Genomic DNA, 137534 nt, shown 5'->3' with positions numbered 1-137534 from the left:
AAGTCATCTTGGGGCCTGGGATAGGTGTGAGGGAGGAGCTTTGGGGGCAAGTGTAGCATTTCCTGCGGTTGCACGGGAAGGTGCCGGGTGTGGTGGGGTTGGAGAGCAGTGTGGAGCGAACAAGGGAGTCACGGAGAGAGTGGTCTCTCCGGAAAGCAGACAAGGGTGGAGCTGGAAAAATGTCTTGGGTGGTGGGGTCAGATTGTAGATGGCGGAAGTGTCGGAGGATGATGCGTTGTATCCGGAGGTTGGTGGGGTGGTGTGTGAGAACGAGGGGGATCCTCTTTGGGCGGTTGTGGCGGGGGCGTGGTGTGAGGGATGTGTTGCGGGAAATGTGCAAGGAGAGATACTTCAGTTATAACGAAAGCTTAGAGAATTTGGAGTGTCGTTCATTAACAGGAGATTTGATGAAAGTTTTTAAAATCACAAAGGGCCTAGATAGCATCCAGGAAGTGCCGAGACAGACAGAAATTGTTGCTGCTTGAGAAAAAAATCAGGAATAATTTGGTCAAGGTTAAAGTGTGTTTTTTCAAAAGAAACAGCTGTGGGGTGATAAGGACTCTTTCGCTCAGTGAGTAGTCACAGGATGCACTGCATTGTCTGGGAGCATGGAGGAGTCAGGTTCAGTTAAGGTATTTGAGAAGCACTGGATGATTATTTAGGTAGAAAGGATATTGGCAATTAGTTTAAAATGCTCAAAGAGCCATTGCAAACATAATGGGCTGAATGGCCTCCTATGCATCCATAACAATTCAATGATGCTGTGATAAGAACTGAACATATAAAGAGGCCCACTGCTACGGATAACGAGGTGTAGACCTGGATGAACACGGCGGGACAAGCAGCATCAGAAGAGCCGGAAGGCTGACGTTTCAGGCCTAGGTGCTACAAATGCTTGATGGACATTCTCCACCAGATGGCAGTATATCTCACGCTTTGGCTTGATTGTAAATTAGTGAGCTGACAGAACCACAGACAGGTTTGAAATATCTGGCTTTTCCTGGAATTAAATCTGACACCACAGGCTGTTCAGCTAATGCAGAAAAATGCTGCATTACTAGTCTGCTTTTGGTCCACCAACTTCTTTCATTCCTGCTGCTCAGGAGATGCAATTGGACAAAAGGCTGAATCATGCCTATCATATCAGAGATAATGGGAACTGCAGATGCTGGAGATTCCAAGATAATAAAATGTGAGGCTGGATGAACACAGCAGGCCAAGCAGCATCTCAGGAGCACAAAAGCTGACGTTTCGGGCCTAGACCCTTCATCAGAGAGCTCTCTGATGAAGGGTCTAGGCCCGAAACGTCAGCTTTTGTGCTCCTGAGATGCTGCATGCCTATCATATGCTTGTTTTAAAACAGATTGAAGGAATGAGAAGATTGATCAAAATCACTCCCTGTGCTCGGATTGCTTTGGAGCACAGGCTATTATTTGGCATTCACTGACCTCAAACTATATGATTTAAATAAACCAAGGCATTCATTTTGTAATGTGTTACCTATCATAATCAATTCAAATCTGGTATAATTTTCTGTTGATCCTATTTTCTATTCTGCTTTACGTCCCCTATATCGCCTCAAGTGGGATGGCATCGCGTGCTCACAGGTGACTAGGAGGAACGCTGGAGAGACCAATTTCCTCGGTTTCACTTACACGTACCAGTTACTCCAGGCTCTCTGCCCCTCAGCACAGCTTTTCACTTAGCCAGCTTCCCCTTGTCTGCATTCTTCCAACTCCCGACCCTACTATTGAAAGGAGGATTCTGAAAGTGCATTGTTTACTCACCCCCCAACCTGCTTGTTACTTGGATGTGTATCCCTTTCTTTCTGGAAATTGCAGGAATGATTTTTCAATCAAAAATGTTCCAAATGTTAAAATTACAACTTCCGATCAAACATCAGAGCAGAGTTTCTATCAACACAATTGCTGGATGCAAGCTTGCCAAAAATTTTAATGGAATTGTGGTTTGCATGAAAGGAATAATCCTTCAGCTATTGTATCAGAGATAATGGGAACTGCAGATGCTGGAGAATCCGAGATAGCACAGTGTAGAGCTGGATGAACACAGCAGGCCAAGCAGTATCTTAGGAGCACAGAAGGGTCTAGGCCCCAAACATCAGCTTTCCTGCTCCTAAGACGTTGCTTGGCCTGCTGTGTTCATCCAGCTCCACAACTTGTTATCCCTCAGCTATTTTTGTCTTTTGCAATTCTGAACAAGTGTTCTGAGGAAGGGTCACCGGACCCGAAACATTAACTCTGGTTTCTGTTCTCAGATGCTGCCAGACCTGCTGAGCTTTTCCAGCAACTTCTGTTTTTGTTGCTGATTTACAGCATCTGCAGTTCTTTCAGGTTTTGCTAAGTGTTCACGTTGTATTGGCTTAACTTTCAAGTATACAAAGAACAATTGGGCTGTCCTACCCATCTTCAGTTAGGATTTCTTACTGTTTTGAAGTTGTATGTTAGTCCTTCATAATGTTTCCCAACTTTTCCCCAGCGTTTCTAATTGATTGCAGGCACTGGAATATCACATTTTGTGAATTGTTTTCTTTGAACTAACTCTGCAAGTCACCCTTTTCCAAAAGAACTGACAATCTGTCCATCAATTGATTCTCTGCTGTGTAATAAAGGAGTAGATCGTAAAGGTTCGAGGCTATGGGCACAAAAGGGTAACAATCTCACATAGTGAGGCACACAAGCCAAAGCTTTCCACACATGGGAAATCTAACTGCCTTCTGCTGTCAATGCCTATGACTGGTTTGAACTGCTCCCAAGAGACAAGTAGACTGGGTCAAAAGTGAAGTCATGTTCTTTGTTACTTGGGCTGATGACCCTCTCGCTCTCAGGTCAGATTCTCTGCAGGTGCTGGGGCTAAAGTTTGGGGATGCAGTGGGGTGGGGCGGGGCATGTGTTTAAAGCCTGGAAAAGTGAGCGAATAACCTTGGCCAAACCGCAACGGGGACACGGGACTGACGCTCCGTCTCCTTTGCAGGCAAGTTTGTGGTATCAAGTGCAAGGCACAGTTGGTGTTGCTGCATGTGGCACAGGTCTGGCCCGTTCCCAACTGATGTGCCACAGTGATCACCCAAGTCAACGTCTTCCTTATCTGGAGGTCTATTAGGAGAAATAGAATTAGGTTTGTTGTCAAGGTGCACTCAACTTACAAAAGGAGTATAGTGAAAAGTGTATAATGTCGCCAATGCATAGTGCCAACTTAGGTATAAAAAAGTTGAGGAAATAAGTAAAAAAATGCTAAACTACATTGCGGATGCACATAAGTATAAGTTGGGAAAATAACAAATAAAGCTAAAAGATAGACATTACAGTCTTTATATAATGGCTTCCATCTGGTCTGACCAGGTTCCACTGGTTCCCAACCAGCGGCCATCTTCAGCCCAGGCTGCTGGTCACCCCTGCACCGGGCCGCTTTATCTATAGGCAAAGAGAGAAAAAAAATCAGGCTCAGCATCACCCTCAGCCCAATGGCCACCTTCATGTGCAGCTAAATCAAGTTGTGCGCAGACCGTCTGTATGCAAACACATGTGTCACTGTGTGTTGCGTTCTGCCCGTCTCCAAGGTTGTGAAGGATAAGTTTGGCCACATTGCCTCAGACTGCTCCAAGTCGTTAGATGGTGTGCTGTCACTTTATTGCTAGTGGAGAAGTTTACGTAGGAAAATATCTTTGACCATTTGTCCATCAAGCAGGGATCAGCATGTAGTGTCGTCAAAGGCGTTTGCAGAAAAGGAAATAGGCAATTCTGGTAGACGGTTGCCGGAATAGACAGTCAAAGTCATTTGGCACAATGCGTCATTGACAGATGTTCACAATAAGTATCATGACATACTCTGTAGAATGTGTCTTTGCAAAGAACGTCCAGTGAGACATGCAACAGTCTTTGGTGATCAGCTCTGAGATGCAGTACTTCTGTGCTCACCATGCTGTTACCCTGGAACCAAGATCAACATTAACGATGTCTGGAAGACCATCAACTTGGTGAAAAACAATCTTCTGTCTGCCTGAAACCTGCTGGTCTTCTTCTATGTCTTCTTCTGCAGCATTTAAACTTCAGCATCTTTCTCCTTGTGCCTTTCTTTGCCCAACCATGGCCTCCAAAAGCATTAACTGTGGCTGGAGGGCTATCAACTCAGTGAAAGATGCTCTTCAAAGCTTGTTAGTTGGAGGGTCAAGGTGCTGCTAATGCCCCAACGTTGCTGACTGGCACTTTCCAAAGTCAAGGCATGGTAGAGAAAAGAGATTGCCAATGCTCCCGCAGCCAAGTGAAGCCAGAAGGTGGGAAGTACAAAATCCCTACACTATCCCATTCATTCCCATCGTTATCCATATAAGGGGATATCATTCTTTCGGTCTTTCCCAGGGATTGACCTTGCTGGACCTACCTCTCCTCGTGCCATCAGCGCCAGTGGGTGGGTGTCTGTTGGTACCAATGTAGCAACAAGAGGCACACAGTCATGACAGTGGTCATCTTACAGGCAGGAGGGACAGTTAACTAGATGGTGGTGTCACAAATAAATCCCACTGCCTTCCCACCTTGACCTGAAATACATTGTGGATGGCGAGGGGGAATACCAATGACTGTATACTTAAAGTGGCCAAGTAATGACCCTTGGTGTCAGACAAGCCTGTAACCATGTCTATGTATGGCAGCTTCAACTGTATTTATTGATTATGGACTGAAATGGGGGAAAAACAAGATTGCTTTAAAACCAGGGACAATGAATTGATTTGTTGCACTTTAAACGAGTTACTAGAACTCATTACAAGTTGAGCTCACATTGTTACTTTGCAAGTACTGGGAGAGGTGAGATCAGACCCCACAATTTCGGGTGGTGTGTGGAGAGTGATATTCAGCTGGTAACAGGTTTCTGATTTGATTTGTACGAATATGACCAGTTATGTATGCCTGATGACAACTCTCTGGTTGGCTGCTGAACAGCTGAACATCTTCAGCATTTAACATAGATGGCGAGATGCCTCCAGACCCCTGGAAGAGCAACTTCTGCCTCCATCTCCTTGAGTAAAAGTACATGAAGCCTGAAGAAAACTAGCCATTTTCTCCCAGCAGTTGTTATAAGCTGTTGCTTTTAAACAGTACGAAGAGGTTTTGTAGTGAACCAGTCCCCTGTGTATCCTGAGAACAAGTGAAAGAACCTGGAGAAAGGAGATCAAAGAACAGAAGGTCTTGAGAAGAAAAGGAACATCTCATCAAACGCTGTGGACTGGTGCTATTGAACTCTGTTTCCAGTTTTATTTTCATTCCATTCAAAACATCAATGTTTCTTTGATTGCCTGTGTCTGTCTACATGTCTGTGTGTTGGTTAAAAAGGATTAGAATTTCAACCAGTAGTGTTATATGTTAATAGTTATTGTTTTGTTTACCTGCAACTAAAACACCTTTATTTGTAATAAATAGTGGTTTTTCAGTTAAGAACCGATCAAAATTTTCTGTCAACCTCAGTGTATCGGCCAGATAAATTGGGGACTTTGTGTCTTTTGATTAAATCATTAAGTTTTGTGGCCACCCTAGGACGAGAGGAGCTCAAGGATCAGTTCGCATCCCCAAGTACATCACGACGCAGAGCAGCCCGTCAAATTCCGGGGGTGTCTTGCGACCAAAGGCACTGGGTGGCTTATTGAGGGACTCGACATCAGGAAGGGGGAGTAGGCTGAGAGCCACAGGCTGCCCCATGGCTGACAACCTTGATTGCCTCTTCCCACAACACCCTTCCCATTGTTACCTGCCTGTCGCCTTGATTGCTCTGTACTCCTGAGAGTGAGATACCTGTTGTTCCCACCCAGTGGTGCTGTTGAGCACTAATGCCAGCTTCTGATTGGCCATTAGCTCTTGGCAGGTGAGACTCCCCCTGCATTACCTCATATTCCTCCACCCTCATGCCTTGGGGTCTTCATTTTAGGCCTTGTCACTTCTTGATTGCCTTGGTATCTAGCGGGCTGTCTGGATCAAGCAAGATACACAATATTTCAGTAGCATTTCACAGAATAATGTGATAAAATTATGCCAGAAGAGTAACGGTTAGAGATTAAACATCGTTTTAAACAAACACATAGAAGATGAAAAGGAATGGGGGAGATAAGAAACGAGAGGAATTTTTTTGACAGGTTGCAAGGCAGGAGAGTCAAAAGGAATGATCTATCTAAGCGAGACAGGTTAACATAAGAAGTGTCGACAGGGGTGCAAATGGAGGTGGCAGAATTAATATAAATAAATACTTTCTGAAAAACAAAGGTAATAGTGGTTTTAAAAACTGAAAGAACTGTGGATGCTGTAAATCAAGAACAAAAACAGAAGTTGCTGGAAAAGCTCAGCAGGTCTGGCAGCATCTATGAAGGAGAAAACAGAGTTAACCTTTTGGGTCCATTGACCCTTCCTCAGAATAGTGGTTATAATCTGATATGAATTAACTTTTAATGTTGAATCCAGAAGGTTATTAAATGCCCACTTGAAAGAGGAAGTTTCGTTTCCTGACATTTCACTTGAATTTTATTAGAAGAGTAGTGGAGACTGAGTTAACAGAGACTGAAGTGGGGCAGAGAAATACACCTTGTTATCTCAGAGAAATAATCTGATAGCTGGTTATTACTTCATTGCCGTTTGTAGGCTTTACTCAGTCCACCCTGGCTGCTGTGTCTCCTGCATTACACAGGCACTACATTGTGAAATGTTTTTGATTTCCTAACGTTGTGGGAGGCATCTAATAAATAGAAGATTTTATTGTTGGTTGAAAGCATGCTTTCTATTTGTAGTTTTTTTTAGCTCATTTATTAACTTTACTACAGAATTTGTGCTTCCATGCATTTGCGTTGCTGTGTTGAAAAACCACACTCCTGTGTGGCTGCTTGACAACACCAGGGGGCACTGTTGTTTCAATCTGTGCGCTTGTGAATATGGTATCAATGTGGACTTCACCAGTTTCAAAATCTCCCCTTCCCCCACTGCATCCCTAAACCAGCCCAGTTCATCCCCTCCCCCCACTGCACCACACAACCAGCCCAGCTCTTCCCCCCCACCCACTGCATCCCAAAACCAGTCCAACCTGTCTCTGCCTCCCTAACCGGTTCTTCCTCTCACCCATCCCTTCCTCCCACCCCCAGCCGCACCCCCAGCTACCTACTAACCTCATCCCACCTCCTTGACCTGTCCGTCTTCCCTGGACTGACCTATCCCCTCCCTACCTCCCCACCTACACCCTCTCCACCTATCTTCTTTGCTCTCCATCTTCGGTCCGCCTCCCCCTCTCTCCCTATTTATTCCAGTTCCCTCCCCCCATCCCCCTCTCTGATGAAGGGTCTAGGCCCGAAACGTCAGCTTTTGTGCTCCTGAGATGCTGCTTGGCCTGCTGTGTTCATCCAGCCTCACATTTTATTATCTTATATTCGCTTGTGAATATAAATGTGTTTGGATTTCTTGCTTAATGAGAAATATGCTGAACATTACAAAGGTTTCTGATATATTGTGAACTGTAATGAGACTACACGTGACACAACATACAGATGTGTTTATATTCTTTTGTAGCCCCGTGTTTTTGCTTACTTTATAGTAAAGTTATAAGCTCTTGAACAATTTTGTTATATGAATCGCATTGGTGAACCCTTGTACCAAAGGTAAACCAACATTCTGTGCAGTGTTTATAAATGTCTGATGGTAATGCTATTTAATCAGTTTCTTTCCATCATCATATATATTTCATTCGATATATGTAATCCCAAGAAGTTGGACAATATACAGTATTGTTTACATGACAAAAGAGGGACTTCAATTAGTTTATATTTGATTCCTTAGTCTAGTTCCCAAAATATTCTTGTACAATCTATGATTTTAGCAAAATCAGTCAGATTGGTAAACAACTATAGTAAAAACTGAAAGAACTGCAAATGTTGTAAATCAGAAACAAAAACAGAATTTGCTGGAAAAGCTCAGCAGGTCTGGCAGCATCTGTGAAGAGAGATCAGAGTTAACGTTTCGGGTCTGGTGATCTTTCCTCACAACTGATGGTACCTAGGAAATGTCGGTTTATATGCAGAAGGTAGGTTGGGGGGAGGGGGTAAAGAGTAAATGATAGGTAGGGATAGAGCCCAAACGGAGAGAAGAACAGTTGGACAGACAAAGGAGTTGATAATGATCTGGCTGGGAGGGTGAATAGTTGCTAACAATAGGTAGTGTGTAATGCCAGACGATGTGATAACAAGGCCTGATATGTGGGGTAGGGGGCTGGGGCATGGGACAGTTTAGGCCCTAACATTATTGAACTTGATATTGAGTCTGCAGGCAGATAACTGTATTACATTGAAAGCAGTGAGGTCAATTTAACCAAGAGCAAGAGAGATGGGATGAGGGGAATAGGTGGGTGTGTAACCCGTTCACAGGTCTACTGTTCAGATGCAGGGTATCATTGGCAAACACATGCAGCATTTTTAAGCAAATTCAGGGAAAAAATATGATCATTGCACTTTGCAATGAAATGACCTGGTTTGAGAGAGCAAATTTTTCAATTTCTTGAAAGTAGGTGTCATCAAGCTGAGAGACAAAAAGAAATGATGTTAAACAAAATGACCAGAGATGATAACAGGTTGGCCAGAGATGCTCGTGGTTTTATTATGAAGACCAGATTTTGAATAGAGATAGGGTAAAACATTATGCTCTAGTAAAAGACAGGGGGTTGCACATAATGGAAAATTGCCAGAGTAAGCAAGCGGAAAACTGGATGACTTGCTTAACTAATGCTGCAGAGTATAATTGGTATGTTGCTTGTAAAAGATGTTTCACAGGACAATATGGCCTTTCTATATGATAAACTAATCTCATGCCCTGAAAAAGTCAAAAAGATCGAACACTTTGGAAGTCAAAGGACTGCAGCCGAAAGAAGGAGACCCTGCCATCTGTTGGAAGAAGATCTTGGAGAGAGAGAAATCCGGCTGAGCATCGGAAGCGGAATCTGTGCCCACAGGAATTGGTCACATCTGGCAAAGGCAATGTTTAATTAAGCTACATATGGTGAAGTGTTAACACAGCGGAAGTAAAATATTAAGCATTCTGACATTTGATTAACTGAAATTATGATGAGTCAAAGGTAATGGGAACTGCAGATGTTGGAGAATCTGAGATAACAAAGTGTGGGGCTGGATGAACACAGCAGGCCAAGCAGCATCTCAGGAGCACAAAAGCTGATGTTTCGGGCCTAGACCCTTCATCAGAAAAGAAATGTTTCTGATGAACGGCCTAGGCCTGAAATGTCAGCCTTTGTCCTCTTATGATGAGTCAAGTTTGGATAACCTGAAATCTTGACTGTGGTGAAGTAGTCGGTCATTCCCACTGATAGAAGAGGAAATTCCATGTAAGTGGAAATTCTGACAGATAACTCTGGATTAGCTAAAGACATTCCCGTGTGTCATAGACAATGCCAAACAATTGTGACAGGAGTTCCACCATGAGAGAGCGTGAAATTATGGATGACCCAGCATTCACCCTTGAGATACAACTTCAACGGTGGCTCAGTGGTTAGCACTGCTGCCTCACAGCGCCAGGGACACAGGTTCGATTCCACCCTCGGGCAACTGGTGTGCGAAGTTTGCACATTCTCCCCATGTCTGTGTGGGTTTCCTTGGGGTGCTCCGGTTTCCTCCCACAGTCCAAAGATGTGCAGGGTACGTGGACTGGCTGTGCTAAATTGCCCCTAGTGTTAGGGATGTGTGGGTTAGGTGGGTTACAGGGAATGGATGGGAGAGTGGGTCTGGGTGGAATGCAATGAGGGTCAGTGTGGACTCGTTGGGCCAAAGGGCCTGTTTCCATTCCATGTAGAGATTCTATGATTACATTGAGAGAGGATGTTCAGTCTCTGTAAGTAGAGCTAGAGCTAAACCTGTGAGAAAGCTAAAAGCGCTGTTGACTGAAGGCAGTGTGAAATCGGTACAGCTCGTGGAAAGTGAGTGTGGAGTGAATGTTACCAGAGAGTGAGAAATTCCACCATCAAGGCTTGTCAGCTGTTCTGAAGCACAAGACGAGCACCTTGTCACAGTTTGATCAGCAGACATGAAGATGAAAATCGCTGCCAATTCCAATGTAGAAAAAACTTGCTGAACATGGTTCAAGACAGCTCAAGCAGAGAATATTCCTGTCTGTGCTCCAATCCTACAAGAAAGTGACATCTCCTTGGCAAGCAAGAGAGGCCACGAGGAGTTCACCTGCAGTGATGCATGGCTGGACCATTTCAAGACAAGGCACAGCATTGTTTTCTGCATGGTAGGCAGTAAGGGTGTGATTGACATGGCAGAAATGTCAGATAATTGGCTGCGAAATGGTATTGTATGCACCAAGGGACTTTTTTTTTACGTGGGTGAAACTGGACTGTTTCATTGCCTTCAACCAGATAGTCCTTTTACGTTTAACCATGGGAATGTGTAAAGGTGTGAAACAAAGCAAGAGATAAGTCACTGCTATGGTTCTAGCCAAGATGGGTGACACCAAAAACTGTGTATTTCTTGTGATCGGCAAGTCATGGAGACGTACAGCACGGAAACACACCCTTCAGTCCAACAAATCCAGGCCGACCAGATATTTAAAATTAATCCAGTTCCATTTACCAGCATTTGGCCTAAGTCCCTCTAAATCCTTCCTATTCATCTACCCATTCAGATGCCTTTTACGTGTTATGATTGTACCAGCCTGCACCTGGCAGCTCATTCCGCACACGCACCACCCTCTGCATGAAAAAGTTGCCCCTTCGGTTCCTTTTACATCTTTAGTGTCTCACCATAAACCTATGGCCACAAGTTTTGGACTCCCTTATCCTGGGGGAAAGGCCTTGGCTATTCATCCTATCCAAACCCCTCATGATTTTATAAACTTTTATGAAGGCCACCCCTCAGACTCTAATGCTCCAGGGGAAAAGGTCCGAGTCTATTCAGTTTCTCCCTATAACTCAAACCCTCCAACTCCTTGTAAGTTTTTGCTGAACCCTTTGAAGTTTCACAACATCTTCCCTTAGCAAGGTGACCAGAACTGCACACAGTATTCTGAAAGTGGCCTAACCAATGTCCTGCACAGCAAATATGACCTCCCAACTCTTAATTTCAAAGCACTGACCATTAAAGGTAAGCATACCAAATGCCTTCTCCACTATCCTGTCTACCTCTGACTCCACCTTCAAGGAATTATGAACCTGCGCCTCAAGGTCTCTTTGTTTGGCAATATAATCAGGACCTTTAGTGTAAACTCCTGTGCTGATTTGACCTACCAACATGCAGCACCTTACATTTATTTAATATAATCTCCATCTGCCATTCTTCAGCACATTGGCCCATCTGATCAAAATCTCTGAGGTAACCTTCTTTGCTGACCACTACACCACAAATTTTGGTGTCATCTGCAAACTTATCAACTGTATCTTCTGTATTCACATCCAAATCATTTACATAAATGACAAAAAGCAGTGGACCCAGCACCATGACTTGTGACACACCAGTGGTCACAGGCTTCCACTTTGAAAAGCAAAGCTCCACTATGACCGTCTCTCTCCTACCTTTGAGCCAGTTCTGCATTCAGATGGTTGGCTCTGCCTATATTTCATATGATCTAACATTGGTAACAAGTATTCCACTTGGAACCTTGTTGAATGCCTTACTGAAGTTCAGACAGAAGTTCCACCACTCTTACTTCATCAATCTTCTTCAAAGTTCCCTGGCTTTTCCTTACCACCTTTCTTAAATAGTGGCACCACATTAGCCAACCGCCAGTCTTTCAGCACCACAACTGTAAGCTACAAAAATCTCACCAAGGGGCCCAGCAATCTCTTCCCTAGCTTCCCACAAATTTCTAGGGTGCACCTAATCTGATCCCAGGCATTTATCCACCTTTTATGTGTTTTAAGATGCCCAGCACCACCTTCTCTGTAACATGGACACTTTTCAAGATATTACTATTTATTTCCCCAAGTTCTCTAGCTTCCGTATCCTTCTTCACAGTAAACACTGATGCAAAATATTCATTTAGAATCTCACCCATCTCCTGTGGTTCCACACTTAGATGACCTTGTTGGTCTTTAAGGGGCCCTATTCTCTGTCTAGTTACCCTTTTGCCCTTAATGCACGTGTAGAATCTCTTTGGATTCTCCTTAAACCTACTTGCCAAAGCTATCTTATGTCCCCTTTCTGCCTTCCTGACTTCCCTCTTACATATACACCTACTGCCCTTGTACTCTTCTAGAGATTCACTGCTGTCCACACTGATATATGCTTCCTTCTTATTCTTGATCAAAGCCTCAATTTCCCTAGTCATCCAGCATTCCCTACACCTACCAGCCTGCCCTGCATCCTAACAGGAACCTACTGTCTCTGGGTTCTCGGTATCTTTTTTGAACGCAAATAAACAGGCAAGAAAATAAACAGCAATAACTTGAAAGTGGGAGAAGGATTCTTGCCAACATATTCCAACGTCAAACTCATGTGAGAACCTGCCTCTTGGAAATTAAACTGCTAAAAGCCTCAAAGCTTACTTTGAAATTTTTGCATGTAGACAAGTTTACACTTTTTGTCAGACTGTCTGAAGAACAGGAAAAGAATTGTTCTAATTCAGAGCAATTCCACATTGAGAGTATCCTAAGATGCTGCATGCCACAGATAGTCACTGTAAAGAACTTGGATCTGGCCTAAGTAGTTTGTTGAACCAAGCCCTATGGGCTTGATTTGAAATCACTTTAACATCTGGCAACAAGGTGTACCTTCATTTCCAAGTCAAGGTTATTATTTTGTGTATTTTGAAGTTACATTCCTACACTGAAAGTACACAGTTTGAATTCAAACTGGTGCTGCAGGCAGTTCTATATTTTTGTATTTGGGAAGAGTTTGACATTTCCCGAAATAATTCTTTGTCATGTCTCGTAACAGCAGCATTCATTCATAGAATCTAGAATATTGTAAAATGACTAAAAGTTCCTCTCATAAGTGTTATCAAATAGATTTTGGCACTGAGCAATGTGAAAACAAAACCAGAGCAGCAGAAAAAAACCCTTAATTCAGAAATAGATTTTACGCTGACTCCTGAAGGAGGAGTGAGAGGAAGGGATGTCTAAGGAGGAGATACAGCTTGGGCAACTGCCTTTGTTTTTATTTTTGGATCATTTCCCATGAAGTCAACACATGCTTTTGAAGTTGCTCAGCTGTGAGGCCTGACATTAGAATTTAATTGTTAAAGCTGCTGTTGAAATCTGTGCATAATCTTCCACAAGAATTCACTTACCTCATCGGATCTATTTCCAGCCAAGTTTTCCTTTCTCAGTGGAACTGACTTAGATTTTGGGTGGAAAGATGGGACCTGTTTCTACTTGTCTGTCATTGGATGGTTTCTGACTGGGTTGCCTCGATTCAAATATTGTTGTGATTTTATGTTTAGGCCAAGAGTTAAAAGAATACAAAATTACCTATTATGTGGTAAAGACAGATGAATGTAGTATTCATGAGGAAACAATGAGCATTTTTGGAAAAATGAGACTGCATGGACTTTGACTGATTTTTAGAAAGATTGTTTTTAGAAGGTGCCCTATCTGGAATAATGGCCAAAGAATTTTTGTCAAGATGAAGACAAGATAACTGGCCCATGTCATGATGTGCCCCACGCTCCGTGGATGCACCACCAAGCAGCCATCCAGAACTTAGTGTGAGTAGAAAGCAGCTTCCTTACAGTATGCGATAACACAGTGTGAAGCAGGGTGAACACAGCAGGCCAAGCAGCATCAGAGGAGCAGAAAAGTTTGACATTTCGGGTCAAGACCCTTCTTTAGAAATGGAGCAGGGGAAGGGGATTCTGAAAAAAGTAGGGAGTCAGAGGGAAGCGGATAGAAGATGGATAAAGGAGAAGATAGGGTGAGAGGATACAGGTCAAAGAGGCAGGGTTAGAGCCAGTGAAGGTGAATGTAGGTGGGGAGTCAGGGAGGGGATAGGTCAGTCCAGGGAGGACAGACAGGTCAAGGAGGTGAGATGAGGTTAGTGGGTAGGAGATGTGTTTGGAGCTTGAGGTGGGAGGAATGGTTAGGGAGGCGGCGAATAGCTGGGCTGGTGCATTGGATTTGGAGGTTGGTGGGGTGGTACGTGAGGATGAGGGGGATTCTGTTTTGGTTATTATTGTGGGGACGGGGTGTGAGGGATGAGTTGAGGGATGAGTTGCGGGAAATGCGGGAGACATAGTAAAGGGCATTTTCGATCACTGTGGAGGGGAAGTTGCGGTTCTTGAAAAAATAGGACATCTGGGATGTTCGGGAGTGGAATGCCTCATCTCGGGAACAGATGTGGCGGAGGTGAAGGAATTGAGAATAGAGGATGGCCTTTTTACAGAAAGATGCATGAGAGGAAGAATATTCTAGGTAGTTGCGGGAGCAACTTAGGCTTAAAATGGATTTCGGTTTCCAGGTGGATGCCAGAGATGGAGACAGAGAGGTCCAGGAAGGAGAGAGAGGTCAAAGACGGTCCAGGTAAACTTATGGTTTGGGTGGAAGATGTTGGTGAAGTGGATGAACTGTTCGAGCTCCTCATGGGAACACGAGGCAGGGCTGAAACGGTCATCATAGGCTCTGAGTTGGGGTGGGCTTGATTGCGGTATATGGAGATGCCAGCACTTTGCAGAAAGTGTGTATTTCAGAAATCGCAGCGAGAAACGCTCCTGTAGGAGATCAACATTCTGATTGTAGTGGTCGTTGCGTTTGGGACCAAATTTGGAAGGTTTAAATGTTTCTTTAGTCCTTAGGGGATTATCGAGTTCCGTAGGGGATTATCCAGTTCCGTAGGCAGGTACTCAGAAAGGTAATGTGGCTGTATAGGCTCTGAGTTGGGGTAGGCTTGATTGTTAGTCTCTGAGCTAGGGTAGGCCGTGACTTGAGTGTCTCCACAGCTTCTTAAAAGGTCTGTGCAGTACAACAAACAGACCATACCCAGACAAAAGAAATGAAAGGAACATTTATATCCTCTCTCATTTATTTACAAATGCCAGGAAAGGTGGGATTAAATGCGGATATCAAAAATTTGGTATCAGAACTAGGAGACACTGTCTCAAAATAAGGGGACTCTGACACCTCGCTCCCCTTTCTTGACCTCTCGCTTTCCATTTCTGGTGACAGTTTGCGGGCCGGCATTTGCCAAAAATCCACAGACTCCCATAGCTACCTAGACTACACCTCCTCCCACCCTGTATCCTGCAAAAACTCCATTCCATTTTCCCAATTCCTCTGTTTCTGTCGTTTCTGCTCTGATGGGGAGATGTTCCATTGCCAAGCATCCTGGATATCCGCCTTTTTTAAACCACGCTCTTTACCCCTCTCTGTCATTCAGACAGCCCTCCACTGTGCCTCCTCTATTCTCCACTCACACAGCTCTTAACTGCGCCCTCCAAACATAATAAAGGTAGGGTCCCCATGTCTTCACTTTCCACCCCATCAGTCTCCACATCCAATGTATCATCCTCAAACACTTCCAACTACAATTAGACCCCACTATCTGGAACATCTACCCCTCCCCAACACTCTCTGCTTTTCCCAAGGACCATTCCCTTCGCCACTCCTTAGTTCGCGCCACACTCCCCACCAACCACTCCAACCTGCAACCCCTGCCCACACACCACACACCTCCCTCACCTCCGTCCAGGGTCCAAGTGAGACAGCTTCACCTGCATCTCCCCCAACCTAGTCTATTGCGTCTGGTACTCCCAATGTGGTCTTCTCTACAACTGTGAGACCAAATGCAGACTAGTGACCGTTTTGCCAAGCGTCTCTACCTGGCCCATAACAGCCAACCTAACTTCCCGGTCACCGCCCATTTCAATCCCCCACACCCTCCCCCTCTGACATGTCTGTCCTCGGTCTCGTCCAGTGTTGCAGTAATTCGGAACACAAATTTGAAGAACAACACCCTATCTTCCGCCTGGGCACCCTACAGGTCGGGGGACTCAACATTGAGTTCTCCAATTTCAAATAACCTTCCCATCTATCCCCCACCTTCCCTTCCAGCCCCACCTCCTCCCTTCCATTCCACCTACTGACCCTCCCTTCCAGCCACCAACCAGATTCATCCTTCCCATCGACCAACCAGGTAGTACTTACCACCAGTGTCCACCTATCACCGCCATCCCGCTTCCACACGTCCCACCTCTATTTATCCCCAGCTCCCACTACCCCCACATCCAGTCCTGTAGAAGGATGATACCCAAAATGTTGACCGCTCCTTTCCTCCAGATGCTGCCTGGCCTCCTATGTTCTTCCAGCCCCCTGTGTGACTCCCACTTAAGTTGGAAATGAGAATATTTTCTCTCAGACAGTCATTAACCTGTGGAATTCTCTTCCCTAGAGGGCAGTGGAAGCAGTGTGATTGAATATTTTTAATACTGAGTTAGATTGGGAATCAAATGTTGTGAGGGTGTATACTGGAAAATATAGGCCATAAACAGATCAACCATGTTCTTATCAAAAGGCAGAGCAGGTTTGAGGATCTGAATGGCCTACTGCTCCTCCTAATTTGTAGGTTAGTATGATGAACATTTAATGTTATGTCATTTTTGGATGAGGCTGGGTGTTCTTATATGCAAAATAGTTTGGACACACCAGACTTTACGATACATTAATAATATTGCTGTTAGTATTCTACATGTTCTATGAATCACACCACCAACTCTACTTTCTGCACAAGTACAGCACTGTGGATGAAACAACAAATCATGTATATTGTCCAGAAGGTCATAAGAAATCGGAATACAATTAGGTCATTAAGCCCCTCGAGCCTGTTCTGCCACTCAATAGGATTGTGATCTGACATTCCTCACATCCATTTTCCTGCTCTTTGTTCATAACCCTTGATTCCCCAACTGATCAAAAATCTATCTCAGCCTTAAATATACACAAGGATTCTGCCCTCGAAGCTCTCTGTGGAAGAAATTCTAAAGGTTCTCAACCTTCTAGGAAGAGAAATTCTTCCTCATCTCGTTCTTGAATTGATGCCTCTTAATTCTGAGGCCATGCATCTGGTCCTAGTCTCTCCCATGAGGAGAAGCATGCTCTCAACATATCCCCTGTCAAACCCCTTAAGAATCCTATATGTTTCATTGAGATCACCTCTCGTTCTTCTAAACTCCAATGGGTAGAGTCGTAATCTGTTTAATCTTTACTGCTAAGAAAATCCTTCCATATCGGGGCTTGTCCTGGTTAACCTTCTCTGAAATGTCTCCAATGAAATAGTATCATCTTATTTTGGGGGCCAAAACTACACTCAGAACCCCAGATGTAGTTTCACCAGAGTGTTGTACTGTCGCAGGAAGACTTGCCTTCTCTTCAACTCCAAACCCCCTTGAAATAAGGGACAACATCCTATTAACCTTCCTGACTAGCTGCTGAACTTTAGTGCTGGCTTTCTGTGTTTTATGTACAAATACCCCAAGCGCCTTTGTGCTTCAGCTTTTTGGAGTTTCTCTCCACTTAATTAATTAAAAAACAGGCCCTTTGGCCCAATAAGCCAGTACCGAACCTCAGAGCAGCCCCTTATAACCCACCAAATCTGCACATCCCTGAACACTAAAGGCAATTTTAGCATGGCCAATCCACCTCGCATGCACATCTTTGGACTGTGAGGCAACAGTGCTAACCACTGAGCAACTGTTCTTATTAGCCTACACTTAACCTGTCAATCCAATGAGTAACTTTGATGCAGGTTGTGTTAACTAGCTTCCCAATTGCAGGCCCCATTGAGTTGATTTCGCAGAATGTTCAAAATGTTTCTTCTGTTGATGAAACCTTTTGCATTAATTATTCTTTACCAGTATGAACCTGAATAGTATTTGGACAGTTTAAAGATTTTGTCTGTCTTCACTACTGCCATATTCTTTAACAAATTGGTACATCTGTGGCTCTCTGTCTCTGGATCTTCATGAATTCTTACAGTTTGGAAGCAGGCCATTTGGCCCAACAAGGCCACACCAACCCTCCGAGGTGCATCTCACCCAGTCCCACCCCATGTAACCCTGCATTTTCCATGGCTATTGGACCTAACCTACACACATCTGAATACCATGGGCAATTTAGCATGGCTAATCCACCTAACCTGCACATCTTTGGACTGTGGGAGGAAACCGGAGCACCCGGAGGAAACCCACGCAGATATGGGGAGAAGCTGCAATTTCCACACAGACCCAGGTTCCACCCAAGGGTGGAATCAAACCTGGCACTGTGAGGCAGCAGTGCTAACCATTGAGCCACCGTGCTGCCTATGGGCAGAAAAGGGCATTAAGAGAGGTATGACTTGAGCAATTATCAAAATGAACAGTATTGATGGATCAAAATCAATATTCAAAGACCATTTCAGAAGATTGAGCCTCACTGACAACTTGGCATAAATAAAGACTATAAATAATTGGTAACGACTAAAGTGGAAGAACTAAGAACATGAGTTAACAAAAATAATCAAATCTGTGAGGATAAAGTCTAGTCCCAGTTTTCACAATGGCAGATAATATTTCCATCTTAGCAAAAATGCCACAAGAAGTTGGGAATTTTTTTATGGGGTGGTCCATTATTTTATTTATGCGCAGTTGCTGGAAGCAGCTGGTTAGTTAGAAGGTTCGGTGCCTTCACTCATATCTGTTGTTGGAGTCCCAGGATCTGGAATACACAGTGCAGAGATTAGATAAGGTAGAGAATGTCTGTTCTCAATGTGCTTCTTTCGGATTACCAGGATACCCCTTTAGGGAGAGTTCGGGTATGTATGTTGTATTGTTCCAGTACACCTGGGGCAAGGGGAGCAATGGCCTGGTGGTATTATTGCTAGATTATTAATCTAGAGATCTACATAATGTTCTGGGACCCAGGTTCAAATCTGACCACTGATAGCGGTAATCAGAATCAATAAAAATCGGGATTTCTAATGATGGCCATGAAGCCAATGTCAATTATTAGGGGAAAAAACACCTCCATCAGGTTTGCAAATGTCCTTTAGGGAAGGAAGCTGCCATATTTACCTGATTTGGCTTACATGTGACTCCAGACCCAAAGCAACATGGTTGACACTGAGCTGCCCTCTGGCTAATAAATACTGATAAAGTCTATGACACCCACAATCCCACGGATGAATTAAAAAAAACACGGAGTCAGGATTCTCTTTTGGGAAGGGGGCATCAGATATTCTTTGAGCATGGGATCCGTGATCTTTTATGCGTTGACATATCCTTTGGGGCTGTTAAATATTTTGCTTTTGTGCTTTAAATTGTGCTTTAAAATGTGCATAAACTTATAGAACTGTCCAATTTGTCAAGACCTGTCAAGAAATGTCAATATAATGTAATGTAAGATAATAAAGTGTGAAGCTGGATGAACACAACAGGCCAAGCAGCATCTTAGGAACACAAAAGCTGACGTTTCGGGCCTAGACCCTTCATCAGAGAGGATGATGAAAGGAAATAATTGTGGCCCAGCACCGATCCCTGTGGCACCCCACCAGTTACAGGTTGCCTCCCTGAAAATGACGCCTTATCCCAATTATTTTGTCTTCTATTTATTAGCCAATCCTCCCTTTGTGCTAAAAAAGCACCCCAAAATCATGGACACTTGGGTTATTAAGTACCCTTAATTGTGATACCATACTGAATACTTTCTGGACATTCAAACATATTGCATCTATTACATCTCCATTATCCAACCTGCTTGTTATCTCTCCAAAGAATTCTAATAACCTTCTCAGGCATGATTTCTCTTCTCAAAGCTATGTTGTCTTTACTTGATTATATTTTGCATTTCTAAATGCTTTGCTATTACACCCGTTACGATAGATGCTGGCTTTTTCCTCATGACAGATGTGGCACTGACAAGGTAGGAAGTGTTCAGGCTCCTGGGCCCATCTGGTCCAGGTGGCCACTTCCTCCTCTCTTTCCTTACCATTTTTGTCTTCTTTACTTTTCTTCATCATGGGCAGCGGAGGAGGGAGTGACATTGCAGAGGGGGAGTGGCCAGAGCGGGACTCTTGGTGAGGCAATGGCCTGGCCTGGCCTGGCAGCGGGAGCCAGGGATTCCCAGTCGTGGTAGGCCTGGGGTTGAGATTCTTAGAAGTCGGCAAGGTGGCAGTGGCAGTGGAACTGGGTGGGGGAGAGGAAGGGGCAGGTGTGGGTCCAGCACAGAACCTGACATCAACAGCCCATTGGTCGGGTGGGCCTAGCGATGAAGAGAAGGTGCCAGAAGAGTGGCAACTCCATTGGTAGGTCTGATGTGGGTGTCATTGGTTGGCTGTCTTGGGACTCATGGTGGGGACAGTGGGCGAAGATGGACTTTCTTTCAGCTTGGTCTTTTTAACCTTTATATTTTTGAAGGATTCAAATGGTGCCAGATTGTGGCAGCAGTTGAAGCTTTTCACTGTATTTTACCATGTTGTTCATTGTAGGGTACACATGACAATAAATCATTTATTCATTCTAATCTACTGGCCTATAGTTACCTGAATTTTCTTTCGTCTCCTTTTCTTTTTGAATAATGATGTTACATTGGCAGTTTCTAATCCTCTGGGACTTTTTCTGAAGCTCATGTTTCTTGAGAGATTGCTACCAGTGCATTCATTGTCTCTGTAGATTGCACACTAGGAGATCAAAGGGAGGTAGTTATCATGATAAAGGCATTTAGCATTAAACCTCCCCTATTTTTCTAAGCTTTATATATTGTACAATTACAGTTATACCCAATGTTTATAAAAATTAACTTCTCTTTGAATCGTTTTAATTAATCTTGTCAAAATTGTATTCATGCTCTCCCAGTTGTAAATCCCACGGAAGTATTAAGATTGACCTTCTTGTTCAGCCAGTATCATATCTGTCCTCAGACTGGATAAATACTGTAAAATAATTCAAATATATCCATCAGATGGAAATAACTCTGTAAATATTAGTTTAAATTTGTTGGATAAAGAAAGAACTAAGTGATAATAATGCCAAACTTAAAGTAGGCATTTCTCATCCTCTGATACGAGGGACATCAGAGTTTCTTTGTTATTTTGATATCTGCCTATGCACAAAAACACGTGAATTATTCAATACCCTTGGTTTGCAACATTGATATGGGTAAACTGAATCTAACATCAACAGTGTTTCAGTTGGGATTCATTTTGTTACATTGCTATTTTGTCCTTCGCTTCTTTCTCAGATTTGAAATATATACAACGCCTACAGTTTTTCTGGAATTTTGTAGCATAGTTTGAACTGTAATTTTATTGCACCACAAAGGCCTGTGGACAATATAAGTGAGGGAGTTCTGCCAACTCAAATGTACACTGCACGGATTACTTACAGAAATATAGAAGAATTATCACTTTTGAATTCCTGCTTTTCAGCCTAGTTAACAACTTGTCATTACGACTGATAAAATAAGTTGGCCCCAGTTTTCTACGGTCTGCACCAGGAAAATTGTACATTACCCAAAATATGCTATAATCATTTCTCTGCTGGGCTGCAATCTTTATTGTCATATAACAGTTAATTTTGGTTTTGGTCCATTCTTCTCACCTATCTTAAATCTCTCTTCGCCAATACCAAGTGGTAGATTCTGTCAATCACAATAAATTATACATAAATTGAATTTTGTATGTTCTTTGTCTGGTATTTACTGTTCTGTACAACAATGTAGTCTGCAGTGAACCACAGACAATCCTACTAAATGTACGTTCAGGTGAACATTCCTAAATTTCAGCATCTGGCTTCAGGGCAGAAATGATATCTAACCCATAAGGTGAGAGATGATTTACCACAGCTCAATTTCTTGTAATTTGCCTCACAATTTGAGCAATTAAGAACAAAATATTTGTATATATTTTTTAATTCCTTGCAATTGATGTTCTTTCTGTAAAATTTTGGTAAAACATTATTCAACATGAATTGATCCATTTATTGAGAAGTGTAACTATTGTAAATGGAACAATAACAGAATGTGCTGGAGAAACTCAGTAGGGGTTGCAGCATGTGTAGAAAGAAAGCAGAGTTAACGAACTGCAAATGGTGAAAATTCAGCAAACTAGGTATAAAATCGTTTCTGTCTATCTGTATCGGTTTTTCTCCTCTTGCTTTCTCCTTTGCTCTTCCCCCTTCCCTTTTTCCCCTTGTCCCTCTCTGTCTTTGGATTCAGTTGAACAGGGCACTCCATTGAGTCAGCTGTACAGGTGAATTGTATCCATGACGATAAGCCTATACATTCCCACACCATCACTGAATCATGTTCTTTCTTTGCTTCTTGAGCTGTTGCCATTAACTTTCAAATATAGTCTTACAATGCCACCCTTCCTTTGCTCTAAGTAATGTGCCTGAATGATCATAGTTCAACTCATTTTTCATGATAAAACTGAATCATAGAGTCATTCAGCATGGAAATAGGCCCTTTAGTCCAACCAGTCCATGATGAACATAATCCCAAACTAAACTAGTCCCACGTCCCTGTTCCTGGCCCTCCAAATCTCTGTGTTTTTTAAACATTGTAATTGTGCTGCTTCCATCACTTCCTCACGATGCTCATTCCACACATGAATCATCCTCTGTGTAAAAAGAAAAATGCCCCTCATGTCTTTTGTAAATTTCTCTTCTCTCACCCTAAAAATATACCCTCTGGTCTTGAAATCCTTCAAGCAAGGGAAAGACACCCACCATTCACCATATCTACACCCCTCATGATTTTATAAACTTCTACAAAGCTACCTTTCAATCTTCTACGCTTCAGTGTAAAAAGTCCCAACCTATCCAGCCTAAGATAATAAAGTGTGAAGCTGGATGAACACAGCAGGCCAAGCAGCATCTCAGGCGCACAAAAGCTGATGTTTCGGGCCTAGAACCTTCATCAGAGAGGGCGATGGGGTGAGGGTTCTGGAATAAATAGGGAGAGAGGGGGAGGCAGACCGAAGATGGAGAGAAAAGAAGATAGGTGGAAAGGAGAGTATACGTTGGGAGGTAGGGAGGGGATAGGTCAGTCCAGGGAAGACGGACAGGTCAAGGAGGCGGGATGAGGTGGTAGGTAGGAAATGGAGGTGCAGCTTGGGGTGGGTGGAAGGGATGGGTGAGAGGAAGAACAGGTTAGGGAGGCAGAGACAGGCTGGGCTGGTTTTGGGATGCAGTGGGTGGAGGAGAAGAGCTGGGCTGGTTGTGTGGTGCAGTGGGGGGAGGGTACGAACTGGGCTGGTTTTGGGATGCGGTGGGGGAAGGGGAGATTTTGAAGCTTGTGAAGTCCACATTGATACCATTGGGCTGCAGGGTTCCCAAGCGGAATATGAGTTGCTGTTCCTGCAACCTTCGGGTGGCATCATTGTGGCAGTGCAGGAGGCCCATGATGGACATGTCATCTAAAGAATGGGAGGGGGAGTTGAAATGGTTCACGACTGGGAGGTGCAGTTGTTTATTGCGAACCAAGCGGAGGTGTTCTGCGAAGCGGTCCCCAAGCCTCTGCTTGATTTCCCCAATGTAGAGGAAGCCACAATGGATACAGTATTCCACATTGGCAGATGTGCAGTTGAACCTCTGCTTAATATGGAATGTCATGTTGGGGCCTGGGATAGGGGTGAGGGAGGAGGTGTGGGGGCAAGTGTAGCACTTCTTGCGGTTGCAGGGGAAGGTGCCGGGTGTGGTGGGGTTGGAGGGCAGTGTGGAGTGAACAAGGGAGTCACGGAGAGAGTGGTCTCTCCGGAAAGCAGACAAGGGTGGGGCTGGAAAAATGTCATTGGTGGTGGGGTCGGATTGTAGATGGCGGAGGTGTTGGAGGATGATGCGTTGTATCCGGAGGTTGGTGGGGTGGTGTGTGAGAACGAGGGGGATCCTATTTGGGCGGTTGTGGCGGGGGCAGGGTGTGAGGGATGTGTTGCGGGAGACGCGGTCAAGAGCGTTCTCAACCACTGTGGGGGGAAAGTTGCGGTCCTTGAACTTGCACATCTGGGATGTGCAGGAGTGGAATGCCTCATCGTGGGAGCAGATGCGGAGGAATTGGGAATAGGGGATTGAATTTTTGCAGGAGGGTGGGCGGGAGGAGGTGTATTCTAAGTAGCTGTGGGAGTCGGTGGGCTTGAAATGGACATCAGTGACAAGCTGGTTGCCTGAGATGGAGACTGAGGGGTCCAGGAAGGTGAGGAATGTGCTGGAGATGGCCCAGGTGAACTGAAGGTTGGGGTGGAAGGTGTTGGTGAAGTGGATGAACTGTTCGAGCTCCTCTGGGGAGCAAGAGGCGGCGCCGATACAGTCATCAATGTAACGGAGGAAGAGGTGGTGTTTGGGGCCTGTGTAGGTGTGGAAGAGGGACAGTTCCTCTTTTGCACCTACACAGGCCCCAAACCCCATCTCTTCCTCCTTTACATTGATGACTGTATCGGCGCCGCCTCTTGCTCCCCAGAGGAGCTCGAACAGTTCATCCACTTCACCAACACCTTCCACCCCAACCTTCAGTTCACCTGGGCCATCTCCAGCACATCCCACACCTTCCTGGACATCTGCCTCCATCTCAGGCAACCAGCTTGTAACTGATGTCCATTTCAAGCCCACCGACTCCCACAGCTACCTAGAATACACCTCCTCCCACCCACCCTCCTGCAAAAATTCCATCCCCTATTCCCAATTCCTCCGCATCTGCTCCCACGATGAGGCATTCCACTCCTGCACATCCCAGATGTGCAAGTTCAAGGACCGCAACTTTCCCCCCACAGTGGTTGAGAACGCTCTTGACCGCGTCTCCCGCAACACATCCCTCACACCCTGCCCCCGCCACAACCGCCCAAAGTGGATCCCCCTTGTTCTCACACACCACCCCACCAACCTCCGGATACAACGCATCATCCTCCGACACTTCCACAATCTACAATCCGACCCCACCATCCAAAACATTTTTCCAGCCCCACCCCTGTCTGCTTTCCGGAGAGACCACTCTCTCCGTGACTCCCTTGTTCACTCCACACTGCCCTCCAACCCCACCACACCCGGCGCCTTCCCCTGCAACCGCAGGAAGTGCTACACTTGCCCCCACACCTCCTCCCTCACCCCTATCCCAGGCCCCAAGATGACTTTCCATAGTAAGCAGAGGTTCACCTGCACATCTGCCAATGTGGTATACTGTATCCATTGTACCCGGTGTGGCTTCCTCTACGTTGGGGAAACCAAGCAGAGGCTTGGGGACCGCTTTGCAGAACACCTCTGCTCGGTTCACAGTAAACAACTGCACCTCCCAATCGCGAAACATTTCAACTCCCCCTCCTAGTCTTTAGATGACATATCCATCATGGGCCTCCTGCAGTGCCACAATGATGCCACCCGAAGGTTGCAGGAACAGCAACTCATATTCCGCTTGGGAACCCTGCAGCCCAATGGTATCAATGTGGACTTCACCAGGTTCAAAATCTCCCCTTCCCCCACCACATCCCAAAACCAGCCCAGCTCTGCCCCTCCCCCCACTGCATTCCAAAACCAGCCCAGCCTGTCTCTGCCTCCCTAACCTGTTCTTCCTCTCACCCATCCCTTCCTACCCCCCCAAACCGCACCTCCATTTCCTACCTACTAACCTCATCCCACCTCCTTGACCTGTCCGTCTTCCCTGGACTGACCTATCCCCTCCCTACCTCCCCACCTATACTCTCCTCTCCACCTATCTTCTTTTCTCTCCATCTTCGGTCCGCCTCCCCCTCTCTCCCTATTTATTCCAGAACCTTCACCCCATCCCCCTCTCTGATGAAGGGTCTAGGCCTGAAACGTCAGCTTTTGTGCTCCTGAGATGCTGCTTGGCTTGCTGTGTTCATCCAGCTTCACACTTTATTATCTTGGATTCTCCAGCATCTGCAGTTCCCATTATCACAGCCTATCCAGACTTTCTTTATATCTCAAGCCTTCCACACCTGGCAACATCCTAGTAAATCTCTTCTGAATCCTCCCTGGCATAATAGTATCCTTCCTATATAGGGTGACCAGAACTGGACACACTACTTCAGAAGAGACCTCACCAATGCCCAGTACGACCTTGACATGGTTTCCCAACTCCAGTACTCAAAGGACTGAGCAATCTAGGCAAGTGTGCTAAAGGCCTTTTTAAACATTCTGTCTACATGTGATGCACACTTCATGGAATTATATACCTGAACCCCTAGGTCCCTTTGTTCTACAACAATACACAAGGCCCTACCATTAATTGTATAAGTGCCCCTGTTTGTTGCGTAATACCTCACATTTATCCAAATTGAACTCCACCTGCCATTTTTCAGCCCATTGACCCCTTTGATCAAGATGTCTTTGTAATCTGAGATAACCTTCTCCACTGTCTGCTATACAACTAACTTTGGTGTCATCTGCAAACTTACTAAACATGTCTTCTTTATTCTCCTCTGAACCATTTATGTAAATGCAAAACAAAAGAGGACCCAGAATCAGTCCCTGTAGACTGCCGGTGACAGGCCTCCAGCCCAAAAAGCAATCTTCTACCACCACTCTCTCTCTCCAGCTTTAAGCCAATTTTGATACCAATTGGCAAGCTAACCTTGAATCCCTTCGGAACTAACTTTACTAAGTGGTCTGCCATGCAGAACCTTGTCAAAGGCTTCACTAGAGTCCAGGTAAACAACGCCTACTGCTCTGCCCTCATTAATCTTTTTGGTAACTTCTTCAAAAACACTCAATCAAGTTTGTGAGAACTGATTTCCCTTGCACAAAGCTTTTAACTGCAGCTACATCATAACCAGCAGAAATTAAAGGAGAAGCTGAAATTATGTTCAATCAGGGATCCATTATTTCTGTTTGAAAATTGCAATGATACTTCACATAGATTGTGGTGATATTCAGTATATTTAAGCAATAGTTACTTTCCCAAGATTGTAATCCATGAAGACAGCTTTAGTGCATTTGGCTTTGGCAGTTCACAATGCTTAATTTATTTTATGGAAGCAGATTAGAACTGACTGCTGCAATTACAAATTTTAAGTGGAATACAATTTATGATTATGAAAGTGTCTTGCATTTCCTGCACTTCTGCCCTCAAACCCACTCCTCCCAACAAAAATAAAAATAGAATTTCTCTTGTCTTCACATACCACCCCACCAACCTCCGTATCCAGCACATCATCCACCACTACTTCCGTCACCTGCTATCCGATCCCACCACCAAAGTGACATTTCCTTCCCCACCCCTATCAGCCTTTTGTAGGGGCTGCTGACTCCATGACTCCCTCATCCACTCCACATTCCCCACCAACCCCACCACATCCAAAATCTTTCCCTGCAGCCACGATAGCTGCTACACCTGCCCCTTTAACCTCCACCCAAGGCGCCAGGCAATCTTTCCAAATCTGATAGGGATTCACCTATATCACACCATCCTCTAACTGTATGCATTTCTCCTGATGATATGGTCTCCTCTCCATCAGTGAGACCAAGCACAGACTTGTCACTGATTCGCAGAGCACCTGTGCTCTCTGTGCTGTAATCAACAACACCTTCTGGTCACTGACCATTTTAATTACCCCTCCCAGCCCCTGGGTGTCCATCCTGGGACTCCTCCACTGTTACAATGATGCCACCCCCATACTGGATGAGCAACACCTTATTTTCCACCTTGGGAGCTTACAGCCCAATGGCCTCAACAAAGAATTCACCGGTTTCAAAACTTTCCCCCCTACCCCGGCCTCATCCCGTGTCTGACCCTCCCCCCTCATCCCTGCTCCTTAACTTGACACAACCTGTCCATCTCCTTTTCCACCTATCCGTCCCACCCTTCCCACTGATCAATCCATGCTACCCCCAACTGGCATTAAAGTCCAAGTAAACAACGTCTACTGCTCTGCCCTCATTAATCTTTTCGGTAACCATCCAGCCCCATATTGTATTAACTCTGACTTCAGCATCTGCAGTTCTCGCTATCTCTGAATGTCAAATAGACGTATTGTTCCAGCTGTAGATTTCACGGTGCATTTAAGACGTAAGTTATAGTATAAGGACCAGTGTGATAAGCACAATTTCCTCTACTGACTGAATGTTTAATAAGAAACAGATTAATGACTGGATTGAAATGATGAGGCACGAGTTAGGAATGTAATGGAAAACACCCCAATTGCCTGGCTGACTGCATCTCAAAGAAGCTTGGCACCATCAAAAACAAAGAAGCCTACTTGATTGTCACCATATCACAAACATGCACTCCCTTTACCACAGATTCTCAGTATCAGTAGCAGCATCTACGAGATGCACTGCAGAAATTCACCAATGTTCATTAGACAGCTTCATCAAAATACATGACTACTACCCTCTAGAAGGCCAAAGACAGGAGATGCATGGAACAATACCCCCAACAAGTTCCCTTCCAAGTCACTCACCATCTCGACTCGGGAATATGCCGGCTGTTCTCTCACTGTTGCTGGGTCAAATACTTGGGAACTCCCTCCCTAACAACATTGTGGGTGTACCTACGTCACATAGACTGGGAAGGTTCAAGAAGATAGGCCATCACTACCTTCTCCTTGGCAAATGGGAATGGGCAATAAATGCTTGCTCACATAGTGAAGACCAGATCCCTTGAATGAATAAAAGAAAACCTCCAAAAATGAGAAGGACCCCATACTTTGAAAGATGTATTCAATCTTTAATTGGGATGACGGGCACATTTATAAATCTCATTCTTCAGTTGAACAAACTGTCTGTTACTGCTGGAAGCAGTCTGCCAAAGTAATTTAAATGAGACCTAATCATTAAAATAGTTTTGATGTCTCAATGATAGTATTGGGTAGGAAATAGTAACTTCTCCCCCCCAAGATCAACTAAAATTCTCACCTCAATGATGAGAAAATAAACAAACCAAGATATCCCTCAGCTTCCCACCCATGGAGTTCATATACCTTCTTATTTCATTCTTGATATGTAGCAACTTGACAAGGATTATTCAAAGTGCAATCCCTCATCAGTCCCTCTGATTCCACCTTTTCATGATGCCTACGGCTCATGTAATTATGTTGCACTGAAACTAAGGTGTTAGCTCAGTGATATTATGAATTTTGATCCAATGAATTTGCATATTGAGAACTCACTAAAATGCACAGAGCTTGTATGATGTTTGTTTTTTTTGTGTGTGTTTGCAGTAATATGTAATGTAACACACCCTGTCAAGTTTCTACTTGTTGCTAGATAATTTTCTTTTGCCAGGCCACACATTACTTATATGTTCAGTGTTTAATCTGCAAGTGTTCAGAAAGAATAATGAGCTGCCGCCAATTCTTTGAGGTTTAAACCCAGCCCAATTTAGTTTTTGTTCCCTGCATTGATCTTGTGACTCACTGAGTATCTTTTCACTTGTGTCTCATGAAAAAAAACAAGTTCATTCATTTATCTTAACCGTCATGTGCTATGAGAATTGTATATTCTTAATATTCACAATTGCTGCATAGTTGAGATGACAATAGTATTCAAAATGGTGAAAAAATGCTTTTAAAATTAACTCTCAAGCCTCTTACAAATGAATCTGTAAGACCTTTAAAGCTTTTCAGTTTGTCTGATTATAATGTCTGTTCAATGACACAGAATTATTTGAAGAGAGCGCATCAGAACATTGAATTGGAGCCTCATTTTATTTGACAAAACTTTTGGCATTTCATGGCAACTATGTATTGACAAATAAGAAGCACAATATGCATTGCAGTAATGTTGTTTCCTGCATTACAAGAGTCATGACACTTCAAGAAAGTGTTTCATTACTTGTTTGTAGCTTTGAATGTCCTATGGTTGGGAAAGGTGCTATTTAACCACAAATCTTTTTGATGTGCGCACACACATCACCAATGTGATATTTTCATTCACTGTTGTGAGTTCTTTTGTCGAAGGTTTTACGCTTGTCATGGCACGAATAAACTTAATAGCAAGTATTAAATGATGTTGTTACTTGTGAAATAGCATATTGCCTATGATACAATATGAAACTGTGATTGCAACAAAGAAGCTAAATATCTCTTTAGGCATTTCTGATGAGATTAGTACATCAAGTAGAAAACCTAAGAAGACCTTCTCACAAAATTTCTAATCTGACAGACACAGATTTAAGCTTGTTAAATATTCAGTGTATTTTCAAATACTTTAATCAAAGCCAGGCAATTGAAGGATTTGGGATCATTTGAAGAAGACATTTAGCTAACTATTGACAGATCTCCATGACATTTTTCAGGATCTTATTATGTTCACTCTAAATACTGTATTTCTTTTTGTTCGCTTTGCTTTCTTTTTATTGTGCTGAACCTGGGCCTACAGGTTAAGACAAAATCATTTTTAGAATTTGCCTAAATCACCAACTACACTTAGGATTGAATGGAGGACTTGTCCGACTTGATAACGGACTCCAACAAAAATTCCATGGCTTTAGACGGCTTGCGTGATCAGAAGAAAAATGCAACTTGTGCAACTGACTTCATCTGGGACATGCTCAGACTGTTACGTTCAAATTTGGACCTAGGTGTCCCAGCTCTGGGCTAAAACATCACACAAATCCAAACTTTTGGAAGCCTTTAATATGTATAAGTAAAAAACGTGAAGGCTTTAAAATATGTAGGACAAGTCAAATCATAAATTTTTTTTAGTGGTAACATGTACAGTATACTGGTAGTATCCACTGGCAGGATGTTGTCTTTAAGCCAAAAAGATGTGTTGCTCATGACAAACATGAATAATGTGGTACATCTAATGCCAGGTCTGTCGGCCACGTGTTCCAATGACTTGTGGATCATATTAAAGGCAATGGATGAAATCTTTTCAGGCTCTGAATAATGTGTGCGGCATGGTGAGGTTTGTGCCAAACCTAAGCGACAAGCCTAGCAAGACATATCTCGCTACATCTTGTGACTTTTGTCAAGCTGTGTGGCAGTGCAACAGCGAGTTGTCAATTGATGCGCACTATTGCTTCTTTAAATTCCTTCAGCACAAGGTGCCACACTGTTATTCCAGTTGTGGTCTTAACACAATCGGTATAGAAACTACACATCTGGAAAACCTGATGTGGAAATCAGAATGGGTGCCCACCATTTGCTCCAAAAGGCTTCCATGTTAGACACTAGGCACCAACATCTCAGGGCACACGCTAACAGCATTGGCCAAATGCGCAGCATGCCCATGGATGTTGGCACCTGACAGTTGCCAGCCTCTCAGAGCACTTACAGCATTTCGCTGATTCACTTACAGAATGCTTCTGTATTTGAATGCCACACTACATGCTGCAGCAGGAACTGTCATTATAATCTGTTGCAAGAATGGTTTGTACTCTACAACACTCACTCACCCACACCATGGATTGAATGTTGCTGCATCTGCAGGCTCTTTGCTCACTCTCGTAGTGTTCACACAGCCTGGGATGCTGGGCTTACGTTACTATTGTCTTTCCAAGCCACTTTTTAGAGCAAAGGCAAAGCCAGCAATTAGTAGTATTACAGGTTGGGGTGGGTACATGAGAAGACGTTGCAGATAGTGGTGAGAGTGGTAGAGTGTGTGCCTTGTTGGGAGTAGCAGTAGCAGTGAGAGAGTGGATGTGAGGTCTTGGAAAGAAAAAGGTGTACTTAGGTTTGCAGAGGGAAGTACAGTACTGGACATTCCTTTGGCTACCTGAGAATGCTCTATCTTTGCTGGCAATCTCTGAACACACTCCCAGAGTTTGATGTCATAGCCTCTACTGCTGGCCCTGGGATGGTGGGGGATGGAGGTTACGTGGGCGGGTCTTTCCTTTGCACTATCCTGTCCACCAAAAGCTCCAGAACCATGTCCACAAAGCCAAGTGCCAATTTCCTCATCTGCCACGTTCAGGACAAATGTCAGGAAGCATGCAGAACAGTTCGGACAGACAGTGCACGACTGCATATACAACAGGCTTTTAAAGATTGATCTGGTGCCAGGGATGTTGGTCAATTCAGGGGTTGCAGGTAAGTGGTGAGTGGTTCCAGGAGCATGGTAAGATTGTGTAGAAATTGGATGCGATATTTGTCACTGGGATGGTAACAACAATTAAAACAGAGAATTTGGGAAGATTCACCTTGTAAACCTGCTCTGCCTTGCAGTGAGAATCACACCACCAAACCAAACTTGACTGACGCTTAGCCAAAACACTACCAACCATTTTAATATTAACAGTGGGACTAGCAATGTGGCTTATTTATGCTTGCAAGAAGCTAAACATAATCGCACTATTATGAGCATGGTTGGAAGAGTACAATAAATCCTCTAGTTCCACTGGTTTAAGTAACTTACTGGAATTCTTTGAGAACATTATGTGCGTGGTGGACAACAGGAAACCAGTGGATGTGATGTATCTGGATTTACTGAAGGCATTTGACAAGATGCCGACAAAAGGTTCCTGCATAAAATGAAGATGCAGAGCCTTAAGGATAATGTATTAACATGGATGGAACATTGGTTAGCTGACAGAAAGCAAAGAGTGGGAAAAAATGGGTGTTCTTCTATTTGGCAATCAGTGGCTAGTGGTATGCCTCATTGATTAGTGTTAGGACCACAACTGTTTACAACTTACACAGATGATTTGGAGTTGGGGACCAAGTGTAGCATGTCAAAATTTGCAGATGACACTAAGATGAGTAATAGAGCAAAATATGCAGAGGACACTGAAAGTTTGCAGACAGATACAGATAGGTTAAGTGAATGGGCAAGGTTCTGGCAGATGGAGCACAATGTTGGTAAATGTGAGGTCATCTATTTGGGTAGGAATAACAGCAAAATGAACAACTGTTTAAATGGTGAAAAGCTGTAACATGCTGCCGTGCAGAGGGACCTGGGTGTCCTTGTGCATGAATTGCAGAAGGTTGGTTTACAGATGCAGCATGTAATAAAGAAGGCAAATGGAATATTGTCCTTCATTGCTGGAGGGATGGAGTTTAAAAATAGGGAGGTTATGCTACAGTTTTATAAGGTGCTAGAGAGGCCACACCTAGAGTACTGTGTATAGTTTTGGTCTCCTTACTTGAGAAAGGATGCGCTGGCACTGAAGGGGGTGCAGAGGAGTTCCATTAGGTTGATAACTGAATTGAGATGGTTGATTTTGAGGAGAACTTGAGTAGACTGGGACTATACTTATTGGAATTCAGAAGAACGAGGGAGGATTTTACACAAACATATAAAACTACAAAGGGAATAGATAAGATGGAAGCAGGGAGGTTGTTTTCACTGGTGGGTGAAACTAGAGCCAAGGGGTGTAGCCTGACAATAAGGAGAGCAGTTTTAGGACTGAGTTCTTCACCCAAAGGTTGAGAGTTGGTCGAATTCCCTGTTCAGGGAAGCAGTTGAGACTACCTCATTGAACGTTTTTAAGGAAAAGATAGGTAAAATTTTGGAACAGTAAGAGAATTAAGGGTTATGGTGAGTGGGCAGGTAAGTGGAGCTGAGTCCATAAAGAGATCAGCCACAATATTATTGAATGGCAGAATGGATTTGATGGGCCAGATGGCCTACTCCTGTTCTAATTTCTTATTTTATAATCATAAACTTTAAATTTAACTGGAATGGTGATATGGACAATCATTATCAGGTTTAGAATGTGTCTGGTTTAGTATCAGAAACAATTCAGCAGTGACACAGTGGGTCAACAAATCTCATTAAAACGTCATGTTGGATTGTGATTCTTCATTTTTAATGACTTGGTCATAACTCAGTCGACAGCAACGCCATCATGCATTGATCTAACATCTGTTCATCTTCTGTTATCCAAATTCCTTTCCTTGGGACTCTGTCCTCCTGAATTTTTGGAATCTATAGTCTGGTGCAGATGTAACTCCAACTTTTCATTAGCAGTGAGCTTCACCAAACTAGAACTGCCAGTGGATTACTTCTTGAGTTCTACTTGCTCAGTCACACCTGTGAACTTCTACACATGGATTTTCAACCACCACGCTCTGCTACATTGAATTACTAGTGGCAGACAGCTTCGTCTGATGTCCCATGGCTCCTGAACTTCTCTGAGCTCTCACTAAACAAAGCTATTCGACTACTCTAGCAACTGCATAGTACCTATGAGATTCAGTTGCCTATAGCAGCATAGCTAATAGCAGCCCTGCCTAACCTGGAGTCTGCTTCCCTTATGACACGTGTACTTCTATACATTCAGCAGCCCACTTTTACCACTGGATGCAGGTTCAGCTTCAGACAAATCAAACACACAGTATGTGATAATGAGCTTCAGAGTTTTTGTAGTCCCCCAGAACAGAATCAAATTTAAAGACAAATCCAGCACTAACTAAAAAGCAACACATTTGAAAATGCAGTATCATTTTTTATAGGATATTGCTGAATACGCATTAATATTTAACTTGGACACTCAGTCTTTGATCTCAGTTTCACATGCATGATCACTTATTATTCTCCAACAATGCAGATAAGTTACAACTAAGCTGAATATTTGCTTCAAAGAGCATGGGCTGAATTGATATTTGAGAGATATGTTAAGAGATTCCCAAATGATTGAATGTCAATATTCAGCTTTTTCCTTAGATAGCATCATATTCATCCAGCATCTTGTGATCGCTATCAGCTTGACACACACGGGCAGGTGTTAGATAGGAACAGAACCACCCACAAGATCTCCTCAAAGCCGTTCTTCATCCTGACTTGGAAATATATCACTGCTGCTTCACTGTCTTTAAGTCAAAAACCTGAAGCGTTCTCCCGAACAACATTGTGGCAAAGTCTACAGCATGTGGGCTGCAGTGTTCAAGAAGTTAGCTCACTACTGCATTTCCAAGAGCAGCTAAGCATGAGCATTGGCCCAGACAGTGTTATCCACATCCCACACATGAATAAAAAATTGGTACAATATTTACCTGCTCTGTCAATTTTTTTTCCCAATCAGAGGGTAGTCAGTAGGCTTTTCAGAGGCTGTGCTCCTTTCAATAAAATAGTATTTCTCATTTGCTTTACTTCTCTCACAGCATAGGACTCTAAGTGCAGGTCTTCCCCTCTAACTCTGGTACCTGTGATAACCTCATTTCAGGAAACAATCTGTGCAGAGTTTTATTTGTCTTTTTCTCCTGAAGGGTGTGTACGTTTGCATGGGTGTTTTGAGACTGTTTATAGTGATAAGCATTTGTTTTCTGCGTTACTGACAGTCGATGAAAACAATAGATTAGAATAGTTAGATGGTTGTTTTTGACTGCCACAGACACAATGGCCCTTTTTTCTGTGTCATAGATCTCTGTGACTCTGTACAACCAATGTTTACATTTATCATTATTGCAAATTTTAAAAAAAATTTAATTGTGTTTAATTAGAAGCCCGGTTGATAGGCATTTTTATCTACAATTTAATGAGGCATTTTGTTGGTAATCTTCATAACATTAAATGCTATTTTTACTTTATGTTCTAGCTTGTGGAGTGGTGAGACTATAGTGTCAATGCACCCTTTCAGCCCCTATCATAACAATAATTTGGCCTTCTATACCCTTTCAAGTAGATGTGACAGATCTCATGGGATTATCTGAAGAACAGCAGTCAGCAGCTACCTACAGTTCTGGCCATTACCATCCCTAACTCATCATTACTAACAGCATGAATAGATGATGTCTTATTACAGTTTGTGAGACTCATTGTGTGCAAATTGGTTACAGCCTTTTCTGTATGACAATGAACATATTCAAAAATTGCTTCGGTTACAAAGCATGTGGACATGTCTGAGTCATGGGAGGCACTAAATAAATGCAAATTCTTTCTTCTGGTAAATAATATTTATTAAAGAAATACTTAAAATCTATTTGTATAACAATATCACATGTTAAACACTCCTTGTCCCTTGTAGTACATGGATGTCGAAAGCTGGCCAACATTTATTGCCTGTTCCAAGTTGCCCTTGAGAAGATGGTGATGAGCTGCCTTCTTGAATCACTGCAGACTGACCTTGTGCTGTAGGTAGACCCACAATTCCATCAGGGGGAAGGTTCCAGGATTTTGAGCCAATGGCACTGAAGGTATTCTCTTTCCAATTCAACACAGTGAGTGGTTGGAGGGAAAATTGCAAGTGGTAGTGCTTCCACATATCTACTGTCCTTCTCCTCTAGAGAGTAGTGGTTCTGAGTTTGGAAAGTACTGTCTAAGGATCTTTGCTGAATTCTTGCAGTGCATTATATTAAAGTCTATTACAAAGGATAGTATAATTATGAATTTCAAAGTTCATAATTTAATAAAAAAGACAACATGGCTTCATGAAGAGGCAACCATTACTGATAAGCAAGATCCATAATAGGCAACCAGTAGATATACAATATTTGTATTCCCAAAAGGCATTCAATAAGGTACTGCGCACAATGTTACCTAATAAAATAACAGCCCACCATGTAGTGGTAGTGTATTAGTGTGGATAAAGAATTGGCTATCTAATAGAAATCAGAGTTGGGATAAGGGTGCATTTTCAGGATGGCAGTATCAACACGGGCAGAGTGATTAAAGATTGATAATTTGCTACATGTTGTATTTTAAACGATTTAAATCACTTGGTTTAAGATGTTAGAGCCTGAAAAATTGAAGCACATTCACAGTATAGTTGTTTATTTCATTTCTACATATTTTGTTCAAATGTTTACTGCGGCTTTAACTTCTAGTTCAATATTTAACTTGTTTAAACAGTTGTTTCCTTATGACCCAGTCAGGTTTCTATGCCACAGTAGGCACCCATTTAATGTAAATTATACATGGAAATAGTTATCACCTATATAGTCAAGTCTGTCTTTGGATATTGCTAAGTCACAGGAGACAGATGGAAGCCTCTTGAAAAGCAATATGGCTGCTGGAAATCTAAAATAAAAAAGGAAAATGCTTGGACTAAAGAAGAAGATTGGCAGTATCTGTCCAGAGAGAAAAGAGGTAACATTTCAGTTTGTAACCTTTCATCAAAAACCTTCAGTAAACACATTGTTTGTGCATGCAGATGCCAAAACTTGGTATATTTCTTCAGCAACGATATTTTTCTTACGCCAGTTTATAAAATACCCAATTTTATTAAATCCAGTTTCACAAATTATACCATTAAATGTAGAGCCTTGGATTGTGTTATAGAGCAGAGGCACCTACGGATTCAGGTACATAATTCTTTAAAGTTTGAACACAAGTAGACAAGGTGGATATGAAGGCATTTGGCACACTTGCCATCATTGCTTAGATCTTTTGAGGACAGGAGTTGGGACATCATACTGACGTTGTACGGGATGTTGCTCAGGTCTCTTCTACAGTGCTGTGTCCACTTCTGGTCGTCCTGTTTATAGGAAGGATGTTATTAAGCTGGATAGGGTTCAGAAGAGATTTACCAAGATGTTGCCAGGAATGGAAGGTTTGAGTCATAAGCAGAGGCTGGATAGATTGGCACTTTGTATACTAGAGCATAGGAAATTAGACGGTTATCTTACAGAGGTTTATAAAATTATTAGGGGTATAGATAAAGCGAATGGCATGCCTTTTCCCTAAAGTGGGGGATTTCAAGTTTAGGTGATGTTTTTTAAGGTGGGAGAAGAAAGATTCAACAAAGATGAGGCACAACTTTTTTTTACACAGCATGGTTCATGTGTCCAATCAACTTCTGGAGGAAGTGATGGATGCAGGTACAATTACAACGTTTAAAGAACATTTGGATAAGTACATGAGTAAGAAATACTTGGAAGGATATGGATCCAAGAGCAGGCAGGTGGGACTAGTGTTGTTTGGGATTATGATGGGCGTGGACTGGCTAGACTGAAGGCCTGTTGCTCTGCTGTATGACTCTACAACTTGCCATAATGAAATCTGAATTCGGAATCACTGTGTTACCGATACAGCATTACAAACGCGCTGCTTGTACTCTATATAGCAGTTAACAGAAAATGCACTTCTTCAAAGAAGTATTTCATTGGCTGACTCACTAAAAAAACGCAGGGTTTAAAATCTCACATATCTGACTCTGGTGCCGAAGTCTTAGGTACTGCGTTTCTTTGAGATCACCATAAACTTAAAACATAATAGCACGAAAATACGTTGAACGTACGCGAGAAAGAGGCAGGCGTGTGTGTGGAACAAGCAGTGTAAGTGAACGGCCTCTTACACTTTGATATTCGACTAGTATACTGTCAGCAGTATGCAAATGAGATCTGAACTGAACAATTCTGTTTATGATGGACCAAAAATGCAAATTCATTTCATATCGACATTTGGGAAAACCTGAATCATATTTCCAATTTCGTCAGGTTTGTCTTTTTTTTAGGTGCTAGGTGCACGAAGCTTCACACGTTTCTATTATCGCTCTCTTAATCCAAGTGGTGCATTGCAGTTTTATTCGTTTTACAGAATCATGTTGTTAAGATAATTAAACACTTTATGAGAACACCAAGCAAAAACAAAACATTATACTGGGTCACTAAAGGAGATGTGAAAGTAGATGACCAAATATTTGATCATAGGTTGTTTGAAGGAAAGAGCTTGTCCAATAAGCAGATGGAAATTAACGAGATGAATATTCAGAAGGATGTTCATTCTCAACTATTAAAGAGCCAGGGAGTTTAATAAACAAGTGAAAGGTGTCCTTTCTGTTGGGATGAGAAAGGTGAAATGTGAATGTGGGAGGTGTCCCTAGGGAGCTGTTGCTCAGAGTTCAGGGAAGGTGTGTCCCGCACAGAGCTCGGTTCAGACACGCCTCTGCGTTGCAAGTTAAACAGTCTGCGCCCTTTTGCTGTCAGTTCCTGCTTGTTCACTCGGCGTGTTTCGAGTTTGCCTCCAACCGGGCGAGTCTCTGCGTAGGAGCAGTCGCCGTCCCTCTCCCGCAGGCTAGCCGGTGCACCGTAAAACCCCGGTTCCACTGAGCCCAACATGTCATCAGTATTCCGGCCAGGAAGTACGTCCACCGCCTCGGAGAGCTCTTATTACGAGAGTATCCGAAGATCCGGCTCTCCAAATCCAGTATTCGCTGTCAACGACCAGAAATCGTACCTTACGGTTGGCAGTCCCACCGGCGTTGGCACGGTGTACCGGCTTGGAATCAACCCGCAGAGCACCACCCTGATTCTTGGACAGGTGAGTCACCCTCCCAGCTTCTCATTACCCAACGCTCCTGTGAAATACAACTTCTTTTCAAATGTAAGCTCCTACCTACAGTTGAACAAACAGACCGTGACGAAGAGAGATACTCGGAATATTCTTGATTTTGGTTCACGAAGCATAGAATTCCTACAGCGTGGAATCAGGCCGTTCGTCCCATCGAGTGCTCACCGACCCTCTGAACAGCATCCCACCCAGACGTAACCCCCTACCCTGTCCCTGTAACCCTGCATTTGCCATGGCTAACCCACCTGGCCTGCAAATCCCTGGATACTATAGGCAAGTTAGCACGGCCAATCCACCAAGCCTGCACATCTTTGGACTGTGGGAGGAAACCAGAGCATCTGGAGGGAACTCACGCAGTCACGGGGAGAATGTGCAAACTTCGCACAGCCAGTCGCCCGAGGGTGGAAACGACGCCGTGTTTGTAGATTAGTAATTACAAAAGTTTAGGCTATCAGCAAAAAGAACGCTTTTGTATTTATCAGGTCAGCACCATGGGATTTTACAACAGTCCTTTTTGAATTTATTACAAGTTAAGGTTTGATTGGCAGGAATTAGCAGTTTGTAGATTTACCTGTGTGTGTGTGTGTGTGTGTGGCATCCATCATTGATGATAATCATAAAAGGCGTTTGAATCTTTCCCAGTTCCAGCTTTCCTCCCCCACCCCCCAACCCCAATATCTAACATTCCTGTCTCACTCACCCACTTCACTGTGTCCGATTCCTCCTTAACATACAGCTTCCCCAACTCTTGAACTTCTATTAACCCATTAAACTACTCCATCCCATCCACCTCACATAATGTCCCACTTCCAAAATTGACAGGTCACAGGATCTTCCAGACTGTTTGAACTATGAGGTAATGGTAATTATGTGTGAAGATATACAGAAGTGCTGGATTTCTTGTTTCAGGATCAGTTTAGTGCTCATTTTCACCTATCAATCTCCACCTCCGTGTGGGAACATGTTTTTAAGGTTGGGCGTCCCCTCTCCTTCACCTGTGGGCATTAGTCTGGTTTGGTGAGATTTTCCTCTGCTAACTGAGAGTTCCAGAACCTCGGGAAGTCTGCATCCACTTTCTGAAGTGTGGGGGCCAATGAGAAGTTTGGTCACAGTTTTGTCCTTATTGACTATAAAGCAGTCATACTCTTGGGAGCCCTTAAGGTGGTAATGTAACTGTTGGAGTAATGTCCTGGCATAATGACATTATAGAATGTTAAGGGTGCAGAAGTAGATCAATGTTGTCAATCACTTCATGGTACATAAGCAAGAATGGATGACCAAAGGGGTCCAAGGTTCTAGTCCTGGCATCTCCTGTCCTAAGGCCTTAGAAAAAAGATAATCTTTCTATCTATAATAAGCAAATACATTGATTTAATTTGATTTGGGGTAATAAAGTACTGCCTGTGGAAAATGAGCACAGAGCAAATGTGAAGGTCTGCACTAAGATTGTTCAACTCTGGAGCATTCATCTCTTTTATTAATTTTTCAGTGGTAAATCCTCAAGTGGTGCAAGTTTGATATCTGAATTACATCGCAGTATCAATTTACATTAAGTTGTCATGTGTTGTCTGTGATTTCTCCATCCTTTTTGTTTGCAATCCTAACTGAGGGTGAGGACTCATTAAGTCTGTCTATCCAGTTGAGTCATAGTATGGGTTGTAACTCCAATTCCAAATTCCCAATGCTATGAAAATGTCCAGCTAAGAGTATTCCTGTGAATAGTAAAATGAGCAATTCTGATTATTTCATTATGTCTCTGCTTTGCTGTTTTATTCAGTATGGTCTGTTAATTGAACCTGATGATTTAGCTTCTCAACTAAATTGGAATAACATATATATAATTTAACAAAAGCATGTAGTTCAGATGTCACATGTTTAAAATAACAAAAAAGTGCTGAAGAAAGGCTGCAGGACTGGCAGCTCCTGTGGAGACAGATACAATTTTGAGCCTAGTCTCTCCTGTGTGGAACTGAGGAGATAGTTGGAAAAGTGATGGGTTTTCAGGGGATCAGGTGAAGATTAGAGTATGAAGCAAGATTAGAGAATCACATATGTTACAGAACATAAGGCAAAGGGAATGGTGATGGTTGTAAGGAAAAACAGAATGGATGTTAATTGTAAGTTTTAATAACAGAATATAGCTGAAAGCAAAACCAAGAAAACCAGACACTGGGTAGCAGAGCAGGAAGGAGAGTGAAACACAATTAAGGACAGAGTTCAGGGCCTGAAGGTAGTAAATTTGATGTTAAATCCAGGAAATTGTATGATGCCAAAACAGAAAATGAGGCCCTGGTCTTCCAGTTTGCATTCAGTTTTATTGGACCACTTCTGCTGTTCCAGAGCAGAAATGTGACCATGAAAGCAAGATAGTGTACAAAAAGCAACCTAAAGTTCCAGCATCTGCAACTCTTTTGGTTTTTACTTGGGGTCATAATTATAGATTGAATGGAGGTGCTCTGCAAAATTATCTCCCAGTCTGGATTTTGTCTTGACAATATAGAGGAGACGTGTTGTCAGTGGTAGAGTAGATTAAAAGAACTAGAAATGAATTTGCGACTTTACCTGTGAGGAGTAGTACAAGTACTGTACTTCCTGTAATTTTATGGAAGGTCATGGAAAAGAGATGAGGTGTCAGGGTTGGACCAGGGTGTCATGAAGGGAGTGATTCCTTTGGAATGCTGACAGTGAAGAGGAGGGAGGATGGATTTAGTGGTGGCATCATGCTGGTGGGCGAATACGAGGAAGCAACCAATGGATTTTGCATACTTGAGTGCTGTGAAATTGTATCGTATTTGCTTTTGTTTTTGCTCCCATCAGCCCAATATCGGTGTAGCTGAAGATGTGAGGTTGACCGGAAGACACGGTGACACAACGGTCAGCACTGCTGCCTCACAGCACCTGGGACTGGGGTTCAGTTCCAGCCTCGGGTGACTGTGTGCAGTTTGCACGTTCTTCCTGACTCTGTGTGGGTTTCCTCTGGGTGCTCCGGTTTCCTCCCAAAATCTAAAGATATGTTGGCTAGGCGGAGTGGTCGTACTAAAAGCAACATTGCCCCATGGTGTCCAGGGATGTGCAGGTTTGGTGGGTTAGCAATGATAAAAAGACCCATGTGGTATTGGGGCTTGGTTGAGTCAAGGTAGGATGCTGTTTGGAATATTGGTGGAAACTCAGTGGTTTGGGTGGCCTCTTTCTGTACAATAGGGATTCTATCATTCTAGAATGCACTGAAGGAATAGTAGAAAATTCTTGCTTCCTGTTGTCTGTTTCATATACTTCATGTGAGAGGTAAGAGGTACGTTACTACAGCATTTGGAATATGTTTAAATAAAAATGACAGGTCATTAGTTCCTGTTGCATTTTCTGTCAAATAGGTGGATTAATGGCCAGTTCACAATTTATTTGAAAATTATTCTCTAGCCCTGTGAAAAGATATTAGTTTTTCATTTGCTCAGGTAAAATAAAGGCATGAAACAAAGATACACTGAATTTAAACAGCAGATTTTGATCAATGAGTGATGACATTTACAATGTCCTGATATACTTTACCTCCAGCACTTTAAAATTGCTGTAATGTCATCACTTTGTGGGATATACTGTATCAGATACCTGACTTCTGCTGATTGAGATGGACCTTTGATGGGTGTTTACTGATTTTTGATTCCTCTTTTGCTTATCGTAATGTGATCTGTGCACCTCCTGCACTGTCTTAATTAAAATAAAATGAAGAACTGCAGTTGTTGGGGAACTGTAACAAAAACAGAAATTGATGGTGAAACTCAGCAGGTCGGGCAGCATCTGTGGGGAGAAAGCAGAGATAATGTTTAGAAGCACAGTTGAACCTACTTCAGAATTGATTAGGAATCACTGGGCTCGAAATGTTAACTCTGCTTTCTCATCACAGATGCTGCCAGACCTGCCAAGTTTCTGTAGCACTTGCTTCTTTTGTTCCTGCAGTATCATCTCCTTCTACCCCTAAATCCAATCTTGCTCCTTGTTTTTCTTACTTTCGTGATATCTTACAAATGCCATTTGCAGGTATTAAATCAGTTTCCATGGGTTTGTTCCTAGAGACCAGTTTTTTATTTCTCCACTATCTGATTATTCATTTGATCAGCTCTGTTTATTCAGGTCGCCCAGGCCTGGCATTAAGCTGTGTGAGTCAGAACTTTCTTTCCAAGATGTTCACTTTTCAACATTGCCAACTTCTGCCAAAACATCATTTCTAGTGGTTAAAAATACTTAACATTGTTGGTGGGATCATAAGGATTTAGTAATGGATTAAGTAATTAATAAAGATGACAGTTAAAAAATTATTGCAACTGTTTGCTAGTTCATCTGATCAATATTAATTAGAACTTCCAACAAAATAACACTGGCAGAATGGGAGTAACTCAGAGGAATTCAAAGACCAGCCATTTTTAACACGAAATATGTCCCTCAAATGTATTCAAGGGAATTTAGATGAAGTAATTATCATGTTTTGCGTCAATGGGAAATTTTCAGTTGAAGGGTTCCTCTGTGGCAATTCATTTCTGTTCTCTGATACTTGATGAAATGCATTTGTACAAAATGCAAGGTTGTAAAGACTATTTGCTGATGTGGTACTGTTTAAGCACAAACTGTAACTCTCAAGCAATTCTGGCACTACTTCAAATACTGAAGCAATCTAAGAATTTTTGATGTAAGACTGGTTTCACCTAATTATCTGTGTCGCCATAAAGGTATATTTGAAAATAATTGATCCAGCGCTAATGTTGCATACAATGTCATTGCTTGGTGAGTGAGGGTGGAAAAAAAAACATATCAAAGGGAAATAGCCTATGTTCCCAATGGTGGCCCACTTGAGTGCTTTTGTCATCCAGTGACAGTGAAGAAATGGCAATGTAATTCCAGGTCAGTATGTTTTGTGACATGGAGGGGAATCTGCAGTTGGTGGTCTTCCCATGCTTCTGCTGTCCTTGTCCTTTTAAGTGGTTTGGTCATGGATTTGAAAGGTGTGATTGAAGAAAGTATACTGTAGTGCATTTAGAATATGGTACACAATGCTGCCATTGTGTGCCAGTGGTGAAGGGAGTGAATGTTTAAGGTGATGGATAGGGTGTCATGTGTTTTGAGTGTTGTTGGAGCTGCACTCTTATAGACAAGTGGAATGTACGCCATCACATCCTAGTGCCTTGGAGATGGTGGATAGGCTTTGTGGAGATGAGTTACTCCTGCAGAATGCTCAACCACTGGCTACCTTTGCAGCCACAGTGATTTATGCTTTTCTCTGTTCAGTTTCTGTCAATGGTAACCCCCACGAAGATGTTGGTGGGGTTTTCATTGATTTTAACACCATTGAATGGCAGGGGCAGACAGTGAATTCTGTCTTATTGAAGATGGTCATTGTCTGAAACCTGTGTGGTGCAAATGTTACTTATCAGCCCAAGCTGGTTATTACTATGTAGAGACCTAGGCTGCTCAGTATGACAGTCATGAGCGGTGTTGAAAATTGTGCAATCATCAATGCACATCCACCTTGGGGTGGAAGGAAGGTCATTGTTGAAGGAGAAGGTTGACCGACGACACTACCCTGAGGAGCCCCCACAGAGATTTTTTGAGGTTGAGATTATTGGCCTCCAAAAAATACAATAATCCGTTTTGTGTCAGATCTGACTCTAATCAATGGAGGGTTTCCTAATCCACATTATTTTCTGTTTTGCTTGGGCTCCTTGATCTGTTACTTGATAAAATGCTGTCTTGGAGTTCAGTGCATATATGCTTTCCCCTCTTACTTTCTGTTACTGACATTTTCATCTCTTTACTTGCTTATTCTCACTTTTCTCAGTACTCCTCCCATCCTTCACTTTAATTTCATCTCTTTCAATCTTGCATCTCCTCCCTTTCACATTCTTACTATTCTCACTGTTTGGCCTCTATCCTCCCATTCTTCTCCTTTATCTCCCCTTTCATCATTTCCCTTCAGTTTTGTTTAATTATCTCTTTTTCTCTCATTGTTGCTGTCTCTGCCTTCCTCTCTCCATCTCTCTCTTTCTTTTTCTGTTTTTCTCTCTTTTTATGCCTTGTAGTGCTGTGTAAGCTCTCCTTTCCCCATATTCCCGTCCACCTGCTTCATCCTTTCTTGCTGTTGTCGCCATGGGAAATATTCAAATATGGAATGGTAGACTTGTCCTTTCTGGTAACGCGATTTTGCAGGTCAAGGCCTAGAGAAAACATATTAATTGACACTGAGATAATGCTGTCTGTAATCATAGCGACATGATTAGCTGCTTAGGACTGTTGGACAGAGCACTTTCATTGTGAAGCATAGAACTAAACTGTTTGTTCCTTTAATTTCTATTTTCCAATCATTTCAAAGATTCTTGTGTAAAACTTTCAACATTAATGTGGAAAGCGGCAGTACACATAAATCTGAGGTTTTTTTTAAAGTTTGTTCCTAACAGTGAACCTCCTTTAGAATTAACTTCATGGAGAAATGGAACCTCCTTATATATTTACAGACAATGTCTAGCTTAGAGCTTGTTTTTCTGGTGTTGGTGTGCTGAAGTGTAACTTATCAGAGAAGTGCTTTGCCTGTTAAGTTGACATCATGTTGGGTAGCAGAACATAAATCACTCACTCTCGACTCTCAATCTCACGCATGACAATAAAGCTTTACAACAGGGGCTATGCATTTCCTCAGAGGGTGTGTTACTCCAGAATGTGTTTACTGTCTCTGCATTACAGCAGACGATGAATGGAAGCAGAAGGCAACCTTTTGTGGTTTTGGAGAAAGGACCTGTGAACGCAGAAGAAATTGAACTCCAAAGCTTACAATGTGTTATAATTCTATATGAATAAAAATCACTTGGGCGACTGAAAGACAGTTGGTACACCTGAAACTACCTCAGTAAGAGTCAACAATGTATATTGATGTGAGAATGAAAAATTAATTACCACCTAAAATAGCTCATCCTATTTAAACAAAGGGAAGGTAAAAATGTAAAATTTTACATTTCCATGTAAAATGAAATTCTACTGCATAAGAGCTATAGAAATGTATTAGACTAACTGAGAAAAATGGGCACTCAATCATGATGAGAATCATGCTTGCTGGGCTACTTCAGTATTGAGACGCTCTACACCAGTTTCCTAGTGGCAGCAAAATCTCCTTCAATTAAGTTGGTGGGCACAAAGGACTGGCACAAGATTCCCAGCCCCTGCCAGTTGCTCATTAATGATGCAACTGACATCCATTATCCATAAGGCCACCACAGTTCAGTGGCAGCTACTTCAAACTAAATTGTGAGCTTTCACAAGGCGACATGGTGAACTAGTACAAACGTAAACCTAGAACTACTAAGAGAGAGCTTTCAATCATGTGGGGATCCAGCGTATTGAATGGACTTGTGGATGCATGTGCACATTGCTGGGTTTTATGGAGCAACTGTGAATGTCACTTTTAAGCATTGTAATAGCATTCTTTTATAGTCAATTGTATATATGTATGGACCAGAATAAATGGCTTAATTTGCATTGATTGTCCACGTGCTGTACACTGTTTGTTTTCTAACCTGCAAAGATGCTCAATTTGGTGAAGTGGTAGAATAGGGTATGGGTTGTATAAGTTTATAGCAGATCATTAGCTGAATTGAGAAGCTTGGCTGAGGAAACAGTTTCAAAAATATTATCTTCATGGAAAGGCCATAAGATACAGGACCAGAGTTAGGCCATTCAGCCCATTGAGTTTGCTCTGTCATTCCATCATGGCTGATATATTTCTCAAATCCATTCTCCTGCCTTACCCCCAATGCCCTTACAAATCAAGAACCTAGCTATCTCTGTCTTAAAGACACTCAGTAACTTGGCCCTAACTGCCTTCTACGGCAGTGTGCTTCACGACCCTGTGACTGAAGAAATTCCTCCTCCTCCTCTCTGTCCTAAACGGTTGTCCCTTCACTCTGAAGCTGTGCCCTGATGCAGTTGACTTTCCTAAAAGTGGAACCATCTTCTCCGCGTCCTCTCTATGTTTGAACACGTGGGTGGTCTGACTATAAGAAAAGGATCTTTCAACTTGTAGCTTTGGGAGACTGAGAGAGTACATTCATATTAAAGAGTTTTGATGCTTTAGTGGAGCAGCTTGAGATGTTTCTCACTTCTGACAGTATCCTGTATAATACTAATGGCCAACTGTTAGTCAGGTGATAGCGAATAGGAAAAGGGCGGCATTTATGACTGAAGCAGGCCCAAAATTTACAAAATACTCCAGAATTTGCTCGCTCCTGCTATCTTCAGACAGTCTGTAAGCTTTAGCAGCTGTCCATTCCCAAGCCATTGGAGATTGCCAGAGGCGAAGGTTGAGAAACAAGGAACCAGTTACCTGATTAGTATTTGAGAATTTATCATGGCTTTCAAACAGTTGCCCATAACTTTGGAGAACTTCAAAACCGAACATTACAGGACCAACTTGTGTGCGCTTTAAAAGGTAAGGACTTTTGCAATAAATTGCTGACCTTGCCAAAGTTGACCCTCGACAACATTATCCACAGATATGATGGGACATGACTTTTGAGAGAAGTCATAGTTGAGAGTGGCTGGGTGGTTTCCGAAGTAACGAAGCTAAGGCTGAGTAAGTTGAAGTCCCCAGTGAAGGCAATTACAAAGTCCTCTCATCAATATCCAGGCCAGTATTGTGCCCAGAATTGGCCACTTCTGAATGCAGAGTGTTACAGCTGGAAGAAGAAAGACCATCAGGCTAAAGCCTTGTTGGAAGAAGGTGCATGGAAAAATGCTGGTCAAAGGAAATGGTAGTCACCATTAAACGTCAGCAGGTTCATTAGCGATTATTTATTGACTAATAAGAGTTACAAGGATATCCAGTGAAAATTCACAGGATATCATAGTACAAGGGACATTGAACGAAGCCTCATTGGATTTGGAAGTTGAGACAAGGACATCAGTCGCATGATTCCTGAATCTTTGTATTCAAAAATTAAGTCCACACCAGTTGGAGATATCATGCGGGGAATTAAAAAGCTATAGAGGAGAGCAAATCTCCAGTATGGGAATGGTGCTGGTTTCAGTCACTTACGAGAATCAATGAGAAAAATTATCCATCGTCATAGTGAAGTCTCAAAAACAAGCCTCACTGAGAAAGACCTGATTAAAAACCATCTGAAGTAGTCATGAGATTTTTCGCATAGGAGTAACTCACAGTACAAAACAATGTGATCACCAGATACCCTCAGGTATGTAGTGAAACTAGTCACCTGATTCAAAGGAATTTCAGACCAGTTTATTGCTGAGCTCACCAAGTGGTGTGTGCCCTAAGGGAGAAAATACTACAGGAGGCAGAAAAGACTGGAGGCAGAGAACAGTATCATAAAATTTGAACATAATAATCGGGCTTTGCGGTAGTGTTAAAGGCAAATGAGATTGTAAGATCATGTGGGGATTATCAATTAACTGTAAATCAGGTACAACAACAGAATCCACCTCATCATTTGCCAAATGTGAAGGATTTGTTCACAAGTGTTAGGAAGCTAAAATTGTGATCAGAGATAATGGGAACTGCAGATGCTGGAGAATCCAAGATAACAAAGTGTGAAGCTGGACGAACACAGCAGGCCAAGCAGCATCTCAGGAGCACAAAAGCTGGTGTTTTGGCCTGAGAGGGTCTAGGCCCGAAACGCCAGGTTTTGTGCTCCTAAGATGCTACTTGGCCTGCTGTGTTCATCCAGCCCCACACTTTGTTAGGAGGCTTTTTTTTTCAGTATTTAATTTGACAACTGCATATTTATGACCTGAATTTGATGAAGAGTGAGTCTTATATTTATGGAGGAAACATGTTGGCTCAGTGACTAGCACTGCTGCCTCACAGCGCCAAGGACCCGGGTTTGATATCGGCCTCAGGCAAATGCCTGCAGAGTTTGCGCATTCTCCCTGTGACTGTGTGGGTTTCCTCTTGTTGCTCCAGTTTCCTCCCACGCACCAAAAGCGTGCAGGTTAGATGGATTGGCCATGTAAAATCATCCATAGTGTCTAGGGTGGCAAGTGCTATGATAGGATAGGGGTGGGTCTGCTTGGGATGCTCTCTGGAAGGTCAGTGTGGACTCAATGGGCCGAATGGCCTGCTTCCACACTGTATTTTTTTTAAAAACTGCTAATACCCACATGGGTTTATTTCATTTTCACAGACTGCAATTCAATGTTGTTTCAGCCCGTGGAATATTTTGTAAGGAGTTCAGGATGAAATATGTTATTAGAATGACGTGATTAGCTCATCTCCCACTGGCTAGACCCATAATGGGTGGGTTGATGATGGTCCTCCAATGTTTGGAAAAGCATTGGGTTCAAACGAAGGCAGTCGATAGTGGAATGTTTAAAATTCTTTTGTTCACAGGGTAAACAAAGATGTGTGAAATCCTACTGGAGTAAGGCCACACTTTCAGAATATTTCTGACCTCCGGATTTTTATTTAAGAGTCCATTCAATTATTATAAATTCATACAAAATTTTTCAATCTTTGTGCACACAATGAATGAAATTGTGAGAGAAGGGTGCTGTATGGTTTTGGTCAAAGGTATATGACAAAGCACGCGAGTTGTGTAAAAGTAAATCAAAAGTTGGCACAATACTTGTACATTACATTGAGTCAGACTTCTTGGGGAGTGACAGTCGCACTGAGATTGCCACCCCAGCCCTTTTTAATCTAACAACGAAAGGGCGCCCCACGTTTTTTTGAGAGGAAATTTCACTCCGGGTTCCCTCAGAAATGCAGCACCCGTAGTTTCACCTGGCAATTCTTCTGTGGCAGAGAACGGTTAGAGGGAGGCAAACCATACTCACTTTTCACAGCAAAGCTGCTGTATCTTGAAATTTAAATGGTCCGTATGACCACTTTGACAACTTCTGTCAAACCTTGAGTCTATAAGATAGGTGTAATGCTAGAGTGCTGGGATAGTATGGGGTTGGGATGCCCAGGTAGGTAGGGAGCCTAGTAAATAAAATGCCTGCTAAGCAGAGTCCCAGCTGGAGAAGGGTAGGGTGTCAACTGGTTAGGATCCCCACCAGGGGTAGGGTGCAGGGATACAAAGTGGCAGGTATTTGCTTCGGGTAGGCTGAGGCAGGCTGAAGAATTGAAGAAATCTGATCTGGAGGGCAGTAGTCGGGTCTGTGGGGGCACTGTCAGTGGAGATCAGGGGAGGGGAGTGGGTGTTGGGTCCAGTGGTAGCAACATGAGGACAGGGGGTTTTGGAGATTGGGGCCAGGTTCAGTCCAGAGGAGGTACCAGAGGGTTGAGTCTGATGGAGTTTCAGTCCACGTTGGGGTGCATGTTGGGACAGGGGTGACATCACTGGGGTTGGGTGGAGCAAGATCTATGGCTCCCAGTGAGTCTCAAATCTCCGGGGTTTGGGGGGTGAGGGAGGGTGGTGTTGAGTTTTGGGGAGCATATTTGCCTCTGTGGGGAGAGGGTGTCAGGCCAGGGTTGGAGCTTGTGAATGAGGCAAGTCTGTTTAGCAGTTACTCAGCAGTTAGATTATCTATCCAATCATTTAACATTTCCTCAGTAGCTATTTTATTTAATTTCATTGGAATTATCCATGCTTCAATTTTTGTGGGGACTTTTATCAGCTTCCAGGTGTCGTCAATTACCCAGCAGAAAATTCAGTTTCCCAAATAATCCTTTGAAGTGTGCTGTGTTGGGGACTTTACAGGATCCCCATGTGCAACTCCCATCTACACCAGACTAACAACTATTTAGCCAGCAGATCAAATCCGTCCAGAAAGGTTAAGGAAGCATGTGATGCCTCTCCACGCAGTGATCTCTCATGTGTGATAATGTTTTTCAACAGTATTCACTCCAGAAAACGACAATGTTGTCGAGGAGAATACTGAGATACAGGCTACTAGACTAGGTGGGATTGAGGTTCACAAGGAAGAGGTATTAGAAATCCTACAGAAGGTGAAGATAGATAAGTCCCCTGGGCCGGATGGGATTTATCCTAGGATCCTCTGGGAAGCCAGGGAGGAGATTGCCAAGCCTTTGGCATTGATCTTTAACTCATCATTGTCTACAGGAATAGTGCCAGATGACTGGAGGATAGCAAATGTGGTTCCCCTGTTCAAGAAGGGGAGTAGAGACAACCCTGGTAATTATAGACCAGTGAGCCTTACCTCAGTTGTTGGTAAAGTGTTGGAAAAGGTTGTAAGGGATAGGATTTATAATCATCTAGAAAATAATAAATTGATTCGGGATAGTCAGCACGGTTTTGTGAAGGGAAGGTCGTGCCTCACAAACCTTATTGAGTTCTTTGAGAAGGTGACCAAACAGGTTGTTGAGAGTAAACCGGTTGATGTGGTGCATATGGATTTCAGCAAGGCGTTCAACAAGGTTCCCCACAGGCTATTGTACAAAATGCGGAGGAATGGAATTGTGGGAGATCTTGCAGTTTGGATCGGAAATTGGCTTGCTGAAAGAAGAAAGAGGGAGGTGGTTGATGGGAAATGTTCATCTTGGAGACCAGTTACTAGTGGTCTACCGCACGGGTCGGTGTTGGGTCCACTGCTGTTTGTCATTTTTATAAATGACCTGGATGAGGGCATAGAAGGATGGGTTAGTAAATTTGCAGACAACACTAAGGTCGGTGGAGTTGTGGATAGTGACGAAGAATGCTGTAGGTTGCAGAAAGACATAGATAAGCTGCAGAGCTGGGCTGAGTGGTGGCAAATGGAGTTTAATGCAGACAAGTGTGAGGTGATGCACTTTGGTAGGAGTAACCGGAATGCAAAGAACTGGGCTAATGGCAAGATTCTTGGTAGTGTAGATGAGCAGAGAGAGCTCGGTGTCCATGTACACAGACCCTTGAAAGTTGCCACCCAGGTTGACAGGGCTGTTAAGAAGACATCGTGTTTTAGCTTTTATTAATAGAGGGATCGAGTTGCGGAACCAAGAGGTTATGCTGCAGCTGTACAAAACTCTGGTGCAGTCGCTCTTGGAGTATTGCGTACAGTTCTGGTGACCGCATTATAAGAAGGACGTGGAAGCTTTGGAAAGGGTGCAGAGGAGATTTACGAGGATGTTGCCTGGTACGGAGGGAAGGTCTTACGAGGAAAGGCTGAGGGACTTGAGGCTGTTTTCATTAGAGAGAAGAAGGTTGAGAGGTGACTTAATTGAAACATATAAAATAATCAGAGGGTTAGATAGGGTGGATAGGGAGAGCCTTTTTCCTAGGATGGTGATGGCGAGCACGAGGGGGCATAGCTTTTAAATTGAGGGGTGAAAGATATAGGACAGATGTCAGAGGTGGTTCCTTTACTCAGAGAGTAGTAAGGGAATGGAATGCTTTGCCTGCAACGGTAGTAGATTCGCCAACTTTAGGTACATTTAAGTCGTTATTGGATAAGCATATGGACGTACATGGAATAGTGTAGGTTAGATGGGCTTGAGATCGGTATGACAGGTCGGCACAACATCGAGGGCTGAAGGGCCTGTACCGAACTGTAATGTTCTATGTTCTATAATGGTGAGGAGAGATGATTACATTTGCGTTTGTGCCAGTGAGTGAAATTATGCTGAGAGTGTGAAGCACTATCTTTGATTTTTTTTGGAGCAAGGTAATTTCATAAATACATGTATGGTCCTAGCTTTACAACCAAAACTGATTAGAAGGCAAAGATGGCCATTTTCAATCCAAAAGTTGCGGAATTTACTTTAGCTGCATCCTGAATGCAGAAATGAGCTTTGATTTTGACTGTTTCTGGGTATCATATTGAGTAGAAATGATCAAGGATTATTGTTTTATCGATGGGATTGCTAGATTATCATCTGGAGATTAGAAGAACAGCTTGTCAGGGATGCTGTTTCATCCACAGTTTATGACTAACAATGCAAATGAATGGCCCACATAAATGCTGTATTTCAAAATAAGGCCATTTTAATAAAAAATTCAGTAGTGGTGAGCTGTCGACTGTGCTATGTGAGGAGCCAGAGTGGTAATTCTGGAAAGGTAGAGATTAATTGTTTTATAACCAGCATTTAGGAATGAGTTTGATAAAGAGTCTGATGAGATGCTATCTTTGGTAGCCACCATTAGACAATGAAACAGTGTAAAATATGTTAAGAGATAGTAGGAACTGTAGATGCTGGAGAAACTGAGATGACAAGGTGTAGAGCTGGGTGAACACAGCAGGCCAAGCAGCATCAGCGCCTTCCTGATCCTCTGATGCTGCTTGGCCTGCTGTGTGGATCCAGCTCTACGCCTTGTTATCTAAAATATGTTAGCCTGTTTTTTTAAAAAAAGAGAAGCCACTCTCTTTACTTTAGCAACCATGAAAGTGGCCAGCTCAAGTACAGCAGAGAGGGCACATTGCTTTTGCAGAATTTCAGGAGCTACATTTGTTCATTGTGACAGCCATTCGAAGTAGGCTCAGATATTTCCAATGAATCAAAAAATTGTGGAAGACTTGAGATTTTGATTGTGTCTTATATTTTCCTCAATTTTTGTTCAGAGGAGTTTTCAGATTTCGTGAGAATAAAAGGGGTAAAACACACCGTCCTTCTTTGAATGGAGTGGCAGAGCATACAGTGCAAATTATGGATGTATTTGTTCAACGAATGCAGGAATTCAGTTTGTGGGTACAGCAAGCAATTAGGAAGGCCATTTGAATCTTTGCCTTTATTGCAAGGGGTGGCCTACAAGTTTGAGGAAGTCTAGCTCCAATTGCCTGTGATTTGGTGATATCACACCTAGAGTTGCACGTGCAGTTGTATGGCTGGCTGTTCAGGCCCAGATAGGAACAGACATCCTGCCCCCAGTGCCATTTTCAAATTGGCCTTGTTAAAGCCTATTATCAGAGGCCAGTTTGAATTTTCCAGTTGGCCTCGTGGTCTCTAGAGTGCAAAGAAACAATGTAATTGCTGAGACATGGCCTCCTGACAGCAGCCTGGGTCTTGGCATGGTGGCCCTCCACACTTTACTGGCAATTGTTGTCTTTGGGGAGGCTCCCCTCCGCAACAGCACCCTAGCTGCAATGGGTGTTTTCTTTTGAAACTTAACAAAATGGTTGCAAGAACATCTTGTCTCATGGTATCACTCTCCTTACTGATCTTGAAAGGCCAGCCTCTACTACTTAAGCAGTGGAGGACCTCTGTTTAGCCCTTCGGCTTTGAAACACTGTCTGCTCATTATGGTACGTAGCTTATCTCTGACCACTGTTGGCCAGTTTGGGGAGAATTACATCTGAGTGCCTATTCCCCAGACCTATGTCTCTGGCCTCCATTGAATTTGACATTGGTGTTCTGAGTCAAATGGGACAATTTTGCCTTGATCTTCATATCAGAGGAAGTTGCCTTGCAGGCAATACAGCAAAGGGTCACTAGATTGCTTTCTGGAATGAGGGAGTTGTCCTCAGAGGAGAGGCTCAGTAATTTGAGTCAATATTGTCTTGAGTTTGGAAGAATGAGAGGTTGTTGAAATGTTTAAGATTCCGATGGAGCTTGGCACAGTAAACGCAGAGGTTGTATTCTGCTGGTTAGGGATCGTAAAACACAATGACAAAATTTCAGCATCAGGATTTGACTATTTGTGACTAAGATGAGAAACTTCTTCACTGAAAGATTGTCTATCTTTGGAACTTTCTACTGCAGATGGTTTAGATATTCCATTGTTGAGGGTACTGGGATAGGCAGATGTTTAATTAAATGAAATTGAGGGAATAAGAATGGATGATTGTTGACGGACGGAAACATAATCGTGATAAAAGGGGCATTTTTGAGTTGCCAGGCTGGAATGTGGCAAGCCCCAGTACAGATTCTGAATCGAGAGATACTGTATGGGAAGTGGGCAGGAATGTGGAGTGATAATTTGTAGTGAAATAGGTTAAGGGGTTCCTGTGTTCTACTCCTGCTCCAGTTCAAATGTTCTTGTGCTTAGGTGAAAGTGGACTACATATTTTAGCTTGAATATTTTGAACACTGTTGGGTCCATGTTTGGTTAAAACAGCTTCATAATCTATTTGAGATAATGGGAACTGCAGATGCTGGAGATTCCAAGATAATAAAATGTGAGGCTGGATGAACACAGCAGGCCAAGCAGCATCTCAGGAGCACAAAAGCTGACGTTTCGGGCCTAGACCCTTCATCAGAGAGGGGGATGGGGGGAGGGAACTGGAACCCTCCCCCCATCCCCCTCTCTGATGAAGGGTCTAGGCCCGAAACGTCAGCTTTTGTGCTCCTGAGATGCTGCTTGGCCTGCTGTGTTCATCCAGCCTCACATTTTATTATCTCATAATCTATTTAGTTGTCATGTTATTATTCTGTGCCTCTGGTCTGTGCTTTCATTCTCACCGAGTATAAACTGCCACAAGCAGCAGTTGTGTTGGCATGCAACACGAAGCCTGTGTCACCTGCCTTCTGACTTATGTCACTTGGCTTCACAGTGAAACACGTAAAAACCTAAAGGTAGGAAGGGAATAAAACAGCAAAGTGACATAAAATGTGTACCTGCATGCATCAGAGAAACAAAGGAGGAGTTTATAAACAAGGCGGTTCATAAAATCCCTTCAGATCCGGGAAGGGAGATGGTAGAATGGATGGGAAAGACAATGTGCAACAAATGTGTTATTAACAGGAGGGGGAGGATAGCTCAAGACTAAGCTAATAAGCATTTCAGCAACTTGGCATTTCATTTCTGACACGATACCACCTTTTGTCCTTTCATCATCATCCATTGTAACTAGGATCACCACAGTGTTGACTGATCTCCCTTCTCTAACTCCCTCTGTTTTTTCATTCAGCCCTACTGTATTCAAGTCTCTTGACGTGACATTGTTCCATCCTTGACCTTCCTATTCTCCTCCCTCCAGGCAGCTCCATCTTCATAACTTGCCTCACCATCCTCCCCACAAAATTGGCCATATCATTTCAATTTCTTTTTGGCTACTGACTTCAATGCTTCCATTACCCTCTCTGATCCTTGATGTAATGACTCATGATTTGCCCCCTCTCAGTACTTGAGATGTCCAATTCGGGTCCTTAGTCAGGACATTGAACTGTACAGCACAGTAATGGGCCCTTTGGCCCACGATGTTGTGCTGAACATGATGCCAAGTTAAACTAATCAATTCTGCCTGCCCTTGGCTCATATCCTTGCATATTCATGTGCTTACCTAAAAGTCCCCTGTTGTATCTGCCTCCACCGCCACCTTTGGCAGCATGTTCCACACTCCTACCACTCTCTGTTTTTTAAAAAAAACTTGCCTGTCACATCTCCTTTGAACTTTTTGCCCTCTCCTTTAAATGCACATCCCCTAGTCTTACAGATTTCAACTCTGGGAAAAAGATTCTCACTGTCAGCCCTATCTATGCATCTCGTAATTTTAAAGACTCCCATCAGGTCTCCCTTCAGCCTCCACTGTTTCAGAGGAAACAACCCAAGTTTTTCTAGACTCTCCTTTATAGTTTGTACCATCTAATCCAGGCAGCGTCCTGGTAAAAACCACCTGCATCGTCTTCAAAGACTCCACATACTTCCAGCAATGTTGTGATCAGAACTGAACACAATACACTAAGAGGGACTTAACCAAAATCTTATAAAGCTCCAACATAACATCCTGACTCTTGTACTCAATTCCCTGACCAATAAAGGCAAGCATGCCATATGCTGCCTTACCACCCTATCTACTTGTGTGGCCACTTTCAGGAAGCTATGGGCTTGAACCCCAAAGATCCTTCTGTACATCAATGCTGTTCAGGATTCTGCCATTAACTATATACATTTTCTCAATATTTGATCTCCCAACGTGCAGCACCTCACACTTAACCGAGATTAAACTTAATCTGCCATTTCTCCGCCAATATCTGCAACTGATTTATATCCCGCTGAATCATTTGATAACCTCCTACACTATCCACAATTCCACCGATCTTTGTATTGTTTGCAAACTTACTAACCCACCTATCTACATTTTCATACAAAGCATTTGTATATAACACAAAGAGCTGAGGTCCCAGTTTGGATCCCTGAGGAACACCACTAGTCATGGACCCCCAGCCTGAAATACAACCTTTCACCATTACCCTCAGCCTTCTATGGGCAAGCTGGTTCTGAATCCACGTGGCTAAGTCACCGTGGATCATACATCTTAATCTTCTGGATGAGCCTACCATGAGGGACCATGTCAGAAGCCTTACTAAAATCCATGTAGACAAGATCCACTACTTTACTCTCATCAATCACCTTGTCATTTCCTCAGAAAATACAATCAAGTTGGTAAGACATGACCTACCCTGCACAAAGCCATGCTGACTGTCCCTAATTAGGTCATGCTTTTCCAACTGTGCGTAAATGCTATCCCTAAGAATTCTTTCTGATAGCTTCCAAATCTCACTGGTGAGACTCGTTGATCTATAGTTTCTTGGATTGACCCTGTTTCTCTTCTTGAAAAGAGGAACAACATTAGTCCTCTAGGACCTCTCCAGTGGCTAATGAGAATACAAAGACCTTGGTCAAAGCCCCATCAACCTCCTCTATTGCGTCTCTCAATAACCTGAAGTAGGTACCACTGGGACCTGGGGATTTATCCACCTCAAAGCTCTTCAAAACACCCAATACCACTTCTTGATTTAAAAATACTACCGCATATTAGTATAACAAAGTGTGAAGCTGGATGAACACAGCAGGCCAAGCAGCACCTCAGAAGCATAAAAGCTTTTGTGCTCCTGAGGTGCTGCTGGGCCTGCTGTGTTCCTCCAGCTTCACAATTTGTTATCTTGGATTCTCCAGCATCTACAGTTCCCATTATCACTGATACAGCATATTAGTATGTTGCATACAAATCTCACTATCCTCAGTGTCTTTCTCCTGGTGAATACTAACGCAAAGTACTCATTTAGAATCTCACTGATCTCTTCTGCCTCCAAGCACAAGTTCCCTCCTTTTATCCTTGAGTGGTCCTACCTTCTCCCTAGTTATCCTCTTGTCTCTAATGTATGTATAGAATGCCTTGGGATTCTCTTCAACCTTACTTGTTAAATAATAGTCCCTATGAAATTGAAGTGCGGAATTTAAGCCTTTGAATCATGATGTGAAAACATTCTTAAAATGTCTTTTTAGCTTTGGCCCATTAGAGCTTGTGCTAGACCTCTGCAAGAGCAATTCAGCTAAACCTACATCCTTACCTTGTTTTCTGCATTGATTTTCTCTTCTAATAACTGTCTGATTCTTAATTCTCTTTGAAAAGATAAGATTCAGTCTGGCTCCAACATGCTGTGGTGCTGCATTCAAGATTCTAGGACCATGCTGTGTGTAAGATAACAAACGTTACCCATGATTTATTCATTCACTGGATGTGGCTTGGCAATGGATTCATGCTCACAATTAGATTTTTATTGTTTATTACATGGAATTCAAATTCCACCACCTGCTGGGGTGAGATTTGAACCCAGGTCTCCAGAACATGGGTCTCTGTATTAACAGTCCAGTGACAATACCACTAGGCCATTGCCTCCCCTAATGATGCTTTGGGTTCTTTTGCACAGGTGAAATCAAAGTTCTCAGGGGATGAGATTACATATAAACTGAAATGTCCCCACCTGACAATAGTCATGACTATTTGTCCCACTAGCTGCACAGTCAGTATTAGAGAGCTTGTTGGTGAATATTGCGTTGATCAAATTAGCCAAGCATAAACAAACAAAGTCATCTGTTTTACTTGCTGGGGAATAGATGACAGGAAGGTAGGGTGAGAGTTCCTGACTGGGGTAATGGGGCTCACGAGAGGTCTTCGTACTTGTTGCCCTTGTAGGGCTTCTGCTTCACCTTCAACTTCCTCCCACCAAGTGGCCCTCAAGTGGCCATTGGTTTACCACTGAGGGGCCTGAACTGAGGTGAGAGCAGGTTGGTTGCCTAATGGCTCATCCACTACGCTTAAAATTACAGATGGAACAGGAGCAAGCAGGTAGGAGGGGGCAAAGACATCTGAGAAATTGAGCTGGAATGGCAAGATTCAGTAGTGATAATACAGTGTGGAACTGAAGGAACACAGCACGTGAGGCAACACTAGAGGAGCAGGAAAGTCACCGTTTCAGGTTTACAGCCATTTATCAGGATTAGGGAGGGGGAAGGGAGCTCAGAAATAAATAGAGGGGTGGGGGGGCAGGGGGGAGGTAGGTGGGATGGTGACAGGTAGATGCAGGTAGGGGATAGTGAGGATTGGTCAGTTGGAATGGAGGGGTGGATAGGTAGGGAGGAAGATGGACAGGTTGTGTCAGCTCAAGGAGAAGGAGGATGACAGGGAGGGTCAGACACGGGATAAGGCCGGGGGTGAGAAGATTTTAAAACTGGTCAATTCCCTGTATAGGCCATCGGGCTGTAAGCTCCCGAGGTAAAATATGAGGTGTTGTTCCTCCGGTATATGGGTGGCGTCATTGTGACGCTGGAGGTGGTCGTGGATGGACATGTTACCCAAGGAGTGGGAGGGGGAGTTGAAATGGTTGGCAACCAGAAGGTGTCCTTGATTATCGCGTACAGATCGCAGATGCTCCACGAAACGGTCACCGAGTCTGTGCTGGGTCTCACTGATGTAGAGGAGACCACATTGGGAGGGCATCTGAGATGTCATTGGAACTTGAACAGTTCATCAACTTTATTGACACCTTTCACTCCAACCTCAAATTCACCTGGAACATCTCTGACATCCCCTTCCTGGACATCATCTCCATCTCCATCTTCGTCTCCAGTAACTATCTCCATCTCCATCTCCAGTAACCACCTCAGTGCCGACATCTATTTCCAACCCATCGACTTCCATAGCTGCCTTGACTACACCTCCTCTCACCCACCCTCCTGCAAGAATTCGATCCCTTACTCGCCTCCGCCAGATCTGCTCCCAAGGTGGGAGCATTCCACACCCAGACATCCTAGATGTCCTCCGGCTTCAAGGACTGCAACAGCCTGACCCTCCCCGTCATCCTCCTTCCCCTTGACCTGACACAATCTGTTGATTTTATAATACCCTCAACGGCATCTCTTGCATTTCCCACACTTCTGCCCTCAAATCCCCTGCCCCCAACAAAAATAAAGAGAGTCCCCCCGTTCTCACTTATCACCCCCCGGCCAACCTCAGCATGTAGCGCATCATCCTCCGTCACTTCCGCCACCTACAATCCGACCCCACAACCAAAGATGTATTTCCCTCCCCATCCCTACCTGCCTTTCACAGGGACTGCTCACTTCGCAACTTCCTCGTCTGCTCCACAGTCCCCACTACGCCTGGCACGTTTCCCTGCAACCGCAGTAAGTGCTGCACATGCCCCTACATCTTCGCTTTCACTTCCATTAGAGGTCCCTTTTCTGAATCTGACAGGGATTCAGCTGTACACCCTCCAACCTGGACTACTATTTCATTGCTCCCTATGTGGTATCCTCTACATTGGTGAGAGCAATCACAGAGTCTGTGATTATTTTGTGGAGCATCCTATGCTCTGCATGCTATAATCAATAACACCTTCCAGTTGCTAATCATTTTAACTCCCCCACTCCCTGGGTGACCTGTCCATCCTGGGCCTCCTCCAGTATCACAATGACACCACATGCAAACACCTCATATTCCACCTCGGGAGCCTTTGTGCCTTCCACAAAGAATTCACTGATTTCAAAACCTCCCCACCCCCAACCCCATCCCTTTATCTAACCCTGCCTCTTGTTTCCCCCTCCCCCACTTGACCTGACACAACCTGACCATCTTCTTTCCCTCCCATCCGCCCCACCCTTACCACTAAACAATCTCCACCTATCACCATCCCACCTACCTTCCCCCAGCCCCACCTCTCCTCTATTTATTTTCCAGCTCCCTAACACCTCCCCAGCCCTGATGAAAGGTGTAAGCCTGAAACATTGACTTTCCTGCTCCTCTGATGCTGCCCTGCCAGCTGTGTGCCCCCAGCTTCACGCTCTGTTGACTCTAATCCAGCATCTGCAGTTCTGGCTTTCTCCGAGCATTCATCAGTGAATTGAGAATTTATTCATAATTGTAAATTTCTGTGAACAAATAACAAAGCAGCTCAATTGTACACTGTTTCCTTAGTCAGAACATTTGTGATCTTCAGACTTGCTGCAGATCTGAGCACTTAAAATCTTGGCTAACCATTCAGTGCTGCACTGTAAAATGCAATTCATGGAGTATACACTCTTTTATGAATGTGTGGGATATTAAACCAGATCTAATCTGGCAACTCAGTAGTTATTTACGACTTTAATTCCCACCTCTTTCATGAAACATTTAGTCATGCGCTTTAATAATTCCATGATTGGCATCAACCTTTGAATACACCTCTACACTGCAGACTAGGATATTTAAATGCACTATTTTAATGCAAGTTGCATTTGCACTGTTTGGTTTTTAGAAGCTATTTGCTTGGTTCAATTTGTAAACACTCCTTTGATCTAGCATTAGAGTATGATGCAAGACCCACTTCTTGAGCACCTAATCTAAGATGAGACTTTAGTGCAGTACTGAGGAAGAATTGCATTGTCAGAGGAACACTCTTTCAGATGTTTAGTTAAATGGAAGCTTCATCTGTTCCTGAGGAATATAAAAGATCTCCTGGATCCTTTCCACGACTGTGACCTAGCTAATATTCTTCCTTCACCAAACACCACCAAATACCTCTTGAGCTCCAAATTTGATATTCCTGCAGTGTTACTAATAATATTCATGATGCAATCAACGATTCCAGCAAATACTTTTCCATGTCTTTGAAACTACCAGTTTCTTTTACAGCCGAATCCCTTTTATAGTCTTTAGGCTTTTAAAAACCAAGTTTCTGTTTTCGATTGCCTGACCCCCCCGCCCCAACTCCTATCTGTTTTCTCTTGACTTTTGTTCTTGATAAGATCCTGCACTAAGTCTTTTATTGTCTCATAAAGTACTTCTTCAGTGGACTTCTCTGTGACAGTTAATGTGCATTTCAGGTTCTATATAACATGTCTGCTATCTCATGAAAAATTATATGAATTAAGGCTCAGAAGAAGCCAATAGCAGTGTCTTAATGCTTTAGTCTGTGTTGCCACTCTCTACAGCTTTGAACCAGCACCACTTGTTACTGACACATTTATAACTTCAGCATTTTAAGGATACAGTAACTTGTGTGCAAAGAGATTGTTGCTGATTAAATTACAAGTTAATGTCTGAATTTGCAGGTAGCCTGGCTGTTGTGAATGGGAAGCTGTCAAGCCAGTTTTCTGTTCCAACTAGGTGTGGAATTCAGCAAATACTTAGGCTTTTAAACTTATAAATACAGGCTTATTGCTTTTTAAACCGGAAGACTGGCATTTGTGACTGTGTAAAACAAAACAAATACCTTCGGTGATGCTTTGATCTATACTTTGTTCTCTTTAATCTTGGTAGAGATTGAGACCTATATTAAAGGGAACGAAGTCTCCTCTGTCTATTAAGTGTAAGGGTGGAAGTAGCTGAGGTGAATTTGGACTTGCTCAGTCAAGTCCCCAGTGAACGTGAACCTACAGTACAGAGCAATCTTTAAACTGATAATTGACATGGATGGAGCATTACACGGACAAAAACAAAGTTTCTGGAAAAGCTCAGCAGGCCTGGCAGCATCTGTGAAGGGAAGAACATGGTTAACGTTTCAGGTCCGGTGACCCTTCCTCAGCATTGCATGGAAATGGATGGAGTGCTGTTAATAGATTGCAGCTCAAGGTTCTTGCTGCAACAGAATCAAGTGTTGAGCATGTGTGAATTAAGAGGAAGTGTTCTGTTAGAGAAGAGCTTTGTATTGAACTCTGACACAAATCACTAACAGAATTTGAGCTTCAAAGTTAGCAAGAGTCCTTAGTAAAAAGTATGAAGCCTATGTTGTAGCCCAAGTATAAGAAGCTGCCGATGAACTAAAATGCTAAATAACTGAAATAGAAAGAATTGCCTTCTTAAAGGAGAATTTAAATAATTAATTTGAATCACTGCATGGGTGGATTGCTGGGAAAAGCACAGGATAAAATGTGGGAAATTGGCGCTTTCTTTCCTTGGAGGCTGCAGTGGTCTCTGAAAAACAAGATTAGAAATTTTTATTTTTATATTTGTTTTCTAACAGAAAAACACATCATAGGTTGAATAAAAAGGTTTGAATTATCTACATTAGTGATTTCTCTAGTTTGTAATCGGTATCAAAAATTAGGCTGAAGTACAAGGCCTGAGTTTGCAGTTGAATTTTTGTGGTTAATGCTTGAGGAAACATAATATTTGAGGATTTAAAAACTGAATGCATTCACACTAATATCTGTTTTTATACGAGATAATAAAATGTGAGTCTGGATGAACACAGCAGGCCCAGCAGCACCTCAGGAGCACAAAAGCTGACGTTTCGGGCCTAGACCCTTCATCAGAGAGGGGAATGGGGTGAGGGTTCTGGAATAAATAGGGAGAGAGGGGGAGGCGGACCAAAGATGGAGAGAAAAGAAGATGGTGGAGAGGAGAGTATAGGTGGGGAGGTAGGGAGGGGATAGGTCAGTCCAGGGAAGACGGACAGGTCAAGGAGTTGGGATAAGGTTAGTAGGTAGGAGATGGAGGTGCGGCTTAGGGTGGGAGGAAGGGATGGATGAGAGGAAGAACAGGTTAGGGAGGCAGAGACAGGCTGGCCTGGTTTTTGGGATGCAGTGGGGGGAGGGGAAGAGCTGGGCTGGTTGTGTGGTGCAGTGCGGGGAGGGCACGAACTGGGCTGGTTTTGGGATGCGGTGGGGGAAGGGGAGATTTTGAAGAATGTGGCACTGCAGGAGGCCCATGTGCCAATGTGGTATACTGTATCCATTGTACCCGGATTGGCTCCCTCTACATTGGGGAAACCAAGCGGAGGCTTGGGGACCGCTTTGCAGAACACCTCTGCTCGGTTCGCAATAAACAACTGCACCTCCCAGTCGCGAACCATTTCCACTCCCCCTCCCATTCTTTAGTTGACATGTCCATCATGGACCTCCTGCAGTGCCACAATGATGCCACCCGAAGGTTGCAGGAACAGCAACTCATATTCCGCTTGGGAACCCTGTAGCCCAATGGTATCAATGTGGACTTCACCAGCTTCAAAATCTCCCCTTCCCCCACCGCATCCCAAAACCAGCCCAGTTCGTACCCTCCCCCCACTGCACCACACAACCAGCCCAGCTCTTCCCCTCCCCCCACTGCACCCCAAAACCAGGCCAGCCTGTCTCTGCCTCCCTAACCTGTTCTTCCTCTCATCCATCCCTTCCTCCCACCCTAAGCCGCACCTCCATCTCCTACCTACTAACCATATCCCACTTCGTTGACCTGTCCGTCTTCCCTGGACTGACCTATCCCCTCCCTACCTCCCCACCTATACTCTCCTCTCCACCATCTTCTTTTCTCTCCATCTTTGGTCCGCCTCCCCCTCTCTCCCTATTTATTCCAGAACCCTCACCCCATCGCCCTCTCTGATGAAGGGTCTAGGCCCGAAACATCAGCTTTTGTGCTCCTGAGATGCTGCTGGGCCTGCTGTGTTCATCCAGCCTCACATTTTATTATCTTGGATTCTCCAGCATCTGCAGTTCCCATTATCTCTGTTTTTATACGAAACGTCTTTGAAATGTTGCTAACCAGATTGTTTGACAGTTACTCCTTTTTAGTTGGAGTGCTCTTCATAGAATAGTAGGGTATCCAATAATCAATAAGAATGTATAATAATCCTTCAAGATATGAGTAAGTGCATTATCTGCACTGAGCGCTTTTCTGACTGAGAGGCAGGTAACCTGATGGTAGCTTCCACCATGATTGTTCTTGTATCTGCAAATCCTGGCATGGGACTCTAGGGCTTCTAGCTCGGAGATCATGTGCTACCACTGTACTACAAGATCTCCTCCTTGTATTGACCATCAAAAATTGAACAAGAATATCCTAAGTTCCGTTGTCACCTCTTCTACACCTCAAAAACCCAACCCAACCTACCGCCAATTCCACCACCCACACACTGTCTAACATTGAACAGGTCAAATTGGAAACAAGTAATGTTGAGTGTCGCGCTGAAATTCCATGTTATTGGGCCACCTATGAACAATTGTACTTGCTTGTGAATCCTTTTACATCTCGGCTGTTGCTTGCTGCGACAATGCACTGTGCACATGATTTTTTTTCCAAGAAGTGGCGTCATAATCACTTAATGACAGCTTTAAAAAGAAGGAGGGTGTTGCCATTGCAGAACTTGAAAATGTGAACAAGTAACAATCTTTTAGATTTATCTAATGTATATCTTTTGTGTAGGATGCTCAGCAACAATATCGGAAGGCAAATGATGTCAATTATGAACAGACCATTGTGAGGCAAGGTGGGCTGTCAAACCCTTCGGAGGTATGTGATTAATTTTACAAGCATGTCCAGGCACAACCTGTTATTATCTAAATGTTTGTACTATTTCAAAATTTGAATAGAAAAGTGTCTGCTTTAATACTAATTGACTTAATGATAATCATGTGTAATAATAAAAAGAAAGCTTAATCTAACAACAATTCTTATTTGCTGAAGGTATGGAAAGTTGCTGGAAGCTTATACGACGGGTTAAACATGACACCAAAGTTGTAAACAATAATTGTATCTCTTCAATTCTGCTTGAGGGACTGGTTATACTACAATATTAGACAGCGATGAGTTCTGTGATATTGTGAGCCATAGCTTCCAAGAGCAAAGCTCACTTGCATTTTACCCATCAAAGAAAAACATGAAACTTTGTTTTCCAGTGATTGCTCAGCAGAGAGAATATCTCTGTCTCATAAAACAAAAAACATTAATCAGCGCTAAAAGCTGCTGGAAGGGCCCCAGACTGATTGGCTTCAATGCTGTTAAGTGCTTGTTCAGTGTTTGAATCCAGAATTATGTTACCATTTCAATGCGAAAGTATAAGTTCCTGTTATTCTCGGGGAATTCCACATAGCTGCTCAATTATTTGGAGATCATGAGGAGAAATTTTATACAGAGGGTGATGGCCTTATTCTTCCAGCCTAAAGCTGGCTGGTGAGCCCATTTCCATTTGGCAGGCTGTTATTTACATTGGGGCTCCAGCTTGGAGGAGATCCTGCCACTGACAGCCACTGGTCAATCAAATTGCCAGCAGGTCTCTAGCTGTGGCACTGGGTCAACAGGCTGCTGTCAATGAAGAGAAGATGTGGAGCCAAGCACAGAGGTAACCCGAGAGTTTGCTGAAGTCTGCCAGCCTGACCTCGGCCAAAGGGATGGGGACCGATTTCTGATGGGCAGCGGAGGGCACCATGTTAAAGTGAGGATCTACCTTGGAGGAAAGCACCTTCAATGGGCAATAATAATTGTTGTCTGGCATAATGTGAGCTGAAACATGTGCGATTACATTACATTATTTGTTACATTAACAATGCCTTGTAAATGGAAGTTTTTGTTGAGGTATTTAGTGGTTAGTTCTGTCCAATAGATAGATCAGTTCAAAGAAGTGCCCGGGCCTGAATACTATCATCATTTCATCAAGTGAAACTTCAGCACCAAGTTAAGTTGGATAAGGTAAAACAAGCTGCAGCAAGGTCCCTGTGTAAACTGACAGATATCTCAGAGAACCTGCTCTCTTCGTAGGGCACATTAAATAAAGAGATACCCTGTTGCCCTTTAGATTTTATTTAAACTAATTTTCCATCATATAATTGTGCCTCAGACTTGGCTTACTTTAAAAATTTCATGACGAAACCTCATGGCTTATGAGCAGGCAGTGGATACCTGGCTATATGAATTCATACTGCTGTCTGCTGTCTTTGGGAGAATGCCAGTGGGCACACTGTGCTCTTTCCACACAGTAAATGGACAAATTTTAATTGATTCAAAATTCAGATTTATTTAATGTGGCTTCAAAACAAAATGTTGAACCATTAGCTTAATTAATTTTGAGCCACTGTCATGCTTTTCATATTATCATGCAGTTACGCCTGTGTAAAAGCATGAGGAGATGTTATTTTTGATGAAACTTAGCCTGCCAGTATGTCTCTAATCATTCTTTGGACCATGGGCTAATAGATTGATTTTAAAGATTTGGGACACTTTTGGGGGATGTGAAAAGTGCTTTTAAATGCACTTTCTTTCTTGTCTTTGACTTTTCTTTTCCCCCCTCTTGATTGGGTGAAGCATCATGGTGTGTTGATGTCTGGGCCCCTAAAGACCCATGCCCTATGCATATCACAGAGATTTAGTTCTTCATTTTAAAATCTTATCTAAATTACTGTTTGTTGTGCAGATACAGAACAGACAGCATCAATATGTACTTGCTCAAAGCATGAAAGGACTAAATATTCCCAAAGATTCAGAAGTTGTAGTACACAAAACCTACGTGACGTTTGAGCCAAACACTCCTGCACAGGTAAGAATGATATTGATATTAAGAATGATACTAAGAATAATGTGATTGTCCATTTTATTACCATGCTGGGATATAACCTATTAATATCTTTATCTCTTGGAAATTGTAGTAGTACACTAACACAATCATTTTCAATAATTGTCATTTCCATTCACTTGTAACTTTTATAATAAAATGAAATTAAATGAAATAGTTTAATTGCAGCTACATTCTTCTTGGGTAGATTGATCTGCCTAAAATTGTCCTTTGAATTGTTTGTACTTATTCCTCTGAATTGTCTACTTTTCAGTTGCAGTCACCCGTAAGATTGTTGTTGGTCTTTCTTTTATTCCCACTTTCACTCCCAGCAAACAACCTGTGATCCCAGCAAGACTCATAATTTTTGTGAGTTTTTTTTGATATTGAAATAAAGTAAAAATAAAAGCCATTTATAGAATGGACACAATCTAGTTTACACAAAGAACAATAGACAAAGATTATAGCCAAGATTGCAAAAGAGAAAGTACCCGAAACGTATATTGTTAATAGAGTGCCGTTTTTTAAATATGATATCCAATATAAATGCTTTGTGAAGCTTTGGTCAGTCAATATTTAATTTTCTCTTCAACAGGTCCATCAACTAACTGCAGTTCAGAAAGAACAGTACAGCACAGGAACAGGCCCTTCGGCCCTCCAGGCCTATGCTGACACATTTTGCCCTTCCATACTAAAACTGTCTTCACTTACAGGATCCCATTCATATATTCTTCCAGATGCTTCTTGAATGCTGCTATTGTCTCTGTTTCCACCACCTCCTCTGGCTATGCATTCCAGGCAATCACCACCCTTTGTGTGAAAAACTTGCCTCGCACATCTCCCTTTAACTTACCTCTCATAATGTGAACCTGTGTCCCCTAGTATTTGACCCCTCCACTCTGGGGGAAAAAGCTTCTTACTTTCCACTCCATCCATGCCATTTACAATCTTATAAACTTCAATTAAGTTTCCCTCAACCTCCTGTTTTCCAGTGAAAATAAACCAAGACTTTCCAAGATAACACAGTGTGGAGCTAGAGGACCTCAGCAGGCCAGGCAGCATCAGAGGAGCAGGAAAGCTGATGTTTCGGAACCAACCTGCTGTGTTCCTCCAGCTCCACACTGTTATCTGACTCCAGCATTGGCAGTTCTTACTATCTCCCAGACTATCCAACCTTTCTTCATAACTAAAATCCCCCATACCAAGCAACATGCTGGCAAAATTTGTCTGTATCCTCTCCAAACCATCCACATCCTGCTGGTAGCGTGGTTACCAGAACTGTATGCAATATACCAAGTGTGACTTAAGTTCAGTTCTGTAGACCATAACTTATCTATCCTTATGCTCAATGATTCTTCCAATGAAGGAAAGCATGCCACAAGCCTTATTCTACTACCTTATCTACTTGCACTGCTGCCTTCAGTAATCTGTGGACTCACACACCCACATCCCTCTGTATATCAATACTCCAAGGGAGTCTGTCATTTACTGTATAATTTCCACTTGTACTTGACTTCCCAAAATGCATTACCTCATGTGTCCTGATTAAACTCCGTCTGCCATTTTTCTGCCCATGCATCTAACTGATCTATATCTTGCTGAATCGTTTGACAATCCTCTTCACTGTCTGCAGCTCCACTAATGTTTTTATCGTCCACAAACTTGTTAATTAGACCAGCTTCATTTTCCTCCAGATCACTTGCATAGACTACAAACAGCAGAGGCCCCAGCACTAATTGCTGTGGAACACCACCAGTCACAACCCTCCATTCTGAAAAGTATCCTTCCACCATTAACCTCTCTCATGTGACTATGACTAAGCCAGTTCTGTATCCATCTTGCCAGCTCACCCCTGACACTATGAGCTTCACCTTCTGTACCAGCCCGCCATGAGGGACCTTGTCAAAGCCATTGCTGAAGTCCACGTAGACAACACAGAATGCGTTTCCCTCATCGATCATCTTCGTCACCTGCTCACAAAACTCAATCTAGTGAGGCACGACCTACCCCACACAAAACCATGCTGTCTAATATGTCCATTTGCTTCTAAGTACATAAGGATCTTGTCCCTGAGAATCTTTTCAAATAATTTCCCAAACACCAATGTGAGGTAGTTTCCAGAATTATCCCTGCTACCCTTCTTAAACATTGAGACAACATTGGCTTTTCTTCAGTCCCCTGGGATCTCACCGGTGGCCAAACGGGATGCAAAGATTCCTGCCAATGCTCTGGAAATTTGTTCTCTTGTCACCCTCAATATTTTGGGATAGATCCCTTAAGTCCCCTGGTCCTGATCTACCTCAATCCTTTTTAAGACAGACAATACCTCTTCTTTTTTATTGGCAAGTTGGCTTAGAAACTCAACACTCTCTTCCCTGAGATCTTCCTCCACCAATTTCCCCTCTTTGCTGAATACCTACATAAAGTATTTGTTTAGGACCTTGGCTACCACTTCTGGCTCCACACATAGATTTGCTCTGTTGTCCTTGGGTAGGCCAACCCTTTCTCTGACTACCTTCTTGCTTTTTATATGTGTGAAAAGCCTTAGGATTCTCTTTAATCCTGTTTGCTAATGACTTTTCATGACCCCTTTAAGCCCTTCTAATTCAAGTTCTTTCCTAATTATGTATTTCAAGGGCTTCATCAGTTCACATCCTCATAGAAGTTACGTGTGCTTCACGTGGCTACTAAGATTTTAATGAAGAAATTTATTTAAAAATTACCATTAAAACGTCTATGTTGTTCACTACAAAAATACCAGGCAAAAAGCTTGGTGTCTGTGAGATAGTAGGAGCTGCCACTGCTGGAGAATCTGAGATAACAAGGTATATTTCTAGGCATTTCTGTAACATGATCATTCCTGAAGAAGGGTCCAGACCCAAAACATCAGCTTTCCTGCTCGTCTGATGTGCTTGGCCTGCCGCGTTCATCCAGCTCCACACTTGGTTAACCCTTGGAGTCTGTGAATAGCTTTTACCATTTGAAAGAACCGTATAGTTCATTTATAGCTTTTAGTAGTTAGGAGATGTAAATTTGCAAAATTTTGTTCAGTGAATTAAGGGTACAGGCAGTTCCTACTTTTAACTTTCACAGACGCAAAGTCTGAAAATGTTATGAAAAATGGTGCAATATGGGTACCCTACTGAATATCAGCTTTGGACACAGTTGAGCACCTTCAGTGCTGAGATGGTAACCTGACAAAATGGATCACCTGTCAATTGGAAAACTTAATGGGTAAAGCAGCCAGATTTTAGAATTGGGTTGGGAATCTATTCTGTCGTATATTACCATACAGGTGAACAATGAGAAAATTATCTGAATTATAAATAAAGGTTTGAAGAAATTTGAAATTTCTATCTCATCTCGTCTGTACTGGATTGGGAAGAGTCCCGGGCTAAACCTGGTATCTAGGATTAGGGAAAATTGTCAGCAGCCATAGCTCCATTGTTGAGCATGTAAAAAAGTTAGGAATTCTTATCTTCATCTTCCTGAAGCCTGTTTTCCACCTACAAGTCAAAACAGCGATGGAATACTACTCACCTGCCTGGATGGATGTGTCTCCAACAATGCATGAACTCAACATCATCCAGGACATTAGAGTCTGTTTGCTTGGCACCCATCCACTACCTTCTCAATTTACTCCTTCATCACTGATGCACAGTAGCAGCTCTATGTCCCAACTACACAATGCGTTGTTTAAAGGGCTTTCATCAGCTGCTCCAATATTTTCTAACTTTCTAAACCCATGAGTTCCACCAGCTAGAAGGACAAGGGCAAAAGATACAGGGGAACACTATCAACTGAAAGAATCCACTCCCTCCAAACCCAGTTCTCGCACCATCCTACCTTGGAACAATATCATTGTTCTTCCACTATTACTATTCCTTTACAGCCACAGTGCTAAAATTCTGGAATTCCTTCACTGAATACATTGCATCTCTGATGCACGGCAGTGGTTTACCAAGGCAGCTCAATGCCACCATAAAGAACAGTTAGGAATGTGCAGTAAAAGTTAGCAATGCCCACTTCCCTTGAACCAATTGAAGCAAAACTGTCTCGTTAAACAAGTTGGTCACAGAAATTGATTTCAGAATATCCAGTAATACTGATTTCAAGAGGTGGATGGCGTATGCAGTGGAAATAACTGATTTTTGAATGGGATAAGGAGGTCAGGGCTAATTGGCACACGTTTCTATTACAGACGTACAACATCACGAAGGAACCCCAATGGTTTCAGCCCTCACGAAACTCTCAAGTTAACTGGAATATCCAGTATAATCAAGACTCCATAAAAAATGTTCAACCACAACCTGTCCAGGTATTAACACTGCAAATTTTCATACTTCTTCGTCTTAAGGACTATTTAGTCGTTTAGCCAAAAATTCTAATAAAGATTAAAAGTGACTTTCCTTGTTTGTTGCAATATATACACGACTAAAGTGCACATCACCAGCATTGAATTGATTGTTGGGTAATAGATATTTGGGTATGTGCGCTGTTCAATTCTTTGTAGGAATGGATCTTTACAGAACACCCTGGTTTCCACTATTCCATTGGCTGAGATGTCAGGGGCAATCAGACCACAGTCCTGATGGCTGTCCTGCAGCAAATTAACACTGGGAGCAGTGAAAATTGATTTAAGGCAAGGCATCCACTTATCCCACAGGAATAGGTCCCACCTTGGAGAGCTGCCAAACAATTGTATTATCCAGCTGTGGGAATGGGGAAAATCCCAGAAAGAAATAATTCAGCAACTGAGTAGTGGCTGGTGCATCTAAAACTGTCAGGCTTCACACATAGTTTGGGATGTGTCAAACCAACGCCAGCAACACAACCACCTGCCTCCCAGCCCCCAACCATATATGTAACGCGCGCACACGCTCTCTCACACACACACACACACCCATTCAGTCTGACAGGCCTGGACCGGTCTGTTCTTTATGCAACGTCCAAAAATTCAGATGAAGACACCTAAAAGTTGCATGCAGTCTATTTCAGTGTCACATTCCAGATGATTGGCATAATTTGCATATTGTTGGCTTAAATGTCTTGAAGAGACTTTTTGAATTGACAATCTTCATTTCAATACTACTTCATCAAATGTGATGTTGTCTGAGCTTTGATTTGAAATGAGAAAGAATATTCATGTTACTTGAAGCTACTAGATTCAAATAGAATTAAATTATCTTCTTAAAGCTAAATACTATTGAAAGGCAATTTGAACAACTTATTAACTGGAAAATCAAAATTAAAATCCAATAAATGAAGCATGAAGTAATAAAATTGATCTACCCAGTGACTACTGACATGACATCTCCATGGAGAAGCTTTGCAAAGGAGTATTTAAGATTAAACTGGAGTTTGTGTTGCAGGTTTTAAGCTCTCCAAGTGAATACACAGGCTTTCGGAGCACACGAAGCTCTGTCACTTCACAAGAGTATGAAGAAAGCCATTTGAGAAGCTCTGCAGGCTCAGAACCTCATAGTCCTGTGCCAGCCAGGTTACAGAGTCCTCAAGTAGCCAGAGTGCGAAGTCCTCAAGCAGCCCAGGTACTATGCTTGGATAAAAATCTTCACTTGTTAATCATCTGTCTCTCCTTGCAGCGTCAGATTTTAAAAAAAAAAGTGTTTACTCTTTTAGAGCTCAAATTGAATTAGCTTCATTGTCAGGTGCACTTGAATGAGTGCAATGAGAAGTTTGCAATGTAACCACTTTGGCACCACCTTAGGTACAGGATACCTAGCTACAAACACTTAAGTATGTGTTACAGTATGTGGAAAAAATAGTAAATAAAAGTTCAGCATAACAGTAAAGAAGTTTTTAACAGAAAAGTACTCCAAGTCTTTCCACCAAGTCTGTGCCAGCACTGAGCCAAGTCTCTAGAGTGAACCAGGCTTCAAATCTCAAGGCCTCAAATCCAGTCCACACGAGTCTCGTCTTTGGTCTGCCTTATCGCCTCCAGGGCTCACCTCCTATGCTGGTCTCCTTTCTGGGACCCACTGACCCCTCGCTGGCCCAGTCAATGGGTCTCACCTCTCGAACTCACCAGCGACAGCCTTTGGTCTGGAGTCGCCTCCTCCTTTCCCATCCGAGTAAGTTTAATATAAAAATAAAAATTATAAAGAAGGAAGAAACTGCAGGCAAAGAGAAAGGAAAGAGACTAAAAATGAAGAAGGATGGGCGGAGCAGAGGAGCTCTGGCTGGAGCATCTTAATCTGCCACCATCTGGAATCGATATCAGATCAGAAAGAGGTTTATTTATTAAAACGAAACAGAAATCAAATGAGAGGATAATTTTAAGCAGTTCCTTTGACTCCAATTCAATATTGTGCCTGCAGCTTGGAAGGAAATATTTGTGATGATGGTTTTTTGCTTCAATGGCGTTATCAGGGTTGGTTATTGTGGTCCCTTTGCACGAAGACTAACAGAGAGCCAGTGGATAATTGAATTCAGGTCGTGAAGGAACATCTTCATCTTATAAGGCACTCCCTATGATCTGAAGTCTTCACATTTTATGTAGTTATACGAAAATGTATACCTTGCAATTATGTCAGAGATCAACTTACTATCAAACGGGAACTGCAAACAGATGCACCTGCCCCATCTGCAGATCCTCCTGCAGATTGGTCATCCCCATGAGGGATCTTCCCAGGCAGTGTCGGGATTTCAGGGGTGAAATTGCCTACTGCTCTTGTGCATTTTGACCTCTGATAGGCAATGAAGGCCTTTAGTAAATTGTAAAAAGAGAAAATGTGCAGGACATTTAGTCCTGAGATTGGATAGATGACTTCCTTGCATTGGTGTAGCAATGAAACTTCTTTAGCTCTCCATAAGCCCTAGCAGAACTCTAATTTGAATATTTATATAGGAAGAATAATAATATAAAAGGAAAATAATTTGTATCTTGTAATTAGTTATTATGTCAGAAGTCAACATTCTTTAGCAATTGAGAATGAGAATCTAAATGTGAAAAGCAAGTTAAATCGTCAAGTATAAACTATCATTGGCAAACTGTCTGCCAGTCACTCTTAAGCATGTTAGGTTGGTATTGGGAGCTGACTATCGGACTGTTAACAGAAAATGATGAGACATAAGCACTTTCTGGATATTTATACACTTGCAGGAGTAGCAGAAAATATGTTTACACTTCAAGCCCACCAACTACCACAGCTACCTAGAATACACATCCTCCCACCCACCCCCCTGAAAAAATTCCATCCCCTATTCCCAATTCCTTTGCTTCCGCCGCATCTGCTCCCAGGATGAGGCACTCCACTCCCGCACATCCCAGATGTCTGCATTCTTCAAGGACTGCAACTTCCCCCCGCAGTGGTCAAGAACGCCCTTGACTGTGTCTCCCGCATTTCCCACAACACATCTCTCACACCCCGCCCCTGCCACAAATGCCCCCAGAGGATCCCCCTCGTTCTCACGTACCACCCCACCAACCTCCGGATACAATGCATCATCCTCCGACACTTCCGCCATCTGCAATCCGACCCCACCACCCAAGACATTTTTCTATCCCCACTCATGTCTGCCTTCTGGAGAGACCACTCTCTCTGTGACTCCCTTGTCCGCTCCATACTCCCCTCCAACCCCACCACACCCGCACCACCTTCTGCAACCACAGGAAGTGCTACACTTGTCCCCACACCTCTTCCCTCACCCCCATCCCAGGCCCCAAGATGACTTTCCATATTAGGCAGATGTTCACCTGCACATCCGCCAATGTGGTATACTGTATCCACTGTACCTGGTGTGGCTTCCTCTACATTGGGGAAACCAAGCGGAGGCTTGGGAACCGCTTTGCAGAACTCCTCCACTCGGTTCGCAACAAACAACTGCACCTCCCAGTCGCGAACCATTTCAACTCCCCCTCCCAATCCTCAGACGACATGTCCATCATGGGCCTCCTGCAGTGCCATAATGCTGCCACCCGAAGTTTGCAGGAACAGCAGCTCATATTCCGCTTGGAAACCCTGCAATCCAATGGTATCAATGTGGACTTCACAAGCTTCAAAATCTCCCCCTCCCCCAATGCATCCCAAAAACCAGCCCAGCTCGTCCCCGCCTCCCTAACCTGTTCTTCCTCTCACCTATCCCCTCCTCCCACCTCAAGCCGCACCTCCATTTCCCACCTACCAACCTCATCCTGCCTCCTTGACCTGTCCGTCCTCCCTGGACTGACTTATCCCCTCCCCACCTCCCCACCTATACTCTCCTGTCCACTTATCTTCTCCTCTATCCATCTTTGGTCTGCCTCCCCCTCTCTCCCTATTTATTCCAGTTCCCTCTCCCCATCCCCCTCTCTGTTGAAAGGTCTAGGCCCGAAACGTCAGCTTTTGTGCATCCTGAGATGCTTCTTGGCCTGCTGTGTTCATCCAGCCCCACACTTTGTTATCTTGGATTCTCCAGCATCTGCAGTTCCCATTATCTCTCTTTACCTTCATAGTGCCTGCCTGAAAAAGGGCCGATCTCAGACTGTTCTTATTGAGGGCTGAGAGTCGGTTTTTATGTTTGTGCCAGAGCAGATTAAGCTTTTCTCATAATAAGATACATGTGTTGGTCAGAATCTATTAGGGCAGAATGATGTCCTCCGTATGGAGAATTTTAACCTGTAACAGGACACAACAAAGATAGGAAAATTTTGGAGATAAAGGTAGAAGGTTAATGACAATAGTGATATCATCTACATAAGATCTGATCTTAACTGCTCTACTGTTTGTCCCATCAATGCTTCTTAAAATGGAAAATGTCAGCTCTGAGAAAAGGAACATGTATTTTAGTTTTTCACCTTGAATCCACAAAGCCTTGTGGTTGAATGGGTGGCATCTCTCCCACTGGCCCAGAAGCTTTGAGTTTGGGTCCCAATTAATTACCAAGGAAGGTGTGTTCATAAAGCAGCCAAACAACCTGTGCATTAACCTTCAAATATTTCCAATGCACACTATTGGCAGATGGGAAGGATGGGCGAGATTCCTTGTCAGCCCTGTGATGGAAAGAACATTGGACTCTTTTCCATCACTATCTATTTCTTTGGATGACATGTTTGTAAAAGTGCATTAGCCAGAGCAACACAGACTCTCTGAATGAACTGTAATACACCACCACCAGCAATGTTTCAAGCTCCGGTATCTGGTATGATATGCTCCAGGGATATCTGTTCTTCAACAAAATGAATAAAGGCAGAATGGAACTAAGCAATGGTAGTCCAACAGAGCTGGACAAGGTGGGAGAGCCAGTGGAGGAGATTGATAGGGCCAATATCTGGGAAGATTACGCACTATTGTCACAATTTCAGAAGAGAATGTCACTTTCCACATTGATACGTGACTTCAGTGTGGTTTGAGGGGCAAAAGATGGGGTGGAAGGATTCACCTTCAACTCCAAGAACCTTGAAGATGAAAAGAAGATAGGGCTGTAGTTAATGAATGTAGAGGGCGGATTTCAATTTTGAAAGGAAGATTTGTGAAAGACAGAAGAAGTGTTAAATGCATGTCTCATGGGTTGAATGGATCAAATTAATATTTAAGTTGCCTTATGTCAAAATTGACTTATGCTTCAATAAAAGCCAAATCCTGCAAATGTTGTGAATCTAAATAAAAACAAAATGCTAGAGAAACTCAACAGATCTGACAGCATCTGTGGAAAGAGAAACCAAGTCAACATTGAGTTCAATTTCACTGTTCTTTGAAACTTGAAGAGTCATACTGGACTTGAAACTTTGACTCTGTTTCTCTCTCCACAGATGCTGCAAGACCTGCTGAGTTTCTCTAGCACTTTTTGTTCAGATTTAAGTTTCATTACTTTTCCATTTAGTCCATTTATTTGCATTTAGAATTTGGGTGTGGAGAAAAGTAGATTCAGTTTTTTTTAATGAGGCTGGTGCCTGAGGTGGTGTTGTAGCTGTACTTTGTGCGAGATTGCTAACATTAAGTATTGTAGCTACAATTTGGAGAAAATAGCTGAGTTTGTGAAATTGTTGCTGAGATCAGCTATTGTAGCTTTGCGACGATGGTGATGTAATGATGTAACTTGCCTAGCAGTTGCGTGTAATGACTGAAAGGTGTCGAGTAATATAAATACAGCATGAGAAGGTGTAGAATCTAATGAAGATTACTAGAGCTGAAATTGTGACAGTAGACCATGGGAGTATTCGCATCAGAATCTAAATGGCAGGAAAGGAGATTTTAATCAAAGTTGAATGGAAGTTTGAGAGGCTGCAAAAATAAATTTGCAACGAGCAGGAAGATCATTAAAACACTTGTGAAGTTTGTTGAGCTACATTTGCATCCTCCCACCTGAGTTAGATGAAGCCTAGCAAATCAAATGGGAGATGCATGGATCTGATTTTTGATGAAAGTGAGTTCCAGGCAAAGGGAGCGGGATGAGCAAAAATCTTTTGAGAAGAAGGCACAACTCAGATTTGCTAAGGGGCAGATCTTCATAGAGGAAGCTCAAATCTGAGCTGAGGAGAGTGAAGCCCTAAAGGGGCAGCTGAGATCTCACACAATCCAAAGCAGGGCCAGTGTGCTGAGGTCTACCTCTTAGTATTGGTGAGAGTTAGAAAATGGGATTGTCTGTCCAGTCTGCTTCACACAAGTGCTGGAGGACATGTGCAATGAAACACTGTCAGGTAATGTTGGCATTCTCACTTCAGTACATTCTGTAACGTAATTGAACTGACCCTGTGTGTCACTTGAACTAGGAGTCTAGTTGCAGTGTGACCGTATTTGGCCTGCTTCCTGGCCTGCCAACAGGATCTGTGACTTCTTTACTAATTTCCACCTGATATGTTCACAATTTATTGTTTTGTCAATTAAACTGTTCAGTAATTTTTCGATTTTAAATATCAATTCCACACCCTGTGGAGCATTAACTCATCTTTATTTAGACTAAAATGAACATAATTATAATTGCCATAGGACTGATTACCAATTTTCAACAAGTAATCCACTCAAAGTAATAGTAGCTTGGATGTGACTCAGCTAAGCTTTCTGGTCAAGTTCACGCCAGGTTCATTTTTTAACAAAGTAATGAAATCACCCTACTCAGATATTTCATTTTAATACAATGAAATGCATCATTTTCAAATTCCACGTTTTCATGCTATATATCTCTTCGGGAATCTTCTGATTACACATCTTTACAAAACAATCCAGTAGGTATTAACATATTGGACTTTGTTCAATAATTGTATCCTGTTTCTTTGAGTGTGTCTGTCTGATGATTACTTAAAGTTACAGACGAACAACGTGCCCAGTCAGTACTCAATTGTGATGACCGATCTCAAAAAGGGTGGACAGTGGGACGTGTCACCATTGATCAAAGTGCCCCCAGGTTAGTGAAAGAAAACAGATCAGGATTATTTCTGTAGTTACTGTCTGATAACTTATAGTAGAACTGAGTATATCAAATGAAGAATTCTTAGTTGAGACATTTACATGAGTTGTGACCATTTGGGCAACTTACAAAGGAACATGTGGCATCACAACTAGTTAACTTCATTAGGACAATGCAGAGAAAGTTAACCTTGGGAACAACACATTAGGCTTACATGTACATCTGCAAATTATTTTCAGTCTTTGCTGGGTGTTCTGCAAAAGATAATAAGCAGGATATAAAGATTGTGGACAGTGAAGATGAAAATGAACCCTAACGTCAGAGGAAATAAAACGTTATCTTTAACAATGACAGGTGGGACTCAGATGTGGATTACCTGCTCCCATTTCCTGCAGATTCCCTTATTGCCAATAGGTAGGTGGGTTTGCTGCGTTATTCTCTCAGCAGCACCATTTGAAGTTATGCAAAGTTCAAATAGATCCCCTTCTCTTGTTGTTCCAAGACTGTTAATGTGGAGTGTGGGAATCATGAATTTGCAGAAGTATAAGCACTTCTGCAGGATGAACAAGGTTTATATAAGTACTATAATCTGAAATTATTTAAATCCCATTTAAGCATGAAAATAACACTGTGACTGTCAGAGTAAATAAGTAGATATTTACTGCTTAAGTGTTGATTAACAGGCCATCTGAAATAACATAGAAAAAAAACCTGTCAGCCAAATGTTAGTGCAGTTCCTATAGATTTTATTGGTGACTTTTCCAAAAGGGCTGTCATTAATGCCGAGCTCATTACGAATGCTGGCAGAGTTTCACAAACTCTAAAATCACTTAACTCTGCAGGCGCTATGAGTTCACATTTTAATTGATGGTTTTAAGAGGATATTAAATGATTAGCTGTCTTTGATGTTGTTTGCTTTTACAACAGATTGACCACAGAGGGGATTTAAAATGTTGAATTCATGTTGTACGTGAAAGCTTTTTTTTTCAAGCATTAGGCGTGTACGAATGCAAGCCCTTGAGATTGTTAGATGTTTTTCCATCTTCTGCAATGGCCTGTCTGTAGTAATTTCTGAGTGAGTGTCTGTGAAGGTGACCGGGAGGTACCATGGGAGTATAAGGGGCATGAAATGGCAAGCATATATGGACAGTGGCATAGAAGTATGAGAGTACATGGGCCTTCAGGCAGAGTAAGAGTTTGAGGATATGATACCTTATCTTACATCTAGGACGAAGTCTCCAAGAATTGTAGTCATCTTCAGTGTGGCCTAGCATTAACTTGCTTCTATACAGCTGTTCTGGCACTCCTTCCAGAGTCAAGTAGTAGACCTAACAATCTCAGATTAGAATCTTGAGCAAAACTCATGCATGCAACTGTTGTTTCCATGACCAACCCTCCCTCTCATCCCCATCTCCTCGTCTTCTCAGAGATAGTAAGAACTGCCAATGCTGGAGTCTGAGATAACACATTGTGGAGCTGCAGGAACACAGCAGGCCAGGCAGCAGCAGAGGAGCAGGAAAGCTGACCTTTCAGAACGGGACCCTTCTTCAGAAACAAGGCTTTGCAGTGGGGTTATAACTCACTCGGAGATAGTAAGAACTGCTGATGCTGGAGTCTGAGATAACACAGTGTGTTCTTCTTCTCTCCCACCTACCCGCTCCTCCCACCTCACTGATCAACCCCCATCACTCCCTACCTGCACTCACCTATCACCATCACACCTACCTTTCCCAATCCCACCCCTCCCCTCCCCCTTTATTTCCGAGCTCCCTTCCCCCTACCCCATTACTGAAGAAGGCTCCTAACCCAAAACGTGAACTTCCCTGCTCCTCTGATGATGCCTGGCCTGCTGTATTCCTCCAGCTCTACACTGTTATCTCTGACTCCAGCATTAGCAGTTCCTAATGTTTCCTTTATTTTTTCAGCATTCATGATTCTCTCCTCAGTAAACACTGAGGAGAAATATTCATTAAAAAATCTGCCCCCATGTCCTGTGGCTCCAGATATGCTGATCTTAAAGGGGACCTATTCTCTGCTTAGCCACACTATTACTCCTAATATAGCAGTAGAATCTCTAGGGATTTGTCTTTAACATTATCTGCCACATCAATCTTGTACCATCTTTTTGCTCTACTGATTTCCCTCGAGTGTTCTCCTACACTTTTTACAGTCATTTAGAGATTCACATGAGCCAGATAGCCTTTTTACGAACTGCAGCATTTTAGCATTATGATACTTCTGCTGTGACGTTGTGCCGCAGTTCCGTTGTCTATCAAAATATTTGAATGCAGTTGTTTTTTCCCCACAAGTGTTTAACTTAATTGAGATAACAAGGTGTGGAGCTGGATGAACACAGCAGACTGAGCAGGAAGGCTGACGTTTCGGGCCTAGACCCTTCATCAGAAATGGGGGAAGGGAAGATGGTTCCAAAATAAATAGGGAGAGAGGGGAAGGCGGATTGAAGATGGATAGAGGAGAAGATAGGTGGAGAGGAGACAGACAAGCTAAAGAGGCGGGGATGGAGCCAGTGGGGGTGCAGCTTGAGGTGGGAGGAGGGGATAGGTGAGAGGAAGAACACTTTAGGGAGGTGGGGACGAGCTGGGCTGGTTTTGGGATGCAGTGGGAGGAGGGGAGATTTTGAAGCTTGTGAAATCCACATTGATACCATTGGGCTTGGGAACCCTGCAGTTTGTGAAACTACTCGCCATTTCTTTTGCAATATTTCATGGCAATTCTGAGCCAATAGAGAGAATCCACGTTTAAAGAGCTAAGTACTAAAATCAAAGTTACAATTATTGATCTTTACATTAATAGCCTGATTTAAGACTTTAATTACATTGGCCATTGGTAATTGTTTACATTTCTAATTATATCATCACCCTAGAGCTCTAAGCATACTCTCCAACCTTCTTCCTGTGAAGAATACAAGTTTGCTTTGCTAAGGAAGAAAAGACTAGATTTAGTTTCCTGCTCTTGTCCTCCTCATGCAGGTTTCCAGTATATGTCTCACGTCTGCTCGTGTACTGAATACTCCAGTCCTTGTACTCTTCCGAAACTCTGATGTCAGTCAATGGGTTATATCCAGCTGACACAAAGTATGTTCAATGTAGATGAACCTAATATTGTAGGTCAGTAGGACATTAAATCACTGCCCCCACACCCTAAAACGCCTGTTAAATCGCTATTTAGGTGTTCTTAATTCAGTAGAATACTTTGAGCTTTTATCATTTAAAAGGGAATAGGAATTTTTAAAGAACGCTTGGAAAGTAGAGATGTATACTTGGCTCAAAAATGTGAATTTTTCATTCTCAAATCCCTTCATTAACTAGCATCTCCCTATTTCAGTAATCTAATTCAGTTCTGCAATCCTTAGAAAAATGAAATTCTCTAATTTAACCTCTAATACATTCCCAATTGTTATTGCTTTACTGTGGATGACTATGCCTTCAGTTGCTCAGGTTCACATTTCTGGAAAACCATCCCTTCTTCAACTGTCTATCTTGCCGTCCTCCTTTTAAATCATCGTCTTTGACCAAGCTTGGTCACCTAACCTAATGGCTCCTTATGTGACTTGATGCCATACCTCGTTTCATTAATGCTTCAGTGCAGTGCTTTGATACTCTATTAACATAAATTGTATAGGTTGAGAACCAGCAAGACATAAAGCTGAAATGTTTAAACATTAACGCAGGCATTAACACACACACACGCACAAAATTATGTACTTTTGAATTCAAAATGTTTGAAATATCAGATGATGTAAATGAATTCTCATAGGCAATTATAGGCAAGCAACACTCAATTTCATGAATATATGTTGCTTTTTGTCAACTTGCAATGATTTACCAGATTTCTCTGTAGCACCACCTATGAAAAACTGAAGCTTTTAGCAGTAAATCATCGCCAATGCCTTCACAAGCTGATTCTGAATGTTCTTCAGCTAGAATCTTGATTGGTTAGAGCTTGCTTGTAACAGACATCTTAAAATGTGAGAGCAACACATTTTGAATGTGTTAACCAAAACTCTCTTTCACAAAAAAAGCTGTACTTATTTTGATAAGTACTGGTGACAACCCATTTACTGCACAATTCTATGTTTAAAGTTGCGTTGGAATGTTATTTACATATTTATGTCGGGGGGGGGGGGGGGAGTGTCACAGCTATTGTATACTACTTGGTTATGCTTTGCTCTTTTTCTCTTGCAATGCTCTTCTCAACTTCAATATCAACTATTTAAGCCAAATTCCATACCTGAAATGGAAGACTTGCATTTGTATAAAAAAACCATGAAAATGTCCCAAATTTGTACCAATTTAATGATAGTTAAGACTGAACAGTCGCCTGTACTTTAACTATCATTTGGAATTTGTTCATATTTGTGTGCACAAACAGGTAAAGATGAAGAATGAATTTCCAGTCCATCTAAGGCAATCCATAGTTAGGTGGTCTGTCTAAAGAACCTATTTTTCATTCTTTCTAGAAGTTACCAGGAAAGGGAACACCAGAGAATTCACATCTCCTAAATCTCTTGGAATTTACTTCAGCCGTTGCTTTTCTTGCTGGTTATTGAGTAACCAGTTATTAAGCCTGTTGAGCTTGCTGAAATGGCATGGAATTGGAAACATTATTTTTGATACCATACTTGAGTTAGTGTACACTTGAGGAATTTACTTTGGTCTTGTGCATCATTACAAAGGAAACTGTTGCACTCACATAAACTGAAGGTTTCTGTTAAACATTTTAGTAATGGTCCCAAAGACTGGATGGGCAACTTTGACCAAATGGCAACTTGTACAGCCATGCAGATTTCAAGTGTAAGAACGTCGGATAGCCAATTTGCCTTTGGTATATTATATTTCGTTGTGAAGCATCTTGCAATTTGTAAAGGAGAAGGTAAAATAAAATTTCAGAATTAGAGATAAAATCCAAAGGCAGTTTATGAGTATATTTTTAAAGACAGAGAATGTGGCATGAGTGTGAAGATGCCTGGAAAATCAGGAGATTGGATTCACAGGAGCTCATAAGAATAACTGCCACCTACTATTCCCTCTTCAGCAGATCAGAGTTTTCTTTCATGTTGAACACTACCTGGAAGAAGCACTGAGGGGAGCAAGGGCACACACTGCCCATTACCAAAAATTGCCAAAGACACCGCCACTGTCTGAGATGGCTGAATCTTGAAGGACATATCTGCCAAATATTTATCAATGAACGTAATGGGAGAAACAACATAAGGGAAAACCCTCTTTGGCCCTGTCTTTGCTAATCAATCTGTTCATGATGGTACGAGTGACCACTGTGCAATCCTTTAAGAGACAAAGTTGTTTTTGTGTTGTGTGACATTACCATTCAGATAAAAGGGATAGATACATAAAAGATTCACCAGCTGTAACCTGAGTATACATGAGGTTCTGCAGGCCTTAAACAACAGTAGAATTATATTCAGCCACCGGGGCTGGGCATGTCATTCACTTTAATATTAAATATCAATCCATGGTTCAATGAAGAGTACAGGAGAGGACGCCAGGAGCAGCATCAGGCAGACTTAAAGATAAGGTGCTAACCTAATGAAGCTGCATCACAATGCTGAATGATCTCACAATCAACCAATTAAAAGCTTGCAGTTCTGTCATTTCTAGTCAAAATAGTACAGGTAATGTGCTGCAATGCGATAGTTGCGTTTCCAATAGAAAATTGTGCTATAGAAATAACGGTGCTTATGGGAAAAGTAGAGTTGCTGTTAATGTCAAAATAACTCCAAAGTTCAAATGAAATTCTTTATCTCCCCTACTTATGTGTAATGGCATTGTTTGTTGTTTGGAACCATATCATCAGCCAGATATTCCTTCAAATCCCTTGACCAAGTCATCAAGCTTTGACAGAAGAATAGAAACTAGGCAACAGGAGTAGGTTGTTTAGCCCATTTAGCCTTCCTTGCTCTTTAATACCATCATGGTTGATCATACAATTAAAGCATTTTATCCTCCACATCACCACATCCCCTTAAACCATTGGTAATCAGAAACATATTAATCTCTATCTTAAACTTACAGTCATGTCTGCTATAATGCAATTGTTACATTCCCGTGTAACATTGCACTATAGAAATAACGGGAAAAGCGGGGTTGGGCAGACCATCGAAAAATATCACCCAAATCACTCAAAAGCCTCACATTAAGTATAGCACAGTTAGATATGAATTAAACATTTATTCAAATAAAGAAATAAAAGTAAATGTTGAGATGACGCGATGGAGATGAAGTTTTGTGGTTGCTCTTGCTAATGCAGGGGCTGAGGGTCGTCATCATCACCTTCAGGTACAGTTGCGCTTGCAGGGTTAAGGCTAAAAATAATTAATCCTCTGGTTCCTGGCTGTAGTTCATGATTGTTTCTTGGAGTTTGGCTTAAAAAAGACATCCAGTTTTTGCTGCTTTGCTCTTTTCCTTCTTTTATGAAGAAGCTGTTCATAAGGTGGAACACAACTATCAATGAACTGCTACCCTGCTGCATTCTGCATTGTAATTGTTGTACTCTAAGGGCTACAGCTGCTTCTCAATTTCTCTCGAGATAGAAGACAAAACAGAAGTGGAAAGCTCTCATGCTGCTGCATCCTGGACTACTACTTCTTCATCCTATAGCTTCCACTTCCCCTTCAGTGACAAGTTGTTGTAGATCAGCTACAGAGAGCTCTTCAACATCCTCACTGTCCAATCCTTCAAATCCCACTTGCTTTGCAAGATCGACAAATAATGTTCTTTGTTTCTTGGGAGCTCCTCTGATCGATCAAAGGTGTTAAAATCTTGAAAATCACTCTGAGAGAAGCTTCTGCCGAACTGCATGCAGGCAGTCCTTACTGATATTACTCAGGCCTACATTATTAACGCCAATTGTATTCTGGATGATAAAGCACTTCCAAAATTGAAGAACAATGTCCTTATCCCCCCTCCAGTGGCTGTAATCAGCCTCTTAAATATGCACCTTAATAATAAGCTTTAAAAGCTGCTACTGCACCCAGATTCATGGGTTGAAGGAGAGAGGTTGTGCTTGGAGTAGAAATAGCACTTTGATGTTTTCAGAAATCTCACCAATCACGGGAAGATGGCTTGGTGCATTATCCAGGATGAGGAGAATCTTGAAATCCAATTCGTTTTCCCTGCAATACTTTCTAAGAACATCTTCCAAAACAGTAGATCAGAAAAAATTTGTCCCATCATCCAAACTCCTTTGCTTGATCTAAAGTAGATGCTGGGAGTAGACTTAAAGTAACCTTTTGAGGCTCATGGGTTGGGAGAGTGGTATGCTTAAGCTTTAACTCTTCACTGGCATTGGCACCCAGCAGCAGAATCAAATGATCCATTGCCACTTAAAAGCCTGGAGTGTGTGCTTCATTCATAGAAATGTAGGTTCTTGATGGCATTTGCTTCCAACATAAACCTATCTCACCCAAGTTGAGAATTTGATCTAAGTTGTGGCCTAAGTCATTAATTAACATGGCAACATGGCAGAATTTGCAAAAACAAAGTACTGTATCTCCCACAGTGTCATGATCATGTGATGCCGCCGTGGAAATTCTTTTGGCACTAACATTGTGCATGCTCAGGATAAAGCCCACAAAATAATCATGATGTTGACACACCTCCACGCATCAATGGAATTGCGTTATAACCAACATATTTTAGAAATAACGTTCCCCTATTTGTCAGTTGCATCATAGCCAATTCGCATTACATTATAATAGAAGCCCCTGCAGTGCATTGGTGGAGGATCCAAAAACATCCCCGTTCTCAGCTATGGTGGAGCATTTGAGTGAGCATTGCATCTAGGCAGCTAAACAAAAGCCTGGTTTGGCCACATCTGGAGTATTGTGTCCCGTTCTGGTCACCTCATTACAGGAAAGCTGTGGAAGTGTTAAAAAAGGTACAGAGGAGAGTTACCAGGCTGTTGCCTGGAATGGAGGGAAGGTCTTACGAGGAAAGGTTGAGAGAGCTAGGGCTTTTCTCTTTAGAACGATGAAGGGTGAGAGGTGACTTGATAGAGGGTTACAAAATGATCAGAGGTGTACATCGACAGCCAGAGACTTTTTCCAAGAGTGGAAGTAGCTTTTACGAGGGGACACAGTTTTAAAGTGAAAGGAGGTAGATATCAGGGAGGCATCAGAGGTAGGTTCTTTACTCAGAGAATGGTAGGGGTGTGGAATGCATTGCCAGAGGGTAGTGGAGTCGGCCTCCGGGGCATTGAAGCGGCTATTAGATAGGCTCGTGGATGATGATAGTATAAGGTAGAGGTGGAGGTTGGATAGACCTTAGGTTTCCGGTAAAAGTTTGGCACAACATTGTGGGCTGAAGGCCCTGTGCTGTGCTGTACTGTTCTATGTTCTATGTTCTATATCTAGCAAAGTTGGAATGATTTCAAACCTCAGAGCTCACTGGAATCAAACCCATCACATTTAAGATAGTTATGGTTGTTGCAGGCCAATCATTCCAGCCCAGGCACATCACTGCAACAGAAACATTTGATCAAAGGGAAACTGGGTAAAGCTGAGTTCAGCTGGAGCATTAAATGGTGAATGGGAAATTGTAGGAAAATCTCCCGATGTCTGAACCTTGCAGACACTTACTGGGCGTCATTTGCCTAGTAGTTTGCCTCTGAGCCTGAGGCTGTATGCACTAGATTTAGCTTCACTGAGTCGAATTAATTTTACTCTTGAAGCACCAACAAGATTCACCATTTGAGGTGACTCAGAAGCAAATCACAGTGATTGCTTGCAGCCTCATTCAGGGTGAATGGAATTGGGAGGATTCCTTCATTCAGTATCCTTCATTACTAATCAAAGAATCTGACACTGAGAAAGGGCCCCACTGAAAACCATCCCTTTGTAATTTCCTCGACATTATTGTCGCCTCCAGCTGGTGATTTCTATCTGGCTGTCTGACCTGTGTCCCTTGGTGATCTGACGCCCTCTCTTTGGGTACTTTACCAGCAGTAGCCATCAGTTCCAGTGGTGCTGCCAACAGTAGAAAGCCACCAGCCTGTAATTGGCTGGTAGCTTCCGGTAGGTTGGTTTTCCTGCCCCAGGTTCCTGAACCACAGTGATGTCCCAGTGCTATCTAGTGAGATGCCAGGCTGGTTCTTAACTCCATCTGACCTTCCCCAACTGAGGTTACACAGGATTCTCATCCCAATGCAAAACAAATTGGAAATGTTATCTCTGAAAATCAGGGTTTGTGCATTCCGTTCTATTAATAATCTTATCCATATATTTCAAAGCTGTGCTTCCCATCGATTGGGAGAAGAGGTGGTGGATTTCTTTGGAGTGATATTTTTGGTTCACATACAGTATTGAAGAGGCCCTTTGGCCCATCGACTCTGCAAGCAACAAAAGCTACTCTAAACCTACACTCCACCCACCTTCCAGCACTTAGCCCATAGCCTTGAATAGTATTACATTTTAAGGCCTCATCCATGTACTTTATAAAGGTTGTAGGGTTTCTTGCTTCAACTACTGTCCCAAGCAGTGCGTTCCAGATTTCCACCACCCTCTGGGTGAAAACATCTTCTCTCAAATTGCCTTTAAACTTCCTGCCTTTCATCTTAACATTATTCTCGGTTGTTATTGACCCTTCGACTGGGAGGAGCAGCTGCATTCAGTGCACCCTGTCCATGCCCCTCATAATCTTATACACTCGAACCAAGTCACCAGTCAGCTTTCTCTGCTCTAAAGAAAGCAACCCAAGCTCATTCAATGTCTCTTCATGGCTGCTACTGTAAGACCTGAGTATTCAGTCCTGAGCTAAGTAGCTTGACTGTGTACAGTGTGCAGTTAATGATTCTCCAGTGAGCCTGGCTTGTTGATAGGACTGAGGGAGGTCTTTTCATTTTGTTTCAGTTTCAGTTTACCTCCCTAACAGGCATACTATTCTTCACCTGATAAGCTTATCAGTGTTCAGTACTGGAAGACTTATGTGGCTATGACTAATTAAGCTGTGTGCACAGTTCTGAGTGGCACTCTGAAATCCCAAACAAATTGCCCTTTTATGCACTTTCTTCAAGGCCTTGTTCAGACCTATCCAAAGGCCTGTTAAATAACGCTATCATAGCAATGGTTAATAATTTAAACAATCAATTTTTGGCATTTTCCAACACTGTTTTCTTTGTTCTGCTTTCATTCATCATCTTCAGCCATTGTTTTCTTGATGTTTCAACTCTTAAATCAGCAACTTCCTTCTAATTGAATTTATCTGATGCCTCCTGATGCAAAAAAGCATTACAAATAATGAGAGAGAATTGCAAACAGACTTAAATAGAGGTGGAGATCAAAAGTTTGATGAAATAAATAGGGATAGCAAGAACTGCGGATGCTGGAGTCAGCGTCGATACAGTGTGGAGCTGGGGGAACACAGCAGGTCAGGAAGCATGAGGAGCAGGAAAGTCAATGTTTCGGGCCTAGACGCTTCAGGACTGGGAGGGTCCAGGCCTGAAACATTGACTCACCTGCTCCTTTGCTGCCTGACTTACTGTGTTCCTCCACTTCAATACTGTCATGAAATAAATGAGTTTAGAAGGCTAGAATCAACGGGCTATTGGAGGAGAGGTTGATTCTTGAACGCCAAGACGGGCTAAATGGTAGATACACAGGATTTCTTTTTTGTGATGCTAGGCAGATTTTTTTATTGCGATATGTAATTGGAGGAAACGTGATTGGATACATTCAGATAAGGAGAAGTAAATACAGAGTTGGGCAGTTATGACAGATTCTGCGATCTTGGGATGGAACAGAACAATAATGACACCGTATGCTGTTCATAGATATAAGCTCCATTCTTCCAGCAATGCAATGCCTCAATCACTCAAATGTTCTTCACTACAGCACTTGAAAACTCTTAAAACCAATTTCTTCAATTCAAATAGGAGCTGCTGCCTATGCTTGATAAGCTCATACTTGGTCTTTCTGACCACAAATGAAGTCTGTATCACCTTCTTTATCAAACATACAATCAAATCTGCCCTATTATACCTATGTTGAAGATTGAATGCTATCCTCACAATGGAAACATTCCTTAGACATACCATTTGGAAAGGATGTAAGAAAGATCTCCTCAAATACTGGACCCTCTCCTTGTTACTTTCATAATTGTAATTTCTTGTGTGTCACGCTCGATTTTATCATTGGTCTTCTGAAATTTCTTCTTTCCTTCCTTTAAGCACCACAAAGGGTGTGTGCTACATGCTCCTTGGTTGTACTGAAGCTGTAACCCATCGTCGTATCTAGTTAATTCTTAGCAAGCCTACCCCGGTTAATGAATTTCTGACCTTTGTCCAGCCTTCTTTGCACAATATAAAGACATGTAAAACTTCAGCTCGGTTGTGCCTAGTTACTTGTTGTTTTTGCCATCCCTCTCTTAACTCTTTTCAACTTTGTTTATGATGGGTGCAATGGGTCACCTGAGCTTTTCAACAATAAATAGCCAATAGAAAATGTTGGCCTTGTGTATTCCATCTATTTGCTACTAGATTTATGTTGTGTTTTTTTTAACCTTTGGAAATGTTTCTGTTGGAATGTCACCTGTCTGGTTTAACAAAATGCCAACTGAAGAATTTTAAATTGGTGTTGGCAAACATATCCAGACATGCAATCACTTGGTAACAAACTGATTATGAATCGTAATATTTTACTGAATGTTTTAAAATGTGAAATAATCCAGGATAAAGCCTAGTTCTGAAGATAGCCCCAGACCATCGTATTTAATATATTGCTCCATACATTTCAACCCTATTTGGAATTCTTCTAAATCAGGCAACAAAGGTGTTTGGGATAACTCAGTAAATACAAGTCAAGCCCTCAACCTGGAAGTCAGACCAGACTTAATCTTGGTTGGTAACTCTACCCTATGAAAATTGCATTCTAAATTATGGCTTCGAGCATTTTAAGACATTGTGCTTTCTTCCATCTGTTGATAAAATCCGCAATGGTGTAAAACATGCTGTTGGTAAACTTAGCTGTTTCTCAAATGAAAACCAAAGTTCTGGAGAAATTCATTAGGTCTAGCAGAATCTGTGGAGAGGAAGAAACAAAGTTACCATTTTGGGGCCAGCGTGGGCCTGTTTCAGAACTGTTCAGCTGCAGAAATGTCATGAATCTTGGTAAATATCCCATGATTTTTAAACTAGTTATTTACTGTTATTTACTAGTTATTTACTAATAATACATTTTCATGGATCTTTCACCCGTTTAACTGTAAGGCTCATTAGAAAGCACCTCTCTAAGGTCATTTGCAATCTTTGCCAGTTTGGATGTGAATCTGCAGGCTTCTGTTCCAGCAACTGCAGGCTACCTTCGTGCACAGTTTGGCATCTTCACGATACAAAACTGTTGCTTGTTTCGGTTCACTCTGCTCAAATTAAAACCAACACTGTCTTCATGAAAAGACCAACCAGAAGAATCGATCAGAATGCTTGTCACATTTTTCTCATAACTATGCTGCATAGAAATGTACACATTGTCAAAAAAACAAGGTTTAAACTCCCACTACCCATCAAAGCCATTTGATGCAGAAGTTGAACTTAGTGGTGCAGTGATTCTTTTCACTAATTCCCAGGATCAAGGCTTACCCATGTGGTTGAGCTGAAGTGTGTTGAATCTATGTTAATATGTTTAAATGCAAGACTGGTCCCAAAACCACTTTCATGGCTACTTGGTGATTAGCCTACTCAGTGAAAGCCACTGGATCTGAAATGAACACTGGCAGTTTGTTTCTAAAAAAAAAGAAATTTAATGAAACCAGGAGAAGTAGTTCTTTTTTGCATTCCAAAAGAATAGTTGTGGCAACTGCTGCCCAGGGATTCCCATCTCCATATCCCCAGTATGTGTTCCGAAACCCATCCCCAACCTGGCGTATTACAGAGGAAGTGCATTTTTCTATTAGGATATGCATTAACAGGGTCTTCCATGATTGAGTGTTTGTGAAGTTTATAAGTTCACAAAAGCTTCTTCTGTAATCAAGCCCTGCAATTAATCAACAGTCATGCAGCAGAATAGGGTTGGCCCACGGCCCATAATCGTTCATCTATTCAAGTAAATCGATTACTGTTATGTCAAAATTACTCCACAGTTCAAATGATATCCTTTCTCCCTGCTACTTACGCACAATAGCATTGCTTGTTGTTTGGAACCGTACCATCAGTCAGATATTCCTTCACATCCCTTGACCAAGTCACAAAGCTTTAACATGGGAATAGAAACAAAGCAATAGGAGTAGGCTGTTTAGCCCATTTAGCCTTCCCTGCTATTTAATTGTATGATTAGCCATGTTGGTATTAAAGCATTTTATCCTCGACATCACCTTATCCCATAATTCATTGGTAATCAGAAATCCATTAATCTCTGTCTTAAACATATTCAAAAACTGAGCCTTCCAAAGGTTCAAAATCTTCTGAGTAACAATTCTTTTTTGGGACCAAAGTGCTATTGTCTTATTTTTAAATTGCACCCCTTGATTCTACACTTCCCAACCACTTGAGTATCCCTTTTAAGCATTTTGTAAGGTTCATTGAGATCGCCTTTCCTTCTTTGAAACTCAAGTTTGCCCACTGTCTCTTCACAGGACAGTCCTGCCAACACGGGAGCAAATCTAGTGAATTTTTGTTGCAATGATATCTTTTCTGAGATAAGGAGAACAAAACTGTATGCACTACTCTAGGGTATGGTCTCTCCAAGTTTCTGTGCTGTTGAAACAACCCTTTACTACTGTATTCAAATCTTCTTGTAATAAAGGGTAATATTCTACTAGCCATCCTAATAGCTTTCTGAACTTGAATGTTAGTCTTCAGTGATTTATCAACAAAGACGCCTACACTTTCCAACTTCTTACCATTTAAGGAATACATGCACAACTATTCTTTCCTCTAACTTGGGTATCCTCACGTTTTTCTATATTAATGCTTCATCTGCAATGCTCTTGCCCACTCACTAAGTCTGCCCAATTTGTTCTGAAGCTGCTTTGTATCTTCCTTACAGCACACATTCCCACTTAGCTTTGGATTATCTACAAATGTAGAAATAATACATTTTGACCAAATGCCCAAATACGGAACATGAGATATCCCAATCACAGTCTGCTAACGTGTGAATGATCCATTAATTCCTACTCACTAGTTTCTGTCTGTTATCCTATCCTTCATCCATGACAGTATGTTAGCTCCTATCCAATATGCATTAACTTTTCTAATAACCTCCTGTGGGAATCTTTATGAAAACTCAATACATTATCTTAAAAGACACTTTCAGACAAAAGGCTTCTTTTCCACCTGCAATTAAATAGGTAACTATATTCCTATACACCAAGACCCATGCCATCAATAATCTAAAATTCACTCCTAAAAGAAGAGAGATGTTATTTTTTGCCCTTCCCTTAAATGGCTTTTAGATTTATTGTAGCCATTAATATTTTTAATTGATTCTCTGTTGTTCTTTACCAAATAAAAATCAAAAGAACTGCAGATGCTGCTGTAAATAAATAGCTGGAATAGCTCAGCAGCATCTGTGGAGAGAAATGAGAGTTAAGATTTTGGATCCGGTGACCTTTCCTCAGAATTCATGCTGAGGAAGGGTCACTGTCCCGAAATGTTAACTCTGATTTCTAATCATAGATGCTTCCAGATCTGCTGAGCTTTTCCAGCAATTTCTGTTTTTGCATCAGTTGTTCTTTGGTTGTAATGTATTTGCTTTTAATTTTGAAGGGAAACCTTCAATATTTCAATACATCTATGCATAAAATTACTAACTACATGGCTCAAATCACATGCCTGACAATCAGATTTTAAAGTTGAAAGTTAGCAACACTAAAATGTTTCATATCTGTAAATAATTACGTTCACGAGCAAAGCTAAACAAAACAATTTGGTTATAATGCACAGTGTTGCATATAATTTTACACTTACATCACTAGTGTTGCTTAATGACTAGATTGCGATACATTTGCTGCAAATTTTTTGTTGAAATTTTTGCAATTATTTTCAATATATATTAATGACGGATCAGGGAGATTAATGTACTATCTCCTAGTTTGCAGTTAAAAGTAGATGGAAAGGTGTGTAGTGAAGATGACAGAATTTATGGAGGTAAACTGATAGGTTAAGTGAGTAGGTGAAAATGTGAAAGATGGAGTACAATATGGGCAAGTGTAAGGCTATGCACTTTTACTGGAAGAATAGACGAGTTAAATATTATTTAAACAGAGAGAGAGACTTCAGAAAGCTGCACCACAAAGGAATTTTGGTGTCCTTGTGTATGAATCACAAAATGTTAGTATTCATGTTTATCAGATTCAGGGAAATCAAATGGAATATTGACCTTTATTCCAAAGAGATTGGAATATAAAAATAGAGAAGTCTTGCTGAAAATATATAAAGGTTCTTATTCAGACCACCCCCAGAATAGTGTGAACAATATTGGTTGAGGGGAAGAGATGCTGACATTGGACAGAGTCCAGAAAAGACTCTAGAAGTTGATCCTGGGTATAGAATGCTGTTCTTAAGGGGAGAGGTTGAGTAACTTGGGCCGGTTGGAGTTTAGATAATATTGTAAGAGGACGTGTCAGGCTACATGTGATGAGGGTGTTTCCTTGTTGTGGGGCAGTCTAGGACCAGAGGGCATAATGTTAGAGTAAGGGGTTACCCATTCAAGGCATAGATGAAGAAAAATTTACCCTGAGGATAGGGAATCTGTGAAAGTCCCTTCTGCAAAATGCATTTGAGGCTGTGTCAGTGAGAATATTCAGTACTTACGTGGACAGATCTTTAACCAGCAAGGGTAATGGGGGAAAAGGCCAGAAAGTTGAATTGAGGATTGTCAGATCAGCCATGATCTCATTGAATAGTAGAGCAGATTCAGTGGGCTGAATGAAAGCCTGCACTGAGAAACATGGATATATCGGCTGCTAGAAACTTTCACTGCTATAAATATTTTAAGATCCGAACTATAATGAATTTCCACTGAGCTGCCTGTTCAGACATAATCAACTTGTACAGCTTTAAGAATTATATCTTTGTTTTTTATTCTCTGCAAATTCTTACAAATGTAGAGCTTAGAATAGTAGAAATAATTAAAGATGGCAAGGATCTCATCTTTTAACCTCACATACTCAGCTCTGACTTTAGTTTACCTGGAGTATATCCTCCAGATGGATTGCTAGTAACTGACTTTGGAAGAAATGAGGATGAATCCTGCCTTTTAGATAAGACAGTCTGCCAACGACACATGGAAGGATGAAACCAGATTATCCATTTACAGTGGTCAGAAGACAGTTATGTCAAATTGTATAGGCATCCATTGCCTTTGTGAAATCCTGTTTCAAGGTTGTTGATCTGATATATGAACTCTTGTTTCTCTGTATAGGTGCTGTTCGACCTGCTGAGTTTTTCCAGTTTTTCATTCATTCAAATTTCAGAATGTTTAATTGATTTTAAAGATAATTTAACATTGACTACATCCCAAACTGATGCCTACAGCAATCAATATGTGGCACAGTTTCTGGGCAGAGACTTTGCTGCATTGCTAAAGCTACCTTCCTCACAAGCTTTTTTGATTAAAAAATGTATTAAATTCTTGAAAATCAGGAAATTTTCATGCCAAACAAAAACATTATTTGCAAATGATTTGCATGTATAGCTGCATTTTAGAGGTCTTTAGATTAAGGGCCTAGTTAGCATGATGGGTGGAGTTTCCTGTTTTATTAGCTTTATTAAAAATAGACTTGAAAATTGGTGCAACTCATAGGTAATTTGCCTAAATGATAGAATTGCATATTTTTGATGATCTACAGAGTACATTAAGTACATTAAGCAGCTTCAGGCTTTTGTATTTGCGGAAAGATGCAGTGTCTGTCTGGCTGTTAATAGCAATGAGCATCTTCATTCTCTGCTGTTGGAAACCTCATTATCTATACCTTGTTTTAATTTGCTTCTAAGTTCTTCATCATGCTGCACACAGTATTATCATTCTGGGAAATATATCGACTTGTCTGCTTGGGTAATTGAATTTTTCTGACACCAGATCAAAAGTGCCATGGATTATGAGAGTGGTAACATTGAGAAGTTGGATCCTCGATATTTTGGTGAACTGCTGGCTGAGCTGACATGCAAGACCACTGACCTCCATAACATCCTCCTAGAAAACATGCAAAAGATCAAGGGAAAGTAAGTGTGCCTTTCCACTCACTGTGTCTTGAACATGTACTTTGAGCTGAAGAATTCTGTATTTTTTTTGAAAAGTAATTGAGTGATTTGTTAACAATCAGATGACCTCATGAAAAATGTTAGATACACCCTCTAAATTTCTTCAGACCTATCTGAATGCCAAAGTGTAATTTAGGGATTGTCAGATTTGCACCAAACCCTATGTCAGTGAACCTGACAGCCACACCTTTTGAACCAGATGTTTGCGTCCACATCAAAAAGCCTGCAAACATAGTTGAAAGTCCTTGTTTCCCAATGCCTGCCCTGCTCATCTGGTCTAAACAAGGCAAGGCCAGAGCAGCTTAGTAGACACACTTTTTAATTTTCAGACAGTGAGATCATTTAAAATGAAACAGAATTCTTGCTTCTGTTTATTGTGCTTTAAACATTCGAATGAGCAAAATTCCAGTTTGGATGCAGTCACTTAAAATTACAAGTTGCCTTCACTTCCACATCCTGCTGAATTCACTGTTTAGTGTGAAATAAATTTCTGTCCTAGTTTCAATTGTGATCAAGTCTGTGTAATTAAAACTTGAAGCTTAGAAAGAAGCCTGGTACCTAGAGAAATTCCTATGACCAACAGCAATCTGAAACTAGCCCTACTGTTTTGTCTTATCACAATACTCTTGTATCTACTTCTGCTCCAAATATTTATTCAACTCTCCCTTAAGCAAAGCAAGGAACTCAGCCTCAATAACTCCATGCTGAAACATCTGTTTCCGCAGCTACTAAGTGAAGAAATTTCTCTATTCTCTTTTATTTATAATCTATCTGATTCTTTTCTGTAGAAATGCTCTGGAATAAACATGCTACCAAATGTTTTGCAAATGCAAGTATTTTGACAGAACGTTAACTGAAATCATATTCATGTTAACTGAGCAATGCACTTCGTGACAGGAAATTTGACATACATTTGAAAGTTTGTTAAATATTTTAGAAAGATGCATTTCTCCTTGTGTATGCAATTGAAAGGCACCTTTAAAACAACGAGTACTAAAGATATGCAAATAATTTAGAACATCTGAAGGTCTGCTTGTTGTTCATGAACATTTGTCATGTGGTAGATAGGCATTTTTCCATGAAACACCTAATTCCCACAGTACGGCTGTTTTCACGTATTTCATACTTTGCTAATATAAAATAGCTCCTTGAACTGTGGAATTCACTCCAGAAACTTTAGTCACAATAACTCACTATTAAGAGTACCGTTATCTTATCTGTGTTGCACTTTGATCACGGATGGCTATGACTAACGACCAGTGAAGACTTCAGATTCACTCATCATTGCATAAAAATGCAGATCATTTTAAATAAATTCCATACTCACTGATTCGATGACCCCGCTTGAAGTTTGGCAACTATGAGACAGTCTCCAAGGTATGAAGTACAGGCAGGAGCAGTTTTATATATTCATTTATGTTATATTTATTTTCCAGACATATATACCGAAATTGCATCAAAGTCATGCATGGCAGAAATTCGTAATGATAGAACATTGTGTAGCAGCAGTTTAATTCAGGCGAATTTAGAAGTATCATGATCTTGGAACGGGGAGATTGTGCCTTTTAACTATTTCAACTAGGGAGATGAAGATATTTAACACTTAGAGTGTATTACCTTCGTGGCTGCCTGGCATCAATGTCACAATGACTATAGGCAGTGCAACCTCCCTGCAATGCATACATGAAACAGGCTAGATTTGGCTTTTTAATTAGGGATCAGTGTGTTCAAGCTAGAATTAGCAATTTGAGTTATAGCAATGTGGGTTCACGTTTCGGAGATACGGCAATTATTCGCTTTTCAGCCAGAGAGTGGTGGGCCTGTGGAATTCATTGCCACGGAGCGCAGTGGAGGCCGGGACGTTAAATGTCTTCAAGGCAGAGATTGATAAATTCTCAATCTCACAAGGAATCGAGGGCTACAGGGAGAATGTGGGGAAGTGGAGTTGAAATGCCCGTCAGCCATGGTTAAATGGTGGAGTGGACTCGATGGGCCAAATGGCCTTACTTCCACTCCTATGTCTTATGGCCTTCTGGTCTGTTTGTCAGTGGTAGTAAAGGTGGAGCTCCAGGAGTTCAGAGCATTGATGTTTATCTTTCAGTTACCGTTAGTCCAGCAGATTTGTACTTGAATTGACTGGTGATAATGGGCCTCACTTAGGTCGCACAGACTTACACATCTAGGGGTCAACAGTGTCTTGTTATGTCAAGTTGATCACCTGTGTGATCAGCAATTTCCTTGAACATGGCAGCAGAAACTGGACACGACCTCGAATGGTAATTTAAATGCGTTTTCATTTTTCTACACCATTAGGTTATAACCTAAAGTAACAATTACATTGATGAAATGTAACCGTGGCGCATTTCTCGATAAAGAAAACAAATGAATATGCAAATTTGAAGCAGAAACCAGAAAGTTATTTGTTTGGAAAGTGAATGAGTGTTTTGGAAAACACTTGATCTGTCTAATGTGCTTGAGATGACATGCTATCTTTTGAAACCACCTTCTCAAAATGAGATGGCAATGTTCTTGCCTACTCTCACTCCATCTTCTCATCTTCTTCCACACTCGATCCACCCATAACTAATCAGTTTCATGAAATGTATCCCTTTTTTTCCATTGAAAGCAAACATTAAGTACATTTTTGAAACCATCATTTGTTAACTTTCCAGCAAGATGACAAATTTTGTTACACCACAGTCACTTATGGTATTTTCTAGTGGGAGAAATAGATTCTAAAAATGAATAATAGCCATCTGTGATCGATCATACCCATTGTACCACACACAACAGTGGTCACAGTTAAATGCAGAAATCCAGAAGTTGCTGTCAGTCATTTTGTATTTTTTTTTCCACAGAACCCCCTGCAATCATTTATAAAGCTCTGAACTGACATAAGCCAATGCACTTTTATGATGAGCTTGATGTTAAACAAAGTATAAAAGTTACCTATTGCTGAAAGAGATGTATTGTGGTTTTTAATGGCATACTAAATGTAATACTGCTGAAATATATTTCTGGATCTGAAAACCAATTTTACATTTAGAGAATGTCAAATTTCACCACTAGATAAATTCCACTTTTTAAAAAAATTATTTTTATATTTATGATAGTTCATCCTTGACTTTAATTCCATGGAGGCATCCTAATCTATTACTATACTCTGGAAAATTTAACATAAAGAATGATCAGTCCATTTTAATTTCTGCTTTGCTGTCAGTCAAAACTTCTCAGTATTATTGGCTGCTTGTACTGCTTAATGACATCACTGTTGCTGGAAATCTTAACCTGGCACCTGATTAAAACTAATGTTGGGACGGCAGAAATCCATGTCACAGGAAACACAAGACCTTTGTGGATCTCTCTGAAGTGTCTAGGCCCGAAACGTCAGCTTTTGTGTTCCTGAGATGCTGCTTGGCCTGCTGCGTTCATCCAGCTTCACACTTTGTTATCTTGGATTCTCCAGCATCTGCAGCTCCCATTATCACCTTTTGTGGATAGCTTTCTTTCAGGTTTTCAAAGAGCACCATCGATTTATCATGCATGTAAAAGTGTAATCAAACTCTTCCCTTTCCTTCTGTACAATAATCAATGTCATATTTGTAAAGTTTTATTCTTGAGACTATTCAGTGTTTCTGTGGAGTGGTTCTTGGGTTGAAAGAGCAGTTATTAATGTAACGCTGAAATGGAGAATTTTCAAATTGCTTTCAATATCCATGCTGGACCTGAAACATCAGAAATTATTGCTAAAATAGAAGCATAAACTTTTCACACAAGATAGGATGGGCATGAGAGAATATCAAGTCATAGAAAACAAAATGATAGCCTATGTTCCAACTGTATACACAGTATATAGTTGTGAGATGCTAACAAACTCTATTCAGTTGAAATAAAATAATCTTCAAATAGTGTTGCTTTCATACCATTCATAAAGTTGTTTACACTGGCAAGCTGAGATCACTGTGTTTACAAACTGACATGATTGAAATGTTATGTGTAGGTTTGTAACAAGGAGATGAAATCTGTCCAAGTAGGAGCTTAACTCATTTAATGGGAACTTTAGTTACAATTTTACTCCATTTAAACATACCCAACATAGTTATGGTAAATAATTGAACAATTTGGAATAAATTTGCATGTTTCACTTTGACATTGTATTGGCAGGGTTACTGTGAAATAATCTCAATTATGTGACTCAGGATGCATTTTCTGCTGTTAGTGCTTGCCCACTGTATATCTTTGCACAGTTCTTCCTGTCAGTTAGTTCTCTGTGCGACTAAGTACAGCTGTTGTCAGTGCTTCTTGTACCCAGTGTATCTATTCTGTAAATCATAGCGCAGTGTCTCAATAACATTTGCTTATCTCTAGATGTTATTTCTCTTTTGTGAAACCCGTCAGAATCTACTATTCATTAATCTCTCTTTTTATAAATAAGTGTTAGTGAGCTCTTAATATGTAAAGGAATAAACAGGTACAGAAAGCATTAAAATCCTGACAGGCAGGTAAGCAAACAAATGCTGATTTTTAAATGAATACTGAAGTCTCGTATCCGTTTAGTGCAACTTATTGCATAATTTAATGCAGTACATTTTTAAGTACATTTATATTTGTTGTTTCTTATTTATTTATTATTTGGCAGGCAATTCAGTTTGGATGTGAACACTGACCACAGTGTAAGTATTGGAGTTTTCAATTCAGGTCATACATGCCTACATTTATATTTTTAGTTCTGTCTCACCAATCTAGCATTCCTGGCCGCATTAAGGGAGTCTTTGTTTAATGGCAGAAAAAAACAAATGCAAAAGTGGACCGGAAGGAAAACCCATTTTGCTAGGATAGTAGGAGACCCATTATCCAGGTCATTCAGTGAAATAAAGAAATGCAGCATACCATAATTAGATCAATTTAAATACAAGAGGAGTTAGGTACAAAGTGAAACCATGTCAATGAAAAGTAAAGCATTTGTGGTGGAGAGGATTCTATTAAAAGAATAAAGAAGCTAAAAGGAAAATTAAGGCCCAAGAAAGGCACAAACAAAATTACAGTTTCCAATAAGGAGGCCATCTGGAGAAATCAATGTCTGGCCATTTGTTTTGATTGACACAGTTCACAGGGAATAAGACTACTTCTCCTTGAGAAGCTGACCTGCTTTTATCAAGGTGGTTGTCACTGAAGGGATTCCTAACCGTTTAATGGAATTGGCCAGCTTGGGAATGCGGGGTGTGGGCTGGCGATCTGCACCCTTGTCCTGAATCATCAAAAATTGCCAGTGAGGAGATTGGGGGCAGAGAGCCCAGCGTCTCAGCTGCCACTTGTAAAGCCTCCAGAGTCACCCAGCCAAAAATGCAGCCGTTAGTTTTGAGCTGTCCAAATTGTATTTCTTGTCTCCGCCTTAATGCCCACTCAGAGGGCATTGTCTTCCATTTCCATCTGAGGGAGGAGGAACTGGAAGATTGATGTTGAAAAGTGGTGAGCTGGATTGCTGGCATGTTCCTGTCTTCTGGCCATTTGTTCTAGCAGGGTGGGTGGACCAAGTGGTAGCTACCTAAATGCAAATGGTAAGCAGCCTATTAGGATAATGACATGGCCTATAAGGCTACTGAGCAGAATCCTACTGAACTCTCCCATTTGGATGGTCAGTCCTCACACAGGCTGAAACACATTCAGGGAATAGAGACAGGTGCTAGCAGCAGACCGGAGAGGTTGTGTACTGTCCCAGTAGTCTCTTACCCACTGACTCACAGGCTACTGGTTACTTTGTACTATAAAACACCCAGGAGGCTGAACTTCCACCTCTCAAATCACCAGCCTGACAAGGAATCAAGGCTTAGGAAACAATAGGTGTGATTTGTATGAGATTGGATTACAGAAAAGCAGAACTGATGAGTGTAGGATGTGAAGCTCATGAAACGCAGATGAAATATACTGAACAAATCTATTATTAGAGAACAGAAAGCCGATGCTGATAATAGAAATAATTTGACTTGGACATGGAGTAATCTCACACTCGGGTGACAGAACTTTTAAAATCCAGCAAGTTTAATGATATCGTTAATTCAATGGAGTCATGGAAAGCCACACAAAAAAAAACATGAGCTTGGGATACAGAACTATCTCCTGAAAGCTGGCAACAATAGAGAAGATGACAAGCAAAGAACCAAAAAGAGGTCAGAATGGAAGAAACTGTCCTTGGTCTTAGGTATCTTTTCAGCACTATGTTTTATTCATCTGTGAATTCCAATGTGCGAAATAAACTTGGTTTAATGGAACATTCTGCTTCCCTTTGGTGTTGACCGATACCTCGTAACAGTAAAGAACCTACTACCCATTTTGCAGGCTGAAGAGCTGAGTTGGACCTTAAATACAAGTTGGGTTAGGGGGAGATGATGAAAATGTTTCCATATCCTTTATTTTGCTAGAATATTCATGCTGGAATTTTTAGATGCAGAAATAATTGAGTTTCTGCTCCGATATTTTCAAGCAGGTCTTTTATGGAGATTTTTGGCTGTTTAGATTCATGACGATGCAAATATGTTTTTAACATTTATCAAGTCCTAAAGAGTGTTTTTGTTTTCCAGGACGCCAAGGAAAATATTGAAGCTTTGATACCAAAAGGACTATCTGAATTGACAAAACAACACTTACGCTATCTCTTGCAGGTAAAACTGAGAACAGTATTCACAGTTCTAGAAACGTCAGTGAAGACTCACAGGGGTGGTGGAATGCTTAGCTTCTCCCTCACAGCGCCAGGGACCCGTGATCAATTCCAGCCTTGGGTGTTTCCGGACACAATGGATTCTGTGAATTGTTACAGCACAGAAGGAGGCCATTCTATTAATAACAATCTCCTAATAACAATCTCCTGCCTTTTCCCTATATCTCAGCACCCGACTTCTAAATAAAGAATCATTAAATGCCCTCTTAAATGCCTCACTTGAACCTGCCTCCACTACATTTCCAGGCTGTCCATACCCTAACTACTCGCTCAGAGAAAATGTTTTGTTTGCATACAACTGTAAATCTATGCTAAGATAACAAGATGTGGGGCTGGATGAACACAGCAGGCCAATCAGCATCTTAAGAGTACAAAAGCTGACGTTTTGGGCCTAGACCCTTCATCAGAAAAGGGGGATGGGGAGAGGGTTCTGAAATAAATAGGGACAGATCCCATTGTTAGCTGTCTGCCAATTGATATTTATTATTCTGATTGTTGCGTGTCATTCTCCAAAAAGATCTCAAACCGTATGATATATCGATCACTTTCTCGTAACTGATCCCCACTCACACTCCAACTCAAAGCCTGGGCTCTTTGGTCCAGAGGCAAGAACACTATTACTGTGCATAAGAACACAATTATTCACTGCTTAATATGAGCACTATCTGAAAAGAAGTAATTCAGTTGGGTGGGTGGAATGGTGAATAGTAGTCTAGTGCTGTGGGGAAATGGGTTCAAATTTAATTATTTTCAGATTTAGCAATTAAATTTATAAAGGAAGGTTGTCATGACAGCGATCTTTCAATGTTGTTAAAACCCATCTGGTTCGCGAATGTCATTCATTAACATCCTTTCGGGAAGGAAATCTGCCATTCCTGCCTATTCCATGTAAACTTCAGATCCACAGCAATGTGGTTGACTCTGAATTGGCCTGACAAGTCACTTAGTTCAGGGGCAATTAGGGATGGAATACCAACATTACCTCCATCTCAGGAAAGAACATAGAAAGGGAAAGAGGCAGGGGTGTTCAATGCCCCTTGTCTAATTCAAGCTTCATCACCAAGATGCACAGCTACTGTTGTATGTTGCATACATCAAAGGATGAGTTACAATCCCTGTGGTGCCTTCTCAATAAAAAGTATCCAATATGTTTCAATAACACACAGTGCTAGAAATAACTTAATGAGCATGTATAAACAGTAAGGAAATCAAATGATAAACAACAATAATTGTTCCTTCTGAAAGGCATTACAGATGCATTAAAATTACTGCCTTCTGCATGCTATCAAATGGGGAAAATAAATGCTTGGATTATGCCATCAGTCACACAACTAATAAATGAATAGGTTCAGTTTCCTGTAGGCTGCATTAAGGAAATGGCATTCAAAGTTGTGTCCCTTTGTACAACACGCTGGAGCTTGAAGTGGGTAAAAATCATCCAAGGCTGTAGAAAGTACTGAACACGTTATATATATTCAAGTGCAAAAATTGAAGTTTCAAGCAACGTTCTCTCCAACTGTGTTTTTCAGTGAATGGCAATTTAGTGAACTGTGCTCTTCCTTTAAAGACTTTTGCATGGCAATGCACTTGGGCTGACTTGTGTATAGCCTGCATGAGTGCTTTTTAGTTGGCTGCACAGTCTAAATGAGGCATTGGTTTCAAACATTTAAGTTATTCATCCAGATTAGGAAAAAAGTTCTGGAAGCTTTCAATTTCTAATGTGACCTCTACCGATGAAGGATTTTTAAAAAAAAAAATTGCAATTAAAATGGCAAGAATGGCTTTTTCTTTTGCCTCTCCAAAAATTTGAGCTTTAATTTTAGACCCAGTTTGAACTTGTCCAATGATAGTTTTCACAAATGGCTCTTATTGAAAATAGTCAAGGTGCATTTGGGAGAAGGAATCAATAGATTGATGTAAGAATGCGCAAGTTTTCACAAAGCAATTATGCACTTAATCCATGTACCCAAATTTCCGTACGAAATAGGAACAGCAGTAGGCCAATTGGCCTATTGAGCCAGTTCTATCATTCAGTAGGATCGTGGCTGATCTGACATGCCTCACATCCACTACTTTATGTTTTCCCAAAGACCCTTATGGTGCAGCAGCAGTGTCCAAACCCCTGAGCCAAGTCTCATCTGCTCCAGAGGTGCATAATAAAGTCTATAAGTAGGTTAACAAAGTGTGGAGCTGGATGAACACAGCAGGCCAAGCAGCATCTGAGGAGCACAAAAGCTGACGTTTCAGGCCTACACCCTTCATCAGAAAAGGGGGATGGGGAGAGGGTTCTAAAATAAATAGGGAGAGAGGGGGAGGCGAACCGAAGATGGATAGAGGACAAGATAGGTGGAGAGGTAGTCAGCTTTTGTGCTCCAAAGACACTGCTTGGCCTGCTGTGTTCATCCAGCTCCACACTTTGTTATCTCGGATTCTCCAGCATCCGCAGTTCCCCTTATCTCTATAAATAGTTTGATTTGAAAATATCTACCTCAGCACAGGCTGGAACTTTACTGATTTGTATGACTCAGCTACATAAAATTGGCAGCCAAGGACACATCCAGACTGAATAGGTCTAAAAGGATAAATGTTCAAGTTTGTAGTGCTGATTTCTCCTCCAGTTGGAAGTGATGTTATGTTATGTTTTAGTCATTATTACGGCACAGTCAACGAACCATCATTGTTGCAGCGAGGAACCTATTTAATATTAATTATGCTGCCTTCATTGCACTTGCCACTGTTTTTATCTGATTGGTTAATAGCTATTATTTTTGACCTATTGTTGTCATCTGGGGATTGCCAAGTTTCTGCATGTGTTTTCAGTTTCAGGACTACGCTTAAAGAATCCTGTATCTTGGTCATGAAATGTTAAGACTGCTGAACTAATGTCTTTTACATGATTATATCTTTAGACAAGAATTACCGTGGACAAGTCCCTAAGACTACTCTTGGCCACATTTAACAGCCTCCGTGAAGACCTGCTCCATTTGCAAGATGACCTAAACGTAAGTCTTAGAGATTATAAAAATTCACGGTGTTTATGAACTTAAATCTTAACTTGGGTGCTCATGTTCATCTAAAATTGAAGATGACCACCAAGATTTGTTGATCTGTATGAATTCTTTAGAAACAAATTCTTCTGCTATTTCAAAGGCATCCGTATTATGCTTTATGTTTAAACACAAGTTTTCTTTTGATTCACATACTTTCCCATCTGGCCAGAACTAGTGTTGGTGGCAGGGATTAGGGAAACGGAAACCATATTGTTTTTTCCATCAGAAAACACTGTTTGAATTCAAAGTTAATATTGAGGGGGTTAAATGCAGCAAGGAACATTAAGAATAAGAACTGCAAATGCTGTTAAACTTGATCTTTTTGGTCTATTTGTAGATCCCGTCTGCTGGAATATGGGTATAGAAGCTTTAAGGAGACAAAGTGTACAATGAAATCCTCAATACATGACAGAAATGTGTGCTACTTTTAATTCCACAGAGACTTGCAACAGACAAGGAAATGCTGGAAAGAGATCTGGGTTTTAAATCTCAACAAGTGACGGAATATTTACAGCTCTTGGAATCTGTGCGAGAGAATAACAGACAGCTGCAGGTAAAACAGTAGCAGTCGTTAAGTGAAATACAGGATGCTAATGCAGCTGGTGATGACTAATCAGATACTCAAATATTGGCTATGCAGAATTTCATACAAATACATTATTGAATGTCACACAATGTAGTTTTAACATCTGTAGTAATTAATTTTTGTATTTCAATTTCCTATCATGGACATCTCAAACCGATATTGCAGTTTTGCAGCTTTAGCACGTGTTCTTGTTAGATTATAATTTGTATCTCATGACTTCCCAACCACAGTAGTTTAATGCCTTGTATTTGTTCTGAATATAGACACTTTATCTTTAATTTCTTTAAAGTTTGAGAACATCAGATATTGCTGTTACGTTGCATCGTGGTTTGTAAATGTTGTAAAAACCCTTACCGTTAACCATAATTTCCAACATCTACAATGTTTTGCTTTCTTACACCTTTTAAATCAATCAGTTCATTAGCGAGCCAATAAATGAACTGAGCTGTGAAATTTGCTTGATTTTTCCCCTTGACATCTTTTGGTGAAGAAAAGGCCAAGCAATTAAATGCAAAAACAGGCAACTTACAATGCTGTTAAGAATCATGCAAATAATTTTCATGTGAAAATTGCAGTTATTATTAAAATGTATAATACACTTAATGTAATTGTTAATTTTAAATAGACTGTACCAGTGGGAGAAGGGGTAGATGGGGTCAGAAGGATCTGTAATGGTTTTACACTCAATATTTCTCTTTTTGGCATTTTGGTTTAGAACACTATTAAAGATAATGGATCAACTAACCGCTCACTTGAGGAGTTGATCTTAACTCTGAGGAACTCAGAGGCAGACAAGGAGTTCCGTGTGAAAGAATTGGAATATAGCAAGCGTGCACTGGAGCAAGAAAATGAGGCACTCCGACAACAGGTAAGAAATAAGTACTGTACCTTCCTTATAACTGAATGCATAAGTCAAATCTTTTCAACTCTAGGAGTCTATTCATTTACTTGATCACTGTCTTAATATACACTTGTTCGGTCCAACATTTGGTGGCTGCAGGTAACATTTTAATCTTTAAATGGTGGCATTGTAGGGACTCAGTTAGTGCATGGTTTGTAACGCACAGTGATGCCAAAAGTGTGGGTTCAATTCCTGTACTGCCTGAGGTTATCATGAAGGGCTTTCCTTCTCAACTTGGAGCAGCTTGTGGTGAGCCCACTAGGGAAAAGGCAATACTGGATTTAGAGATAATGGGAACTGCAGATGCTGGAGATTCCAAGATAATAAAATGTGAGGCTGGATGAACACAGCAGGCCAAGCAGCATCCCAGGAGCACAAAAGCCGACGCCCCGGGCCCGGACCCCCCATGGGGGGTCCGGGCCCGGGGCGTCGGCTTTTGTGCTCCTGGGATGCTGCTTGGCCTGCTGTGTTCATCCAGCCTCACATTTTATTATCTTATAATACTGGATTTAGTGTTGTGCAATGAGTCAGACTTGATAAGGGAGCTTAAGGTGAAGGAATCCTTAAGAACCAGTGATCAAAATCTGATTGAATTTTACTCTGAAGTTTGAGCGGGAGAAGATAGATTCAGAGGTAATGGTATTACCGCTGATTAGGTTCAACAACAGAGGCATGAGGAAGGAGCTGGGCAGAACTGACTGGAAGAGGAGCCTAGCAGGAAAGACAGTGGAACGGCAATGGCAGGAGTTTCTGGGAGTAATTCAGGAGACACAGCAAAAATTCATCCCTAGGAAAAAGAAACATTCTAAAGGGAGGACGAGATAACCCTGGCTGACGAGACAAGTCAGGGACAGCATAAAAGCAAAAGATAAAGCGTATAATGTGGCAAAGGGCAGTGGGATGCAAAAAAAACCCAACAGACGGCATGGACTATAATGTGGGAAAGTGTGAGGTCATGCAATTTGGTAAGCAGAATAGAGGCATGAAAATAGAGACTATTTTCTAAATGGGGAGAAAATTCAGAAATCTGAAGTGCAAAGAGAGTTGGGAGTTCTAGTCCAGGACACACACAAAGTAAACTTGCAGGTTGAGTCATTAGTTAGGAAGGCAAATGCAATGTAGCCTTTATCTTGAGAGGATTTGAATATAAAAGCAGGGATGCGCTTCTGAGGCTCTGGTCAGGCCACATTTGGAGTATTGTGTGCAGTTTTGTGTCCCATTTCTCAGGAAAAATATACTAGCCCTGGAGCGGATTCAGAGGAGGTTCACGTGAATGATCCCAGGAATAAAAAGCTTAACATATGCAGAACGTTTGAGGACTCCAGGCCTATACTTATTGGAGTTTAGAAGGATGGGGGTGGGGGGATCTAACTGAAACTTACAGAATACCAAATGGCCTGGATAGAGTGGATGTTGCGAAGATGTTTCCATTGATAGGAGAGACAAGGACCTGAGGGCGCAGCCTTAGAGTAAAGGGATGACCTTTTAGAATGGCGCTAAGGAGAAACTTCTTCAGCCAGTGAGTGGTGAACCTATGGAACTCACTGCCTCAAGGAGGCTGTGGAGGCCTGGTCATGGAGTACATTTAAGACAGAGATAGGTAGTCAAGCGTCAAGGGTTACAGGGAGAAAGTGGGAAAATGGGGTTGAGAAACGTATTAGCCATGGATGAATGGCAGAGCAGATTTGCTGGGGTGAATGGCCTAATTTCTGCTCCTATGTCTTCTGTCACCTGTGGCATGGTAAACTATGGCAACATTACCTTTATTATTGTAATTTTAAAAGTGTACAGTGTTTCATTTTGCACTTTTAAAATTATGTTTACGTTAAAAATGTCTCCAGAGGAACACTGTAGCCCAAAAAAGCTTTCACGTAAGTGAAATCCCTCCTAACGGGAAAGGACGCAGTGGATATTTCAGATGACAATGGACATAACACCATTGAAATTCAAAATTTGAAGAAAATAACGACTCTCTCACTTCCAAAGGAAATTCTTTTGAAGGTTCCATTCACCTGTTTCATATTAATTTGGAAGAATGGCCACGTGGGACACGGAACTTGTGAAAGTAATCTCAGTTCAAAACATTTTACAAGTTTGCTTCATTACATAATGATCCCCTCTTAACCTTGCAAACATTCTTGTCCCGAAACTGGTTCTGTTCAACAACTTTGTTCTTGCACAGAAGTTTCTGATATGCCTGAACCATGAATTTCGTGCCTATTTTTATATTTACTGGCCTCCTGCCAGAAACTCCCTCATTCAGTGAAACAAGTGGATTATTTCATGTTACATTTTCTGAGTGCATTTTAGTTTTGCTAATTCAAAAACACTTGAAGCCACTGGATACGCGCTGTACATCTTCAGCCTGCTTCTGAACAAAAGGTCAAATATAAATCAAATAAGATTGGAATACTGCAGATGCAGGAGATCTGAAATAAACACAGAAAATGTTTAAGAAACTCAGCGGGTCTGGTGGTATCTGGAGAGAGAGAAACAAAGTTAACGTTGAATCGGCTATGATTCTTCTGCAGAACCTTGAAACAGCAATAAAAACTGAAAGAACTGTGGATGCTGTAAATCAGGAACAAGAACAAAGTTGCTGGAAAAGCTCAGCAGGTCTGGCAGCATCTGTGAAGGAAAAAACAGAGTTAACATTTCGGGACCGGTGACCCTTCCTCAGAACTGATGGTGGCTGGGAAAACATCAGTTTACATGCAGAAAATAGCGAGGTCGGTGGGGTAGGGAGTAAATGATAGGATAGAGCCTGAAGAGAGAGAACTGCAGTTGGACAGACGAAGAAGTTGCTAATGATCAAGCTGGGATTGTGACTAGTTGTTAGTGGAGACTGTTAGTGACTTACAACAGAGGGTGTGTAATGGCAGGCTATGTAGTAACAGGGCCTGGTGTGTGGGGCAGCAGGCTGGGACATGGGAGAGTTTAGGCCCTAAAATTATTGAACTCAGTATTGAGTCCTCAGGGCTGTAGGGTCCCCAAGAGGAAAATGAAGTGTTGTTCCTCCAGCTTGCATTGGGATTTGCTGGAACACTGCAGCAAGCCAGAGACAGACATGTTGGCCAGGGAGCAGGGTGGTGCATTAAAGTGGCAGGCAACAGGTAGTTCAGGGTCTTTTTTGTGAGCAAAACGTAGATGTTCTGTGAAGTGGCTGCCAAGTCTACGCTTCATTTCCCCAGTGTAGAGGAAACCACATTGTGAACAGCGAATGTAGAAGACCAGATTCTGGGAAGTGCAGGTGAAGTGTTGCTTCACCTGGAAGGTACATTTGGGCCCTTGGATACTGGGGAGGGAGGAGGTAAATGGTAGGTGTTGCACCTTTGTCAGTTACAGGGGGAAGGTGCCTTCGGACTGTGGGGATGTATTGGGGTTGAAGGTGGTGTGGACCAGGGTATTCCAGAGGGAACGGTCCCTGCAGACAGGGGAGGGGAGGGGAATAGGTGTCCGGTGGTGGCATCTTGGAGGTGGCAGAAATGGTGTTTGATGATCTTCTGGATGTGGATGCTGGTGAGATGGTAGGTGAGGATAAGGGGAACCCTATCGCTGTTGCGGGAGGGAAGAGAAGGGGTAAGAGCGGAAGTGCAGAAGATGGGTTGGACCTGATTGAGGGCTCTGTCGACAACAGAGGTGGGGAATCCTTGGTTGACGAAGGAGGTGGAAACATTAATGCTGTTTTGTCTCTCTACAGATACTGCCAAACTTGCTGAGTTTCTCCAGCACTTTGTTTCTATTTCAGATATAAATCAGGTCATTTTTGGAATATGTTGATTCATTTTTCAGACTACTTAGTAGATGTAAATGCACTTCAATACAAGACATTGGGATTATACTGAACTGAGGATTCAATCAATTTAGAAAGGAAGAATCAATTGGCAAATCTCTATTATAGAGTTGATTTAAACAGACAAAGAAATAAAGAACATGAATAACAAAATTCATTTTTCACAGCTACACTTCCAAGGGAAGCTGCTGCATCTTGATAAAAATTGGGTATTGTATTTAATGTGAATACCAAAAAAATCTGGATAAGCTTTCAATGTAATGTGGTGTCCTGACCTCATTGAAAAATGACTTTTTGTGTTGCTTTTAAGGAGTTACTCACCACATAATTGACATGGGAACATGTTTCACGTTGGTATTACAGTCGATCCTTGGGAAAGTACATTTAATCACTTTGTATTTTGTTGTTAGAAATAAAATGGTCTCACTGAATAGCACAACCCTTTTCAGATGTTAATTCTATGTTAGAAGATAAAAGTAGCAGGTATCATCATGACAATGAGAAACCAATCATGGTGAAGATTAACATTGTTATTTATCTTTCCCCCTTAGTGTAAGGATTGTAAACTCTTCTCAGTTGCTAATATTTAACACTGTAATTGTTACATGCTGTGTAGCGCGACATCTTTGAACATCTGACAACTCCAAATCTTGGCTGGGAAATACATTTGGAGATTATCCTCAATGTTTAGCTTGTCATTTGCTCTGACAGTGATAGTCCCAAATCTGCCCATTATTAGACTATTATAGTTTTCTTGGCAACCGGCAGGGAAGTGTTATCACTTCTACAGAAACCTGGCCTAGCCCAAAATCATGTTCAACGTAGGAGATACTGTCTGTCTTTTCTATCGCAGTGGATTCTGGTACCTCAGAGTAAGTCCTAGGATCAAAGAAGAAGTGTTAGCTTTTGTTACAGTTGTTTCCATCAGCAGCTTCTTTTAAAAAAACTATAAGATTATCTGAATCACTGCAAGTTAAGGAATTATCACAACATCCTGTTAATGAAGGCACAGTGCTTCAAAATGACAGATGCACTACTGTCATTATTGACTTTAAATAGCTTCAATACATCTTTATCTGTCTTGTTGGGGGAAGAATTTACTAGTCTAGACTATCCAGTAAGGATGTGACTTAATCACAACTCGTGGGAAATGAGTGCAAAGTTCTCTAGAAAGGAATCATCTTAACTTTTACTTGTATGTAAATAAAAGGGAGATAACAACTTGTCAATCTAGAGTGTGCCTTAACATAACCAGGCAGGTAACAGGTTGGTGGAACTGGATGATCGCGGTTGAGGAGAATTTAACGGTTATGGACAGTTACAGATAGATGACAAACACAGCAGTCAAAATTACTTAATCGCAAAACTGGACAAAACCACAATGCATTGCATCTATTGGCAGCTTTTATCCAGGTTGAAGGGGAGAAAAACAAGAAACTATTGTCACTTCAATTTTGTCAATACATCCAATAGAAAAATTAAAATGGACTCCATACAATGATATGAATTTGATAAACGAGTTGGGAAACAGGTACTATTACTTCCTGTGGCAGTATTACTATTTTAAGCAATTGGTGTAACATGCTGAAGGTATAGTTGCAGATGAGTTGAACCTTGTTGAATTGGCACACAACAGTCGTGCATGAAAAGCTTACCTAATGCAGACTATGTTTTGATATTTACAGCTGTCCAAGAGCCCATCAAGCAAATCATCCACTTCAATATTTAGCACAGAAATATCTAATAACTACTATGAAATGGTGAACAAACTGCGTGAAGAAAAGGACAAGGAAATTGATTATTTAAGGGTACGCAAATCATTTTCTTGCAGTCAGTGTTCTTAAATATAATATGATCACCATTCTTTTTAAGCCTCAACTGGAAATTGCTCATTCCATTTTAAAAGATGCTTTTGAATCTGCCTCAACGCGATTTCAGGTCATATATTTTTGTGCACAGCACGGTACAATGATCTTGTTTTACTTTTTTAGATATAGAATTCACTCACTCACACTAACCAATTAACACCACCACAAAAAGACTTAACAGAATAAATAGTGAAGGGTAACGTAAGCCCTATAAAAACAGATGCTGGTAATATGGCAAACAAAGATATGGAAGCAGCAAACTTGTATAATAACTGGCAAGGGTTCTTTTGGGCCAACCCTGAGATCTCACCCACACTCATTTCTGATCTGTGGGGCTGTTGCCAGGCACATCGGTGGGCTCCTTCATCCCACAAACTCCTTTTTACCTGCTGGGTCAAGGACTATGGCACCCCATTAAATTCCATTGATTGTCTCAATAAAACACATAATCTAGCCTGATTTGCTCTGGACTTGTTCAAGGTTTATGCCCTGTGCTGAAATTGCAAATGAGGTGCTTTTCTCTCTAACCTTACTTATTTGGATTGTAATGGTTTTTAATTTTGTATTAGAATATGTACATTTAATACTCATTTCTTGCAACATAAAACCTTGACTATCCTACTGGCTACCGTGCTATTTGATATGCTACCTTCTTCTCATGCACTGCAACCTTCTATTTCAGAGCCACCACCATGAATCCCATCCCCAAAAATCCCACAGTGGGCCCCTCTGACTTTACAAACTCCTACACAAAATACCAAGGCCTAACCACCTGTCGTCAGTAATTCCTTGTCCTGATATGCCTCAAACTCAAATTTCTCATTGCCCATTTCAATTCATTAATGGCTTCTGCTTTCCCTGTGTTTGCAAACTTTTCCTCCCACCGGCACTCTTCCTCCCCAAAATAAAACACCAAATTCCTTGGTATGTGGACACTTGTGTGTCCTCTTTATCAGCATTCCACAATCGTCTTCAACAACCTGGATCTACAACTTAGAATAAACCAGCGAAACACATGCGATCCCTATGTTCCTTTCAGATCCGCTTATTTAACCAAACCTAAGGAACCCCTGCTAACATTGCTGTTCAATAAGACATCTGCTGTTTTAATTGGACCACTGAAATATCTTGATGCTTTTCGACGCAAAAGGTTGTCATCTAAACCAGTCCATTCAATGCATCAGAGATAGTAAGAACTGCAGATGTTAGAGTCAGAGATGTGGAGCTGGATGAACACGGCAGGCCAGGCAGCATCAGAGGAGCAGGAAAGTTAACGTTTCGGGTCGGGACCCTTCTTCAGAAATCTCAACTTTCCTGCTCCTGTGATGCTGCCTGGCCTGCCGTGTTCCTCCAGCTCCACACTGTGTATTCGATGCGTTATTCCCTTTTAGCGAGCAGGCTGATTGTTGAGATATGAGCTGTGAATTGGACTTTTGTTGAAGTATAAATTGTTTCTTTTAGGGACAAATCAGCAGCATGAAACGTGAACTAACTTCAGGACAAGATAGCACCTTGAAAAGTAAATTGGCAGAATACAATAATAGCCTAAGTGAGAAGGATGCCATTATTAGACAAAAAAATGAGGTAGGTAAATCACGTGGCCTCTGTTTGATTTAATGCCAGTGTCAAGCTGAATGAAGAATGAAGAGATTTGGATAGCGACAGAATTAATAGTTATGTGGCTCTGATGTCATTTGGTGCAAAATCTCAGTAGGCAGATAACTTGTTAATATTGGGGAATTTGTGATTTGTTAGCACATGGTAACACAAAACCTAGAATGCTTTTTCTGGAATCTGAAAGCCAAATGTTTAGACAACAACTTATTCATGGCTATTTCTAATACCAGACAATTGACTTGGTGTAATAAAACTATGCTAATTTATGAATTAACACAACTACAGAGTGAAAGTGTAATTTCAGGCAGCATTCAGCAGCTGATGCTGAATTACTTAGGATGGCAAAGGGTTAAATGGTATTAAAGTTGTTAAAAAGAAACATTATACAAAATGTATAAAAGGATTAATGACAGAAATTTACTAAGTTTATGAAATTAGCCAGGATCAGATTAACGTAAGAATCGGTCTGGCAAGAATTTCACAAGGAATTTCAATGAATGGTGGCTATTCTAAATCACTTCAATTATCAATAAAAATGCTTCCAAGCTAGGCATAGCATTTTGTTTAAATACCAGAACTTACTTTTTAAAATCAGCACCAAGTCTTTGCCCCTCTTGCAACTGTGGTGTGGATGTAGCTTACACCCAAGATGCTGGGGTCAGTAACATGCTGGTTATGGATCATATCTGGACTTCTCTCACATTAGCAATGCTAATTACTCAACTTGTATGTAGGTGCAAATATAATAGCTATTTTGTCAGCCTGAATCTAGATGTTATTCAGGTTAAGCTGGCATGGGTTGCTTATTTGAAACAAAAGTTGAGATGTGAGACTCTCAATTTGGAAGGCAATTTAACGTCAGGGTTTTGTCTAAAATAATATTTCTTTAAAAGGGTATCTTATTGGTAGGTTGTTGCCAGCAAGACTCACTTAGCAATTTTTGAATGTGAAGAGCACAAGACTTGAGTATAAGTAATCATGCTTACAAAATTTCAGTCTTAATCAGAAAACTCTTGTCCCTTTTAAACTTTCTCTCAGGAAATCATGAGACTGAAATCTTTGTCACGTGAGACAGACAAGAATGTGACACACACCATCATTACAAAACGGTAAGTCATTTGCCTAACATTTAGAAAGCGCAATATCATTTTAGGTATTACTGGTTTGTCACTAACAAACAAATGAATTGCAGACAGGAAAATCAGTTCAAATGGTTTTGACACAATACATTTGAATGTATAAATTGTATTAACTTTGTCTCTGTAGTTGCCATGACTATGATCTTTGAACAATTGAATAAATTAATGATGTATTGTCACAACAATGAAATTGATGCCAAAAATGCCAAATGAAAACCCATAGGAATTGTATAAATGAGGCTCTTTTGTTGATATCGAATGAACCCTCCATTGTTGTTGACACATAAATATAATTTCATCAGTGTGTGCTAATCCTGATAGACATGATAGCCCAAGTATTCCAGCTCCCTGTCCATCAGTAGTATGGATGTGGAGTTGTGATCACATTGGCCCAACTTTTCTGATGACCATACTGTTGTCATTCCAGTACAAACGGGAGTTGCCTGAGACACTGAGGGAATTGCCCAGGTAATTCAAGGTTCCCCTGAAGAATTCACTAATGCCTGGAACCTTCAACTTGTCCAGTGGCATTACCATCACTGAATCGCGTTAATATCCCAAAGTTACCATTAACCAGAAACTAAACTTGTCCAGCCTTAAATACAGTGGCTGAAATTTTGAGACAAACAACTCACTGAGTCCTATCCACCATCTACGAGGCCCAAGCCAGCAGTGTGATGGAATACACTCCTATTTTTCTGGATCACTGCTGCTCCAGCTATACTCAAGAAGTTTGACATCCTATCCATCACCTTCCATATTTATTCCCTTCACCACCAATGAACAGTGGCATTGTGTACCATCTGCAGTAATGCAGCACAGCTCCATCAGCAACTTCCTAACCCAGTGTCTTCTACAACCATCTAGAAGGACAAGGGCAGTAGATATGTCATATCCTAAAGTTTCCTTCCAAGTAACAGACCATCCTTACTTGGAATTACGTCACTATTCTTTCATCATTACAGTGTCAAAATCTTGCAACCCTAACCCAATAGCATTGTGGGTGTACCTACAACCTAAGGAGGAAACTCACCACAATCTTTAAGGGTAAAACATGAGTGAACTAAAACAAAAAAAACACTGACAAATCTTTTTGCCATATGTCCCAGTATTTCCTTTCATTAATACTCATGTTAATACCCTAATCTGTTGTGTTAAGGACACTGTGTAAAGTTGTTACCAACTGATGCAGGGAAGAGAAAAAAATGGTTTCAAATAATGTTTTATATTTTGTTTTGAACTCAACAGCATATATTTTTCAATCTAATATCAAATTCTATTAAATTTAACATAGAGTTAAAGTCATACAGCATGGAAACAGGCCCTCCAGTCCAACTTGTCCATGCTGACCAAGTTTCCCAAACTAAACTACTCCAACTTGCTGTGTTTGACCCATATCCCTCCAAGCCTTACCTATTCATATACCTGTCCAAACATCTTTCAAATGTTGTGACTGTGCTTCCTTGGCAGTTCATTCTGCATATGAACCACCCCCAGTGTGAAAAAAGCAGCCCCTCAGATCCCTTTTAAATCTTTCTTCTCTCACCTTAAAATAAAAACGTGCCCCCAAGCTTTGAACACTACCACCCTAGCCGAAAGATACCTACCATTCATCTTATCGATGGCCCTCATTATTTTCAAAATCTCTATAAGGTCACCCCTCAACCTCATAAGTTCCAGAGAAAAAGAAGTTCGAGCTTCTCCTGGAGACTCAAACCCTCTAAGTCCTGGTAACAACACAGTAAATCTTTTCTGAACCCTTTACATTTTAATAATGTCCTTCCTATAGCAGAACGAACAGAACTATGCACAATACTCCAAAAGTGGCCTCATCAATGTCTTCTACAACCTCATTATGATGGCCCAATGCCTGTACTCAATGGTACGAACAACAAAGGCATGCACACTAAATGCTTTCTTAACCACCCTGTCTACCTGTAACACAGCTTTCAAAGAACTATGAACCCCTACGTGTCTCTGTTTGACAATGCTACTGAGAGCCTACCATGAACTACATAAATTCTGCCTTTGTTTTACCAAAAGTAATACCTTGCATTTATCCAGATTAAACTCCATCTGCCACTTCTCAGCCTATTGGCCGAATTGATCAAGATCCCTTTATAATCTTAAGACAACAGCAATGGACCCAGCACTGATCTGTGCAGTACACCAGTGGTCATAGACATCCAATCTGAAAAACAACTCTCCACAATTACCCTCTGTGTCCTTCTGTCAACCCAATTTTGTATCCAGTTGGCAAGCTGTCCCTGAATCCCACGTGATCTAACTTTACTAATCGTTCTACCATGTGAAACCTTATCAAAGACTTAAGTCCATGTAGACAACATCTACCACTCTGCACTCAATCTTTTGGTTACGTCCTCAAAAAACTCAACCAAGTTTGAGAGAGACACGTGCATCCTTTTTAAGCCAACATAGGGTAGAAATACATTTACTTAACCCAACTTCTGAAGTAATACCTGTAAGATTGGATTAGGAGTTATAGATTACTTGGGTTAAAAAAAGAGCTGGAGGTACAAACAATTTTAAGTGGTTTATTCTGAAACACTAGTGCAACAGTTCAAATGCAATATATTGATCCCAGGTTAGGGATGGAAAAGGACATTTGATCTCTGTAGCTCATGGTAATAATCACTTCACATTCCCCCTCAGCTCGTTTTGAGATGTTAGGCCAAAGTTAGCATATTTCCCCCTCAGGGACTCTCCCTGCAATGTGTTTTCACTTCCTTGGCTGCCCATTTAAGTTCTTCTGGGGGGTTTCTGTGTCAATCAGACGTTCATTTTCAGAAAAAAAAACCGACTACGTGAGATCTTTTCATTTAATTGTATCTTGTATGAATATTTTACTGATGACAGCCAATTTGTTTTAAATATATGGACTAGACTTTTTGATCAGGTCCAGGAAACTTAGAAAGACCTAGGCATGGAATTATATCTAGGCCTGTTAAGAGCTTAACGAAACTATCTTATGTCAATAGAAAACAACATGCTTGCAAGCAGAAAAGTAGGAAGTGCACTATTTCTACGGCACTTAAATAACTTAATATTTAGTAAGTTTGTTAGACATCTACGTCTTAAATTGGTGCACACACAATTGTTCACCAGTGTGGGCAGAATCACAGTGTTATGACACAGAAGCATACATTTTGGCCTGTCATATCTGCCTCAACTTCTCAAATTATTGTCATTACCTAGTGCCAGTTTCCTGTCTTTTTCTGTCCCCATACCTTTGCACATTATTTCTATCCAAATAATCATCCAATACCCTCTTGAATGTGAGAATGAAAACTGCTGTCTGGACCATGCAGGTAGCATTGCTGTGCAAACAAACTTCTCTTTACTTTTTTTCTCTGTCAGTCATTTCAGTAAACTTGAGGAGCAAATAAAAGATGGGAGTAGAAGCAGGCAATGAGGACACAAAGATCTGTAACAGAAACGGCAGCCATGTTTGTCTAGTAATGGCTTTGAATAAGTACATAATTATATGCTGTTGTCTTAGTTGAGATCTTCTGTGCGGTCAAAATCACATATGGAGTAGCTATGTCTTTTCTGGATCATATGCTGCCTCGTCATAATGCACCTTGTGTATTCGGTTAGCTGACAGTGGTCTAAAAAAAATTGGCAACGTATTTCTAATCGCCCAAAAAAAATTCCCAAGGTAATAGTTGCCATTATAGATCTTAAAAAAATCCAAAGTTTGCAGGAAATATAAAATTAAAAATATACATTTCAATACTTGTTTGTTTCATGTAATATGCACTCAGGATTGTGAAGGATCAACTCTTGCCTTTATTTCCCCAATATAGGTATCTTGATTATCCAATACTGGGCCTTTTGAAAGATTCTAAACTTACTTCACCTGGTAGAGAATTGCAAACTGTTTTCATCGAAAAGGGCCGGAAACTGTAACACAGGTAAGTTAACGTCATTATCTTCAATTGTCTCAAACACACATCATGTTATTGATTTCTTAGAAAGCTTGTAGGAAGAGTAAAATGTGGAAATGTATAAACTTAAATACAAATATTGAAGTATGTTTGGAATATAAAAGTAAGGACTGGTCTGCAGTATTGAAATTCACCAAACTCTTCCCTTTTTGTTTTCACAACAGGAATTCATTTCATGAAATTGAAGAGCAGTGTTTACCATTTTGAAAAAGAATTTACTCAACATGTTTTCTATTCTATGATGGCCTCTTTTACCTTGTGATTAAAAGTTTTAAAAATCATCAAATAATGGTGACTGTATTTTTATGGGCCTATTAGTTAACTGTTTATTTCTACTGCTGTTAAAAATATTGGAAGCTTTGGGTGTGAGGGTGTAGCTTTTTAGCTCGCAAGCAAAAAAGATTTCATAGTAGAGTTAAACATGAATTTGGTGTGTGGTGTATAGGCTTAAGAATGTAAACTGTAAGAAACAGTGCAGTCAGGTATGAATTAGAACAATGTTATCCAAAATGCGAGCTGCTACTACATGCAATCATAATTATGGCTAGTTAAATAACTGAGCAATAGACATCACATTCTTTATTATGTGCAAGGCATACTCACAGACCCCATTCTCCATTGTAAAAGATTTGATTAAAACGTTTCTTAGAAACCCCACAGTGTGGAAGCAGGCCCTTTGGTCCAACAAGTCCACACTGAACCTCAGAGCATCCCACCCAGACCCATCCCCATATAAACCCCCTAATCTACACCTCTTTGAACACAAGGGGCAATTTAGCATGGCCAATCCACCTAACCTGCACATCATCAGACTGTGGGAGGAAACCAGAGCACCCAGAGGAAACCCACACAGACACAGGGAGAACGTGAAAACTCCGCACAGACAGTTGCCCAAGGCTGGAATTGAACCTGGGTCCCTAGTGCTGTGAGGCAACAGTGCTAATCACTGTGCCACCATGCTGCCCTTCTTCAGTTTCTGAAGGGTAGCAATCTTTGTCAGTTACATTTGTTTTAAGTGTATGGAAGGTGTTTTCAACCAAATATTGACAAGTCAAAAATTTAGCTTGGACAACATAGATTTGGAAGCAGTAGATACAGAACAGCATTGCTTTACATTTGTGATTACTCCTTTTATGTGAAATTCAGAAAAATGGTATACAAATTTGCCAGAGAATGGTAGTATTGGCAATGATTGATCAAGTATAGCATCATAGAATACCCAGAGTGTGGAAACAGACCAAGAGATCCATGCTGACCTTCTGAACAGCGTCCCACCGAGACTCATCCCACTAACCTTGCATTTTCCTATGGCTAGTGCACCTAATCTACACATCCCTGAACACGGTGGGTAATTTAGCATGACCAATCCACCTAACTTGCACATCTTTGGACTATAGGAGGAAACCCACACAGACATGGGGAGAACGTGCAAATTCCACAGTCACCGGAGGCTGGAATCAAACCCAGATCCCTGGCACTGTGATGATGTGGAGGTGCCGGTGTTGGACTGGGGTGGACAAAGTCAGAAATCAGACGACACCAGGTTATAGTCTAACAGGTTTGTTTGTAAACACAAGTTTTCGGAACCTTGTTCCTCCTTCAGGTGTTAATAAGAGAGGTAGTATCAAGCACAGGATTTAGAATAAAAAGATCAAAAGGTTCATACCATTGATGAGGATGTACAAAACAAACCTCTTCTTTACACTGATAAAACTTTTAGGTCTCTTAGGACCATGACTTGAAAGGAATTTGGAGATTTACATATGCATATTAATCAGTTAAAACCTTCTAATTGATTAAAGATTTAACAGCATCTCAGATTTGTTGAGTACCTCCTGATCAATGGTATGACCCTTTGATCTTTTACTTGTAAATTCCGTGTCTGATACTGCCTCTCTCGCTAACACCTGAAGGAGGGTGAGTGAGGCTCCAGAAGCTTGTGTTTTCAAACAAGATAACACAGTGTGGAGCTGGAGAAACACAGCAGGCCAGGCAACATCAGAGGAGCAGGAAAGCTGATGTTTCGGGAAGGGACCCTTTCTGAAGGAGGGTCTCGACTCAGTGTGTTTTCCTGCTCCTCTGATGCTGCCTGGCCTGCTTTGTTCCTCCAATTCCACACTGTGTTATCTCAGATTTTAACTATAGATAATGAAATGTGAGGCTGGATGAACACAGCAGGCCCAGCAGCATCTCAGGAGGATAATGAAATGTGAGGCTGGTTTTGTATAGTTTTTACTATTTTTGTTTTCACATAAATCTATTGGACTATAACGTGGTGTTGTATGATTTCTGATTTGGCTTTGTGAGGCTGCAATGCTAACCATTGAGCCACCGTTCTGTATTTTAATCAAAATTGGAGCAGCTTCTATTCTGAAGATGTTTTCATTGTTTCAAATAGTTGAGAAGTGTGGCGTTTTTTAAGAATTCTTGTTGTGAGGATTGTTGTATGTGACTAAGGCTAGTGATCTCAGAATTAGACTTTAAAAATTGTATAGAAATTCTTCGTGACCCAAAGAAAGGGCAATCAAGAGGATTAAATTCTATTTATATTTAAGCAAACAATTTTATGCCAGTTGAGGACTGAACAATGCTTTTTGAAAATTCATATATCCTAATATACAAAAACCAGGATGATTTCAGAGTAACAGATCAGCAATTTGTCAAATCACCTTGGTTCTTTATTTGTAAACAGTGAAACCACTATGATTCAAATGTTATGCTCAGTTTTATCCTTTGTTCATGAATTGTAAAGTGGACTTTTTTGACCTTTCATTGCTGAAGTCTTTTTCTGCGTGCAGTCTATTCTTAATTGTAGATTTATTTTTAGTGCAAAACAACTTTGAAACGTTAGACTGTTACTTTACCATCAATGGAGATGAAATGTGTATGAGTTCCAACTCCAAGATGACACCCGGACTAAATATCTGAGCAACATACAACACAGGTCCATTAGCAAACTGTATAAATATAGCTCATTTTCCCTGTTAGAACACTGTACAATTTATTGAGAGAGAAAGAAAATACTATATTTCATGTTGATACAAATACATGAATTTCTATGTTTTTGGGAAATCTTCCTATTGAGTGCTTGGAGGCTTTTCTGAACTGCCTGACCAAGTAATTAAAACTAAAGTAAGCTAAGTGTATTTGTGGAATCCCATTAATAAAGAAAACATTAGATTGTCTCTTGACTCAGTTTATTATTTCTTTCGTGACTGTTTTTAGTGTTAATTTGAATGTGAACATAATATCTTAACCGTTGCTCTACTGCAAAATTAATGTAGGCTGGCTGCTGCAGCACACTGCTATATTTTATCTATTCTTATCTGTATAAATAAAAGCAACATACTGTGGATTCTGGAAAACTGAAGATGCTAGAGATATTCAGCAGGTCTGGCAACATCTGTAGAGAGAGAGAGAAAGACCGAGTTAATGTTTCTAATCCAGTTTGACTCTTTAGAAGATTTTGATGCTCATGATTCTTGACAAGAAAAATAATTTTCTTTTTAAAGTATTAATGAGACCCAGAATGAAAGGAAATATAGATGGCTTTGTGATAGAGGATGGTGTTGCTGAACGGAGTGGTTGAGCGCATAATTTTGCATCTCTGGATAGGTAAATGCAGTGCTTCAAAGTACAGTAAATAGCCTGGACATACAGTTTAGTCCTGCTCCCATCCCTAATTAGTGGCCCTTGTTCAGCCTCATTCACTTACACTTCTTATCCTTCAATTCCAAGATTTCTCATCCTAAATACATTCAAATATGGAGCATCCACAATCCATAACATTCTTGGGTGGATTATTCCAAAATCGTTTGAGCAAGACAAAATCTCACCTTAGTCCCAAATTAAATACTTGTAATTGTGGCTGATCCAAAACATGAAGGATGGAGGTTCAGGTGAAATCACTCAGAGTTGGAGCAGGTAGTGGAGGAAAGACACTTGGCTGGAGATTTGCTAGATATCTGATCTAACACAAGAAGTTGGCTGAAAGCAATAAAGTTGAACAGTGATAAAGGAAGCAAACGTAAATTTTGGAAGGATAAACCATGACTTCTTCAAAGGTGGGAATTTCTGGTGAAGAAATGGCAGTGAGTTAAATATTAATGTAAAATCAAAAATGTTGTGAATGCTAAAAATCGGAAAATGATAGAATCTATGGATTTGTTTCTTGCCAAATCAAGAGGATTTGGGAACCTCTAAAAATATCATCAAGATGGCGATGGAGTAGGACTCCTGAGCTCATTCAGTTTGACCATTTCTCTTTTTTTCCTCTTTACTTACTTTGTCTTGAGGTTGTTTATGCCAATCAGACTCCTGAAAAAGGGAGTTAGGATTATCCTTCAAGGATTTTTTTTTGTGAGATTTAACAATAACAGCTTGTTTTGGTGGACAAGGACAACATTTGTAAGAGTAAAATGAAATAAAATTTGACATTCAGACTCAAGCAATATTTCCTTGCATTGGCACTTCGAATACCCAGTATGTTACTAGTGATGGTGATCTAGAATGAACTGAAAAATCTTTCTTAATTGAAATCTTAGGCTGTCTGGAGTTTGAGTGGAAAGTTTTACTATGCTAGGAGTAAAGATTATGGAACCATCGACACATCTGCCTTGTGTAGCTCTGAATTAGCTGTCCCTAATGCACTCAAAATTGTTACCAGGGTGAAGGTGGCCAATTGGCCTATCATGTCTACCAGCTCTCCGAATGAGCATTATGACTTAATGTCATTCCCACCTTCTTCCTATAACACTGCACCTTATCTCTCTTTAAATAATCATCTAATGCCCTATTAAATGTTGTTAACCAGCTTCCACCAATTTCTAGACAATGCATTCCAGATCCAAACCACCCACTGTGTTAAAATATCTTCTGTCATCACATTTATTTCTTTGCAAGTCAATTTAAAATCAATACCGTCTCATTCTTGATCAATTTATGAATGGGAAAAGCTTCTACTCTGTCATGACTTTGAGAGGTTCAATCAAAACTCACCTTAGCCTTCAATGCTGCAAGGAAAACTGTCCTAACTTTTCCAGCCTCTCGAAGCTCTTCTCACTTTCCAACGTATTTGCATCCTTCATGTGCTCAGATATTAGTTGGACCTCAGCTGAGTATGGTGTGCGGTTCTGAGGCAGGTACAACACAGTGTTCATCTTCTTGTATTCTATGAAAGTATTGAAACATCGTGAGATACTGCATGCTTTATTGATTACACTGTCCACGTGTCCTGTCTTCTTTAATGACTTATACAAATATATACCTAGCTGTTACTGCTTCTGCACACATTTTCGAATCATACCTTCTATATTGTCTCTCCCACGATGTTTCACCTCTCACTTCTTTGCATCAAACTTCACCATCCATCTATCTGTCCACTCCACCAACTTGTTAATTCTTTTTCAAGTTTTCTAATGTCCTCTCCACAGTTTACAATGCTTCCAAGTAGTGTATTACCTGAAAATTTTGAAAATATACCCAGCACTTCAAATCTCTAGATTAATATATATATCAAGAAAAGCAAGGGTCCTTATAAATCTTTGGGGAGCTCCACTCCAAATGTTCTTCCAGCCTGAAAAATACCCATGAGCCAATACATTTTGTTGTCTATCCCTAAGATAATTTTGTACCTGCATCGACACTGCCCCTTTTAATTCCATGAGCTATAACCTCTCAAGTTTGTGATGTAACACAGTATCAAATGGCTTTTGGAAGTCTGTGCACACCACATCTACATTACCCTCATCCACCTGATGACGTAAATTACCCCATCCCTAAATCTGATTGAGTCTATGATCTATAGGTATACTTACAGCCTGCTCTATTTCTGTTGTTGGTGAAGGCATGTTGAATTTTTGGACTGATGAATACAACAAACTTGACTGGTTCGCTTTATCCACTCTAATTGAATTAGTTATAGAGTAAATGATTTGACATAACACAGTAATCCATAACAGATTTTGCGACTTTCAACTCTTACTGTTCATATAATCTCTGCTCAAGTACTGCAATGTTTTTACAAAATAGTTTTGTATGGTGAAGGTCATCTGATCTCAGTTCATCCATTCAGAAATTGTTAGAGTTCTCCAAAGTAACACCCTATGAACTCTTAAATGTTTCCCAATTTTTCACCATCTTTCCATCTGGAATTCCACGGTTGTGCTTTAAACTAAGTACTTCCTGACATCAGCTTTACACTTAGTTATAACCTTTGTTTTCCTGTTCTCCCAATTTAGGTTAACTGATATTCCATAAATATCTTTTCCATTGCTTAGGTTCAAATGTTTCCGGGGCATCCTGCACTGCAAAAATTCCGATCTAATACCCTGTTCGTTTTTTTGCCCTCTCCCAAGAATATGGCCTCTATTGGCATTGTAGGAATTCTATGATTGTAACCCTTAATAACAATGCTTTGAAACAAACATATCATGAGCCAAGGGGAAAAAAAAAGAACACAGAGGACAGCTTTTCCTCCAAAAATGTATCTTTCCATCTCATTTGGCCACCCAATTGAACTAGTGATCCACATCTAAATAGAGCAAGGCACCTCCCAAAAGCTACTCTACCAGGCTATCAAACAAACCAAGATGTTGCTTCAACCCATTCAAAAGTACCTTAACGCCTTGTCTGGGGGAAGGAAATTCAGTGGGAAGTGTTCTAAAGAAAAACAAAATTTGTATTATTTTAAGAAACTGTTCGTTAAACAGAATTACCCCAAAATAGAAAGTAGCATTTTTAATTTGCTCATTCTAGCATTGTGATTTTTTACAAAGAGCTAAGAAATATTCCACAGGATTACAACCAGCAATTCAGTCAGAACGTGCACAACGTTTGTAAAAATACAAGATATGATTTTGCATGAAAGTAGTTTCAGAGAATTCGACATGTATCTTTACCACACAAAAGTTTACACCCATTTCTGTAATGTGTACTTTGTACTTTTTATTGTAATTGTTTTATCCACAATAAAATTACATTATTTCTTCTACCCATCTTAACCTTGCTGGATTGTAAATGAAGTTCAGCTAAATTAGATTAACCTGCTTTAGGATTTGAATATATCCATTATGACATATATTCCATGTACTCCACCCAATGTAGGCATTTGAAAAAAAAAACACATCCTCAGATAACATGCCCTACTGGTTTACCAAGTATTACTTTAAACAAGCTGTATGACAGCTGATGACTTCCAGGCAATTTGTTTTTCACAATTCACGTATTGTGAATGTAAAATCTAGTGTTACAATCACCTAATGACACACCCAGTGTAAAACTACCAACCTCTAATCATCATAGATTTCCCTTGAAAATATTTAGATGGTACATAACCTTATTTTTCTCTTGTAACAAGCTTAAATATTTAATAGTGATATTCTCTTTGTGATAGTATCAAAAATAAATCTTTTGGATTGTTACATGAGCTTTCAGTGTGGAAATGCAAAACTTAATAGTCCTACACATGCCATGGATGTGTGTGTCTTAAATGAGCATTTAGACATAAAAATGCTCTGAGCTCTATGAACAAACAAAAAATTGCACTCTAATTCTTACTAATAGGAATTTTGAGGTGAATGATAGGCATTAATAGAAATATTGTATTTCAATACAAAATAATGGGAGCACAAATAAGGAGGGGATACTGTATGGTCCAAGATCTACCTCAGAATTGTTTTTCTTTTTGAGAGATAGAGCCTTTTTTCTCTCATGTTATCCTGAGAAAAACAATTATTTATACAATTGGAACCTAAACTTGTTGGTCATAATTGATGTTATAACCATAATTTTTAAGGGAAGGGAGATTAATCTGGAAAAACACTCAAAGGTAATATGGAGCAACGATGAACTGGAAATTTCAGGCGGCACGGTGGCTCAGTGGTTAGCACTGCAACCTCACAGTGCCAGGGACCCGGGTTCGATTCCAGCCTCGGGTAACTGAGTTTGGCCCTTCACCCGTGTCTGTGTGGGTTTCCTCCGGGTGCTCCGGTTTCCTCCCACAGTCCAAGGATGTGCAGGCTAGGTGGATCGGCCATGCTAAATTACCCATAGTGTTCAAGGGTATGTGAGTTATAGGGGGATGGTCTGGGTGGGATGCTCCAAGGGGTGGTGTGGACTTGTTGGGCCAAAGGGCCTGTTTCCACACCATAGGGAATCTAATCTAATCAAATAATCAATGGCCAGGAAAACAGTAAATGAGCATTTGCAGGCTTCAAAGATGGAGATCGTTCGGGGACAATTTCAAGAAAATTTCTATTAAGAGGAAAGGTAATCTAATACTTGAGCTCACTGGGTACAAAGAAGTTAAATTAACATGAAACAGAAAAAGCGTTTATGATAAGTGTTTAATAGAAAGTAGTATATTCAGTGCGCTAACTGAGAAAGGATCAACAAAGTCAATGAGAGAATAAGAAATGATTAAATGATAAAAGGGAAACCAAATCTTTTATGAACATAGAAAGTAAATGATACTTTTAAAAAAATGGCAAGGATGATGAGAGATAAAAAGAAAATCTTCCTTTATAGAGTCAGCGGGTATAGCTCTAACTACTAAAGAAAAAGTGAAGTTAATGAAGCTGGGGAAGGAGGGATTAGACATTGAATAGGAAAAATATACAAAGGAAGGAGATACTAAATAGGTTGGCATCATTCAAAGCTAACAGTCACCTACTCCAGATGGTTGCTGGACAAAGTTAATTCAAGAAATCAGAAGCTCTGAATCAATCTTTCAATGCTGTATGTTTGGGAATGGAGCCAAAGGATAGGAGATCTAAAAATCTTAGTCACCTTTCGCAGAAGGTGGAGAGGGATAAATTTGGTAACTTGACCAGATGATCTAACAGAGGTGGCAAAATTTCACAAAATCATTCGGAAGAACAAGTTAACTCTCTTCACACCCAGGGAAGCATGGGTTATTAAGGGACTGCCAGTAAAAACTTCTTAAAGGCATATCAAATCCAACCAACAACTAAATTTTGAAAAAAAGAGGGTTGATGAAGGTAGTGCAAATAAATGTTGTACATATGGACTCAAGGACGTTTGTTAAAATGCCACATAACCAACTAAAGCTGAAGCGTGGATGATTAAAGGAACTGCATATGCAACTGAACTAGGAGGCAGGACACAGAGAGTAGTGATTAATGGATGCTTTACTGAGTGGTAGAAATTATCCATTGGAGCTTCCAAAGAATTTGTGTTAAGATCAAAGCCTTGTTGTAGAGAAAGTCCTGGTCTTTTTATTTAGGGAGTACAATTTCAAAATTAGAACATGATGCATTCTTGCTATTGTACTTATTCCATCTTGCACAAAGCTCCTCTACCAGTGCCCGATTCTTCCAATACCAAGTTTTGAGCCATGCATAAACTCCCTGACTTCATTTACTCTAATATTCCAAGATTACTACCTTGAAGCTTCTGCTTTTTAAACTGAACTGCTCAAATTCTTCCAGCAAAATCTCCTACCATGTCATTGGTACTAATGTGGATAATTTGCAACTGGATCCCTCCACACCCCGAACAAGTTCTTCAGCCCTGAGGAAATGGCCTTAACCCTGGCACTGGACAGGCAATACAACCATCAGAGCTCATGCTCAGTTTCCCCAATTACACTTGCCCCTATCATGACTGCGTTCCTATTTCGTCCCCCATGAACCCCACTGTAATGACTCTGTATCATAGTGCTATGCTTAATTTGTCCATTCCATCTGTAGCCCACGCTGTCATCCACACAACCTGCAAGAAACCTGTTACTGTTGGGCAATTACCGGTACAGTGATTCCTTGAACACTGCCCACTGGTTCCCCATATCTACTTCATCTACAGTCACACACTCCCCTCCTTAATCACAGGCCAAACTTGAATTACCAAATCTGAAGCGTTTGTCTGCCTCCTTGGAGCAAAATGTACAGGTAACACCCCCTTACTGATATCGTGTAATGTCTGTAGTTCAAACTTCTGTCACCTCAATTTAGATCCAAAGTTTCTCAAGCTGCAAAAACTTACTGTTTAGGTAGCAATATCCAGAGTTGAACAGGAAGGGACAGAGTGTACAATCATAAAAACATGGATTAGAAGATAAAGAAACAAAATGAGTGTATATAGGAAATTATAAGTGGAAGGCAACACTGGTGGAGGAAGTCTATAGGCTGCCTAACGGTAGCTATACTGTCAGGACAAATAATAAATCAGGAGATGAAGGAATGTATAAAAGAAGTACATTAATCATTGATTGTATTCTTTTTAACTTTGATACAATGTAGTAAAGATTAATGGTAAGCCAGAGGACTGGAAACATTTTAAAAACAAAAAGATAACCAAAATAAGAATAAAAAAGGAGAAAATAATGATGATATATTACCAAGTAATATAAAAATGGATAGTAAGAGTTTCGTTAAATATATAAAAAGGAAGAGAGAGAAGCCAAAGTGAACATAGGCCCCTCAGAGAATGCAGTGGGGAGATACTAGTGATGAATCACAAAGTGGTAGAGGATTTGAATAAATATTTTATACCAGGTTTCACAGTAGAAGGCAATAATCGCATGAAAAAATGTTAAATTAAGAGGCAGCTGAGAAAAGAAAATAAATTCCAATATACTAAATTACTAGGGAAACTAGTGGAACTAAAGGCTGATCATCTCATCTTTTTTGATGGGTTGCACCCTAGGATATTAAAAGAAGTGGAAACAGAGATAGCTACTTGTATCTACTATATTCCAAAAATATTTTGATTGTGGAAAAATGCCAGTGGATTGGAAAATTGCAAATCTAACACTTGTATTTATGAGGAGAAGGAGACAAAAAAAAAACAGGTAACCAAGGCCTATAAACCTAACATTGGGAAAACTGTTAGTCTGTTATAAAGGATGTAATAGCAGAGAATTTAGAAAAATATATTGAAACAGAGTCAACATGGTTTCTTGAAGGAAATCATGGCTGACATATTCTTTTACATGGTAACAACCAGATGTAATATATTTGGGGTTTTAGAAGCATTCAATAAGGCATCAAACATTGGGCTACTTAAAAAGAACATGTGGTATTGGGGTTGGTGTACTAGCATGAATAGAGGAAGCAAGATAGCCTTTCCTAAGGAAAGCTTTACTAGCATCGGACACTGTCAGAGAAGATTCAGTGGATTGATCCCAAGTATGAGGGGGTTTGCTTATAAGGATAGTTGAGAAGAATGGGCCAGTTATCATTGGAGTTTAGAAGAATGAGAGGTGACTCTATCTGAGGGGGCTTGATAAGTCAAATGCAATAAGTTTGTTTCCACTTTTGGAAATGTCTAAGAGCAGGGAGCATAAACTCAAAGTAAGGGGTTGCCCATTTAATTCAGAGATGGGGAAGAATTTCTGAGGGCATTGAATACGTGGAATTCTTTACTGTAAAGGGCTGTAGAGGTTGGGTCTTCACATATATTCAAGGTTGAGACAAGCAGATTTTCAATCACCTATGGGAATTATGGGTTATGGGCAAAAAGTGGAGTTGAGGATTGTCAAATTAGCCCTAATTCATTAGATATTAGATCAGACTTAATGGGCTGAATAGCTTCCTTCTGTACCCATAATCTTAAGGTCTTATGGTTCACATTATGAAAGACTTATGAAAATAGTCAGATGTAGCTTAACACAAATAAATGTGCAGTAGTGCACTTTGGAATGAATATATTGGTGACAATATAAGTGATAGCTGTTTGAGAAGGATGTGAAAGAAAACGGGCCTGACAAGTTGAGACTCAAAGATCTTTGGAGGTGGCACTGCAAGTTATAAGACAAGTGTATAGGCTAAATGGATTCAAAAGAAATGTTAATTGTAAGCAAAAATCAGGCAGTTATATAGACAAGGAAAGCTTGAGAGAAGTCCTAATAGAAGGATTCAAATTCTGAAGGGTTTTCCTAGAACAGGAGAACCCCAATTGTATCAGTGGCCAGAGGCTGTATCTATAAAATAATTGATGAAAGAAGTGAAGAGGAAATGAGATTTTCTTCTCTTCACACTTGGGATTGTTGAGATCTGGAAAGCACTAACTGAAAGGCTGATGGAAACATGTTCTGTAGGAAATGGACATGTACTAAAAGAGGCATAATTCACACTAATGGAGGAAAAGCTAGGATTTGGCAACGAGTTTGCTAGATCTTTCGAGAAGCTAGCATACACGATGAACAGTGGCTTTTGTAAGATTTTGTGATGTCTGATGTAAAATAGAACCTAAAAACAATGGAGATTCTAACAACAACAACACTACTCACTCTATCTTAATCCCATTCTCAGCAACACTTTTTTTTTTGTTATTGCAATACCTATGCATTACATTTCTAGACTTCTTTACAGCTTATCTGTAATTGTCACATTTATCCATATTGGTAGGAGTATTTCCTATTGACTGAAATCACAGATTTACTCAAAGGTGAAATTTCATTTAGCTTCCTGTCACCATTTAAGAAAAATGTTGAAATGCCAACTGCAAATCAATATACAAGCCCCAAACAAAGCCAAAACATAACAAACATTCAAAATTGTTTAAAATTTGTTGTCTCTACTGCAGGTTTGGTATAATGCACTCCACAACATTTCTCAAATCCCTTGGAACTGAACCACAAGCATAAAAATCCACAACAGAAGAAAGCTATGCTGAGAAACATGATGTTCACATGCATTAACCATTCAAGCAAATTGCATCCATACAACATTGCAGCCAAAGCTTTTCTATTGAACTGATTTCAAAAGCTTTCTAATACTGGGAAAATTGGAACTAAACACCCTGAACAGATTTCAAATATGCATCTGTTCATAACATGCAATTAGCCAAGACTTAATGACAGTAACAGATGTTATCCTTAAGACAAGACAATACCACATGGTAATGTTTACCAACATCATATTCCTAATATTTTAAATAGACCTTGATCGGCATGGAGGAAGGTATGATCCATTTTAAGCAGTTTACCATCTTGTGGCAAGTGAATACATTGCATTGTTTAATGTTAACAGGTAAATTTAGAATTCATGCCAATTCTAATTTCTACAAAGAGTACATCAAGTAAGCATCTACTGAAGGAAAAGCATAATTTCCACCTCTATTGCTCATGCCAAATGAAAGTTATATTGAGAAAATTCAAATTAATTGTTTTTCTCTTTAACAAAACTGCTGAATTTCTGTGCTATACATTCTATGTACTAAGATTTAAATGTAGCACTCAGCTCTGTAAAATTATCTTAATATGCAAATCAATCACTCTATCCAGTTTTACCAGATCATTCCTCCTAAAGACAGAATATGCACTGCCCATTTAGGGCCCATCGTGGAACTGACAGGCTGTGCCTGGCAGTCTCGGGTTGCTGCCGTTCCTCACTTGCCTTCGCCAATATATTGTGTGCAGTAATGTCAGCTTGTCATGATCTGTGTTCATGTGGATATGCCTTTGTTGCAAAACCTGGCGGTGGTATTCACAATGACGGTGTCCTTCGAGGACTTCAAAAAAAAACTATGCATGTATTGATGATTTAACATTACAAATCCTTACCATTAGAATTTTTAATATCAAGTTACAGTGAAGATAAAATAACTGATTATGAGACTAAAGTGATTGAATAATAGGATCATTAATATGAATAAGTGAAGAACATCATTGTAATTGGTCTTTCAGAGCCACTGACAGTCTTTAGAGGAATACACACCCATTATATTTGCAAAAAAACCAGTCAGCAAAAAAAAAATTCAAAGTCACCATCATACTGAATTGTGGAGCAGGCTCTGGAGGTCAAATGGTCTACTCTTCCTCCAACTTACGTCCTTACATTTTTGAAGATGGCAGCAATGTGCCCAACTAGTACAACAAGTTTCATTTACATGATTACTTTCAAGCAGTCTGGCTTGGAGAAATATTGAAGGGAAGAGTTTTCTATGTGTAACATAACTGGAGTCTAAGAAAAACAATATCCTTGAATTTACACAAAAGGCATAAAATGTTTGTATGAAACTTTCAATATCTGAGCAGAGGTGACAAAAATGGAAAATCGTGGCAAAACGGAATAAAGTCCTTACAGGAGGTCGGGTGTGACAATGTGCACTCGAAGTATTAGTTAAATTAAAGCAGTTCAAGTAATAAGAAACATTAAAGCCTGGCCTCATTTATTCGAGGATACTGAATAAAATTATGAAAGTCTGGTGTGCCACCCAGGCCTGCAGGGATCTGGCATAACGCCAAAGGATTGGAGAAGGGCACAAATTGCCCTTCTTATTCAAAACTGGATTGACTAGCGAGTCAACTTTCCATAGGGTACAGCTAAGGGAAAATATCATAAGGTACTATAAAACAAACACATGGACAATATGGAATTATAAAGGATATCCAACACAGCTTTAAAGAAAATTGTTTCACAAATCTGATCAAGAAGTGTCTTCGCTGATGTTTCAAGGAGAGTCAATAAACTTCACTGACCTGAGGAAATTAAGTTTGCGCTTTGGGGTTGAAATGAAAAGGTAGGTAACAAACTGACTGTAGGACCATATAACAAAACAAAAATTGAAGGAGATAGCAATAGAATGTTTACACGTAGCAGTCTCATGTTTCAATATTAGAAATAAAAAATAGAAATAGAACATTACAGCACAGTACAGGCCCTTTGGCCCTCGATGTTGTGCCGACCTGTCATACCGATTAGGTGCCCTCTATTCACAATGTTCATTTATGAAGAGGCATATAGATGCAGACGATTTTTGTTTTAGATTGGGAAAGTGGGTCTAAGATTAGCAAATTACTTTTAATACAGATATGCATCCAGCTAATTACTTGGGTATACTTACCTCAGTGGCTTAGCCCATACTGATGGCCTCTGACTTTCACAAAATCTGCTGTATAATTTGTGAATATAAAAGATGTAACTATTCGGTGGGTGTGGGGGCATGTGTCTGGCTCAGATGGTTGGTTTGAGATGTACTGAGATGCTAACAGTATGGGTTCAATTCTTACACTGGCTGAGGTTACCAATAAGGCCTTACCTCACCCTCAGGTTAAACTAACATTCTTTCTAATGACAGCAGCTCTGGGCTCCTCTAGGACTATGGAAACTTTAGAAGTGGATATAGAATATAGAACTGTACAGCACAGTACAGGCCCTTCCGCCCATGATGTGGTGCTGAACCTTTACCCTAAACCTCAGGTCTATCCAACCTCTACCCCTACCTTATACTACCATCCATATGCCTTTCTAATAGCTGCTTAAATGCCCCTAGTGCGGCCGACTCCACTACCCTCTCCGGCAATGCATTCCACGCCCCTATCACTCTCTAAGTAAGGAATCTACCTCTGATGTCTCCCCTATATCTACCTCCACTCACTTTAAAAACTATGCCCCCTCATCGTAGCTACCACCACCCTAGGATAAAGTCTCTGGCTGTTCACTCTACCTATACCTCTGATGATTTTTTACACCTCTATCTAGTCATCTCTCATCCTTCATCGTTCTAAAGAGAAAAACCCTAGCTCTCGCAACCTTTCCTCGTAAGACCTTACTTCCATTCCAAGCAACATCTTGGTAAATCTCCTCCGCACCTTTTCTAACACTTCCACATCTTTCCTATAATGAGACAACCAGAACTGGACACAATACTCCAGATGTGGCCAAACCAGGCTTTTGTATAGCTGGAGCATAACTTGATGACTCTTGAAATCAATCCCTCTATTAATGGAAGCTAACATACCAGACGCCCTCTTAACAATTCTATCCACCTGGGTGGCAGATGTCAGGGAACTGTGGACATGAACTCAGAGATCCTTCTATTCCTCCATACTGCCAAGAATCTTTCCATTAACCCTGTATTCTGCTTTCAAATTTGTCTTTCCAAAATGAATCGCCTCACACTTTTCTGCACTGCATCCTATCAATGTCCCTTTGTAACCTAGAACAGCTCTCTGCACTATCCACAACTCAACCTACCTTTGTATCATCCATGAACTTAGTAATCCACCCTTCCACTCCTATATCCAAATCATTTACAAAAATCACAAATAGAAGAGGAACCCAGAACAGATCCTGTGGAACACCACTCATAACTGAGCACCATGTTGAATATTTTCCATCCACTACCACCCATTGCCTTCGAAGAGTCAGCCAATTCTGAATCTAATCTGCCACATTTCCCCCTATCCCACGCCTCCTTACTTTCTGCATGAGCCTACCATGGGGGAACCTTATCAAACACCTTACTTAAATCCATGTATACCACATCCACTGCTCTCCCTTCATCTGTTTGGTCACCTCTTCAAATAATTCAGTAAGGTTTGTAATGCATGATCTACCCCTCACAAATCCATGCTAGCACGAATCAAACTGTACCTATCCAAGTGATCATAAATCCTATCTCTCAGAGCCTGTTCCAATAATTTGCCCACCACTGAAGTCAGACTAACTGGCCTGTAATTTCTGGGGTTATCCCTATACCCTTTTTTGAACAAAGGAATGACGTTGTCACTCTCCAATCTTCCGGCACTACATGCGTGGACAGTGAAGACGAAAAGATCATTGCCAAAGGCCCTATGATCTCTTCCCTTGCTTCCCAGAGAGTCCTTGGAGAAATCCCATCAGGCACGGGGGACTTATCTATCTTCAAGTTCCTCAAAATTCCTAGTGCATCTTCCTTACCAACATCCACCTCCTCTAGCCTACCAGCCTGCTTCACACTGTCTTCCCCTACAACTATGTCCCTCTCAGTTGTGAATATCCAAAAGTATTCATCAAGTACCTCTCCTATCTCTTTAGGGTCCGTACACAAATTCCCTTTGCAATTCTTGATCGGCCCTACCTTTCTATGGGCATTTACTTATTCTTCACATACGTGTAAAAAGCCTTGGGGTTTTCCTTGATCCTATCTGCCAAGGTTTTCTCATGCCCTCTTACAGCTCTCCTAAGCCCTTTCTTCAGCTCCTGGCTAACTTGTACCCCTCTACAGCCTTTTCCAATCCTGTGTCAAACTTCAATGTTTCTCAGATCAGTGTCACTCCCTACAGAAATACCAGCATCTGCTTCAGCCACAATTCACATCATCTCAAATGAAGGTTAACTTTAAGTTTGTGTGCAAGCTAGCTTTAAGTGTTGTTAACCTTTCAGTAACCCCTTGATGATAGGTCCATGAAATCAACAGTGAAATGAAAATTGGCAGGACTCTGATTAGCAGGCAAATTTGCACTGTAATCAATGTGTTTGGGAAAAGAGGGTCTAAACTGCAACTGTTAGAACACATTCCTGTCATAATTTCCATTTCTCTTCCTCAAACCAAAGGGAGGCAAAGCCAGACATTTATGCTGATTAATTTTAAAATGCTAAATTGTGCTACATCACAACAACCATTACAATAACTCTTTACTGTGCTGTGTGTCCCACTTCATGAGAATTAATATCTAAAAAGTCAATTCACAGTTCCTATTCTCAGTGAACTCTCTTCTTGTTTAGTAATACTCATAAGATGCCTTGGGACGTTTTATTAAGTTGAAGGTGACATAAAAATCTAAGTTGTTTTTGTTCTCCTCTCACTTCAAACCGAGTTTACTAATTTCTTTAAATCAAATTTGAACATTCGTGGTGATGTTTCTTACACCTCTTCAAATCCTTTGTCTAACAATCCTCATCTTAGGATATCCGACAAAGCTTTTTTTTCCCTCAAATTAGCCACCATTTCTTTCCCTTCCTTATAAGTGAGGTGATGGATGAAGAAAATTTAGATAGCTCTTCTATGCCAATTCTTTAATATGTCTACAGGTTTTCATGTCCTCAATCCATTAAATTGGATTACTGCCTCATTATGACAGACAACTGATACCTCATATTATTAATTGCTATCAAAGAACATGAGGCTCAAATTTTCATTGGCTC

The 137534-nt window shown here is 41.2% G+C and overlaps 1 protein-coding gene across 1 annotated transcript; it reads left to right on the top strand.

Annotated features, from left to right (window-relative positions):
- Positions 1-38661: 38661 nt before the first annotated feature.
- pof1b (POF1B actin binding protein) lies at positions 38662-122846 on the top strand. Its single transcript, XM_048544032.2, has 16 exons — positions 38662-39029; positions 65325-65411; positions 67309-67431; positions 71648-71764; positions 72819-72995; positions 95843-95985; positions 100664-100697; positions 102603-102683; positions 105649-105741; positions 106229-106342; positions 107091-107243; positions 112755-112877; positions 114399-114521; positions 115593-115663; positions 119521-119628; positions 119826-122846. Exons 1-15 carry the CDS (start codon positions 38826-38828, stop codon positions 119621-119623), a joined length of 1746 nt encoding a protein of 581 aa, XP_048399989.1. The 5' UTR covers positions 38662-38825; the 3' UTR covers positions 119624-119628; positions 119826-122846.
- The last annotated feature ends 14688 nt before the right edge of the window (positions 122847-137534 follow it).

This window comes from Stegostoma tigrinum, chromosome 15 (assembly GCF_030684315.1).
Source record: "Stegostoma tigrinum isolate sSteTig4 chromosome 15, sSteTig4.hap1, whole genome shotgun sequence".
Lineage (NCBI taxonomy): Eukaryota > Metazoa > Chordata > Chondrichthyes > Orectolobiformes > Stegostomatidae > Stegostoma > Stegostoma tigrinum.
Note: the sequence above shows the minus strand (reverse complement) of the source record. Positions and strands in the feature narration are given on the sequence as shown.

Coding starts and splice junctions, on each gene's coding strand:
- pof1b (XM_048544032.2), top strand. CDS start 38,826: ATGTCATCAGTATTCCGGCCAGGAAGTACGTCCACCGCCTCGGAGAGC. Junction 102,684..105,648: donor ACTTACGCTATCTCTTGCAG/GTAAAACTGAGA, acceptor TTATATCTTTAG/ACAAGAATTACCGTGGACAA. Junction 115,664..119,520: donor CACACCATCATTACAAAACG/GTAAGTCATTTG, acceptor TCCCCAATATAG/GTATCTTGATTATCCAATAC.